The sequence below is a fragment of the Thalia democratica genome, chromosome 6 (assembly GCF_965202585.1).
Source record: "Thalia democratica chromosome 6, ktThaDemo2.hap1.1, whole genome shotgun sequence".
In the NCBI taxonomy this organism is placed as follows: domain Eukaryota; kingdom Metazoa; phylum Chordata; class Thaliacea; order Salpida; family Salpidae; genus Thalia; species Thalia democratica.
Genome location: NC_139170.1, coordinates 65,945,503 through 66,089,681, shown reverse-complemented (window position 1 = coordinate 66,089,681; position 144,179 = coordinate 65,945,503).

The following is a 144,179-nucleotide window of genomic DNA, read 5'->3' as shown; positions in this document are numbered from 1 at the left end:
TGTTTTGTGTGACTTCCGAAAAAAAGACCTTACTAAAAACAAAATTATACCAATACTAAAAAAACAAATCATTATAAAGAAAAAGTATAATATACTTAAAATTTTAAACTAAGCAAAAAAAAACAACCTCTTTTATTTAAGTTTAGCATATCTATTCATTTTTATTCATTACTTATTAATTTTAATAGTTTTAACACTAATTAGTTTTTATAATTACAATAAATTACTTGATAAAGAAAGAAAACTATTTAAGAAAATAAAAGTTATTCTCTTTAATTAAATTGCAAGTAGTTCTTCAAAAATAATTCTATTTTATTTTTGTTTGTTACTAAAAATAAACAAAAATTCTTATTAAAATCTGTTCATAATGAGATAATATAAACTCAAATAATTAAACCAACAAAAAATAATTCAGCAAACTGGATATTGCAACTTGAATAATCAGTAAACCCTTTTCAACACTCTGCACATCCGTAGGGTTTCTCTCCTAAGTGAATCTCTTAAGTGTTTTACTAAACTAGTTTCAAGTGAAAACTTTTTCTCACAAACTTCATATTGAAAATCTTTTATTCCAGAATGAACTAGCATGTGTGTCTTTTTTTTTATTACTTCTTTGTGCAAATGGTTTGTCGCAAACTTTAGCGTGAGTCGAAAGGTGTTTTTTAAACAACCTTTCTGACAAACATCTTCTGACAAACTTCACACTGAAAATCATTTTTACCAGTATGAACCAACATGTGCGTTTTTTTGTTAGTTTTTCTAGTGAAGCTTTTGTCACAAACATCAAATTTGAAACTTTATCTTTATATGAGCGGCAAAGTGATTTGTTAGATTTTCTTTTAGATAAAAAAATTCCTCAAACATAACATTTAATGTTTTTTTTACAACTACGTACTAACATATGTCGTGTAGAAGTACATTTTTAAAAGAAATTTTTTGTCACAAAAATTTTAATTATGATAATTCTTTCCGAAATAATTTCTTTTATAAAGTTTAATTACGATCTGCTTACAACATTTTTCTTGAAAACACGACATTAAAAGTCTTTCTTACCGCTACGTACTAACAAATGTCTTTTCAAATTTCCTATTCGGGCAAAACTTTTAACACAATATTCACATTTGTTCGGCTTATTCTTACTCTGAATTCTTTTGTGAATATTTAGATAAAATTATTTTTGATATTTTTTTTTGCAAACATACCCAACTAATACTTTTAGCATATATTTTACTATAATTTGACCAAAATAACTCATATATCTAACTACGCTAAGTGTAATTTTTGTTACAAATTCTTTTTTTTTTTGTTTATTTCTGACTGAAATAGAGCTCGCAGGCTGCAGATTTAGACTTAGCAGCCGCAATTGGCCGAACTCTAAATTAGATGAAAATATATAAATGTTATAGGTAAACTCCAAATTTGGGTTTTAAAAGACTTATAAACACTTAAACAGTCTTATAAACACTATTAAATTAATACTTTAGGTAAAATGATAGATAGTCTGTTATTTCTGGTTCATATGCACTTATGAGATTGTTAAGATTAAAATAAGAATTTAGATAAATTAGTTATTATATAATTCAATACTTTTACAATTTATTTTAATTTTTTTATATAACATAATATTTATTATCCATTAAGTCAAGCTTAATTTTTAATATTTATATTAAAACATATTGAACTAACGAACTCAAAATTTATAAAATTCAAACTCTTTAAATGCGTAATTCGTTATATAAAAAAAAATTAAACCATTATTCATTAAATTCGTAACTAGTGTTTTAAAAATATTGTTTCTGACTAAAAATAAACAAAATTCGTATCAAAACTTGTTTTATTATTAGAGAAGTATAAAATCAAATAAGTAAGGAACAAAAAAATACTAAAGCAGAAATTTGTTTTTATAAACTTTATATTTACTATCTCTAGAGAGCTTACGTACTTTTTAAGATAATTTATAAAGTTAACAACAAAATATAAATAAATAAATTATATAGATTTTAATGATTTTTTTAGAATATGCAAATAGGACATCAAACTTATAAAATTATACACAAAAATATTCAACTTTATCTTAAATAATTAAAGTAAATATGGTGTTCTAATCTATGGTTAAACTTTTGTATTAAGCTTTGTTGTTTTTAATCTATTAACTCATGGTTATAAGTTTACTTAATTTTTATAAAATAACAAAGAACTTATTTTACAAAATTTCTAAAGTACCCGTATTTAAAACTTAAAATGAGAAACCAATAAACAAATTTAACTTTTTTTAAAAACTAAAACGTAACCAAAATCCGAACTTTATCTTAAATAAGTTAAATACAATTAGTATTTCTGATCGGTTGTTGATCTTTTGTAAGATATTTTGTTTTTTTAATATAAATTGTGACTGATCTGAATTACTTTTAAATGTTTATCTGCAAACTTTACAAATATTTTTTTGTACTTTTCTTTTTGCTTTTATATTGACCATTCATAGATATGATGAATATGCAAAACGTAATCTACAGCCTGGAATCAGTATTGATTGAGGAAGAAAGAACTGAGTTAAATACGCAAATTGCATTAAATGGAAAAGAAAAGTTATTAACAATTTAATAATTAACATCTTTACTTCAGTTTTACTTGCTAAACTCTAAAGTTTGTATTTATTCGAGTTTATTTAACATCATAATTTAAAGTTATTTTTTAAGTTGTTTAATAACCAAAATGTTTTCAAAATATATTTAACATTTACCACTTGACAAAAAATTTTGTATAGTTTTGAAGAGATTTGTGTAATATAATATAAAATAAAATAAGTAATCTTTACGTAATAATTTGCAAACGGAATATAAACAAGTTTAAAATCCTTTCTTTAATATCACATATTGTATTGTTTTTAGTTCACTAGTTTGTCAACTCTGGGAAACAATGTTTTTTATTAGTATTTGAAAACAATTAGTTAAAAATAACATTTTTGAGGCTAATTTTAAACTTCAGTAAAATTTAATTTTTATCAGTTAAAATATACAACAATTAAAAAATAAGTAATAAAGAAGTTTATTAAAAGTTAAAGAAATATATAGCAAAAAAAGTTATTACCAGTCCTCTCAAAAAGACTATTAAGTTTCTTACACATTTTTGACAAAAGTATTAATGTTTATTAAGCCATTAATGAAGTCAAAAAAAATTTTTTAATTAACATTTTAACAATTCATTATCTGCAACAAAAATATTTTATTTAAATTTATGAGTTATAAGAATTAGAAAATGTTAGTTAAGAGTTTTTGCAGAAAAAGAAAAAAAAATCGCTTAGGTCAGTTCCAACAAAGCACATGATTATCTTCAGTAACTACTGAATGATGTGAAAAAAGTATTAAGGCAAGTTATAAAGTAGCAAAATAAAATACTACTGTTTAGATTTTTTAATTTTTTAAAAGAATTTGTTTTGGCGGTAGTAAATGTGTTTGTTTATTCTGGTACGACAACAAGAAGTCGATTTTAAGACATCTCTGAAGAATATAAAGCAGCTTAAATTTTATTTTTGTAAAAGCTTATTTTTATTTTAAATTAATACGTATTGAAATTTTTTTCAATTATCAAGCAATAAAATGATTAAAATTTATGTAGTTTTTTAGTACATAACTACATAAAAAACTACTTAATATAAAAGTCTTAACTTAGTCTTAACTTAGTCTTTTTGTTAAGTTTAACAGTTAAGTTAGTATTAAATTAACTGTTATTTCATTTATTATTTATGATGTATAGAATTTTATTTGTTTTCAATTTGTTTATTTAATTAAATTTAAATATTATTTTTATTAGTTTCATAAGTACTTTTTATTTTAATTACTTATTTACTATTATGTTGTTAAAAGTATTTTTCTACTTTTTAATATGAAGATTTTTTTTCTTGATTCATTATCATCATAGGATAGATTTGGCTTAATGATTGTTTATAAAATGTTAGCATCTTTCATTGTAAAAATTTATTCATAACTGTTATATTACCATGGTGCACAAACACTACTGACCTTTTTTTTAATTTTAACTTATACGGAGTTTATGACTTAGAAAAATCCTTTACTGAGTTTTCAACCTACACAATGATATTTTTGCACCGGGTCTGTATATTTGGTATTTAAAATCTTCGATTTTTTTTGAATACTTCATAAACGTAAATGAAAAAAAAATTAAGCACGTAAATTAAATGTCTATATTATAAAGATAATACATTTTTTCTCATCTTTTTTTTTCTTTTATTAGGAGGCACGCATGCGCCAGTGTCCCTTCAACATGCCTTCAACAAATTACCTTTTGATGAAAGCTTTTATAACATTTTCACATTTGTATTGTTTTTATTTTTTTTCGAATTGTGTTTTTAAACAATTTTCACTACACAGTAGCAGTTTTAAAGTATTTTATTTAAACAAAAACGTGCACAAAAGATAATTTTGATAACTGTTTTTTAAAAAAGATACTTTTTTTTTAGTATTTCGCTTATTAAAACTTTTGTCTAACTGCCCGAGAAGTATTATTTAAGTAAATTTGGCCGACCAACTAGAAAAGTATTCAAACTTGGTTCAAACAAACCTAACCTGTATTAGTTTAATTATATCACTGAATGGTAGTTTCTAAATATTTTTTTCTTGTAAGTAGAAAATGATAATCTGAGGATATTCATTAAACGGTTTATATTAATTTTTGACCTTTTAATGATTTTGTTTATTTGATTTATAAACTTCGCTTAACATTTAGTATGATTATTTATCTTTTAACACTTGATAGCATGGAACCAAAATCTTAAAAATCTTGATTTTTAACTTATGAGTAAAATCTATTGCAAAATAACCAAGTCAAAAAAAATATTTTTTTAGAAGTTACTTGCGAGTTAAACAGTTTTAAAATTGCTGCTAAAGTTTTGAACTAACTTTATTTTACAATCGTGTACTTTAGATTTAGTTAAAAATACTTTATTCATTGTAATAACATACCCGGTAGTAAAATTTAAAATTCTATATTTAATTTCAAATTATACTGTTGGGTTACTTGTAAAGTATTTTGGTTGTGTAAGCTTTAATTAATTTACAGCGCTCAAGTTATATTTTTTTTAAGTAAACTTCTTCTCACAAACTTCACACTGATGTTTCTTTGTACCAGTATAAACTAACATGTGTGTTTTTACTAAATTAGTTTCAGTAAAACTTTTATCAACTACAATTAAATGATTCTTTTTAGTGTAAGTAACTAAATAGTGATTTAAAATAGATATTTCACCAACATTTCTATCAAACATAACATTGAAAATCTTTTATACCTTTAAAATCCAACATATGATGTTATATTAGCTATTAGTTTGAACAATTAATCAAACTTTGAATAGATTAATTTTGGTAAGATAACCAACAACAATTTGAGCTTATTGATTAATAAATTAAAAAAACATTTTAACATATTAATAAAAAAAAAACAATATATTAAAGTAGCCGAAAAAAATACATTAATTTAAAAAGCAGAAAAAATATAAAAGTTAAATGTTTTACATACAGTCCAGTACAACCAACGGTTTTTTATGACATTTTTTTTAGATTTTTTTGTAGTTTTGGTGTAGTAACTAAGAACTAATTTATTAAAATATGAAGTAATCAACACACCTAGCGCATTCTAGTTTCTAAAAAACTACCAAACGTGTTTTACAAACTTATACATCATTTTGAGTTAATAAAAAATAACTTAAATTAATTAGTATATTAATAACTTTGTGTTACGATATTGTCTTGGCTTAAAGTCATAAACGATACTTATTGTATTTTATATTTTAATTCTGATTGTTGTTCCTTACTCAGTTCCTTATGACAAGTACGTATATGCCAACATCGTTAGAAATTTGCGTAAACTATTTTACACATTTTGCACAACCATAAGTTTTTTCTCCTAAAAAAATTCTAAAGTTTTTAAGTAACCTACTTTTAAGTAAAAACTTCTTTATGTAATTTAAACGTCGAACTTTTTTTACCGTTACTAACTTACATGTGAAGTTTCACATAAAGATTTCTAATAAAACCTTTACCACGAAAATCACATTTGATAAGTTTCTCTTTAGTGTTAGTAACTAAATATTTTTTGATAGCCTTATAGAGCAGAAATTTTCCCACAATCATGAAATAAAAAGTCTTTTTTACCAGTACGAACTTATTTATATGTCTTAATATGACTTCTTGATTTACTTGTTGCACATATCACATTTGATTTATCTTTTTGTTAGTGTGAGTAGCTAAGTGTCGTTTTAAATCGCAACCAACAAGACATATAAAATTTTAGTTTTCGAATATTGTCATTAATCAGTCATAAACCATACTTTTTTTACACTATACAAAAAAACATACTTTTTGTGTTTTTATGTAAAAACTTGTAGTTAAATTTAAATATAATTAATAATAATAGACTATTTTTCTAATAGTTTGGAACGACTTTTTGATTAAATAAATCAGTCTTCTACGTTTATACACTTTAAGTTTTCCGCATAAATAACTAATTAAATATCATTGATCTTAATCGTATTAAATTAAACGTTTGTACTATCTACTAACTAACTAATTATAAAAACGCAAACATTTGTTAAATTTAATACTTCAGCTAAACTGTTGTTGCCTGAAAAATGTAGTTTATTAAGCAACAAGCTTTTTAGTTATAACCCATAAGACTTTTCAAACTATGTACTAAGACACTATTATAAGCTTATCTATGGCTATTAATAATGTGTTATCTGCTTTTTCTATAACATGCTTCCAACTTATACTTAAGTTTTATTATTTAATTTGCGTAGGGTTTACTTTAGACTTGCATACTACTTTCAGATATAATCAAACCAATAAAAAAAAATAAATTAAAAAAAATAGCTTCAATCTTAAGTTAAGTAAGCTACATAGTAATGTTAGAAAAATGTATATTAAAAACTTCCACAAACTGTTTATCAAACTATTTAAAAAAAGATTATTCTGAGATTCCACTGAAAAATTTGTAGAGACGCGCAATACAAGTTTATGGCTAACTAAATATAACATAAAAAAAACTTAGCCACTTTCTTTATTATAATTTAGATTAAACGGATTTCCCACAGTTCCCATTCAAATGTTATTTTGTTTTTTTTTTTCTATTATTTCTAGTTTTTTTTACTTATTCAACTTGTTTTTTACTCTTAATGTTATTAATATTCATACCTTTTTTCGGTAAATGTTTCTAAGATTTGATCGAGTGGAAATTGTCCGCGGGTTATAACTGAAAAAATCCCGAATAAAGGTAGAAGCGTTATTCTAAAGATTCAAATTATTTAAGATAACAAATTATGTTGTTTAAATCAAAATACACTTTAATTTATCACTTTCGAAATTATTTTACCACAAAGTTTATTATGGAGTCTGTTTACTTTTATTAAAAGAAGCAAATTAATTATTGCACTTATTCACTAATCCATGCGAACAGTTTTAATAATAATTAAATTTAGTCTTAATTAAATAGCAAGCGCTATATAAATAAAGAATATACTTTTTGCATTAAATTAAAAAATAATTTGTTTTAATAGCCCAATGTAATACCAGAAATGTAAATAAAGACTCATACGCAATAAAAACAAAGTAAAAGTTAATTCTGTATAATTTGTTTTTATTGCTGATTAGATAATTTAAAATGGACCCAATGAACCCAAATATAATTATTTATTATTTTCAAAGAGATCAAAAATGTTTTATGATAAGGTTAATTTTCAAGTTATTCACTTTTATTAAACAACAATTTAATTAACGGTACATAAATTCACATTATTAAAGTCATTAACTTATGCAGATAAATTAATATATTTTAAAAATCAATAAGTAGTTTTTGTTTATCAAAATTACAAAAGATGATTAATACTTATTTTAATGTCACAGAAAATTGTTTTTCACAAACGCTATAATTTATCAACTTTAAAGTTGGTTTAAAAAAACAACTGTACAATATATTCAAATTACAGTCTTTATAGTTTATAAATATTTAATATAATTTTATTAATGTAAGTTTATAAACAGAGATATAACAAAAATAATTTATAAATTCTTAAAGGATATTTTCTATAATCAAATAGCTACATCATACGAATTAATAATCAAAATAAAGTCTCATAAGTTAGTGAGTATATAAGTAGTATTAATAAAAAATATATATATAAAATATACCATTTTGTTTATTTTAATTAAGGTCGGCTGCGCTTGTAAGTTTCGTTAACAGCATCATACAAGCTTCTACAAAATAGATAAATTGACAATACTGAAAACTAAAAACATTTATATTCTTATAGTCGGCAACTGCGGCCCGCGAGCAAGTTTCTTTTTTGAATTGCATTCGGCCCGCGAACGAAAATTATGTGGCCTGCGAAAATGTAAATGTGGCCCGCAGAGCAAAAATATATTTGTAGTTAAATTTTTTCAGTAGTTCAACCTAATTTAATTAATTTCGTCTAAAGTCCGTGTATAACATTTGAAAAACTAAAAGACTTTACTTCTTTGGCTTGAAAATTAGAAAAGGACAGTTAAGCATTCGACTAGTATTTTTTTCACAGTTTCATAATAACTTTCTTCTTACAACAGCAAGTTACTATCTGAAACAGAGTGTAAAGAATGCTTGGTTTAGTACGTTATAAATATAATACTTATGTAATAAATAAACTAATTACAAATGTTTTCCATCATGTACAAAAGTAATGCACGAAAATTAGCAAAATTGTATTTCTTTACAAATTAAGTACTTAGTTTATACCTATGTTTATCTTATAGATGTTTTAGAACTATATGTTATATTTAAGTGTACAAAAACACATCAAAAATTAGAAAATAATAAAAAATTAAGTTTATAAAATTTTTGATTTTTTAGGAATTTTTTTGTGCACTTCAATTAAATTACTATGCATACTAATGTACTCAGATGCTCATTTTTTGAACCACTTTTTTATTTAATACTTTTTTAGATTAACTTAAGTTTAAAATAATATATTGTTGTTATTGTTTTTATAAGTTATATTTAATATGTACAGATAAACTTGAAATAATATATATATGGTATAAAATTAAATAGTTTTTGCTAGGTATTAACTTTAAATTTTCTAACAATATTTTTTGGCAATTTTTTTTTGCCTTTTTTTTTGCGTTCTTTAATAGGTTATAATACTCCTCAAATTACAAAATAAAAAGCACTTTCAATCAAGCTGTCGCACGTATTAAACTTCGGTTGTAAATGTGCGCTATATTTAAGAAAAACGTTTTTGTAGTTTTTTATGATTTGAATTTATTTTTTAATAATTGCAGGTAAGAAAGTCGTGTGGAATATTCTTCGATAAGTTTTCAATTGCATCTAAAAAATAAAAATCTGTTTTTACTTTGATATATTCAAAGGTTGTGGAATTTTGTATTTATTTTTAATCTGAAATTCCCACAGTCTTAACTATGTTTAACAGTCATAATATTGTACCATTTCTCATAGAATTGTTTTTTTCCTTGTCATACCAAGTTAAGTTTTTAAATTGCGATGTAAGACATACCAAAAATGCTAAAAATTGTATATTTTTTTTATATTTACAAGCAGAAATTTTTAATTTATACTCTGAAGATCGAATTTCATTACTTAAATCATAGACGCGTTTTAACATAAAAACAAAAACTTAACGAAAGATCAAGCAAAAACGAAACTAGGTCAACGTATTGACTTTTCGTTTTTCTACTATTTCTCAAAACTGTCGGTGGTAAAGTTTGTTTGACATAATTGTGTTCATTACTTAAATTTTTAATTTGATCATTTTTATAAGCTTGTTGTCTTCGCACATAATACTTCCTAGTTTATTACTAATTGAAGTTAATTGAACAACATAAGTCCATTATCTGGATTTAAACAAAATCGTATTACCATCATGTGTCTAGTAATAAGTCAGTAGCAACATTGTTTACTAAAACTTAAAATCAACACCCATTATACAGGCGCATTGCATCTTTGCTATCAAAATGCCTTTATCATTTGTTGTTCCTTGCATAGGAATTAAAACTATAAACTTTTTTAAAATTTTAAAGCTAGTAAAAACACCTCCTATAAAAATTCGCTGATGAGCAGTATCTGTAGTAACAGTACTATCATCATAACTGATTAATTACCGTCCTAATTTGATTCTTGCGGCTAAATAATCTTCAGACATCTTTTAAAAACGAATTATTTTAGTGATTGAATAAATAAATAAAATCTAAACGGTATCTCCTTTTTAGTAATTTTAGTAATTCCTACTTTGTAATTGCCTTGACAACTTTTTCTGACCATTCTGTAGTTACAGGAAGATAATCATGTGCTTTGTTGAAACTGACTAAGGCAATTTATTTTATTTTGTTTCTCGCAATAACTCCTATCTAACGTTTTATAATTATTATTGTTCGTTTTTTATTACACACTTACTCTTTTTAAACGCAATACTTTATTGCAAATAAAGTATTGTATTAATGCTCAAAAAAATAAAGTTTTTCTACTTCATTGGAGGCTTAATTAATTTTTGTAAGTTAGTTAAAAATGTTTAAGAAACTTAATTGTCCATTCAAGCTGACATATATTATATATTTTTAAATATATTTGATTAATAGTTGACACACTTTTTTATCTCTTATTTCGTGAACTTTATTCTAAACAGGGTTGCCAAACAAACAGGCTAGTTTACAAATAAAAAAACTCAGACTAGGTTAAACCTGTATAAGACATTTTTAAAACTCAGGTGTGTAAAAACCTTTGTTTTAGATACTTTGAATAAATCTTCGAATTCTCATAATAGTTTCAATGACTTATTCATTGTAGTCATTTAATTATATTTTTTTTATAGCCTACTTACATATTAGGTACTTTTCTATAAGGATGATATTTTAATTAAGTATTTAAGTATTTAGCTTTTTCAACTTAGACTGCTTTGACACAACTCAGACATTTTTGCTTTTTAAGTGGCAGCCATGTAAAAGACTATTTCATTATCAATAAGCTTTTTTATAAAAGTATTTTAGTATTAATTAAGTTAATATGTTTTTAGTGTTTTTACCATACAAATATATACAAATTTTATTTAGTTAACTAATTACTGAAATTTTAAACAGTGAAAACTCGTTAAAACACAAAAGTTATTTTCGTAAGTTTAAATTTTTAAAAGTATGAAAAAACGGTTCATTACATAAAAAAATGTATAAAAGCGCACCAAAAACGTTTTTCAAGTTCGGTTTTTAAAGAGAGCTAGATTGAAGTAAAATAATAAAAATTTTTAGTTAAACTTATTAATTGTTCAAGACCTAACGTAGTTTTTAAGACTTAAGTATATTAGTCAATGTAGATTTTATTTCGATAAATATGTATATTTTAATTGGTGTTTTATGTGTAGCTAAAAGTCACTTTAAACATTAGACTAAACAAAAGTTAAACTTTCTCTACTGTGACTAAAACTAAGGCCAAAAGGTTATTTAAAGGTCACTAAAACTAAAACTGCGTCCCAAGAGATTTTGGAAACTTGATACTTGGCCCGCGAGCACCAACTTCCTGCCGACCCCTGTTCTTATCCCTAACCCACCTTACCAAATTGTTAAAATAACTAACAAAAACATTTTTATTACTTTAAAATAAAGATAAAATAAGCAAAATATCACCCAATCTGAAGTGACCTTAGAAATGCAGCCTATGCTTTAGTTATATTTCAGCTTTGTAAAATGATTTTGTGTTATTTGTTAGTACTCTCATTTATCAATTAATTAGTTTCTATTTTCTTTTGTTTTTAACGTAAAATAGTTTGTTTAAAATGATTATATAAATTAGTGCTAACAAAGTTCAAACAAAACGGTACATTTTTATAGAAACATAATTTATATTCATATAAACAGGGTAGTAACTGGTTTTTGATAAATTACTTCAAGGTTATCTGAATTTTATTAAAGTTTTATAAGTACACGTTTTTGGATCTGTTTATAGTTTAATATTAATTTTAAGGTAAAAAGTTTGTTAATTGGTATAACAAAATTAAAAAGATACCGCAAAGCAACTTCAAATGTATTTTTGATAAAAACAAAAATTTGATGATGACAATTTTTTCTTTATCTTTATGATAAATTTTTCATGCTAAACCAAAATTTTAGTTCTTAACAAGTAAGAATTTTTCATAGGTCCAGGCTTTTGTTTTAAATTTCTCTAACCTGCAATACTTTTAGTAATTCCAGGTTTATTGAGGTTTTTTTAGCAAAAAATTTTTAGCTGCACTTAAGTATTTTGCTTAAGTGGCCTGAAACAACTGTACCTTGACCAGCCACTCAACTAAATTTATTCTCACGTCTGCCTCCTCGTGGCATGACCCGGTAAACCGCCTCAGCTGGCGGGCCAAACGGCGTGGGAATAAATTTAATACAAATGTTAAAATAATTAAAACCTGGTTAAAACTAACAAAGTGTATAATTTTTATTAACTTTCACAGTATGACTAAAGATATTTTTAACTGGTTAATATTTAAGTTACTACCTACATTATTTTATGTGGTCAGTTTTAACTAACAAACTTGATTTATTACAATTTTCAAAATGTAAAGGTAAGTAGAAAATGCATAAATACTAGTTTAATTTTTTTCAGTTTTGTAAACTACCTTTAAACTTGTTAAAATAAAGATAAAAAATACTAAGATAACAAAAAATGTTAAAAAGTTAGAAATAAAAATTTAAAACGAAAAGAATTTATCTTCATATAAAAAAACATTATGCATATAAAAGTATCAGTGTAAACAAATTTAATAAAGTCATAAGTTAAACAACTTTTTCTTACATCTCTACTCTCTGGCCAATACCAGTTCTAGAAAGTTTTCCTTGAAATCTCCTTAACAATTTAATAAAATTCACTGGCTGTTCCATTTAGTTGAATATTATTAAATTGAAAGAAAGTAAGAAGATAAGAGAAAATGATTTTTATATAACTTTTCTTAAGCTATGTTCAGCTATATGTAAACTAAATATGACTAATAACGTCACCATCTTATTACTGTTAACAGGTATTCTATTATAGTTTGTTCTTGTTTTAGTAAAGTTTGTTTTGTTTAACTGTTTTATATGAAGTGTTGTATTTAAGAATTAATCCTTTTCATAAGTATTTTATTATTTTAGTTTAAAACAGATAATTCTCTTTCTAATTTAAACTTTCTAAAAGTATGAATATTTTAGATATGTATTTTGTTTAAAGTAGTGAACTATCGGATCTAAGATCTAGATCCGGCCAGACCTTGCAATTTTTCGTTTGGTTCTTGAAGCGGCCGGATCTTAATTTTTAAAAAAAATCTGGATCCTAGATGAGATTTTGCCGAATCCATATCTAGTAAGTTTAAAAAATCTTTATTTATTTTGATCAGCTCCTTTTGTTTTTGTATACTTAGATTTTTGTGTTTTGAATGTTTAATATGTATCAAATTAGTCAAGCGAATCAGACTTCTTGAAGTTAAGCTAATTCAATCTTATGTTGTAAACATACAAGTACATACATTGATTAGAGTAGAAAAAGTCAGTTGTTAATTATAGTTTTTCGTAGATTAGATTTTTCTAATGACTCTATAATTTAGTATATAGTTTAGTCTATAGTCTAGTTTTATTTAGAAACTTTTAATATTTTGTTTTTTGAAATATAAAACATATATTCCAGTTTTAATGTAATTGAATTTGTTTAAAGTATTTACATTGTTAATTGAACTAATTTATTATCATTTGAATATATTAAATTATGTAAAACTTTGCAAATAAAGCTTATTCAATATTCTGTTACTAAAATTTTTGCAGTAATTGTGTACTTTGATTTTATTTTTCATTTGATAAATTTTTTTTTACCAACCCTGTCATAGATGAATATTAAGAGTAAAAAGTTTTTCTGTAAAAAGTTTTAAACTTTTTTGTACAACTGCTGCCTCTTAAAATTTTATCAATCTAATGTATTAAATAATTTATTCTCTATATACTTATAAAATAGTTTATTAAGGATAATGTTTATATTAAACAAGAATGGCAGCTAAAAACTCAGCCTACAAAGTAAACATAGGATAACTATGGAAGTTTTTTTTTTATTTTTCATTATTTTAGATAACTCAAGACACTATGCTTACATTATTTTTTTTCTATAACTAGTGCTGAACAGTTTTTTATAAAAAATATCTAGATAGTTTTAGAATTTTTTTAAACTTCATAACTGTTTTTTTAGATATTAGATAAGAATAAATGAATCAAAAGCAATACTTGTTACTACTTGTTTTGTTTTATTTAACCGTACTTTAATGAAAGACTTGATTATAAAAGTTAATTAAATTTTCTAATATCCCTCTGCCTTTCTATTTTTACACTTTGGCAAATTATCGCAACATTATTTTAATTAACATCAACTTTAGCAGAACTTAAATATTTTTATTAAGAAGCCAAGTTTATAAGGTATGGTATATAGAAAAAGGTATTTTTCAGGATATTTAAACCAGAATAACTCAGGCTAGTTTTAGGTTACAAAGTAAAGTTTGTAGTTTTCAGGACAGCTTTATAGTTTATGCATGGTGGCCATTTAACCAGTAAACCTGACATTTAAAAAACTAAATAAAAAAGTCTGCAAAAACTCAGCATTTTTTTCAATTTTCAAAAATTAAGAAATTAAAAAAAATTATGTGATAGACTGTAGTTTTTAACTATTTGAACAGTGTGACTATTTTTTAGAAAGTTTCTATTTTTTAAAGAAATATTCCAAAATTTAGGAACTTAAAAAAGTTTAATCTCCAGATTTTCTAGACATGTTTTATTAATACTTAACTTAATTTGCAATATTAATTTTTCACTGATAAAATTTAGTTATTGTTATAAACTAAGTTCATATAAATATTTTATAAAATATAAGCTTAATACATACCTATGCAAAAGAAATTTAAGTAGTATATTTTATATTATTTAATAACAAATATTCAAATTAAAATATTAAGGATCCGACCGGATCCAAGTTTGAAAAATAGTTCTGGATCCGTCGGGATCATAATTTAAAAATAGTATTTAAACCTAGCTTTTACTAAAGATAAAAAAAAAGAACGGAATCTGGATCCAACAGGATCCTTAATAGTTGATCTAGTAAATCATTAGTTTAAAAGTTTTAAAGACATTTGAGGTATTTCTGAAGCATAAATTTTTTTATACTCTACTTGGTTCTTTAAATAATTGTTAGTGTTACTATTGTTCTTTAAAACAAAATGTTCAATCAAGTCATTCCTAGTTTAAAAAATGGATAGAATATATTAGCTTTCTTAAAGACTACTTAGTTACAATTATGTTGAAGTTTTATTATGGTTTAGGGTTTGAGTATGATATAAGCATCCATTAGGGTATTTATTATCTTTTAGTAGGGTAATAAACCACATTCCATGTTGGCTATTACAAAAAACGAAAAATAAGTTATAAGACAATACTTTTTTATTGTATAAAAAGTTAATTTTGGTATTTTTTGCCTAAAAAACATGTAAATGCTTTCTTGTTTTTTCTTCTTGAACCTTATTATTAACTAAGTGCTTTTCTATTTCAAAGTACACCAATGCATTTAACTTGGTATTGCTCATCCTGCTTTTTAACCTGTTCTATTTTATTCAAACAACAAAACTTTCATTTAGTATCTGCAGTTTACATAGGGATTTAAACTCTTTCGCCCATTTAAAAATATCTTCCCTCCCATCCCCTTCAACTAAAATCTTCCCAGGGTGCATAATTGCCAATTTTTGGAAACCCTGATCTAAACCTTCTTCCTTGAACTGTTAAATTTCCAATGAATTTTAGGATAACTGTTTTTATGGTTCAAAGTGTTAGCCTAAGCTTACGAATATTAAGTATGGGAAAAACTTCAGAAATATCACTTAAAAACTGAAATTTAGAACAACTCTCACGAAAAACCTTTTCTCTAACTCAAAAAAAAATTTACTAGTAACTTCGAGTGCTGTTTCCTGAGTTTCAAAAAATAATAACTTTAACGCCTTTAACATACTTTCTAATTCTCTGGAGCTCATGTTTTTAATTATTTGCTTTCAGTTGATTCATTTAAACAAGATGAAAGTTTTAAAATGTTTTCGAAAAACTTAATACTTTTCTTATTTTGCCGACATTTTTTATAATAACTTTCTGCGTTTTTTCAGCACTGACAGTGTGTGTAGTTGGTCCTTCTATATAAATGCTTAATTCTATATTGACTCCTTTCTTCTTTATTTACATTACCTTTGTTCCCTTAACAGTTTTAGCGTCAAGTTTTTCCTGATTTTCCCTTTAGCACAATCTTAAGCTTCTCTAATATACGTTTAGAAATACAATTTTTTTGCAGTTACAGACTCTGTAAAAAATAACATAAAAACGCTCAACAACCTAACCAGCTAACTTAATGTACCTAAAAACCTAACTAACTAAGTTTGACCACGTAAATCTTAGTTTCAAATACTATAACTGCTAAATATTTAGCGCGTTTTATTCAAAATAACTTGCCTCCCATAAGCCTAAAGTACACTTTATAAAATTTCTTAAGAGTTTAAAGGAAAGTTAGCAACAAATTAGTCCTAAAATACTTTTAAAATGGTTTTTAAGTATAAAGATATCATCTGCTGAAAGATCTAACATGTATAAAATTTAGTAGTCATTTTAGCTAACTAGACTATAGTTCAAGATTCTGAGATAGTTTACAATGAAAAAAAAATAATATAAAAAGACTATATTTCAAAAAGTGATCTCTTTTATTTTCTTTAATATGTATTCCGCTTTATAAAAAGTTGAGCTTTGAGTTGTGGTAAATTTTTCAAAAAAAAATTAAATTCTCTATATGGCTATTAAAACTGATTTTAATAAAATAATTTTACATAAGCCTTAAACTATCAAGTTTGGTAAACTAAATTTAATTCTAACGGTTAAAATGTATTTAAGTACATAGGGTTGCTATACCACTAGTTTAGTTAAAATAAAACTGTCCTGAGCGACATATAACAGACTGATTCATCTTTAGTGTTTTTTAAATCTTAACGAAAGCTTTTAGAAATCATAAAAATCAAGTTTTTTAACAAAAGAGGTTATATATTTACAACTTATTAAAACTAAACCAACTAAATCTCGTTTTAAATCTAAAAACAATTCTGTTTTGAAATTATAAAATACCTAAATATATCCTGAGCTTAACATATAAAAAAAAAACTATCCTGAGTCAGGCTGAGTTTAAAAAAAACAATATTTAAAATATCCTAGAGTTATCAAAAGTAATTTTGCGGCAACCATGTAGAACAGGGGTCAGTAGCCTTATGTAACTTGCGGGCCAATTTCACTAGGAAAAAAAGCTCGCGGGCCGCACTATTTAGAAATAAACCTTTAAAGGCCACATTTATTTAAAAAAAATTCTAGTAATCAGCATCAAAATATTATTCTAGATCAAAAATACGATAAATTAAGCAACATTAGGACTAATAAAGATAGTTTACTGAATTAAGAGCCTAACAGTAAGTTTTTATTACAAAATCTTTAATTTTTATTGCTTTTAAATTATATAATTTTGGCTAAAAATGAGCTCGCGGGCCGCAGATTTTGACATAAAGGGCCGCATTTGGCCCACGGGCCGCAGTTTGCCGACCTCTGATGTAGAATATAAATTTTTTTACCAAGCTAAAGACTGTAAAAAAAAACTAACCTCAACAATTATAAAAGCTTAAGAACAAAATGCAAATTGAATATTCTCAAATACTATACAAAAGAATCTAGAACTTGTTTGTTTTATTTCCAATAAAAAAACTATTAAGTTTTAAAACTTAGTTATACATGTTGCAAGTTTATCGTTTTTTTTTTCTTAATTTATTTATTCAAAAAAAGGTTTACATACTTAAATTTTCATGAAAAAAAATTAAAATGATATGCTCAGTATTTTAATTTATTTGTTGTATACTTGTCTATAACAGTGATTCAATTTTGCAATTTACAACTCAGAAAATCTATTTATTGCAATTAAATGTTGATGCTTTCTTGTTATTAAAATTGTTGCATATATAATTATTAACTTTTTTTTTTGCTTTTTTGTGCCACAAAATAATGTAAATTTCCTAAAAGTCTTATTTCTAAGTCGATACAAAAACTTCAATAAAACAGAAATCTCATTCACTTTTTACTTTTTTATTTTCTCACATTAAAAGTAATAACTTTAGATTTCAAAACGATTTCTATACAATGCTTTGGTTTTTTATATATGAAATCTGATCTAACCAAATTGTATAAAATTTAATAGTATTCATTTTAATTATTTTTAAATGACGCTTTAATTGCTAAAGAGTACCTATATGTAAAAACTGTCTTTTAAGATTGCAAAACTAGGTATTAATGTAATAAAAAGCTAAAATAACAGAATCTTTCAAAGCTGAAAAATTGAAACAAAAATGATTTTTTTGCACAATAATATACATTTCTGCAGATATGCAGCAACGTACTAAACTACGCGTCTGGATGACATTTCATTAAAGTTTAATTATTATTTTTTTATATTACTATATACTTTAAGTTAGTATTTAATGTTAGTTTTTTTATTCGGATTAGTTTAGTTAATTTTATACATTTATACTCAACAGTTCTAAAACTTAATTATAGTTACATAAATGAACTGAATATTTTGTGTAATGAATTAGAATCAAAATAACAAATAGCTGTCGTTAACTAGCATAATACTTATTTATATTATATATTAAGCTTAAGTTTTCATCTAATAACAGTTTATAGCTTAAAACTAATAAACTAACAAACTTAGTTTACATATTGAAAATCTTACTATTAAATGCAAGTAGTGTTATAAAAAAAAAAGTGTCACGAAATGACATGTAAAATTGTTTACAACTAAAACTTAAATACATTATATTCTTAATGTTATTTTTTATTTTAAGTATTTTACAAACATGTTTACAATAAAACATCATAATTAGCGTCGACTTTATATATTTACAACAAAACTTTAGTTTAGTAAGTGCAAAATCAAATATTTTTAATTAAACTTCAATAATTTAAATAGAAAAAGTTTAGGTTCAAATAAAATACTAAATAAAATATATTTATAATATAAAGAAATGGGAAACTATTATTCACAACATTCACCATATTTACTCGAAGACAGTATAGAAAAAACACAAAGTTTGAAGCAAGTATTTAGAAAATACTTGATGAAATATCAAATTGGAAAGTCAGATCACGCAAATATTACTGCGGTGTTAAAAGCAGGTTGTGGACAGAATAACTTTAATGTTTCGTTTGATTTTCTTTACGAAAACTTTGGATACTTTAGAACAATAAAACATTTTAAGAACATCAAGAAAGGAACGTTTAACCTTACGAGTATATCTGATTTAACATTGCAAAACATGTTTAGTTTTTTAACTACAGGTAGTTGTTTTCTACTTTTTAAAACGCTTATATTTTAAATATTTTAAAATAAAAAGCAAATGTTAATGATCAAAAGGTTATAAAACATATAGTTTTAAACATTAATGTATATTTTACTTTTATGTATTCCTACTAACCAAAAAACTTGAAGTATTTTTTTTTATATAATTAAAACAAAATAAGTAATAACAGTAGTTAAATTTTTTAGAAGCGATTTTTACGATGTTATTTGTTAGTATTTAACAACACAAAATAAAATGTTTTCTAACTTAAGTTAAAATACTCGTTTAATTTGTTTTATTTAACTAACATAAACAACAGAACTTAGCCAAAAACTATAAACTTACATATGAAAAAAAAAAAAAATTTTCCTTATTAAAATGTATCCGTTCCTTATCTGGTAAAGTTTATATTTACATTTTACATAAGAAATTGTACAGTAATGATTATACAGTGTGAAATATAGAAAACTAATGTAGCTTTTTAACTATAGGTAAATTAGAACTGAATCAAGCAAACATCATTGACTTATTAAAGGCAGAAGATTTACTTGGGGGTACAAAAGTTCAACAATATGTTTGCGAAGAAATGCTTACATTGGAAAACTACCATTTTTATTTCAAACTTTGTAAACTACTAAACCTCAGACACCTAAAAGAATACTTTTATAACATCTTCTTGCAGCATTATCTTACAAAAATAGATGTAAAAACCTTTTATGAGCTGACTTATAAAGACATTGCTAATTTGATTGCTTCATCCCAGCTGAAAATAGACTCAGAAATTGAAATTTTCAATGCAGTGATAGATTGGATATCGTACAAAGAACGTGAACGTAAACAATTTATTCACGAACTTTTAAAACTAGTACGATTACCTTTGTTAACAAAAGAAATAATAGTTGATGTTGTGCAAGCTCATCCTTTGTGCTCAAGCTCTTTTGAATGTAAAAAAATAATTTCGAATGCTCTAAAAGTCAAAGAAAACCACCACATTTGCTCACCGAAAACTTTGTTAGAAAATAGACACTACAGCAAAATTATAAACAACAAAAGAGTAATGTTAATTGGCGGAAAAGATAGAGCTACCAAAAATGTTAGAAAATTTTCTTGTTTGTACGACATAGACGGTATGAAAATGAAAAAGTATAAGATAACAAGTAAAATGAACAAGCAAAGGTTAAGAAGCAGGGCTTTTGTTATTGGTACAAAAGTTTATTGTTTTTCAGGTGGCAGTGATTACACAAGCAAATTTCTTGACTTAAACTCTCTTGAAGTTTATTGCACAAAAAGTGATTGTTGGAAGTCACTGGCCCCCCTTAAAGGTGCGGGTTTCTCGCCAGGTTGTGATGACTTCTGTGGCTGCGCGTTTATGGGTAAAATATACATAATTCACCATACTTATAATTTACACAAGTTATCGAACTGTTCGGTTTACGATCCCAGCAATGACCGATGGAATAAGCGAGCGAACTTGAATGTATCAAGGTTATTTGCATCTTGCACTGTGTTTAACGGTAAGTGTGTGGTAGTCGGCGGTAGAAAATTTAACAATATTAACGTAAACTTGAAAACAGTCGAAGCTTACGACCACCATCTCAACAAATGGTCGTATTTGCCCGCTCAAACGCAAGTGAGTCGGTACAAATCGGGATTGATTTCGAAAGGAAACAAGATGTTTATAATCGGTGGGGTGCAACGAGAATATTGTTTGTGGGGCGACCTAGTGACTCATGAAGTGTATGATTGCTCGACAAAGCAGTTTACTTTTATTGCAAACAACTATTTTACAGAGCAATTTGCTTGGACTTATAGTTTTTATAACTCCGGTCGCCTTAAATGTTTGTACACCGTTGCTGACAAAATCTTTGTTTTCGATGATGTTTTCCCTTCGGATAATGACGGCAATTTAAAGATTCCTACTTATGACGTAACTAGAAATACGTGGTTTGAAACTTGCATAAAAACTTCAGTCATTGAAAACATTTCTGAGTATTCTTTTGTAGCCTTGCAAAAATATTTAATCTAAAAAATTAGCAACAAACTGATTAATGTTTTTTTTTTACATAAAAAAGTATTTTAGTGACGAAAATTCTTAGTTTTTTATATTGTAATAAATGTTTAAGATTTAGTTAATTATCTTAACTATAAGTTTTTAATTTACTTTTAAGTAGATTAAATTTAGTATACAAGATATTTAACATATATATAATAATCAGTTACTACAGTGGTTTTAAAAGTATAAGCCCTACAAAAGGTCAACTTAAGAAAATAAAAACAAGTATGTTTAAATTTAAAAGCTTTTTTAAACAACTATATAACTTTAAAAACATTGTTTTAAATAGTAAGCATAAATTTGATGTAGTCCTCAAAAATAAAGGAAAAGTAATTAGTATTTTTTTGATTTAAAAAAAAATTGTTGTTTTTAAAACGTTTTTGCTACAATTTAATTATATCATTTTACTAAATTTTATAAAAAATTCTTAGATGGTTACATTTTTTTATTATTGAAACAATTTTTTATCCTTTTTTAATTATTTTTTGGCACTATAACATTTTTATAGGTTTAATGCATTCTGGTAAAAACTATTTTATACAACAATTTTAGTTTTTTGGTTTTTTATAGTTTTTTGAAGTTTTTCAAAAGTTTGAAGTTTTCTGACAATTTTCCTTATATATTACCAGAAGTGTAATTAAAAGTTTTTATCTTCACTAAAAAATTGATAAAAATTAAATTTTATTTAACTTTAAAAGTTTTGTTGTTTAGTCAAGACATTGAGGAGTTTCATATAGGGTCAAATAAAACTAAATTATTCGATAATAGTTGCAGTACTTTTCAGGAAACATTGTACTTTTTGTTATTTTGTAAAATAAATTTATGGTTTTCGTAAGTTTTAATGTATCTTACAATAGTAATCCTATTTTTAATTGTAGCCTAATCTGCTCCTACGACTAAAATTATTTTATATATGATTTTGACTTTAAAAGTCAAATAAAAGCTTTTATGAGAGCGAATCAATTTGTGTCTTATTTAAAAATGAAAATCCGATTTGTTTAATAATAAATTTTTGCCTAGTTTAGGTTAAAACTAGTACCATTAGATGGATGCGATGATTACTTATTATTAGTTATTAAGCTAATAATATATAATATAAGAATGTGTTTTATAGGTAGATGATTAAGATACTTTTTGTACACCTCGTACTTTAGTAGTTTTACTGTTTTTTAAAATTTATGGTTGTCGTAAGTTATAATATATGTTTCAATAGTTATCCTGTTTTCAAAGATAACCTCTTCTGCTTTTAGCATTGTTACAAGTTTAAAATTTTTTCATAAACAGACTTCTTTTTTTTATGTGAAAAAAAAAGCTCTGTGAGGAAAGCAAATCAGTTTGTGTCTTAATTGAAAATGAATAGTCGATATTTTTTAATGATGAACTTTATGTTTAGTTTAGGTAAAAGTTGTAGCATTATATTGATACGGGTGCACGACTAATTAAAATCAGACAATTCAAACACCGAATATATAAATTGGAAAGGTCACAACTAAAAAAATAATGTATATTTGTCACATATAAAAGTTATATTCGCAGTTCCTATTAATATCTAAAAGTTGTTTTTTTTTGCTAAAAAATAAATATCGTTCTAGATATGGCTAAAATAAAGTAAAAAGCATAGTTATATGTAATTAGATTTATAGATTTTAATAAGATTTTTATATGCATTTTTTCTTGTTTATATTAATTTTTGAAGTATAGTACTTAAAGTATTTTTAAAAAACTTTAATTGTACGAGTTTGAAATGTCATGTAACCTATAGATACGATGATTACTTACTACAAACTATAAATAATAAATTATGATCTTTACCGCACGACTAACAACAAAAGAATCTGAGACAACCCACGACAAGTTTTGTCTTAATTAGGACTCATCAGGCAAGCATAGTTGTGAGAAACCGATATTGTGCTCTTACGAAGCGGGTTTAGGTACAAAGAACTAAAGCGAACGTTTAAAGGTATAAACTATACAGTTAATTTTTCTTTAAGCTCCAGAAGTTTAAGCTATCAAAAATTATTTTCTAAGCCGTAGATAGTTTATATAAGTATTTTAGACAAATTACTAACTTAGTTGATATAACATTACACATTCTATTAATAAACTTTAATCAAACAGTGTTTATTTAAGGTTTGAAAGTGTTGTCAAGTTAAATAGGTTTATAATTTTTAATTTTTCGAACAGATTACAATGCTATTTTAAATAATGATTCGTAGATACAATTGATAAAACAGATAACAGTGTACAAACTTATTAATTTTTAATTTAAAAATTAAAATAAATTTTTGATATTTAACTTTTTTCTTTCTGCCTAAAAACTATAAATGCATATACATATTTCTTTTTATTTTCAGCTATAATTTTTGTCCAAATATACTTCCTAAGTTTTGTTTACAAAATAAGTCAATAATTACTTTGATGTAAGAATTCTTACACAAGAAGATATTTAGAAAAACTTGTTAACTTCGATTGTTATGTACAGCTCCAGTAAGCTAATAAAAATAAAAACATTTAAAAAGTTATTTTTTTCAAGCAAAGCTTCGGAAATACATTTTAATAAGAGTCTGAGCTTAAAAAACAAGATAGATTAGAGGTTTAATATTAATTAAACTAAGTTTACTAAATTAAAGATAAAAAGTTTACTTTAGCGTGTTTATACATTGTTTTTATTATCATATTTAATGTGCACATAAAATGCAGTAAGCTATTAAAAAACAAATTGAGGTTCAACTAAGACAAACACGAAAGACTTATTTTACTACAACATATAATAATATTAATATTTTGTATACCAAAGCTAATATTTGAAAGAATTACCTTTATAGAATATCAAAATTATATATTTAGTTTAAAAGTGCGTTATACTTTTAACTTTATCTTTCAATATAACGAGAATAAGTTAAAAAAAAACTTAATTAAATTACAGTTCCCCCAGTAAATTCCCCAGAAAACGTTTATCGTTGCAAGGGGTAGAGTTTGAGACTGATGTTTTTTTACCATAAAAAAAAAAAAAAGTTAAGTGTAACAAAAGTAAAGTAAGAGTTGTTATGGGTGCAATCTTAGCTAAAATTAATATCAATCGAATATTTTTTCGAAATTTTACAACGATGAATCGACTTTAAGTATTTATATTTGTAATTGGAAATAGTTTAACTAGTGCTATAGTTACTACTTTTTGGCATTTAAAATTCTGAGCCCTGATCAAAATGTCGTGAGCATTAAAATTTTTTGTGGTAAACTACAGTTTTTGTTTTTTCATAACAAGCTTGAGACATAATGGCATTGTATTAGTAGCAAGTGGTATACATATTTAGATGTAACATCAATTACTTAGCAAATAACTATTTGCTTTAAAGTCTAAGGGCTCACTACTTAAAGTTTTGTTAATGAAAGTATTGACTGATGTCACCTCCTGCTACTAGAAGCACCCAGATTAGTATGAACTTTAGTTAACATGACATTAATCCCAATAACTTTTTCAACTGGCCCCCTTTAAAGAAATTAAAAAAACTATGTCCCCCTCCAATATGATACTCAAAAAACTACCATTAAAAACACTTAAGACCTTTTTTGCTCTTCATCTGCAACTCCAGAATATCTTTATTAAGTAACAACTTATACCCTCTTCCCCCTTGGTATCTCATGGTCTTTTTAATATCTGTCATGCCACTTGGCTCTATTTAGGAAACCCTGATCTAAGCCAACTCAGGGCAGTTTTAAGCTTTTGAGGTTCTTGATTAGTTTTGTACATAAAACAGAGTAACCATATTGCATGGCTAAATGACTATGAATTTCAACATTTAAGAAGATAAAACCTGAATTTTTATTTTATTTGAAAAAAATGGATTAAAATGAAAATTTTATTAAAAACATTGAAAAAACCTTGATTTTATTTTTATGTTAACATACAAAATTTAGTTTGTGTGATAATGGGATATTTCTTGTTAAACAAATTGCAATTTAGTCATAGTACTGTTTATTCAGAAAACACATATCAAGTAACACTACAGTAACTTTATGGTAATTTTATCCTATTTAAAACAGTTTCCATCTTAAGATTTTGCTAAAATTAATAAACCTTGGTCTTATCACACCAGTGGCCACCCTGTGTAACTTAAAATTGCAAACAAAAAATATTTAAAGATCAAGTTTTTTAATGGGTTACATTAGATTGTCAACCTATGCTTTTCAAGGCCAAAGAGAGCTATCAGAAAATAGCTAATAAAAGATACAGCTGATTTAAAAATAACAAAAATATAAAAATATAAATCTTTATTTACATAAAGTGGTCACAGAAATAAAATATGATTAATATTATCAAATATAAATCATTTGTATATATTTTAGTAAGACTTAAACATAATTATGAAATCAAATGTTCCATGCTATAAGCTTAGAACTACTGCAAGCTCACCACACCATCAAAATGGTTAGTTTTCATTGTAATGCATGTTGTTAGCTTCATGATACAGTATTGATTTATTTCAATCTACTCTACCGATTATTGTTTTTTATATATCTTGATTGATTATTTTAAATTTGTAACAAAATATTAATTTTCATCAGCTTCTTCAAGGGTTTTGAAATGAAATCTATATCGACTCAGTCCCTGAAAGGGTTTGTTTTGTTTCAATTTGTGTATTTTTACTTTGAGTTTTATTTTATATATTTAAAATAATAGTTAATTGATAAAGAAACTCATCATTCACCTGTGCTTGTTACTTTTTTGATTTTAGTTACAGTATCTTATAGTTTTGATTTGTACAAAAAAGGAATACTTATCTAACTTTTTTCCTAATTGTTTTAATAAACTAATCCACATTGTTAGTAATAATTTTTTAACTTTATATATTCAGATATTAATTTTGAAGGTTTATTACTATGTTTATCATTTAAAACATTTGCAAACATCAAAATAAAGGTAATTTCCTTGGATGATTTCGCACCAATATCAAAGCAAAATATTTTACACTTTCTAATTTTACATTCTGGTAAGACAAGTATAAAATTGAAATATAGGAAACACGGTTACTCAAATTTAGACATTAAACTTTTGTTTAATAGTTTTTTTCAGTTGTTTTTTTTTTATCACTGTTACCCTTAACCCTTACTCCTGATTTGTAGCTTTTTTTTAATAATTTATTTTTTAATTTTTTTTTTTTTATGATATTTTTTATTAGTTTATTATTTTACTATCACTGCTACCCCTAACCCTTATTTTCGATCGGTAGTTTGTTTTAATTTTTAATTAGTTTACCTCTCAGTTTTATTTTTAAAAATAATTTCTATTAGTTATTTTTATCTTTACTATCACTGTTACCCCTAACCCTTACCCTTGATTGGTAGCTTTTTTTAATCAAAAATTCGTTTTATTTACCTTAAGGTCTCAATGATTAAGGTATAGTTTAGATTTAGAGCTTTTGAACTCTATACTTGTCTTATCAGAATGTAAAATTAAAAAGTGTAAACTATTTTTGCTTTGATATTGGTGCGAAATCATCTTAGGAAATTACCAAAATAAATTGTACCTTGATATTTCTAAGCAATGCATTTTTACAACAAAACAAGATATTTTGAAGTTTTTCAAAAACTCAGAATAACTCAGGATTTTTTTCCAATTTTATAAAACTCTACTGACTCAGAGTATTTTTGTTTGTTACAGAAAAACTCAGGAAAATATTCTTTATTTTTAATCTCCGGAAAGTTATTTTGTAGATTTAGTTGCAACACATTATAATTTTATAACTAATTTTGTTTAAAAACTTTAACTTAATATTTAAAAATAAGTTAACCACTTAAAAAATCACACAGGACAGTTTTTGATTGTTGAGGATTTTTTGGCTCAAAGATGGCAACCCTGTTAATGTAGATAATAAAAATAAAACTTGATTTATACTGGGTCCACTCTGTTCAGATATATATTATTTGCCACACACTCAAAATATCTCAGGATATCCGAATTATGGAACATCTCTGGATAATTTGTTAAACTCAGGCTGACTCTAGATATATATTTTCTTATAAAAACCCAAAGATAGTTTTAAATTTTTTTTAAATCTAAAGAATTTTTTTTTTCTGTAATTTAAATAAGATTTAGTTCCAATAATTTCTTGTTTCAATTTTCTTTGAGAAATTGATTTTTGTTAGTTCTTTAAATTTTTTTGAACTTAGAAGAACTAAGGATGACTCACTACAGTTTATGGTCACTCATGACAGTTATTGGCCATTTAGCCACATTTTTATATGAAATAGTGGCAACCCTTATATTTCAAACTACGAATAAACTTAACTAAATGAAGTTTTTTTAACAAATCTTTATTTATGTTTACAAAAGAAAAATTTACAAAAAAGACAAGGTAATTTTTTACAATAATAAGTTTTAAGAAACAAGTTAAATTTCAATAAACATTGTTGTAAAACTTGATTGTCTGAAATTAATGAAGTTAGTGAATCTACTTGAGAAAGAAGAAATTAATAAAATATATTGTTACTGTAAAATCTCTTTACATTTAATAGAAGTAAAAATATTTTTGTTTATTAATAAGACATCCAGGTCTTTCAATTTAATTTGTGTAGTTAAAATTTTTTTGAACTAAATTTTTAATCAACATAAAAAATAAACTATTGTTCTACAAGTTGAAAAGTTTGTTTGTTTTATCTTTGAAATTAATCTTTATCGTTCTAAAAGTACAGAGTTATCAATCATAAATAGTTATAAAGAACTTATCAAAATATTCAAACCATGGTTAAAATTCATTGAGCATTTCATAAAATTAGTGAATATTTGATTAGCTGTCTTGCATAAGTTTTTAATTCTAACAGCTATTGATTTTTTAGGTATGAGAAACTTTGATCTTCTAAGAATAAGATCTTAAAGTTTAACATCACTTTCATTTTAACGTTTTAATGTAGCCTGTAACTTGATCTTAAAACTTGTTCATGTATATACTAGTTCAACTAAATCTATTAATTAAATTATCAAATAACAAATTTAAAAAATGTCAATTGAAATTTATGAGATGGTAAACATCTAATTTATAAAATTTTAATTAAAAAGAATTAAATGTTCAAGTTAAAGTCACACACCAAAAGTCTGCTTTGACACATTCACAACTTTAATATTTTATTGTACTTGAACTTACAAACAATCAAAACCTAATAATCTGCATTTTAGTTTGTGTATTGTTAGTATTTTAAAAGTTGCCAAAACTTTTTCCTTATGTTTATTAAGTTTCAATTAAGTAATAGTTATCATCATAGTTGTTTGAAAAAAAAACTAAAGTTTTTTTCACAGTCTTTCTCATGATGATGCCAGGAAAGGCCACCGTCCGCTCTGAAGGAAAATGATAAAGTGGAACAACAAATAAGAAGAACGTCCGAGAGTCTTAAGTTTCTCAATACTGCCAGAGTAAGTTAACTGAATTAGTTAGAAAAGTATACATAAAACAATAATAATCGATCAATATATTAAAATACATTTTTCTACAGTTTCTGTTTTCAATTGTACTGCAATTTTGTTTTATATTTAAAGTGACTATTTTGTTAAGTCCTTACACAGTCTTTTGCATTAACGTATAAGCTTTGTAGAAAACTTTAATTTATAAAAGACCACATTCGATTTAATATACTTATCAAAATTAAGTTATTTTGAACTCATGCATCCATTTAGTTACGTCATAATTAAAAAATCTAGTTACAGTACACACTTAAAAATATTGGTTAAGCTGTTTATTTATTTAGTTTTTAATATACTCATGAAACAATTTTTTACTGTTTTTTTTAAGTTTGTATACATTTTTTAATGCTTTCGGTAATAGTAGCTTATGATATTATAATAGCTTTCATTTTTCATACGCTGTTTTGTTTATTGAGCTAAATTTTAATGTAATTTTAAACGTTCTTCACATGGTTGTAGCAGATTTCATGTTGTTATAATTATGTAGTATAACATTCTATAATTTTAAAGCTGGTAGGAATATAGTTTGTATACTCAGCTTAACATTGCTTTTTTCATTTGTTAGAATAACGATTTTTTTGATTGAACCTTTATTAGTTCTCATTTAATTTTTCACAATTAATTAGTTATTGTTTTGATTTTAGATGAAACTCGGTTTTACAATAAGTTATGAATTTTTTTTTGCTTATTTAAGAGGTATAGATTTTTTGGTGTTTTTGAAGTAGTAAACCAAATATATTCTTGAATTTGTATCGTAACTTCGACCAATTCTAAGCTTAAAATTTTTGAAATGAAATTATCAGACTACTTCAAATTGTTTTTTTAGTTTTTTAATGATAACTAACTAAATGGAAAAATTTAAACAGATTTCGATGACACTGAATGGAACAACATGTCATGTTCAAAAAACCCAATCAGTTTTTTCTCTTATGTTTTTGTATTTCTTTGCGTAAATAAAAATATTAAACCTGTTTCAAGAGCTGATTATTTTACTTGTTGGATCACTGATACCTCTAGGTAATTGAATTATAAGAATTATAAAAACTCCAGGTAAATTTCGAGACATAAAAGTCCCATAGATTATCTATTTTATGCGCACATTAAATAGGAGAAGGTAAGAATGTCTCATTAAGATCCTAAGTATTTTTTTTATATATCTTTAAACGAAGTTTATTTAACCTGTTATTATTTTTTGGAAAGTAAAACCCTTTCAATTTTAGTTTTGAAAACGTTTTGCTTAATACTAATGTAATGTTTTAATTTTTTTAGTACGAACAGATCAACTTGATAAACATTTCGCGGGTCGGACATGTAAGTAATAAATTGTTAATTAAGAAATATGGTAAATTAGTTAAAAATGTTGTGTTTATATATGCGTACCGGTGTGCAGTGAAATAGGGCAGGAATTTGCATTTATTTTGAAATAACATAAAAAGAGTAAAAAGACTTCATTTTTCTACAGTAGGGCTGGGCAAAGTTTTTCAACCAACGGGCCGGATCCGGAAGAATTTAGTTTTTTGCGGACTTATTTGAATTAGTAATTTAATGAATCCAGCCGGATAATAACTTTTTGGAAAACGGCCGGATATCAATTAGAAAATTTTATCGAATTGAACCAGATACTAATATTAAATTAAGGTCGGATTTTATTTAGATAAAAGCTTCGGATCCGGCTTAATCTAATTTTATGGATAAAGCTTGTCACTTTTTTTAAATCCTTTTAATCAAAACAACTTTCCTAAGTCTGATAACTTAAGATGTAGATTAAGACACGTCACATGTTTATAATAATGTAGAAATAGAATTGACAAAGGTACGTATGTCAAATATCAATCTTTGAAAAAAATTTGCTTAAGGTAATTTTACAAAAGGATATTTCAACTAAGTTAGACCGACAAAAGACATTAGTACACATTAAATTAAAAGCTACTTTCAAACATGTCTCTAAAATCGAATGCATACAGTATTGTTTTGTAAAAAAGTGGAGCAAAAAATATATATGTTTATTATAAAATAAATATTTATCATATTATAAAGTAAATATTTATTATAAAATAAATACCTTTGCGAGCCGGTCATTTCTATTTGCCGGGGCCGGTCATTTTTACTCTGAGTGCCTGATCTGTAGAGTCTACAGCTTAAACAATGTGATTAGTTAAACAGTATGTTAAGTAATTATTAGTTTCAGAGATTAAGTTTTTACCACAAAAGTGTTTGGCATTGTAAAATTGTTTATTTAAATTATACATTGCGAACCGCATATTGCACGCGGCTACAGTTTTCTGATCCATTAATAAGAGTACTTTTGTTATAAACAATCTTTATTTTATATACACCAATTGTTATCAGGCTAAATTACCACGCTGGTTAAAGACGTTTGTACGTTGCTAAACCCAAGTCCTTATAAGTTTATTTATCATTTAGATCCTTCTTCTGGTTATCTATATAAAAAATGTGCTTTTTACGACTTTTATTGAAAAGTAGCAAGTGATTACATGACCGTTTCTACGACGGTTTTATTTAGTTAAAGAACTTAACAAGTAAACTAATTTAATGTCAGTAAGATTTCTTTAGTCTGAATTCGTGTTTAATAGTAAATATTTTCTCCTGCTAAAGTGATTATTTTGAAGTTATGTAGACTAATAGGTGCTGTTTATTAAGTAGAAGATAGTTAGTCTGATTCAACCTTTTTTGATTTACGGTTTCTATTTAGTGCCATTTTACTAACAAGTGTAGAACTATGTTTTACGATAGTTTTATGTTACATGTATAGTGATCCAAATAAATTTGTTTTTACCACTACTCGAGTGAATAATTTAACTCATCAATTTGCTTAACGACTACCTTAATGAATATATTTTACATTTGTTTGTACCTACAAATGAGTTATAAAATCTGCTTATATAAAATTATTTCTTTTATCGTTTAGTTGAACATCAATTTGTTTCTGAAAATTTAATATTTAAATTTACTCAGGCTGTTTAAGTTTTCCTTGGTTGAAATTTTACTTTACCAAGAATATCAAAGTATATACAATTAACTCGTCAAAAGCAACCATTAAATTTTTGTTAAATGTATAAAAAATGTTTAAAGTCGACTTTTGATTCAAAGAAATTTCACATACCTGTTGAAAAGCTTTGATGGTAAAATAACTTACATCCCTTCACTTTGTGTACATACAATTTTTTTTTATTGAACGACAAAACAAAGCTCTCAAAAAGTTTAGTCCAAAGACCCGGTGTACAAAGTTGTACTCGGTTATCGAGGCATACACCACTATGGCTACAGCTTAATGTCTTGTTATTGTTATATGCTTGATTCGACAAAGCTAAAATTTTCATAGTCTTTGATAAATAATTTATTTTTATGATAAAGTAAAAAGTAGCTTTAAATGTCAATAGTTTCTTATATTACTGACCTTACTCTAGCTTATTGTTTAAGTTTGCGCTTTCAACTGCAGTCTTGGTCAACAGAAGTTATGTTTGACAAAGCTCAGTGTAAAGATAGAACTTTCGGACTCGAGAACTTGTATTTATATTTTTGTATTCATTCGTCAGTTAGCTGTTAAAAGGTTTTGTAATCCTTTTACTACCAGTATACAATTGTGATGGCTTTGTATATCGTTTATAAAAACAGCCTTAATTTTTGAGCTTTTATCTTGAAAAATACTTAGTAAAACAAAGTGACCTGCCGTTTGAGAACGCATTACTCGGTCAAAAATTCAAACTCAAAAAGCAGATTACTTCGTAAAAAATTGATATAAAATAATTAAACTTAGTTTACAATCTGTTTATAATACTATTTATATACTCTATAAATTTATTTTAAGCTTTACATATTTGAAATAATATTATATTTTTTGATTTTAAGAAAACAAATAGAGAGATCTCAACTGCTGGAGGAGAAGTAATACATTTAATCTTTCAAAATTTTATTTTACAAGTAGAACTATTTGAATTCTTATTCAATTCTATTCTTATTATATTCTTATTCAAATTTTAAGATTTGTTTAAGCACTGACGAGGTCTTTGACCGAAACTTAGTTTGTAATATAAATTTTTGAAACATTTTTAATGCTTGCAATTACGAAACAAAATACACTGCAGTTGTTTGAAGTTATATAAGCTTCAAAGTATTGTGTTGTTTTTAGTCTTAAAATATTAGTAACAGACAAATTATACAAAGATCACATTTATCTGATAAACATGGGATATAAAAAATAAAACTTTTCATAGAATTGAACCATTACTCAGCAACAAGCTACAACTGAAGGTAGTTTGCTATATTTAGAGGTAGTATTTATTTGTTTTAAAAATCTAACTATAAGCACAATGGAATTGTATTCCTTTATATAGTTTAATACGTTTGAATCTTAAACAAACAAATAATGTAAAACAGTTTAAACTAATTAAAGATGTTTTTATGAGTAAAACTAAGCATAAAAACCAAAAGAATATCACGAATAAATAATGCTCAATAGTATACAGATAAAATACTGTTTAATAAACAAATTATTTATAGGTTAACCTTAAATATGAACTAAACAAAATTAAATTGTTACTAATATATACTTTTTTTATTCAAAATAAACAATTTTTTACAAAGACTCTGCATGTTTTTGTATTAAAATATACAACAACAAGATTTTAACCTATTACTACATTTTTTATCTATAGTGGTTTCATCGTATAACCAATTATTTTATATACTTTCACTCTTTCGCGATAAAACAATTAACTTTAAACGTTACGAATATATTTTAAAGTAAATAAAGCATCATATGTCATTAACGGTTTATAAGCACAGTATTAATAAGAAATAAATAGGGTTATTGAGCTCAAATAAGCAAACTTTCGATAACTTGTACTAATTGTGAAAAATATTTTTCATCCGCTAGGTGGCGCCAAGGAGTCAACAGTTGACCTTTGACCCTTCACCAAATTTGATTTGAAAAGTAAAAAATTAAAATTATTTACGGGTTTTCTGTCCACACGGGGTCGCTGTTTCATCATCAAATCTAAGCCGAGAAAACATATATTTAAAAGAAAATAACGTTAAAAAAGATGTACTAAAATCTGTTTTTTATAGAATTAAATTTTCTAATGAAAAGCAAAGTTGATACTTATAAAGATAAAGTTTAAAAAAAAAAAAAAACAAAAAAAAAACATCTTTAAAAACTAAGTAGTTAGAACTAAAGCTGCATCATATAGTTAATAAATAAAGCATAAATTATTAAAAAGTTTCCTTTTACAAACCGGCTTGTAGTTTTTATTACCTTTTAATTCTATTTGAATCAAGTAGAAATTTTATAAATATTCCAAGAGCAAGTTTATTAAAATAAGTGAGAACACGTGAAAAAAAACCATTTTTTTAAATAACAAAAACATATTTATTTCTTCATAAATCATCAGGAATTGCAATAGACACAACTCTAAACCCTGTCTTTAACATAAACGTATACTTTTTTCTTGATGGTCTCTTTTAAGCAAAACTAATATTCGATATTCAACATTTCGTTCAAAAACTTTGTTGCTCTGCTACAAGCAAAACATCCTTAAAAAGTTCCCTAACTAGAACAACAATAAAAACTAGAGCTTCAAAGTTTTACTCAAAAAGGCCATTTATGTCATATAATTACAAGTCACATGACGGTGCATTAAAAAAGACTTTCAATGTCATGTTTGTGGGAAGTATTTTTCGAAAAATCTAACCTAAAGAAACACTTATTTATCACACTAAATATTAACTTCTAAAAGTGTAAAATGTTCTACTCAAAAAGTTAAAGTTAAATGTTTTACATTATACAAATAACTAACTATATATGTATAAAAATTTCTAAATGAATGTAACTAAAAGTTATTTGTATACTACTGTAAGATTTATTTTTCAAAATTTGTAACTTTTTAGTAAAATAATTTTAGATAGTTGGATACTTGTATATAAACATTAATAAATAAATAAACACTTATAAAAAAAAACCTATACAAACAAAAGTTACTTGCTTAAAGTTAACTTGGTAAATTTTGTTGATATGTTGATTTATTTGTAATGGTTTGAATACTGCATCAAGTCATTTCAATTTTTATTTAATTTAAAAGTATAGCTAAGCACACGTTTTTGTATCTTGATAAACTTATTTAATTTGTGTTTACTTTATTTTAATTGTATTTAAGACTATGTGATTAAAATTTCTTTTAGCGGTATTACTAAAAAACTTTACAACAGCTAATACTTTACTTTTTAGAACAACAGCTAATATTATAAAACTTTTTAAACCATCTGATTATTTAGATTTTCTTTTCACTTTATTTAGTGATGTACTTTGCTTTTCGTTTTAAAAAATTCAGATATTTTTTAACTATAATTTTATTCTAAGAAACTTAGTTGAATAGAATATATCCGCTTGACGTTCATGTTTACAGAACTGCAAAACTTATACACTAGTTTGAAATGTAAAACATCATTGAAATGTATACAGTAAGTATGTGGTAGTTCAATTAAATAATGTTTACTACTAAATTAAAAAGGTATAAGATTATAAGTTTTAGATATGTTATATTTATAACTAGCAAATTAAGTAATAGTAAAAAAGATTGTTCATTCAAAATAAGTAATCTTTATGTTACAACACTAACACTTAAAACACTTTCTAGTATAAAAAGTTATGTTTTTATAGTAAAAAAACCACCAATTACTTTAATTTTATAAAAATTGAAATATAGTAACCTTTTTCTTCCACTAAACTTTCATAGTGTATTAAAAGGTTATACTCAGAAAGAATAACTGCTCTAGTTTAAAAAAAACTTAACAAATTTGTTTATTGACATAGCCATGTATTGAATTAAGCTTTCTTGGGAGCTATAAATAAAATAGTTGTAGAAGATCCTCTAAAGCTATGGGTCTGGTCTATTTCGTATGAAATCATTTTTGCACGACGTTACTTTTGTAAAGGTATCAATTTTGCACGAATATAATTTACATAGCCTAACATTTGCACGAGTTGTCACTTTTGCACGTGTGCTAATGTTGTACGGTTGACTTTTGTGTAACATTAAAGAAACTAAAATTTGTTTCGTGCAACTTATTATACAATGTTGACGACTAGTACAAAAAAGTGACCGATTTTTACCGACGCCGTTTAAACGTGTCTACTCTAACATAACTGACACACGTGAAAAGGTTTCGCCGTTCGGCAGTGATGGACGTGAAAAAGTGACTGTTTATGCAAAACTATCAGTTTCTCATGCAAAAGTGACCTTTGCTACACTTTTGAAGCCTACCAAAAAGCTAATAAGGCTAATAGTTATAAAAATTGGTAGAACAAAATTTTTTATTAGCTTTTATAGTGTTAGTTAAAGCGTTTGTTAAATTAATATAATATACCCACTTTCAAAAATGTTTTGTTTTACTTATTTATTAAAAAAACAAACAAAAACTTTTATAATTTCAAGTCCTTGACGAGATATTAAACTGAGTTCATGGTGACTTTAAAACCAAAAGATTTTTTGTAAATCATGTCGTTTGACTAAATGTTTTGAGCGCTTATTTTTCGTCGCTCAATAAAAAATAAAAACCCTATTTTTTAATATTTACACACTAATTAAATTAACAGGTGAAACGTTAGCTTATTTTTAAGTAATAAAGAGGAAGTGTTAATAACTTAAAACGTGCGTACTCAAGTGAAATGCGTACCTAAAGCTGGAAAGTTAATTGAAAAAATTATTTTAATGCTAAGAATATGAACGTTTTTTACTCATCATAAAATGATCAAATTCGTTACTTAAGAAAATAATCTTCTTTAAAGTTAAGTTATCAACAAGTTATCGAGAGGGCAGCAAGTTATCAAAACTGTAGCCTGTAATTAACCATAAAACTCGCAGAACACTTTAATTTACAAAGTTATACACACACTTATTTTGTTTGTTCAACCACCATGCTACTCACAATACTTATTTGTTTTAATAGCACCACAGTTTACACAGAATTAACTTTTTTAATGTTACTTTTGATACTGATTTTTGATCTTCGTATCAATTTTAATTAATAGGAAATTAATTTAAGTCATGAGTCGATTTAATTTTTAATTTTATTTTGCTTCTCATTTCTTGAAGTACACATTAAACTTTACTTTACGCAGATAACAAGCATTTAACTAGTAATATAAAATTTATTAGATTAAAGGTTGATACAAAGTATTCTAAAAAAAGTGTTGATAAAAAACGTGCAGGTTTTACTACTTTTTATCAAAGCTTAACTAAAATTTACCAAATTTTTTTTTAATAAAAAAACTAAATCTTTATAACCAAACATCTATATATAGATAATTAATACAATAATAATTAATATTTTATTTAACTTAACATCTTTTTGTAAAGTTTAGTGGTGTAATAGGCATGCATCAAAACTAACATTAATTTAAGTGTATTTTTAAAAAACTAAAAACTTATGTCATTGCTTAGTTTTTCTAATACATTAAAAATAAGAAGTTGTAGTTTTTTGTTATATTTTTTAAATATATAAACAAAATAACAGCAATATGTGCGATTGTTTAAAAAAAATGCTTTTTTGGACATCTTTTAACAAGGCCTCACATCGCAAACAGTTAGATGACATAGAAATTGAAATACAACGGTTAGGAAAGGAAAAAAATGAAGAAACTGAAAAATAAAATGCTACTATAAGCGATCTTAATATACAAATTAAAGGTTTAAAACAAGAAAATGATATCTTACAAAAAAGAGCTTTACTTACACAAACACAAAATGAGAAAATTAAAGAAAAAAATGCTGCTATAAGCGATCTTAATATACAAATTAAAGATTTAACAGCAAAAAGAGATGACTTACAAAATAGAGCTGATAACAATTTCGACTTACTTACACAAGCAAAAAATAAAATTCAATTAATAAAAGAAAGTTGGGACAAAGATCAGACAAAATTAGTTAAATATGAAGCATTAGTAGCAAGTTTAGAAAGAGAAAAAAATGAATTAACCTTAAATTGTGAATCTTTAGCTGAAAAAAATTTAGAAATAGAAAAACATATTAAAACTCTTACTTCTGAAAACTATCAAAAACAACAACTTATTGACAGTTTAAATGAAAAATTAGATGAAGCGCGTGAGGTATGATTCTATAAATGAATTAACTGTTAAACTAAATTAAGGAAAAAAGAGTTAAAATTAAACTAATATTTAGAACTGTTTATAATATTAACCTTTTTTCAATGAACTTTAAAAAAACTGGGAAGCTTTTTATTCTTTACAGAATTTGTTACAACCTGCATAAAGTTTGAAAATTTATTGTAAAACAATTTTTCTATCTTGTTGTTTTTTAAAGGCAGTAAAGGTAGTAGTTTTAACTGACAAAACCAAGAATTTCACATTTGGCAACATGCTCTCGGAATTAGTTCCTAATAAATTAAGAAAAGATGAAGTTAAAAAAGCAACGATCAAAGATTTATATTTTCTCACAAATTATCAGGTTATTTTAACACTTCAAAAACTTAAATTATTATTTTTAGATAACAAAAAAATGTATTTTAAAAATAGTTCTAATAGGTTATATAAACATAATATAACAAAATATAAAACAGCGTAATAAATGGTTTTCAGGTAGACAATTTCGAACATCTAGCTGTGCAGCTAAATAAAAAATTTCCTTACATCAAAGAAATCGAGCTGCACACTGTCCGTAGTATAAAATCGAATGATCCTAAGAAACCACCAAAAGATAATTTAATTCAAAAACTTAAAGCCGTCGAAAAAAAACTGAAAAGTAAAAACTTATTTAAAAATATCTTGTTATTATTTTACTATTGAAAATACTTCTTAAAATTTAAATAACATTTACACTTAATTTTAAATAAACTTGTTATCAGATGTCTCCTTAAGAATATTATGTGACCAAGAACATTACAGAGAAAGGAATATAGTACAACCTACACACGATCGTAGCATGCTGTGAGTTTGAAATCTAGTTATATTAGGGTGCTTATTTTTAGGTTATTTCGATCATACAACTTAATTTTTTTTCGTGTTTTATGAACTTGTGAAAATAAAACCCTGTACGAAATTTAGATGATTTGAATAAACTCTAACATCGACTTAATCGATTCAAAAACAGTAAAAAAATAAAATGTATATGACACAAATAATGCTACCTTGGACTTTTAAGATAAAATTTTTTACATCAGGCTAATTATCACACAAACAAATTGCTAACTTTTAAAACAGTTAAATAAAAATTTATGTTAACATATCTTTTTTTTGAAAAAAATTGAAAATCAAGAAAACTAACAAAAATTAATAAAAGTTACATAAAACTTAGAAACTTCGCAGTAAAAGTTACGTCCAATCGTTTTGAATTGTTCACAATGTGTTTGTGTTACAAATAGCCTTAGATAAAAAATTCGCCTTACAACTCAAATATTGCATTTTTTAGATCAAATAAATTTTGCTTTGGGTAGGATTTTTTTTTAAATTGATTTAGCCGAGGCTAAAAATTCTTCAAACTTTCTAAAATTTTTCACAAGTTTTTTTTTATATTTTTGAATCTAGAATTTTTTTATGCCAGAAAATGAAAATTGGTCATAAAAATAAGCACTTTAAAGTATATTGGTTAAATAATTTAAATCTATTTAGTTTGTATCTGCTTGCACATGTTGAATTATCAACCTAGTTCCCTTCATTAGATAAACAGTATAATCTTAATAGAATTGAAATAGATAAAACTTTTAGTAATTTCAATTTAATTATACTAAAAGCAATTTGTATTTTATAAATAAATTCCTGTTTGATGAAAGAAAACAGATTTTGACTATACTGTCTTTTTTCGTAATATTTTGTAAATGTTATTTTTATCTACTGATATATAACTTTACTGTATAGTAATTATAATGTAAGTAAACTTAATTTATTTTAATTGTTGCTAATTGATTTTCTCTTAATTTAGTTAAGCAACGTTTACTTATGTAAATTTTTAATTAATTACCTAGTTTATGTATTAAAACTTAAGTCTAAATCCAATACTCATATAGCAGTCTAATTAAATTTTTTAATTTTAGTCTAGATGATGTATCCGTCCCCTTTGTTTTTGGAAGGGGACTGGATTTGTACGATGAAAATAAGAAGCCGCGAAATGGTTACGTACTTTCTATAAATCCTAAGTACTGCAAGTTTTGTACTCAAGAATTTCCTGGCTCTGTTAATTATTTTTTATAAATCTTAAAGTGTTATATAAGTTCATGTTGCAGCCCTTATTTTTAAAACAATAAAAGACGTTTGGGGCTAATTTATATAAAAGTTTTAAATCGTATTTAACCCTTTAAATAGGTTATCAATTGTCTTTTACCATTATTATAAAATTTGCAGTGTTAGATAAATTACAAAACAAATTTATAAATGTAAAACAAAAAAAAATATATACATAAATTAAAAAAAAAAACACAAAAAAAAAAAAAATATATATATAAATTAAAAAAAAAAAAAAAAAACAAAAAAAAAAAAAAAAAAAAAAAAAAAAAAAGGGTCATTGAGTTGTTTGGTCGAGGAAGTAACTTTTATTTTAGGCAGCTGCACTTAAGTATTTTGCTTAAGTGGCCTGAAACAACTGTACCTTGACCAGCCACTCAACTAAATTTATTCTCACGTCTGCCTCCTCGTGGCATGACCCGGTAAACCGCCTCAGCTGGCGGGCCAAACGGCGTGGGAATAAATTTAATACAAATGTTAAAATAATTAAAACCTGGTTAAAAGTAACAAAGTGTATAATTTTTATTAACTTTTACAGTATGACTTAAGGTTTTTTTAAATGGTTAATATTTAAATTCCTACCTTATAATATTTTATGTGGTCAGTTTTAACTGAGCAAACTTGATTTATTACAATTTTCAAAATTTAAAGGTAAGTAGAAAATGCATAAATACTAGTTTAATTTTTTTCAGTTTTGTAAACTACCTTTAAACTTGTTAATATAAAGATAAAAAATACAAAGATAACAAAAAATGTTAAAAAGTTAGGAATAAAAATTAAAAAAAAAAGAATTTATCTTCATATAATCAAACACTATGCATATTAAAGTATCAGTGTAAACAAATTATATAAAATCATAAGTGAAACAACTTTTACTTACATGTATGTATAGCTGTTATGTATAGCTCCAGTAAGCTAATAAAAAAAAAACATTTAAAAAGTTATTTTTTTCAAGCAAAGCTTCGGAAATACATTTTAATAAGAATCTTAGCTTAAAAAACAAGATAGATTAGAGGTTTAATATTAGTTAAACTAAGTTTACTAAATTAAAGATTAAAAATTTACTTTAGCGTGTTTATACATTGTTTTTATTATCATAGTTAATGTGGACATAAAATGCAGTAAGCTATTAAAAAACAAATTGAGGTTCAACTAAGACAAACATGAAAGACTTATTCTACTACAACATATAATAATGTTAATATTTTGTATACCAAAGCTAATATTTGAAAGAATTACCTTTATAGAATATCAAAATTATATATTTAGTTTAAAAGAGCGTTATACTTTTAACTTTATCTTTCAATATAACGAGAATAAGTTAAAAAAAACTTAATTAAATTACAGTTAAGTGTAACAAAAGTAAAGTAAGAGTTGTTATGGGTGCAATTTTAGCTAAATTTAATATCAATCGAATATTTTTTCGAAATTTTACAACTATGAATCGACTTTAAGTATCTATATTTGTAATTGGAAATAGTTTACCTAGTGCTATAGTTACGACTTTTTGGCATTTAAAATTCTGAGCCCTGATCAAAATGTCGTGAGCATTAAAATTTTTGTGGTAAACTACAGTTTTTTCATAACAAGCTTGAGACATAATGGCATTGTATTAGTAGCAAGTGGTATACATATTTAGATGTAACATCAATTACTTAGCAAATAACTTTTTGCTTTAAAGTCTAAGGGCTCACTACTTAAAGTTTTGTTAATGAAAGTATTGACTGATGTCACCTCCTGCTACTAGAAGCACCCAGATTAGTATGAACTTTAGTTAACATGACATTAATCCCAATAACTTTTTCAACTGGCCCCCTTTAAAGAAATTAAAAAAACTATGTCCCCCTCCAATATGATACTCAAAAAACTACCATTAAAAACACTTAAGACCTTTTTTGCTCTTCATCTGCAACTCCAGAATATCTTTATTAAGTAACAAATTATACCCTCTTCCCCCTTGGCATCTCATGGTCATTTTAATATCTGTCATGCCACTTGGCTCTATTTAGGAAACCCTGATCTAAGCCAACTCAGGGTAGTTTTAAGCTTTTGAGGTTCTTGATTAGTTTTGTACATAAAACAGGGTAACCATATTACATGGCTAAATGACTATGAATTTCAACATTTAAGAAGATAAAACCTGGATTTTTATTTTATTTGAAAAAAAGTGGATTAAAACGAAAATTTTATTAAAAACATTGAAAAACCTTGATTTTAGTTTTATTTTCATGTTAACATACAAAATTTATTTTTTGTGATAATGGGATATTTCTTGTTAAACAAATTGCAATTTAGTCATTGTACTTTTTATTCAGAAAACACATATCAAGTAATACCACAGTAACTTTATGGTAATTTTATCCTATTTAAAACAGTTTCAACCTTAAGTTTTTGCTAAAATTAATAAACCAGTGGCCACCCTGTGTAACTTAAAATTGCAAACAAAAAATATTTTTAAAGATCAAGTTTTTTAATGGGTTACATTAGATTGTTAACCTATGCTTTTCAAGGCCAAAGAGAGCTACCAGAAAATAACTAATAAAAGATACAGCTGATTTAAAAATAACAAAAAAATAAAAATATAAAAATTTTTATTTACATAAAGTGGTCACAGAAATAAAGTATAATTAATATTATCAAATATAAATCATTTGTATATATTTTAGTAAGACTTAAACATAATTATGAAATTAAATGTTCCATGCTATAAGCTTAGAACCACTGCAAGCTCACCACACCATCAAAATGGTTAGTTTTCATTGTAATGCATGTTTGTTACTTTCATGATACAGTATTGATTTATTTCAATCTACTCTACCGATTATTGTATTTTATCTATCTTGATTGATTATTTTAAATTTGTAACAAAATATTAATTTTCATCAGCTTCTTCAAGGATTTTGAAATGAAATCTATATTGACTCAATCCCTGAAAGGGTTTGTTTTGTTTCAATTTGTGTATTTTTACTTTGAGTTTTATTTTATATATTTAAAATAAAGTTAATTGACAAAGAAACTCATCATTCACCTTTGCTTGTTACTATTTTGATTTTAGTTACAGTATCTTATAGTTTTGATTTGTACAAAAAAAGGATATTTATCTAACTCTTTTCTTAATTGTTTTTATAAAGTAATCCACATTGTTAGTATTAATTTTTTAACTTTATATATTCAGATATTAATTTTGAAGGTTTATTACTGTGTTTATCATTTAAAACATTTGTAAACATCAAAATAAATTGTACCTTGATATTCCTAAGCAATGCAGTTTTACAACAAAACAAGATATTTTGAAGTTTTTCAAAAACTCAGAATAACTCAGGATTTTTTCTAATTTTATAAAACTCTACTGACTCAGAGTATTTTTGTTTGTTACAGAAAAACTCAGGAAAATATTCTTTATTTTTAATCTCCGGAAAGTTATTTTGTAGATTTAGTTGCAACACATTACCATTTTATAACTAATTTTGTTGAAGAACTTTAACTTAATATTTAAAAATAAGTTAACCATTTATAAAAAAACTCCAGACAGTTTAAGGTCACACAGGACAGTTTTTGATTGTTGAGGACTTTTTGGCTCAAAGATGGCAACCCTGTTAATGTAGATAATAAAAAAAAAACTTGATTTATACTGGGTCCACTCTGTTCAGATATATATTATTTGCCACACACTCAAAATATCTCAGGATATCAGAATTATGGAACATCTCTGGATAATTTGTTAAACTCAGGCTGACTCAAGATATATATTTTCTTATAAAAACCCAAAGATAGTTTTAAATTTTTTTTAAATCTAAAGATTTTTTTTTCTGTTATTTAAATGAGATTTAGTTCCAATAATTTCTTGTTTCAATTTTTTTTAAGAAAATGATTTTTGTTAGTTCTTTAAATTTTTTTGAACTTAGAAGAACTAAGAATGACTCACTACAGTTTATGGTCACTCATGACAATTATTGGCCATTTAGCCACTTTTTTATATGAATAGTGGCATCCCTTATATTTTAAACTACGAATAAACTTAACTAAATGAAGTTTTTTTAACATCTTTATTTATGTTTACAAAAGAAAAATTTACAAAAAAGACAAGGTAATTTTTTACAATAATAAGTTTTAAGAAACAAGTTAAATTTCAATAAACATTGTTGTAAAACTTGATTGTCTGAAATTAATGAAGTTAGTGAATCTACTTGAGAAAGAAAAATTTAATAAAATATATTGTTACTGTAAAATCTCTTTACATTTTATAGAAATAAAAATATTTTTGTTTATTAATAAGACATCCAGGTCTTTCAATTTAATTTGTGTAGTTAAAATTTTTTGAATAAAATTTTTAAACAACATAAAAAATAAATGATTATTCTACAAGTTGAAAAGTTTGTTTGTTTTATCTTTGAAATTAATCTTTATCGTTCTAAAAATACAGAGTTATCAATCATAAATAGTTATAAAGAACTTATCAAAAAATTCAAACCATGGTTAAAATTCATTGAGCATGTCATAAAAATAGTGAATATTTCAGCTGTCTTGCATAAGTTTTCAATTCTAACAGCTATTGATTTTTTAGGTATGAGAAACTTTAATCTTTCTAAGAATAAGATCTTAAAGTTTAACATCACTTTCATTTTAACGTTTTAATGTAGCCTGTAACTTGATCTTAAAACTTGTTCATGTTTATACTAGTTCAACTAAATCTATTAATTAAATCATCAAATAACAAATTTATAAAATGTAAATTAAAATTTATGAGATGGTAAACATCTAATATATAAAATTTTAATTAACAACAATTAAATGTTCAAGTTAAAGTCACGAACCAAAAGTCTGCTTTGACACATTCACAACTTTAATATTTTATTGTACTTGAATTTACAAACAATAAAAACCTAACAATCTGCATTTTAGTTTGTGTATTGTTAGTATTTTAAAAGTTGCCAAAACATTTTCCTTATGTTTATTAAGTTTCAATTAAGTAATAGTTACCATCATAGTTGTTTGAAAAAAAAAAACTAAAGTTTTTTTCACAGTCTTTCTCATGCATGATGCCAGGAAAGGCCACCGTCCGCTCTGAAGGAAAATGATAAAGTGGAACACCAAATAAAAAAAACTTCCGGGAGTCTTAAGTTGCTCAATACTGCCAGAGTAAGTTAACTGATTTAGTTTTAAAAGTATACATAAAACAATAATAATTGATCAATATATTAAAAATCATTTTTCTACAGTTTCTGTTTTCAATTGTACTGCAATTTTGTTTTATATTTAAAGTGACTATTTTGTTAAGTCCTTACACAGTCTTTTGCATTAACCTATAAGCTTTGTACAAAACTTTAATTTATAAAAAAATCACATTCGACTTAAAATACTTATCAAAATTAAGTTATTTTGAACTCATGCATCCATTTAATTACGTCATAATTAAAAAATCTAGTTACAGTACACAATTAAAAAATATTGATTAAGCTGTTTATTTATTTAGTTTTCAATATACTCATGAAACAATTTATTACTTTTTTTTTAAAGTTTGTATACATTTTTTAATGCTTTCAGTAATAGTAGCTTACGATATTATAATAGTTTTCATTTTTCATACACTGTTTTGTTTATTGAGCTAAATTTTAATGTAATTTGAAACGTTCTTCTCATGGTTGTAGCAGATTTCATGTTTTTATAAATATGTAGTATAACATTCTATAATTTTAAAGCTGGTAGGAATATAGTTTGTATACTCAGCTTAACATTGCTTTTTTCATTTGTTAGAATAACGATTTTTTTGATTGAACCTTTATTACTTCTCATTTAATTTTTCACAATTAATTATTGTTATGATTTTAGATGAAACTCGGTTTTACAATAAGTTATGAATTTTTTTTTGCTTATTTTAGAGGTATAGATTTTTTGGTGTTTTTGAAGTAGTAAACCAAATATATTGTTGAATTTTTATCGTAACTTCGACCAATTCTAAGCTTAAAATTTTTTGAAATGAAATTAACAGACCACTTCAAATTGTTTTTTTAGTTTTTTAATGATAACTAACTAAATGGAAAAATTTAAACAGAATGCAGATGACACTGAAAGGAACAACATGTCATGTTCAAAACACCTAATCAGATTTTTTCTCTTATATTTTTGTATTTCTTTGCGTAAATAAAAATTTTAAAACTGTTTTAAGAGCTGATTATTTTACTTGTTGGATCACTGATACCTCTAGATAAGAATTTTAAAAACTCCAGGTAAATTTCGAGACGTAAAAGTCCCATAGATTATCTACTTTATGCGCACATTAAATAGGAGAAGGTAAGAATGTCTCATTAAGATCCTAAGTATTTTTTTATATATCTTCAAACGAAATTTATTTAACCTGTTATTATTTTTTGGAAAGTAAAACCCTTTCAATTTTAGTTTTGAAAACGTTTTGCTTAATACTAAAGTAAGGTTTTAATTTTTTTAGTACGAAAAGATCAACTTGATAAACATTTCGCGGGTCGGGCATGTAAGTAAAAATTTGTTAATTAAGAAATATGATAAATTAGTTAAAAATGTTGTATTTATATATGCATATCGGTGTGCAGTGAAATAGGGCAGGAACTGGCATTTATTTTGAAATAACATAAAAATTCGGTCGTATTTTTCTACAGTAGGGCTGGGCAAAGCTTTTCAATCAACGGGCCGGATCCGGAAGAATTTAGTTTTTTGCGGACTTATTTGAATTAGTAATTTAATGAATCCAGCCGGATAATGACTTTTCGGATGCGGCCGGATATCAATAAGAAAATTTTATCGAATTGAACTAGATACTAATATTAAATTAAGGTCGGATTTTATTTAGATAAAAGCTTCGGATCCGGCTTTGATCTAATTTTATGGATAAAGCTAGTCAATTTTTTAAATCCTTTTAATTCAAGCAACATTCCCAAGTCTGACAACTTAAGATGTAGGTTAAGACACGTCACATGTTTATATAATGTAGAAATAGAATTGACAAAGGTACGTATGTCAAATATCAATCTTCAAAAAAAATTTGATTAAGGTAATTTTACAATAGGATATTTCAACTAAGTTAGACCGACACAAGACATTAGTACTTATTATGTTAAAAGCTACTTTCAAACATAATTCTAAAATCGAATGCATACAGTATTGTTTTGTAAAAAAGTAAAGCAAAAATTGTATATATTTTTTATAAAATAAATACTTTTCCGAGCCGGTCATTACTATTTGCCGGGGCCGGTCATTTTTACTTTGAGTGCCTGATCTGTAGACTCTACAGCTTAAGCAATGTGATTAGTTAAACAGTATGTCAAGTAATTATTAGTTTCAGAGATTAAGTTTTTACCACAAAAGCGTTTGGCATTGTAAAATTATTTATTTGAAGTGTACATTGCGAACCGCATGTTGCATGCGGGCTACAGTTTTCTGATCCATTAATAAGAGTACTTTTGTTATAAACAATCTTTATTTTATATACACCAATTGTTATCAGGCTAAATTACCACGCTGGCTAAAGACGTTTGTACGTTGCTGAACCCAAGTCTTTATAAGTTTATTAATCATTTAGATCCTTCTTCTGGTTATGTATATAAAAGATGTGTTTTATACGACTTTTATTGAAAAGTAGCAAGTGATTACATGACCGTTTCTACGACGGTTTTATTTAGTTAAAGATCTTAACAAGTAAACTAATTTAATGTCAGTAAGATTTCTTTAGTCTGAATTCGTGTTTAATAGTAAATATTTTCTCCTGCTAAAGTGATTATGTTGAAGCTATGTAGACTAATAAGTGCTGTTTGTTAAGTAGAAGATGGTTAGTCTGACTCAACCTTTTTTGATTTACGATGTCTATTTATTGCTATTTTACTAACAAGTGTAGAACTATGTTTTACGATAGTTTTATGTTACATGTATAGTGATCCAAATAAATTTGTTTTTACCACTACTCGAGTGAATAATTTAACTCATCAATTTGCTTAACGACTACCTTAATGAATATATTTTACATTTGTTTGTACCTACAAATGAGTTATAAAATCTGCTTATATAAAATTATTTCTTTTATCGTTTAGTTGAACATCAATTTGTTTCTGAAAATTTAATATTTAAATTTACTCAGGCTGTTTAAGTTTTCCTTGGTTGAAATTTTACTTTACCAAGAATATCAAAGTATATACAATTAACTCGTCAAAAGCAACCATTAAATTTTTGTTAAATGTATAAAAAATGTTTAAAGTCGACTTTTGATTCAAAGAAATTTCACATACCTGTTGAAAAGCTTTGATGGTAAAATAACTTACATCCCTTCACTTTGTGTACATACAATTTTTTTTTATTGAACGACAAAACAAAGCTCTCAAAAAGTTTAGTCCAAAGACCCGGTGTACAAAGTTGTACTCGGTTATCGAGGCATACACCACTATGGCTACAGCTTAATGTCTTGTTATTGTTATATGCTTGATTCGACAAAGCTAAAATTGTCATAGTCTTTGATAAATAATATATTTTTATGATAAAATAAAAAGTAGCTTTAAATGTCAATAGTTTCTTATATTACTGACCTTACTCTAGCTTATTGTTTAAGTTTGCGCTTTCAACTGCAGTCTTGGTCAACAGAAGTTATGTTTGACAAAGCTCAGTGTAAAGAAAGAACTTTCGGACTCGAGAACTTGTATTTATCATTTTGTATTGATTCGTCAGTTAGCTGTTAAAAGGCTTTGTAATCCTTTTACTACCAGTATACAATTGTAATGGCATTGTATATCGTTTATAAAAACAGCCTTAATTTTTGAGCTTTTATCTTGAAAAATACTTAGTAAAATAAAGTTACCTGCCGTTTGAGAACGCATTACTCTGTCAAAAATTCAAAATCAAAAAGCAGATTACTTCGTAAAAAATTGATATAAAATAATTAAATTTAGTTATTAGAATCTGTTTATAATACTATTTATATACTCTATAAACTTATTTTAAGCTTTACATATTTGAAATAATATGTTTTGGTTTTAAGAAAACAAATAGAGAGATCTCAACTGCTGGAGGCGAAGTAATATATTTATTCTTTCAAAAATTTATTTTACAAATAGAACTATTTGAATTCTTATCAATTCTATTTTTATTCTATTCTTATTCAAATTTTCTATTTGAATAAGATTTATTTAAGCACTGACGAGGTCTTTGACCGAAACTTAGTTTGTAAAATAAATTTTAAAAATAAAACATTTTTAATGCTTGCAATTACGAAACAAAATACACTGCAGTTGTTTGAAGTTGTATAAGCTTCAAAATATTGTGTTGTTTTTAGTATTAAAGTTTTAGTAACAGACAAAATATACAAAGATTACATTTATCTGATAAACATGGGATATAAAAAATAAAACTTTTCATAGAATTGAACCATTACTCAGCAACAAGCTACAACTGAAGGTACTTTGCTATATTTAGAGGTAGTATCTATTTGTTTTAAAAATCTAACTATAAGCACAATGGAATTGTATTCCTATATATAGTTTAATACGTTTGAATCTTAAACAAACAAAGTATATAAAACAGTTTAAACTAATTAAAAATGTTTATATGAGTAAAACTATGCATAGAAACCAAAAGAATATCACGAATAAATAATGCTCAATAGTATACAGATAAAATACAGTTTAATAAACAAATTATTTATAGGTTAACCTTAAATATGAACTAAACAAAATTAAATTGTTACTAATATATACTTTTTTTATTCAAAATAAACAATTTTTTACAAAGACTCTGCATGTTTTTGTATTAAAATATACAACAACAAGATTTTAACCTATTACTACGTTTTTTATCTATAGTGGTTTCATCGTATAACCAATTATATTATATACTTTCACTCTTTCGCGATAAAACAATTAACTTTAAACGTTACGAATATATTTTAAAGTAAATAAAGCATCATATGTCATTAACGGTTTATAAGCACAGTATTAATAAGAAATAAATAGGGTTATTGAGCTCAAATAAGCAAACTTTCGATAAATTGTACTAATTGTGAAAAATATTTTTCATCCGCTAGGTGGCGCCAAGGAGTCAACAGTTGACCTTTGACCCTTCACCAAATTTGATTTGAAAAGTAAAAAATTAAAATTATTTACGGGTTTTCTGTCCACACGGGGTCGCTGTTTCATCATCAAATCTAAGCCGAGAAAACATATATTTAAAAGAAAATAACGTTAAAAAAGATGTACTAAAATCTGTTTTTTATAGAATTAAATTTTCTAATGAAAAGCAAAGTTGATACTTATAAAGATAAAGTTTAAAAAAAAAAAAAAACAAAAAAAAAACATCTTTTAAAAACTAAGTAGTTAGAACTAAAGCTGCATCATATAGTTAATAAATAAAGCATAAATTATTAAAAAGTTTCCTTTTACAAACCGGCTTGTAGTTTTTATTACCTTTTAATTCTATTTGAATCAAGTAGAAATTTTATAAATATTCCAAGAGCAAGTTTATTAAAATAAGTGAGAACACGTGAAAAAAAACCATTTTTTTAAATAACAAAAACATATTTATTTCTTCATAAATCATCAGGAATTGCAATAGACACCACTCTAAACCCTGTCTTTAACATAAACGTATACTTTTTTCTTGATGGTCTCTTTTAAGCAAAACTAATATTCGATATTCAACATTTCGTTCAAAAACTTTGTTGCTCTGCTACAAGCAAAACATCCTTAAAAAGTTCCCTAACTAGAACAACAATAAAAACTAGAGCTTCAAAGTTTTACTCAAAAAGGCCATTTATGTCATATAATTACAAGTCACATGACGGTGCATTAAAAAAGACTTTCAATGTCATGTTTGTGGGAAGTATTTTTCGAGAAATCTAACCTAAAGAAACACTCATTTATCACACTAAATATTAACTTCTAAAAGTGTAAAATGTTCTACTCAAAAAGTTAAAGTTAAATGTTTTACATTATACAAATAACTAACTATATATGTATAAAAATTTCTAAATGAATGTAACTAAAAATTGTTTGTATACTACTGTAAGATTTATTTTTCAAAATTTGTAACTTTTTAGTAAAATAATTTTAGATAGTTGGATACTTGTATATAAACATTAATAAATAAATAAACACTTATAAAAAAAACCTATACAAACAAAAGTTACTTGCTTAAAGTTAACTTGGTAAATTTTGTTGATATGTTGATTTATTTGTAATGGTTTGAATACTGCATCAAGTCATTTCAATTTTTATTTAATTTAAAAGTATAGCTAAGCACACGTTTTTGTATCTTGATAAACTTATTTAATTTGTGTTTACTTTATTTTAATTGTATTTAAGACTATGTGATTAAAATTTCTTTTAGCGGTATTACTAAAAAACTTTACAACAGCTAATACTTTACTTTTTAGAACAACAGCTAATATTATAAAACTTTTTAAACCATCTGATTATTTAGATTTTCTTTTCACTTTATTTAGTGATGTACTTTGCTTTTCGTTTTAAAAAATTCAGATATTTTTTAACTATAATTTTATTCTAAGAAACTTAGTTGAATAGAATATATCCGCTTGACGTTCATGTTTACAGAACTGCAAAACTTATACACTAGTTTGAAATGTAAAACATCATTGAAATGTATACAGTAAGTATGTGGTAGTTCAATTAAATAATGTTTACTACTAAATTAAAAAGGTATAAGATTATAAGTTTTAGATATGTTATATTTATAACTAGCAAATTAAGTAATAGTAAAAAAGATTGTTCATTCAAAATAAGTAATCTTTATGTTACAACACTAACACTTAAAACACTTTCTAGTATAAAAAGTTATGTTTTTATAGTAAAAAAACCACCAATTACTTTAATTTTATAAAAATTGAAATATAGTAACCTTTTTCTTCCACTAAACTTTCATAGTGTATTAAAAGGTTATACTCGGAAAGAATAACTGCTCTAGTTTAAAAAAAACTTAACAAATTTGTTTATTGACATAGCCATGTATTGAATTAAGCTTTCTTGGGAGCTATAAATAAAATAGTTGTAGAAGACCCTCTAAAGCTATGGGTCTGGTCTATTTCGTATGAAATCATTTTTGCACGACGTTACTTTTGTAAAGGTATCAATTTTGCACGAATATAATTTACATAGCCTAACATTTGCACGAGTTGTCACTTTTGCACGTGTGCTAATGTTGTACGGTTGACTTTTGTGTAACATTAAAGAAACTAAAATTTGTTTCGTGCAACTTATTATACAATGTTGACGACTAGTACAAAAAAGTGACCGATTTTTACCGACGCCGTTTAAACGTGTCTACTCTAACATAACTGACACACGTGAAAAGGTTTCGCCGTTCGGCAGTGATGGACGTGAAAAAGTGACTGTTTATGCAAAACTATCAGTTTCTCATGCAAAAGTGACCTTTGCTACACTTTTGAAGCCTACCAAAAAGCTAATAAGGCTAATAGTTATAAAAATTGGTAGAACTAAATTTTTTATTAGCTTTTATAGTGTTAGTTAAAGCGTTTGTTAAATTAATATAATATACCCACTTTCAAAAATGTTTTGTTTTACTTATTTATTAAAAAAACAAACAAAAACTTTTATAATTTCAAGTCCTTGACGAGATATTAAACTGAGTTCATGGTGACTTTAAAACCAAAAGATTTTTTGTAAATCATGTCGTTTGACTAAATGTTTTGAGCGCTTATTTTTCGTCGCTCAATAAAAAATAAAAACCCTATTTTTTAATAATTACACACTAATTAAATTAACAGGTGAAACGTTAGCTTATTTTTAAGTAATAAAGAGGAAGTGTTAATAACTTAAAACGTGCGTACTCAAGTGAAATGCGTACCTAAAGCTGGAAAGTTAATTGAAAAAATTATTCTAATGCTAAGAATATGAACGTTTTTTACTCATCATAAAATGATCAAATTCGTTACTTAAGAAAATAATCTTCTTTAAAGTTAAGTTATCAACAAGTTATCGAGAGGGCAGCAAGTTATCAAAACTGTAGCCTGTAATTAACCATAAAACTCGCAGAACACTTTAATTTACAAAGTTATACACACACTTATTTTGTTTGTTCAACCACCATGCTACTCACAATACTTATTTGTTTTAATAGCACCACAGTTTACACAGAATTAACTTTTTTAATGTTACTTTTGATACTGATTTTTGATCTTCGTATCAATTTTAATTAATAGGAAATTAATTTAAGTCATGAGTCGATTTAATTTTTAATTTTATTTTGCTTCTCATTTCTTGAAGTACACATTAAACTTTACTTTACGCAGATAACAAGCATTTAACTAGTAATATAAAATTTATTAGATTAAAGGTTGATACAAAGTATTCTAAAAAAAGTGTTGATAAAAAACGTGCAGGTTTTACTACTTTTTATCAAAGCTTAACTAAAATTTACCAAATTTTTTTTTAATAAAAAAACTAAATCTTTATAACCAAACATCTATATATAGATAATTAATACAATAATAATTAATATTTTATTTAACTTAACATCTTTTTGTAAAGTTTAGTGGTGTAATAGGCATGCATCAAAACTAACATTAATTTAAGTGTATTTTTAAAAAACTAAAAACTTATGTCATTGCTTAGTTTTTCTAATACATTAAAAATAAGAAGTTGTAGTTTTTTGTTATATTTTTTAAATATATAAACAAAATAACAGCAATATGTGCGATTGTTTAAAAAAAATGCTTTTTTGGACATCTTTTAACAAGGCCTCACATCGCAAACAGTTAGATGACATAGAAATTGAAATACAACGGTTAGGAAAGGAAAAAAATGAAGAAACTGAAAAAGAAAATGCTACTATAAGCGATCTTAATATACAAATTAAAGGTTTAAAACAAGAAAATGATATCTTACAAAAAAGAGCTTTACTTACACAAACACAAAATGAGAAAATTAAAGAAAAAAATGCTGCTATAAGCGATCTTAATATACAAATTAAAGATTTAACAGCAAAAAGAGATGACTTACAAAATAGAGCTGATAACAATTTCGACTTACTTACACAAGCAAAAAATAAAATTCAATTAATAAAAGAAAGCTGGGACAAAGATCAGACAAAATTAGTTAAATATGAAGCATTAGTAGCAAGTTTAGAAAGAGAAAAAAATGAATTAACCTTAAATTGTGAATCTTTAGCTGAAAAAAATTTAGAAATAGAAAAACATATTAAAACTCTTACTTCTGAAAACTATCAAAAACAACAACTTATTGACAGTTTAAATGAAAAATTAGATGAAGCGCGTGAGGTATGATTCTATAAATGAATTAACTGTTAAACTAAATTAAGGAAAAAAGAGTTAAAATTAAACTAATATTTAGAACTGTTTATAATATTAACCTTTTTTCAATGAACTTTAAAAAAACTGGGAAGCTTTTTATTCTTTACAGAATTTGTTACAACCTGCATAAAGGTTGAAAATTTATTGTAAAACAATTTTTCTATCTTGTTGTTTTTTAAAGGCAGTAAAGGTAGTAGTTTTAACTGACAAAACCAAGAATTTCACATTTGGCAACATGATCTCGGAATTAGTTCCTAATAAAATAAGAAAAGATGAAGTTAAAAAAGCAACGATCAAAGATTTATATTTTCTCACAAATTATCAGGTTATTTTAACACTTCAAAAACTTAAATTATTATTTTTAGATAACAAAAAAATGTATTTTAAAAATAGTTCTAATAGGTTATATAAACATAATATAACAAAATATAAAACAGCGTAATAAATGGTTTTCAGGTAGACAATTTCGAACATCTAGCTGTGCAGCTAAATAAAAAATTTCCTTACATCAAAGAAATCGAGCTGCACACTGTCCGTAGTATAAAATCGAATGATCCTAAGAAACCACCAAAAGATAATTTAATTCAAAAACTTAAAGCCGTCGAAAAAAAACTGAAAAGTAAAAACTTATTTAAAAATATCTTGTTATTATTTTACTATTGAAAATACTTCTTAAAATTTAAATAACATTTACACTTAATTTTAAATAAACTTGTTATCAGATGTCTCCTTAAGAATATTATGTGACCAAGAACATTACAGAGAAAGGAATATAGTACAACCTACACACGATCGTAGCATGCTGTGAGTTTGAAATCTAGTTATATTAGGGTGCTTATTTTTAGGTTATTTCGATCATACAACTTAATTTTTTTTCGTGTTTTATGAACTTGTGAAAAAAAAATCCTGTACGAAATTTAGATGATTTGAATAAACTCTAACATCGACTTAATCGATTCAAAAACAGTAAAAAAATAAAATGTATATGACACAAATAATGCTACCTTGGACTTTTAAGATAAAATTTTTTACATCAGGCTAATTATCACACAAACAAATTGCTAACTTTTAAAACAGTTAAATAAAAATTTATATTAACATATCTTTTTTTTGAAAAAAATTGAAAATCAAGAAAACTAACAAAAATTAATAAAAGTTACATAAAACTTAGAAACTTCGCAGTAAAAGTTACGTCCAATCGTTTTGAATTGTTCACAATGTGTTTGTGTTACAAATAGCCTTAGATAAAAAATTCGCCTTACAACTCAAATATTGCATTTTTTAGATCAAATAAATTTTGCTTTGGGTAAGATTTTTTTTAAAATTGATTTAGCCGAGGCTAAAAATTCTTCAAACTTTCTAAAATTTTTCACAAGTTTTTTTTTATATTTTTGAATCTAGAATTTTTTTATGCCAGAAAATGAAAATTGGTCATAAAAATAAGCACTTTAAAGTTCATTGGTTAAATAATTTAAATCTATTTAGTTTGTATCTGCTTGCACATGTTGAATTATCAACCTAGTTCCCTTCATTAGATAAACAGTATAATCTTAATAGAATTGAAATAGATAAAACTTTTAGTAATTTCAATTTAATTATACTAAAAGCAATTTGTATTTTATAAATAAATTCCTGTTTGATGAAAGAAAACAGATTTTGACTATACTGTCTTTTTTCGTAATATTTTGTAAATGTTATTTTTATCTACTGATATATAACTTTACTGTATAGTAATTATAATGTAAGTAAACTTAATTTATTTTAATTGTTGCTAATTGATTTTCTCTTAATTTAGTTAAGCAACGTTTACTTATGTAAATTTTTAATTAATTACCTAGTTTATGTATTAAAACTTAAGTCTAAATCCAATACTCATATAGCAGTCTAATTAAATTTTTTAATTTTAGTCTAGATGATGTATCCGTCCCCTTTGTTTTTGGAAGGGGACTGGATTTGTACGATGAAAATAAGAAGCCGCGAAATGGTTACGTACTTTCTATAAATCCTAAGTACTGCAAGTTTTGTACTCAAGAATTTCCTGGCTCTGTTAATTATTTTTTATAAATCTTAAAGTGTTATATAAGTTCATGTTGCAGCCCTTATTTTTAAAACAATAAAAGACGTTTGGGGCTAATTTATATAAAAGTTTTAAATCGTATTTAACCCTTTAAATAGGTTATCAATTGTCTTTTACCATTATTATAAAATTTGCAGTGTTAGATAAATTACAAAACAAATTTATAAATGTAAAACAAAAAAAAATATATATATAAATTAAAAAAAAAGAACAAAAAAAAAAAAAAAATATATATAAATTAAAAAAAAAAACAAAAAAAAAAAAAAAAAAAAAAAAAAAAAAAAAGGGTCATTGAGTTGTTTGGTCGAGGAAGTAACTTTTATTTTAGGCAGCTGCACTTAAGTATTTTGCTTAAGTGGCCTGAAACAACTGTACCTTGACCAGCCACTCAACTAAATTTATTCTCACGTCTGCCTCCTCGTGGCATGACCCGGTAAACCGCCTCAGCTGGCGGGCCAAACGGCGTGGGAATAAATTTAATACAAATGTTAAAATAATTAAAACCTGGTTAAAAGTAACAAAGTGTATAATTTTTATTAACTTTTACAGTATGACTTAAGGTTTTTTTAAATGGTTAATATTTAAATTCCTACCTTATAATATTTTATGTGGTCAGTTTTAACTGAGCAAACTTGATTTATTACAATTTTCAAAATGTAAAGGTAAGTAGAAAATGCATAAAGTTTAATTTTTTTCAGTTTTGTAAACTACCTTTAAACTTGTTAATATAAAGATAAAAAATACAAAGATAACAAAAAATGTTAAAAAGTTAGGAATAAAAATTAAAAAAAAAAGAATTTATCTTCATATAATCAACACTATGCATATAAAAGTATCAGTGTAAACAAATTAAATAAAATCATAAGTTAAACAACTTTTTCTTACATCTCTACTCTCTGGCCAATACCAGTTCTAGAAAGTTTTCCTTAAAATTTCCTTAACAACTTATTAAAATTCACTGGCTGTTCCATTTAGTTGAATATTATATTGAAAGAAAGTAAAAAGAAAAAAAAAAAAATGATTTATATATAACTTTTCTTAAGCTATGTTCAGCTAAATGTATACTAAATATGACTAATGACGTCACCATCTTATTGCTGTTAACAGGCATTCTATTATAGTTTATTCTTGTTTTAGTAAAGTTTGTTTTGTTTCACTGTTTTATATGAAGTGTTGTATTTAAGAATTAGTCCTTTTTATAAGTATTTATTATTTTAATTTAAAACAGATAATTCTCTTTCTAATTTAAACTTTCTAAAAGTATGAATACTTTAGATATGTATTTTGTTTAAAGTAGTGAACTACCGGATCTAAGATCTGGATCCGGATCCGGCCGGACCTTGCAATTTTTCGTTTGGTTCTTGAAGCGGCCGGATCTTAATTTTTAAAAAAGATCTGGATCCTAGATGAGATTTTGCCGAATCCAGATCTAGTAAGTTTAAAAAAGCTTTATTTACTTTGATCAGCTTCTTTTATTTTTGTATACTTAGATTTTTTTGTTTTGAATGTTTAACATGTATCAAATTAGTCAAGCGAATCAGACTTCTTAAAGTTAAGCTAATTCAATCTTATGTTGTAAACATACAAGTACATACATTGATTAGAGTAGAAAAAGTCAGTTGTTAATTATAGTTTTTCGCAGATTAGATTCTTCTAATAACTCTATAGTTTAGTATATAATTTAGTCTATAATTTAGTTTTATTTAGAAACTTTTAATATTTTGTTTTTTGAAATATAAAACATATATTCCAGTTTAAATGTAATTGAATTTGTTTAAAGTATTTACATTGTTAATTGAACTAATTTAATATCATTTGAATATATTAAATTCTGTAAAACTTTGCAAATAAAGCCTACTCAATTTTCTGTTACTAAAATTTTTGCAGCTATTGTTTACTTTTATTTTATTTTTTCATTTGATATTTTTTTTTTACCAGCCCTGTCATAGATAAATAGTAAGAGTAAAAAATTTTTCTGTAAAAAGTTTTAAACTTGTTTGTACAACTGCTGCCTCTTAAAATTTTATCAACCTAATGTATTAAATACTTTATTCTCTATATACAGTAACCTCTCAGATCTTTACGCACTCGTGACGTTACGCACTCTCGTTTAGTTACGCATTTCAGAATTCTATAAAATTCAGAAAATAAATATTTTGATTATTTTTTAATATTGCACAAATTAGGTTTAATGTATATTTTTAAATTAAAATATATTTTTGAATACGAACATACCCCTCTATATCTTTAGACTTTGTAAATTTATGTTCCTTGACTAATTGATAAACATTTAGTTATACCTCAGTATATCAGAAATTTTGTAAACAATAAGATATTAAATCAAAAATTCTGATATAAACATGTGTTTTTAATAATAAAAGTATAATGAAATAATGAGAGTTTAAAACACAAAGAAATAATACAGCAGTCTTGCATTATATATTAATAAACACCAATTTATAATTGTAAAGAAATGCTTAGTTGTAAATTGAATTTGCTAAGTAGAATAGAACATAAATGTCACATATAAATAAATATAAAGATAATTTCTACTTATTATTAAAATAGTAAAATTATTTCTACTCATATTATTATTTTATAGAAATTCAAATCCTTTTTAATATATGTATAGTTTTATCTGTTGTTTTCATATTTATAAATAAAGTAAACAAATTGTTATAAGTGGGAAAGTGCCCAGTCTGCTTTTAACTAGAAGCAATATTAAAAAACAGCCATTTTAGTGAGTATATTTGGTACCTCTCGTTTCTTTACGATCTCTCATATCTTTACGCACGTTTTCTGTGGACACAATGTGCGTAAATAAGCGAGAGGTTACTGTACTTACAAAATAGTTTATTAAGGATAATGTTTATATTAAACAAGAATGGCAGCTACAAACTCAGCCTACAAAGTAAACATAGGATAAGTATGAAGTTTTTTCTTATCTTTTTAAATATTTTAGATAACTCAAGACACTAATGCTTACTTTTTTTTTTTATAACTAGTGCTGAACAAGTTTTTTATAAAAAATATCTAGATAGTTTTAGAATTTTTTTTAAACTTCATAACTGTTTTTTAGGTATTGAATAAGAATAAATGAATCAAAAGTAATACTTGTTATTACTTGTTTTGTTTTATATAACCGTACTTTAATGAAAGACTTGATTATAAAAGTTAATTAAATTTTCTAGTATCCCTCTGCCATTCTATTTTTACACTTTGAAAAATTATCGCAACATTAGTTTAATTAACATCAACTTTAGCAGAACTTAAATATTTTTATTAAGAAGCCAAGTTTATAAGGTATGGTATATAGAAAAAAGTATTTTTAGGATATTTAAACCAGAATAACTCAGGCTAGTTTTAGATTACAAAGTAAAGTTTGTAGTCTTTCAGGACAGCTTTATAGTTTATGCATGGTGGCCATATAACCAGTAAACCTGACATTTAAAAAACTAAATAAAAAAGTCTTCAAAAACTAAGCATTTTTTATCAATTGTCAAAAATTTAGAAATTAAAAAAAAATATGTGATAGACTGTAGTTTTTAACTATTTGAATATCAGTGTGACTATTTTTTAGAAAGTTTCAAATTTTTAAAAGTAATATTCGAAAATTTAGGAACTTAAAAAAGTTTAATCTCCAGATTTTCTAGACATGTTTTATTAATACTTAACTTAATTTGCAATATTAATTTTTCACTGATAAAATTTAACTGTTGTTATAAACTAAGTTCATATAAAAACTTTATAAAATATAAGCTTAATACATACCTATGCAAAAGAAATTTAAGTAGTATATTTTATATTATTCAACAACAAATATTCAACTTAAAGCATTAAGGATCCGTCCGGATCATAATTTAAAAATAATATTTAAACCTGGCTCTTTCTTGAATTAATAAAAAGAACGGAATCTGGATCCGACTAAATAGTGGATCCAGTAAATCATTAGTTTAAAAGTTTTAACAAAATTTGAGGTATTTCTGAAGCATAAAGTTTTTTATATTCTACTTGGTTCTTTAAATAATTATTAGTGTTACAATTGTTCTTTAAAACAAAATTTTCAATCAAGTCATTCCTAGTTTAAAAAATGGATAGAATATATTAGCTTTCTTAAAGTCTACTTAGTTACAATAATGTTTAAGTTTTATTATGGTTTAGGGTTTGAGTATGATATAAGCATCCATAAGGGTATTTATTTTCTTTTAGTAGGGTAATAAGCCACATTCCATTTTGGCTATTACTAAAAACAAAAAATAAGTTATAAGACAATACTTTTTTTTTGTATAAAAAGTTCATTTTGGTATTTTTTGCCTAAAAAACATGTAAATGCTTTCTTGTTTTTTCTTCTTGAACCTTATTATTAACTAAGTGCTTATCTATTTCAAAGTACACCAATGCATTTAACTTGGTATTGCTCATCCTGCTTCTTAACCTGTTCTATTATATTCAAACAAAAAAACTTTCATTTAGTATCTGCAGTTTACATAGGGATTTAAACTCTTTCGCCCATTTAAAAATATCTTCCCTCCCATCCCCTTCAACTAAAATTTTCCCAGGGTGCATTATTGCCAACTTCGGGAAACCCTGATCTAAACCTTCTTCCTTGAACTATTAAATTTCCAATGATTCTTTAGGGTAACTGTTTTTATGGTTCAAAGTGTTAGCCTAAGCTTATGAATATTAAGTATGGGATAAACTTCAGAAATATCACTTAAAAACTGAAATTTAGAACAACTCTCACGAAAAACCTTTTCTCTAACTCAAAAAAAAAATTACTAATAACTTCACGTGCTGTTTCGTGAATTTCAAAAAAAAAACTAACTTTAACGCCTTTAACATACTTTCTAATTCTCTGGAGCTTATGTTTTTAATTATTTGCTTTCAGCTGATTCATTTAAACAAGATAAAAGTTTTAAAATGTTTTTGAAAACTTAATACTTTTCTTATTTTGCCGACATTTTTTATAATAACTTTCTGCATTTTTTCAGCATTGGCAGTGTGTGTAGTTGGTCCTTCTATGCTTAATTCTATATTGAACTCCTTTCTTCTTTATTTACTTTACCTTTGTTCCCTTAACAGTTTTAGCGTCAAGTTTTTCCTGACTTTCCCTTTAGCACAATCTTAAGCTTCTCTAATATACATTTAGAAATACAATTGTTTTGCAGTTACAGACTCTGTAAAAAATAACCTAAAAACGCTCAACAACCTAACCAGCTAAGTTAATGTACCTAAAAACAAAACTAACTAAGTTTGGCCACTTAAATCTTAGTTTCAAATACTATAACTGCTAAATATTTAGCGCATTTAATTCAAAATAACTTGCCTGTCATAAGCCTAAAGTACACTTTATAAAATTTCTTAGGAGTTAAAAGGAAAGTGAGCTTACAAATTAGTCCTAAAGTACTTTTAAAATGGTTTTTAAGTATAAAGATATCATCTGCTGGAAGATCTAAAATGTATAAAATTTAGTAGTCATTTTAGCTAACTAGACTATAGTTCAAGATTACGAGATAATTTACAATGAAAAAAAAATAAAAAAAAGACTATATTTCAAAAAGTGATCTCTTTTATTTCTCATTATGGCTATTGAAACTGACTTTAATAAAATAATTTTACATAAGCGTACCTAAAATAAACTATCAGATTTGGTAAACTAAATTTAATTCTAACGGTTAAAATGTATTTAAGTACATAGGGTTGCTATACCACTAGTTAAGTTAAAAATAAAACTGTCTTGAGCGACATATAACTGACTGATTCATTTTTAGTGTTTTTTAAATCTTAACGAAAGCTTTTAGAAATCATAAAAATCAATTTTTTTAACAAAAAAGGTTATATATTTACAGCATATTAAAACTAAACCAACTAAATCTCTTTTTTAATCTAATTTTAAATCTAAATCAATTCTGTTTTGAAATTATAAAATACCTAAAAATATCCTGAGCTTAACATATAAAAAAAACTATCCTGAGTCAGGCTGAGTTTAAAAAAACAATATTTAAAATATTCTAGAGTTATCAAAAGTAATTTTGTGGCAACCATGTAGAACAGAGGTCGGCAGCCTTAAGTAACTTGCGGGCCAATTTTATTAGGAAAAATAGCTCGCGGGCCGCACTATTTAGAAATAAACCTTTAAAGGCCACATTTATTTAAAAAAATTCTAGTAATCAGCATAAAAATATTATTCAAAATCAAAATTACGATAAATTAAGCAACATTAGGGCACTAATAAAGATAGTTTATTGAACTAAGAGCCTAACTGTAAGTTTTTATTACGAAATCTTTAATTTTTATTGCTTTTAAATTATATATTTTTGGCTAAAAATGAGCTCGCGGGCCGCAGATTTTGACATAAAGGGCCGCATTTGGCCCACGGGCCGCAGTTTGCCGACCTCTGATGTAGAATATAAATTTTTTTACCAAGCTAAAGACTGTAAAAAAAAAAACTACTACCTCAACAATTATAAAGTCTTCAGAACAAAATGCAAATTGAATATTCTCAAATACTATACAAAAGAATCTAGAACTTGTTTGTTTTATTTCCAATAAAAAAAACTATTGAGTTTTAAAACTTAGTTATACATGTTGCAAGCTTATCGTTTTTTTTTTTCTTAATTTATTTATTCAAAAAAAGGTTTACATACTTAAATTTTCATGAAAGAAAAATTAAAATGATATGCTCAGTATTTTAATTTATTTGTTGTATACTTGTCTATAACAGTGATTCAATTTTGTAATTTACAACTCAGAAAATCTATTTTATTGCAATTAAATGTTGATGCTTTCTTGTTAAGTATTCAAATTGTTGCATATATATATTGTCTTTTTTTGCCTTTTTGTGACACAAAATAATGTAAATTTACTAAAAATCTTATTTCTAAGTCGATACAAAAACTTCAATTAAACAGAAATCTCATTGACTTTTTACTTTTTTTATGTTCTCAAATTAAAAGTAATAACTTTAGATTTCAAAACGATTTCGATACAATGCTTTGCTTTTTTATATATGAAATCTGATCTAACCAAATTGTATAAAATTTAATAGTATTCATTTTATTTATTTTTAATGACGCTTAAAGTGCTAAAGAGTACCTAAATGTAAAAACAGTCTCTCAAGATTGCAAAACTAGGTATTAATGTAACAAAAAGCTAAAATAACAGAATCTTTTAAAGCTGAAAAATTGAAACAAAAATGATTTTTTCGCTTAATAATATACATTTCTGCAGATATGCAGCAACGTACTAAACTACGCGTCTGGATGACATTTCATTTAAGTGTAACTATTATTTTTTTATATTACTATGTACTTTAAGTTAGTATTTAATGTTAGTTTTTTTATTCGGATTAGTTTAGTTAATTTTAAACATTTATTTCAACAGTTCTAAAACTTAATTATAGTTACATAAATGAACTGAATATTTTGTGTAATGAATTAGAATCAAAATAACAAATAGCTGTCGTTAACTAGCATAATACTTATTTATATTATATATTAAGCTTAAGTTTTCATCTAATAACAGTTTATAGCTTAAAACTAATAAACTAACAAACTTAGTTTACATATTGAAAATCTTACTATTAAACGCAAGTAGTGTTATAAAAAAAAAGGTTTCACGAAATGACATGTAAAGTTGTTTACAATTAAAATTTAAATACATTATATTCTTCATGTTATTTTTAATTTTAAGTATTTTACAAACACGTTTACAATAAAACATCATAATTAGCGTCGACTTTATATATTTACAACAAAACTTTAGTTTAGTAATGTGTAAAATAAAATATTTTTAATTAAACTTCAATAATTTAAGTAGAAAAAGTTTAGGTTTAAATAAAATACTAGTAAAAGATATTTATAGTATAAAGAAATGGGAAACTACTATTCACAACAATCACCATATTTACTCGAAGACAGTATAGAAAAAACACAAAGTTTAAAGCAAGTACTAAGAAAATACTTGAATAAATATCAAATTGGAAAGTCAGATCACGCAAATATTACTGCGGTGTTAAAATCAGGTTGTGGACAGAATAACTTTAATGTTTCGTTTGATTTTCTTTACGAAAACTTTGGATACTTTAGAACAATAAAACATTTTAAGAACATCAAGAAAGGAACGTTTAACCTCACAAGTATATCTGATTTAACATTGCAAAACATGTTTAGATTTTTAACTACAGGTAGTTGTTTACTACTTTTTGAAACGCTTATATTTTTAATATTTTAAAATAAAAAGCAAATGTTAATGATCAAAAGGTTATAAAACATATAGTTTTAAACATTACTGTATATTTTACTTTTATGTATTCCTACTAACTAAAAAACTTGAAGTATTTTTTTTATACAATTCAAACAAAATAAGTAATAACAGTAGTTAAATTTTTTAGAAGCGATTTTTACGATGTTATTTGTTAGTATTTAACAACACAAAATAAAATGTTTTATAACTTAAGTTGAAATACTTGTTTAATTTGTTTTATTTAACTAACATAAACAACAGAACTTAGCCAAAAACTATAAACTTACATATGAGAAAAAAAAACTTTTTTTCCTTATTAAAATGTATCTGTTCCTTATCTGGTAAAGTTTATATTTACATTTTATATAAGAAATTGTACAGTAATAATTATACAGTGTGAAATATAGAAAACTAATGTAGCTTTTTAACTATAGGTAAATTAGAACTGAATCAAGCAAACATCATTGACTTATTAAAGGCAGAAGATTTACTTGGGGGTACAAAAGTTCAACAATATGTTTGCGAAGAAATGCTTACATTGGAAAATTACCATTTTTACTTCAAACTTTGTAAACTACTAAACCTCAGACACCTAAAAGAATTCTTTTATAACATCTTCTTGCAGCATTATCTTACAAAAATAGATGTAAAAACCTTTTATGAGCTGACTTATAAAGACATTGCTAATTTGATTGCTTCATCCCAGCTGAAAATAGACTCAGAAATTGAAGTTTTCAATGCAGTGGTAGATTGGATATCGTACAAAGAACGTGAACGTAAACAATTTATTCACGAACTTTTAAAACTAGTACGATTACCTTTGTTAACAAAAGAAATAATAGTTGATGTTGTGCAAGCTCATCCTTTGTGCTCAAGCTCTTATGAATGTAAAAGTATAATTTCAAATGCTCTAAAAGTCAAAGAAAACCACCACATTTGCTCACCGAAAACATTGTTAGAAAATAGACACTACAGCAAAATTATAAACAACAAAAGAGTAATGTTAATTAGCGGAAAAGATAGAGCTACCAAAAATGTTAGAAAATTTTCTTGTTTGTACGACATAGACGGTATGAAAATGAAAAAGTATAAGATAACAAGTGAAATGAACAAGCAAAGGTCAAGAAGCAGGGCTTTTGTTATTGGTACAAAAGTTTATTGTTTTTCAGGTGGCAGTGATTACACAAGCAAATTTCTTGACTTAAACTCTCTTGAAGTTTATTGCACAAAAAGTGATTGTTGGAAGTCACTGGCCCCCCTTAAAGGTGCGGGTTTTTCGCCAGGTTGTGATGACTTCTGTGGCTGCGCGTTTATGGGTAAAATATACATAATTCACCATACTTATAATTTACACAAGTTACCCAACTGTTCGGTTTACGATCCCAGCAATGACCGATGGAATAAGCGAGCGAACTTGAATGTATCAAGGTTATTTGCATCTTGCACTGTGTTTAACGGTAAGTGTGTGGTAGTCGGCGGTAGAAAATTTAACAATATTAACGTAAACTTGAAAACAGTCGAAGCTTACGACCACCATCTCAACAAATGGTCGTATTTGCCCGCTCAAACACAAGTGAGTCGGTACAAATCGGGATTGATTTCGAAAGGAAACAAGATGTTTGTAATCGGTGGGGTTCAACGAGAATATTGTTTGTGGGGCGACCTAGTGACTCATGAAGTGTATGATTGCTCGACAAAGCAGTTTACTTTTATTGCAAACAACTATTTTACAGAGCAATTTGCTTGGACTTATAGTTTTTATAACTCCGGTCGCCTTAAATGTTTGTACACCGTTGCTGACAAAATCTTTGTCTTCGATGATGTTTTCCCTTCGGATAATGACGGCAATTTAAAGATTCCTACTTATGACGTAACTAGAAATACGTGGTTTGAAACTTGCATAAAAACTTCAGTCATTGAAAACATTTCTGAGTATTCTTTTGTAGCCTTGCAAAAATATTTAATCTAAAAAATTAGCAACAATTTGATTAATGTTTTTTTTTTTACATAAAAAAGTATTTTAGTGACGAAAATTCTTAGTTTTTTATATTGTAATGAATGTTTCAGATTTAGTTTATTTTCTTAACTGTAAGTTTTTAATTTACTCTTAAGTAGACTAAATTTAGTATACATGATATTTAACACATATATAATAGTCAGTTACTACAGTGATTTTAAAAGTATATGCCCTACAAAAGGTCAACTTAAGAAAATAAAAACAAGTATGTTTAAATTTAAAAGCTTTTTAAACAACTATATAACTTTAAAAACATTGTTTTAAATAGTAAGCATAAATTTGATATATTCCTCAAAAATAAAGGAAAATTAATTAGGATTTTTTTGATTTAAAAATAAATTTGTTGTCTTTAAAACGTTTTTGCTACAATGTAAATATATCATTTTAGTAAATTTTATAAAAAATTCTTAGATGGTTACATTTTTTTATTATTGAAACAATTTTTTATCCTTTTTAAATTAATTTTTGGCACTATAACAGTTTTATAGGTTTAATGCATTCTGGTAAAACTATTTTATACAACAATTTTAGTTTTTGGGTTTCTTATAGTTTTTTGAAGTTTTTCAAAAGTTTGAAGTTTTCTGACAATTTTCCTTATATACTACCAAAAGTGTGATTAAAAGTTTTTATCTTCACTAAAAAATTGATTAAAATTAAATTTTATTTAACTTTAAAAGTTTTGTTGTTTAGTCAAGACATTGAGGAGTTTCATATAGGGTCAAATAAAACTAAATTATTCGATAATATATCAAGTTGCAGTACTTTTCAGGAAACATTGTACTTTTTGTTATTTTGTAAAATAAATTTATGGTTGTCGTAAGTTTTAATGTATCTTACAATAGTAATCCTATTTTTAATTGTAGCCTAATCTGCTCGTACGACTAAAATTATTTTATATATGATTTTGACTTTAAACGTCAAACAAAAGCTTTTATGAGAGTGAATCAATTTGTGTCTTATTTAAAAATGAAAATCCGATTTTTTTAATAATAAATGTTTGCGTAGTTTAGGTTAAAACTAGTACCATTAGATGGATGCGATGATTACTTATTATTAGTTATTAAGCTAATAATATATAATATAAGAATGTGTTGTATAGGTAGATGATTAAGATACTTTTTGTACACCACGTACTTTAGTAGTTTTACTGTTTTTTTTAAATTTATGGTTGTCGTAAGTTATAATATATGTTTCAATAGTTATCCTGTTTTCAAAGATAACCTTTTCTGCTTTTAGCATTGTTACAAGTTTGACTAAAATTCTTTCATAAAAAGACTTCTTTTTTTTTTATGTGAAAAAAAAGCTCTGTGAGGAAAGCAAATCAGTTTGTGTCTTTATTGAAAATGAATAGTCGATATTTTTTAATGATGAACTTTATGTTTAGTTTAGGTAAAAGTTGTAGCATTATATTGATACGGGTGCAAGACTAATTAAAATCAGACAATTCAAACACCGAATATATAAATTGGAAAGGTCATAACTAAAAAAATAATGTATATTTGTCACATATAAAAGTTATATTTGCAGGTCCTATTAATATCTAAAAGTTGTTTTTTTTTTGCTAAAAATTAAATATCGTTCTAGATATGGCTAAAATAAAGTAAAAAGCATAGTTATATTTAGTAATTATAAAATAACTTAAAAATACTTAACATTTTTCAAAATTTAAAAAAGCTGCATGTAGATTTTAATAGGATTTTTATATGCATTTTTTCTTGTTTATATTAATTTTTGAAGTATAGTACTTAAAGTATTTTTAAAAAACTTTAATTGTACGAGTTTGAAATGTCATGTAACCTATAGATACGATAATTACTTACTACAAACTATAAATAATAAATTATGATCTTTACCGCACGACTAACAACAAAAGAATCTGAGACAACCTACGACAAGTTTTGTCTTAATTAGGACTCATCAGGCAAGCATAGTTGTGAGAAACCGATATTGTGCTCTTACGAAGCGGGTTTAGGTACAAAGAACTAAAGCGACCGTTTAAAGGTATAAACTATACAGTTAATTTTTCTTTAAGCTCCAGAAGTTTAAGCTATCAAAAATTATTTTCTTAGCCGTAGATAGTTTATATAAGTATTTTAGACAATTTACTAACTTAGTTGATATAACATTACACATTCTATTAATAAACTTTAATCAAACAGTGTTTATTTAAGGTTTGAAAGTGTTAAATAGGTTTATAATTTTTAACTTTTCGAACAGATTACAATGCTATTTTAAATAATTATTCGTAGATACAATTGATAAAACAGATAACAATGTACAAACTTATTAATTTTTAATTTAAACATTAAAATAAATTTTTGATATTTAACTTTTTTCTTTCTGCCTAAAAACTATAAATGCATATACATATTTCTTTTTTTTTCAGCTATAATTTTTGTCCAAATATACTTCCTAAGTTTTGTTTACAAAATAAGTCAATAATTACTTTGATGTAAGAATTCTTACACAACAAGGTATTTAGAAAAACTTGTTAACTTCGATTGTTATGTACAGCTCCAGTAAGCTAATAAAAATAAAAACATTTAAAAAGTTATTTTTTTCAAGCAAAGCTTCGGAAATACATTTTAATAAGAGTCTGAGCTTAAAAAACAAGATAGATTAGAGGTTTAATATTACTTAAACTAAGTTTACTAAATTAAAGATTAAAAGTTTACTTTAGCGTGTTTATACATTGTTTTTATTATCATAGTTAATGTGCACATAAAATGCAGTAAGCTATTAAAAAACAAATTGAGGTTCAACTAAGACAAACATGAAAGACTTATTTTACTACAACATATAATAATATTAATATTTGAAAGAAACACCTTCATAGAATGTCAAAATTGTATGTATATTTAGTTTAAAAGAGCGTTATACTTTTAACTTTATCTTTCAATATAACGAGAACAAGTTAAAAAAAATTAATTAAATAACAGTTAAGTGTAATAAAAGTAAAGTTAGAGTTGTTATGGGTGCAATCTTAGCTAAAATTAATATCAATCGAATATTTTTTCGAAATTTTACAACTATGAATCGACTTTAAGTATCTATATTTGTAATTGGAAATAGTTCAACTAGTGCTATAGTTACTACTTTTTGGCATTTAAAATTCTGAGCCCTGATCAAAATGTAGTGAGCATTAAAATTTTTTGTGGTAAACTACAGTTTTTTCATAACAAGCTTGAGACATAATGGCATTGTATTAGTAGCAAGTGGTATACATATTTAAATGTAACATCAATTACTTAGCAAATAACTTTTTGCTTTAAAGTCTAAGGGCTCACTACTCAAAGTTTTGTTAATAAAAGTATTGACTGATGTCACCTCCTGCTACTAGAAGCACCCAGATTAGTATGAACTTTAGTTAACATGACATTAATCCCAATAACTTTTTCAACTGGCCCCCTTTAAAGAAATTAAAAAAACTATGTCCCCCTCCAATATGATACTCAAAAAACTACCATTAAAAACACTTAAGACCTTTTTTGCTCTTCATCTGCAACTCCAGAATATCTTTATTAAGTAACAACTTATACCCTCTTCCCCCTTGGTATCTCATGGTCTTTTTAATATCTGTCATGCCACTTGGCTCTATTTAGGAAAGCCTGATCTAAGCCAACTCAGGGCAGTTTTAAGCTTTTGAGGTTCTTGATTAGTTTTGTACATAAAACAGAGTAACCATATTGCATGGCTAAATGACTATGAATTTCAACATTTAAGAAGATAAAACCTAGATTTTTATTTTATTTGAAAAAAATGGATTAAAATGAAAATTTTATTAAAAACATTGAAAAAACCTTGATTTTATTTTTATGTTAACATACAATTTTTAGTTTGTGTGATAATGGGATATTTCTTGTTAAACAAATTGCAATTTAGTCATAGTACTGTTTATTCAGAAAACACATATCAAGTAACACTACAGTAACTTTATAGTAATTTTATCCTATTTAAAACAGTTTCCATCTTAAGTTTTTGCTAAAATTAATAAACCTTGGTCTTATCACACCAGTGGCCACCCTGTGTAACTTAAAATTGCAAACAAAAAATATTTTTAAAGATCAAGTTTTTTAATGGGTTACATTAGATTGTTAACCTATGCTTTTCAAGGCCAAAGAGAGCTACCAGAAAATAACTAATAAAAGATACAGCTGATTTAAAAATAACAAAAAAATAAAAATATAAAAATTTTTATTTACATAAAGTGGTCACAGAAATAAAGTATAATTAATATTATCAAATATAAATCATTTGTATATATTTTAGTAAGACTTAAACATAATTATGAAATTAAATGTTCCATGCTATAAGCTTAGAACCACTGCAAGCTCACCACCACTGCAAGCTCACCACACCATCAAAATGGTTAGTTTTCATTGTAATGCATGTTTGTTACTTTCATGATACAGTATTGATTTATTTCAATCTACTCTACCGATTATTGTATTTTATCTATCTTGATTGATTATTTTAAATTTGTAACAAAATATTAATTTTCATCAGCTTCTTCAAGGATTTTGAAATGAAATCTATATTGACTCAATCCCTGAAAGGGTTTGTTTTGTTTCAATTTGTGTATTTTTACTTTGAGTTTTATTTTATATATTTAAAATAAAGTTAATTGACAAAGAAACTCATCATTCACCTTTGCTTGTTACTATTTTGATTTTAGTTACAGTATCTTATAGTTTTGATTTGTACAAAAAAAGGATATTTATCTAACTCTTTTCTTAATTGTTTTTATAAAGTAATCCACATTGTTAGTATTAATTTTTTAACTTTATATATTCAGATATTAATTTTGAAGGTTTATTACTGTGTTTATCATTTAAAACATTTGTAAACATCAAAATAAATTGTACCTTGATATTCCTAAGCAATGCAGTTTTACAACAAAACAAGATATTTTGAAGTTTTTTAAAAACTCAGAATAACTCAGGATTTTTTCTAATTTTATAAAACTCTACTGACTCAGAGTATTTTTGTTTGTTACAGAAAAACTCAGGAAAATATTCTTTATTTTTAATCTCCGGAAAGTTATTTTGTAGATTTAGTTGCAACACATTACCATTTTATAACTAATTTTGTTGAAGAACTTTAACTTAATATTTAAAAATAAGTTAACCATTTATAAAAAAACTCCAGACAGTTTAAGGTCACACAGGACAGTTTTTGATTGTTGAGGACTTTTTGGCTCAAAGATGGCAACCCTGTTAATGTAGATAATAAAAAAAAAACTTGATTTATACTGGGTCCACTCTGTTCAGATATATATTATTTGCCACACACTCAAAATATCTCAGGATATCAGAATTATGGAACATCTCTGGATAATTTGTTAAACTCAGGCTGACTCAAGATATATATTTTCTTATAAAAACCCAAAGATAGTTTTAAATTTTTTTTAAATCTAAAGATTTTTTTTTTCTGTTATTTAAATGAGATTTAGTTCCAATAATTTCTTGTTTCAATTTTCTTTAAGAAAATGATTTTTGTTAGTTCTTTAAATTTTTTTGAACTTAGAAGAACTAAGAATGACTCACTACAGTTTATGGTCACTCATGACAATTATTGGCCATTTAGCCACTTTTTTATATGAATAGTGGCATCCCTTATATTTTAAACTACGAATAAACTTAACTAAATGAAGTTTTTTTAACATCTTTATTTATGTTTACAAAAGAAAAATTTACAAAAAAGACAAGGTAATTTTTTACAATAATAAGTTTTAAGAAACAAGTTAAATTTCAATAAACATTGTTGTAAAACTTGATTGTCTGAAATTAATGAAGTTAGTGAATCTACTTGAGAAAGAAAAAATTAATAAAATATATTGTTACTGTAAAATCTCTTTACATTTTATAGAAATAAAAATATTTTTGTTTATTAATAAGACATCCAGGTCTTTCAATTTAATTTGTGTAGTTAAAATTTTTTGAATAAAATTTTTAAACAACATAAAAAATAAATGATTATTCTACAAGTTGAAAAGTTTGTTTGTTTTATCTTTGAAATTAATCTTTATCGTTCTAAAAATACAGAGTTATCAATCATAAATAGTTATAAAGAACTTATCAAAAAATTCAAACCATGGTTAAAATTCATTGAGCATGTCATAAAAATAGTGAATATTTCAGCTGTCTTGCATAAGTTTTCAATTCTAACAGCTATTAATTTTTTAGGTATGAGAAACTTTGATCTTTCTAAGAATAAGATCTTAAAGTTTAACATCACTTTCATTTTAACGTTTTAATGTAGCCTGTAACTTGATCTTAAAACTTGTTCATGTTTATACTAGTTCAACTAAATCTATTAATTAAATCATCAAATAACAAATTTATAAAATGTAAATTAAAATTTATGAGATGGTAAACATCTAATATATAAAATTTTAATTAACAACAATTAAATGTTCAAGTTAAAGTCACGAACCAAAAGTCTGCTTTGACACATTCACAACTTTAATATTTTATTGTACTTGAATTTACAAACAATAAAAACCTAACAATCTGCATTTTAGTTTGTGTATTGTTAGTATTTTAAAAGTTGCCAAAACATTTTCCTTATGTTTATTAAGTTTCAATTAAGTAATAGTTACCATCATAGTTGTTTGAAAAAAAAAAACTAAAGTTTTTTTCACAGTCTTTCTCATGCATGATGCCAGGAAAGGCCACCGTCCGCTCTGAAGGAAAATGATAAAGTGGAACACCAAATAAAAAAAACTTCCGGGAGTCTTAAGTTGCTCAATACTGCCAGAGTAAGTTAACTGATTTAGTTTTAAAAGTATACATAAAACAATAATAATTGATCAATATATTAAAAATCATTTTTCTACAGTTTCTGTTTTCAATTGTACTGCAATTTTGTTTTATATTTAAAGTGACTATTTTGTTAAGTCCTTACACAGTCTTTTGCATTAACCTATAAGCTTTGTACAAAACTTTAATTTATAAAAAAATCACATTCGACTTAATATACTTATCAAAATTAAGTTATTTTGAACTCATGCATCCATTTAATTACGTCATAATTAAAAAATCTAGTTACAGTACACAATTAAAAAATATTGATTAAGCTGTTTATTTATATAGTTTTCAATATACTCATGAAACAATTTATTACTTTTTTTTTTAAAGTTTGTATACATTTTTTAATGCTTTCAGTAATAGTAGCTTACGATATTATAATAGTTTTCATTTTTCATACACTGTTTTGTTTATTGAGCTAAATTTTAATGTAATTTGAAACGTTCTTCTCATGGTTGTAGCAGATTTCATGTTGTTATAAATATGTAGTATAACATTCTATAATTTTAAAGCTGGTAGGAATATAGTTTGTATACTCAGCTTAACATTGCTTTTTTCATTTGTTAGAATAACGATTTTTTTGATTGAACCTTTATTACTTCTCATTTAATTTTTCACAATTAATTATTGTTATGATTTTAGATGAAACTCGGTTTTACAATAAGTTTTGAATTTTTTTTTGCTTATTTTAGAGGTATAGATTTTTTGGTGTTTTTGAAGTAGTAAACCAAATATATTGTTGAATTTTTATCGTAACTTCGACCAATTCTAAGCTTAAAATTTTTGAAATGAAATTAACAGACCACTTCAAATTGTTTTTTTAGTTTTTTAATGATAACTAACTAAATGGAAAAATTTAAACAGAATGCAGATGACACTGAAAGGAACAACATGTCATGTTCAAAACACCTAATCAGTTTTTACTCTTATATTTTTGTATTTCTTTGCGTAAATAAAAACTTTAAACCTGTTTCAAGAGCTGATTATTTTACTTGTTGGATCACTGATACCTCTAGATAAGTATTTTAAAAACTCCAGGTAAATTTCGAGACGTAAAAGTCCCATAGATTATCTACTTTATGCGCACATTAAATAGGAGAAGGTAAGAATGTCTCATTAAGATCCTAAGTATTTTTTTTATATATCTTCAAACGAAATTTATTTAACCTGTTATTATTTTTTGGAAAGTAAAACCCTTTCAATTTTAGTTTTGAAAACGTTTTGCTTAATACTAAAGTAAGGTTTTAATTTTTTTAGTACGAACAGATCAACTTGATAAACATTTCGCGGGTCGGGCATGTAAGTAAAAAATTGTTAATTAAGAAATATGGTAAATTAGTTAAAAATGTTGTATTTATATATGCATATCGGTGTGCAGTGAAATAGGGCAGGAACTGGCATTTATTTTGAAATAACATAAAAGTTCGGTCGTATTTAACAGTAAAAAGACTTCATTTTTCTACAGTAGGGCTGGGCAAAGCTTTTCAATCAACGGGCCGGATCCGGAAGAATTTAGTTTTTTGCGGACTTATTTGAATTAGTAATTTAATGAATCCAGCCGGATAATGACTTTTCGGATGCGGCCGGATATCAATAAGAAAATTTTATCGAATTGAACTAGATACTAATATTAAATTAAGGTCGGATTTTATTTAGATAAAAGCTTCGGATCCGGCTTTAATCTAATATTATGGATAAAGCTAGTCACTTTTTTAAATCCTTTTAATTCAAGCAACATTCCCAAGTCTGACAACTTAAGGTGTAGATTAAGATACTTCACATGTTTATATAATGTAGAAATAGAATTGACAAAGGTACATATGTCAAATATCAATCTTTAAAAAAAAATTGCTTAAGGTAATATTACAAAAGGATATTTCAACTAAGTTAGACCTACACAAGACATTAGTACACATTAATTTAAAAGCTACTTTCAAACATGTTTCTAAAATCGAATGCATACAGTACTGTTTGTAAAAAATTAAAGCAAAAATTATATATATTTTTTATAAAATAAATACCTTTTCGAGCCGGTCATTTCTATTTGCCGGGGCCGGTCATTTTTACTCTGATTGCCTGATCTGTAGACTCTACAGCTTAAAGAATGTGATTAGTTAAACAGTATGTCAAGTAATTATTAGCTTCAGAGATTAAGTTTTTACCACAAAAGCGTTTGGCATTGTAAAATTGTTTATTTAAAGTATACATTGCGAACCGCATATTGCACGCGGGCTACAGTTTTCTGATCCGTTAATAAGAGTACTTTTGTTATAAACAATCTTTATTTTATATACACCAATTTTTATCAGGCTAAATTACCACGCTGGCTAAAGACGTTTGTACGTTGCTAAAAGTCTTTATAAGTTTATTAATCATTTAGATTCTTCTTCTGGTTATGTATATAAAAGATGTGTTTTTTACGACTTTTATTGAAAAGTAGCAAGTGATTACATGACCGTTTCTACGACGGTTTTATTTAGTTAAAGAACTTAACAAGTAAACTAATTTAATGTCAGTAAGATTTCTTTAGTCTGAATTCGTGTTTAATACTAAATATATTCTCCCGCTAAAGTGATTGTTTTGAAGTTATGTAGACTAATAAGTGCTGTTTATTAAGTAGAAGATAGTTAGTCTGATTCAACCTTTTTTGATTCACGGTGTCTATTTAGTGCCATTTTACTAACAAGTGTAGAACTATGTTTTACGATAGTTTTATTTTACATGTATAGTGATCCAAATAACTTTTTTACCACTACTCGAGTGAATAATTTTACTCATCAATTTGCTTAACGACTACTTCAATGGGTATATTTTACATTTGTTTGTGCCTACAAAATAGTTATAAAATCTGTTTATATAAAATTATTTCTTTTCTCGTTTAGTTGAACAACAATTTGTTTCTGAAAATTTAATATTTAAATTTGCTCAGGCTGTGAAGTTTTCTTTGGTTGAAATTTTACTTTACCAAGAATATCAAAGTATAAACAATTAACTCGTCAAAAGCAACCATTAAACTTCTGTTAAATGCATAAAAAATGTTTAAAGTCGACTTTTGATTCAAAGAAATTTCACATACCTGTTGAAAAGCTTTGATGGTAAAATAACTTACATCCCTTCACTTTGTGTACATCCAATTTTTTTTTATTGAACGACAAAACAAAGCTCTCAAAAAGTTTAGTCCAAAGACCCGGTGTACAAAGTTGTACTCGGTTATCGAGGCATACACCACTATGGCTACAGCTTAATGTCTTGTTATTGTTATATGCTTGATTCGACAAAGCTAAAATTGTCATAGTCTTTGATAAATAATATATTTTTATGATAAAATAAAAAGTAGCTTTAAATGTCAATAGTTTCTTATATTACTGACCTTACTCTAGCTTATTGTTTAAGTTTGCGCTTTCAACTGCAGTCTTGGTCAACAGAAGTTATGTTTGACAAAGCTCAGTGTAAAGAAAGAACTTTCGGACTCGAGAACTTGTATTTATACTTTTGTATTCATTCGTCAGTTAGCTGTTAAAAGGCTTTGTAATCCTTTTACTACCAGTATACAATTGTAATGGCTTTGTATATCGTTTATAAAAACAGCCTTAATTTTTGAGCTTTTATCTTGAAAAATACTTAGTAAAATAAAGTTACCTGCCGTTTGAGAACGCATTACTCTGTCAAAAATTCAAAATCAAAAAGCAGATTACTTCGTAAAAAATTGATATAAAATAATTAAATTTAGTTATTAGAATCTGTTTATAATACTATTTATATACTCTATAAATTTATTTTAAGCTTTACATATTTGAAATAATATGTTTTGGTTTTAAGAAAACAAATAGAGAGATCTCAACTGCTGGAGGCGAAGTAATATATTTATTCTTTCAAAAATTTATTTTACAAATAGAACTATTTGAATTCTTATCAATTCTATTTTTATTCTATTCTTATTCAAATTTTCTATTTGAATAAGATTTATTTAAGCACTGACGAGGTCTTTGACCGAAACTTAGTTTGTAAAATAAATTTTAAAAATAAAACATTTTTAATGCTTGCTATTACGAAATAAAATACACTGCAGTTGTTTGAAGTTGTATAAGCTTCAAAATATTGTGTTGTTTTTAGTATTAAAGTTTTAGTAACAGACAAAATATACAAAGATTACATTTATCTGATAAACATGGGATATAAAAAATAAAACTTTTCATAGAATTGAACCATTACTCAGCAACAAGCTACAACTGAAGGTACTTTGCTATATTTAGAGGTAGTATCTATTTGTTTTAAAAATCTAACTATAAGCACAATGGAATTGTATTCCTATATATAGTTTAATACGTTTGAATCTTAAACAAACAAAGTATATAAAACAGTTTAAACTAATTAAAAATGTTTATATGAGTAAAACTATGCATAAAAACCAAAAGAATATCACGAATAAATAATGCTCAATAGTATACAGATAAAATACAGTTTAATAAACAAATTATTTATAGGTTAACCTTAAATATGAACTAAACAAAATTAAATTGTTACTAATATATACTTTTTTTATTCAAAATAAACAATTTTTTACAAAGACTCTGCATGTTTTTGTATTAAAATATACAACAACAAGATTTTAACCTATTACTACGTTTTTTATCTATAGTGGTTTCATCGTATAACCAATTATTTTATATACTTTCACTCTTTCGCGATAAAACAATTAACTTTAAACGTTACGAATATATTTTAAAGTAAATAAAGCATCATATGTCATTAACGGTTTATAAGCACAGTATTAATAAGAAATAAATAGGGTTATTGAGCTCAAATAAGCAAACTTTCGATAAATTGTACTAATTGTGAAAAATATTTTTCATCCGCTAGGTGGCGCCAAGGAGTCAACAGTTGACCTTTGACCCTTCACCAAATTTGATTTGAAAAGTAAAAAATTAAAATTATTTACGGGTTTTCTGTCCACACGGGGTCGCTGTTTCATCATCAAATCTAAGCCGAGAAAACATATATTTAAAAGAAAATAACGTTAAAAAAGATGTACTAAAATCTGTTTTTTATAGAATTAAATTTTCTAATGAAAAGCAAAGTTGATACTTATAAAGATAAAGTTTAAAAAAAAAAAAAAACAAAAAAAAAATTTTAAAAACTAAGTAGTTAGAACTAAAGCTGCATCATATAGTTAATAAATAAAGCATAAATTATTAAAAAGTTTCCTTTTACAAACCGGCTTGTAGTTTTTATTACCTTTTAATTCTATTTGAATCAAGTAGAAATTTTATAAATATTCCAAGAGCAAGTTTATTAAAATAAGTGAGAACACGTGAAAAAAAACCATTTTTTTAAATAACAAAAACATATTTATTTCTTCATAAATCATCAGGAATTGCAATAGACACCACTCTAAACCCTGTCTTTAACATAAACGTATACTTTTTTCTTGATGGTCTCTTTTAAGCAAAACTAATATTCGATATTCAACATTTCGTTCAAAAACTTTGTTGCTCTGCTACAAGCAAAACATCCTTAAAAAGTTCCCTAACTAGAACAACAATAAAAACTAGAGCTTCAAAGTTTTACTCAAAAAGGCCATTTATGTCATATAATTACAAGTCACATGACGGTGCATTAAAAAAGACTTTCAATGTCATGTTTGTGGGAAGTATTTTTCGAAAAATCTAACCTAAAGAAACACTTATTTATCACACTAAATATTAACTTCTAAAAGTGTAAAATGTTCTACTCAAAAAGTTAAAGTTAAATGTTTTACATTATACAAATAACTAACTATATATGTATAAAAATTTCTAAATGAATGTAACTAAAAGTTATTTGTATACTACTGTAAGATTTATTTTTCAAAATTTGTAACTTTTTAGTAAAATAATTTTAGATAGTTGGATACTTGTATATAAACATTAATAAATAAATAAACACTTATAAAAAAAAAACCTATACAAACAAAAGTTACTTGCTTAAAGTTAACTTGGTAAATTTTGTTGATATGTTGATTTATTTGTAATGGTTTGAATACTGCATCAAGTCATTTCAATTTTTATTTAATTTAAAAGTATAGCTAAGCACACGTTTTTGTATCTTGATAAACTTATTTAATTTGTGTTTACTTTATTTTAATTGTATTTAAGACTATGTGATTAAAATTTCTTTTAGCGGTATTACTAAAAAACTTTACAACAGCTAATACTTTACTTTTTAGAACAACAGCTAATATTATAAAACTTTTTAAACCATCTGATTATTTAGATTTTCTTTTCACTTTATTTAGTGATGTACTTTGCTTTTCGTTTTAAAAAATTCAGATATTTTTTAACTATAATTTTATTCTAAGAAACTTAGTTGAATAGAATATATCCGCTTGACGTTCATGTTTACAGAACTGCAAAACTTATACACTAGTTTGAAATGTAAAACATCATTGAAATGTATACAGTAAGTATGTGGTAGTTCAATTAAATAATGTTTACTACTAAATTAAAAAGGTATAAGATTATAAGTTTTAGATATGTTATATTTATAACTAGCAAATTAAGTAATAGTAAAAAAGATTGTTCATTCAAAATAAGTAATCTTTATGTTACAACACTAACACTTAAAACACTTTCTAGTATAAAAAGTTATGTTTTTATAGTAAAAAAACCACCAATTACTTTAATTTTATAAAAATTGAAATATAGTAACCTTTTTCTTCCACTAAACTTTCATAGTGTATTAAAAGGTTATACTCAGAAAGAATAACTGCTCTAGTTTAAAAAAAACTTAACAAATTTGTTTATTGACATAGCCATGTATTGAATTAAGCTTTCTTGGGAGCTATAAATAAAATAGTTGTAGAAGACCCTCTAAAGCTATGGGTCTGATCTATTTCGTATGAAATCATTTTTGCACGACGTTACTTTTGTAAAGGTATCAATTTTGCACGAATATAATTTACATAGCCTAACATTTGCACGAGTTGTCACTTTTGCACGTGTGCTAATGTTGTACGGTTGACTTTTGTGTAACATTAAAGAAACTAAAATTTGTTTCGTGCAACTTATTATACAATGTTGACGACTAGTACAAAAAAGTGACCGATTTTTACCGACGCCGTTTAAACGTGTCTACTCTAACATAACTGACACACGTGAAAAGGTTTCGCCGTTCGGCAGTGATGGACGTGAAAAAGTGACTGTTTATGCAAAACTATCAGTTTCTCATGCAAAAGTGACCTTTGCTACACTTTTGAAGCCTACCAAAAAGCTAATAAGGCTAATAGTTATAAAAATTGGTAGAACAAAATTTTTTATTAGCTTTTATAGTGTTAGTTAAAGCGTTTGTTAAATTAATATAATATACCCACTTTCAAAAATGTTTTGTTTTACTTATTTATTAAAAAAACAAACAAAAACTTTTATAATTTCAAGTCCTTGACGAGATATTAAACTGAGTTCATGGTGACTTTAAAACCAAAAGATTTTTTGTAAATCATGTCGTTTGACTAAATGTTTTGAGCGCTTATTTTTCGTCGCTCAATAAAAAATAAAAACCCTATTTTTTAATAATTACACACTAATTAAATTGTCAGGTGAAACGTTAGCTTATTTTTAAGTAATAAAGAGGAAGTGTTAATAACTTAAAACGTGCGTACTCAAGTGAAATGCGTACCTAAAGCTGGAAAGTTAATTGAAAAAATTATTTTAATGCTAAGAATATGAACGTTTTTTACTCATCATAAAATGATCAAATTCGTTACTTAAGAAAATAATCTTCTTTAAAGTTAAGTTATCAACAAGTTATCGAGAGGGCAGCAAGTTATCAAAACTGTAGCCTGTAATTAACCATAAAACTCGCAGAACACTTTAATTTACAAAGTTATACACACACTTATTTTGTTTGTTCAACCACCATGCTACTCACAATACTTATTTGTTTTAATAGCACCACAGTTTACACAGAATTAACTTTTTTAATGTTACTTTTGATACTGATTTTTGATCTTCGTATCAATTTTAATTAATAGGAAATTAATTTAAGTCATGAGTCGATTTAATTTTTAATTTTATTTTGCTTCTCATTTCTTGAAGTACACATTAAACTTTACTTTACGCAGATAACAAGCATTTAACTAGTAATATAAAATTTATTAGATTAAAGGTTGATACAAAGTATTCTAAAAAAAGTGTTGATAAAAAACGTGCAGGTTTTACTACTTTTTATCAAAGCTTAACTAAAATTTACCAAATTTTTTTTTAATAAAAAAACTAAATCTTTATAACCAAACATCTATATATAGATAATTAATACAATAATAATTAATATTTTATTTAACTTAACATCTTTTTGTAAAGTTTAGTGGTGTAATAGGCATGCATCAAAACTAACTATAATTTAAGTGTATTTTTAAAAAACTAAAAACTTATGTCATTGCTTAGTTTTTCTAATACATTAAAAATAAGAAGTTGTAGTTTTTTGTTATATTTTTTAAATATATAAACAAAATAACAGCAATATGTGCGATTGTTTAAAAAAAATGCTTTTTTGGACATCTTTTAACAAGGCCTCACATCGCAAACAGTTAGATGACATAGAAATTGAAATACAACGGTTAGGAAAGGAAAAAAATGAAGAAACTGAAAAAGAAAATGCTACTATAAGCGATCTTAATATACAAATTAAAGGTTTAAAACAAGAAAATGATATCTTACAAAAAAGAGCTTTACTTACACAAACACAAAATGAGAAAATTAAAGAAAAAAATGCTGCTATAAGCGATCTTAATATACAAATTAAAGATTTAACAGCAAAAAGAGATGACTTACAAAATAGAGCTGATAACAATTTCGACTTACTTACACAAGCAAAAAATAAAATTCAACTAATAAAAGAAAGTTGGGACAAAGATCAGACAAAATTAGTTAAATATGAAGCATTAGTAGCAAGTTTAGAAAGAGAAAAAAATGAATTAACCTTAAATTGTGAATCTTTAGCTGAAAAAAATTTAGAAATAGAAAAACATATTAAAACTCTTACTTCTGAAAACTATCAAAAACAACAACTTATTGAGAGTTTAAATGAAAAATTAGATGAAGCGCGTGAGGTATGATTCTATAAATGAATTAACTGTTAAACTAAATTAAGGAAAAAAGAGTTAAAATTAAACTAATATTTAGAACTGTTTATAATATTAACCTTTTTTCAATGAACTTTAAAAAAACTGGGAAGCTTTTTATTCTTTACAGAATTTGTTACAACCTGCATAAAGTTTGAAAATTTATTGTAAAACAATTTTTCTATCTTGTTGTTTTTTAAAGGCAGTAAAGGTAGTAGTTTTAACTGACAAAACCAAGAATTTCACATTTGGCAACATGCTCTCGGAATTAGTTCCTAATAAATTAAGAAAAGATGAAGTTAAAAAAGCAACGATCAAAGATTTATATTTTCTCACAAATTATCAGGTTATTTTAACACTTCAAAAACTTAAATTATTATTTTTAGATAACAAAAAAATGTATTTTAAAAATAGTTCTAATAGGTTATATAAACATAATATAACAAAATATAAAACAGCGTAATAAATGGTTTTCAGGTAGACAATTTCGAACATCTAGCTGTGCAGCTAAATAAAAAATTTCCTTACATCAAAGAAATCGAGCTGCACACTGTCCGTAGTATAAAATCGAATGATCCTAAGAAACCACCAAAAGATAATTTAATTCAAAAACTTAAAGCCGTCGAAAAAAAACTGAAAAGTAAAAACTTATTTAAAAATATCTTGTTATTATTTTACTATTGAAAATACTTCTTAAAATTTAAATAACATTTACACTTAATTTTAAATAAACTTGTTATCAGATGTCTCCTTAAGAATATTATGTGACCAAGAACATTACAGAGAAAGGAATATAGTACAACCTACACACGATCGTAGCATGCTGTGAGTTTGAAATCTAGTTATATTAGGGTGCTTATTTTTAGGTTATTTCGATCATACAACTTAATTTTTTTTCGTGTTTTATGAACTTGTGAAAAAAAAACCCTGTACGAAATTTAGATGATTTGAATAAACTCTAACATCGACTTAATCGATTCAAAAACAGTAAAAAAATAAAATGTATATGACACAAATAATGCTACCTTGGACTTTTAAGATAAAATTTTTTACATCAGGCTAATTATCACACAAACAAATTGCTAACTTTTAAAACAGTTAAATAAAAATTTATGTTAACATATCTTTTTTTTGAAAAAAATTGAAAATCAAGAAAACTAACAAAAATTAATAAAAGTTACATAAAACTTAGAAACTTCGCAGTAAAAGTTACGTCCAATCGTTTTGAATTGTTCACAATGTGTTTGTGTTACAAATAGCCTTAGATAAAAAATTCGCCTTACAACTCAAATATTGCATTTTTTAGATCAAATAAATTTTGCTTTGGGTAGGATTTTTTTTAAAATTGATTTAGCCGAGGCTAAAAATTCTTCAAACTTTCTAAAATTTTTCACAAGTTTTTTTTTATATTTTTGAATCTAGAATTTTTTTATGCCAGAAAATGAAAATTGGTCATAAAAATAAGCACTTTAAAGTATATTGGTTAAATAATTTAAATCTATTTAGTTTGTATCTGCTTGCACATGTTGAATTATCAACCTAGTTCCCTTCATTAGATAAACAGTATAATCTTAATAGAATTGAAATAGATAAAACTTTTAGTAATTTCAATTTAATTATACTAAAAGCAATTTGTATTTTATAAATAAATTCCTGTTTGATGAAAGAAAACAGATTTTGACTATACTGTCTTTTTTCGTAATATTTTGTAAATGTTATTTTTATCTACTGATATATAACTTTACTGTATAGTAATTATAATGTAAGTAAACTTAATTTATTTTAATTGTTGCTAATTGATTTTCTCTTAATTTAGTTAAGCAACGTTTACTTATGTAAATTTTTAATTAATTACCTAGTTTATGTATTAAAACTTAAGTCTAAATCCAATACTCATATAGCAGTCTAATTAAATTTTTTAATTTTAGTCTAGATGATGTATCCGTCCCCTTTGTTTTTGGAAGGGGACTGGATTTGTACGATGAAAATAAGAAGCCGCGAAATGGTTACGTACTTTCTATAAATCCTAAGTACTGCAAGTTTTGTACTCAAGAATTTCCTGGCTCTGTTAATTATTTTTTATAAATCTTAAAGTGTTATATAAGTTCATGTTGCAGCCCTTATTTTTAAAACAATAAAAGACGTTTGGGGCTAATTTATATAAAAGTTTTAAATCGTATTTAACCCTTTAAATAGGTTATCAATTGTCTTTTACCATTATTATAAAATTTGCAGTGTTAGATAAATTACAAAACAAATTTATAAATGTAAAACAAAAAAAAATATATATATAAATTAAAAAAAAAAAAACAAAAAAAAAAAAAAAATATATATATATAAATTAAAAAAAAAAAAAAAAAACAAAAAAAAAAAAAAAAAAAAAAAAAAAAAAAAAAAAAATGGGTCATTGAGTTGTTTTGTCGAGGAAGTAACTTTTATTTTAGGCAGCTGCACTTAAGTATTTTGCTTAAGTGGCCTGAAACAACTGTACCTTGACCAGTCACTCAACTAAATTTATTCTCACGTCTGCCTCCTCGTGGCATGACCCGGTAAACCGCCTCAGCTGGCGGGCCAAACGGCGTGGGAATAAATTTAATACAAATGTTAAAATAATTAAAACCTGGTTAAAAGTAACAAAGTGTATAATTTTTATTAACTTTTACAGTATGACTTAAGGTTTTTTTAAATGGTTAATATTTAAATTCCTACCTTATAATATTTTATGTGGTCAGTTTTAACTGAGCAAACTTGATTTATTACAATTTTCAAAATGTAAAGGTAAGTAGAAAATGCATAAATACTAGTTTAATTTTTTTCAGTTTTGTAAACTACCTTTAAACTTGTTAATATAAAGATAAAAAATACAAAGATAACAAAAAATGTTAAAAAGTTAGGAATAAAAATTAAAAAAAAAGAATTTATCTTCATATAATCAACACTATGCATATAAAAGTATCAGTGTAAACAAATTATATAAAATCATAAGTGAAACAACTTTTACTTACATGTATGTATAGCTGTTATGTATAGCTCCAGTAAGCTAATAAAAAAAAAAACATTTAAAAAGTTATTTTTTTCAAGCAAAGCTTCGGAAATACATTTTAATAAGAATCTTAGCTTAAAAAACAAGATAGATTAGAGGTTTAATATTAGTTAAACTAAGTTTACTAAATTAAAGATTAAAAGTTTACTTTAGCGTGTTTATACATTGTTTTTATTATCATAGTTAATGTGGACATAAAATGCAGTAAGCTATTAAAAAACAAATTGAGGTTCAACTAAGACAAACATGAAAGACTTATTCTACTACAACATATAATAATGTTAATATTTTGTATACCAAAGCTAATATTTGAAAGAATTACCTTTATAGAATATCAAAATTATATATTTAGTTTAAAAGAGCGTTATACTTTTAACTTTATCTTTCAATATAACGAGAATAAGTTAAAAAAAACTTAATTAAATTACATTTAAGTGTAACAAAAGTAAAGTAAGAGTTGTTATGGGTGCAATTTTAGCTAAATTTAATATCAATCGAATATTTTTTCGAAATTTTACAACTATGAATCGACTTTAAGTATCTATATTTGTAATTGGAAATAGTTTACCTAGTGCTATAGTTACGACTTTTTGGCATTTAAAATTCTGAGCCCTGATCAAAATGTCGTGAGCATTAAAATTTTTGTGGTAAACTACAGTTTTTTCATAACAAGCTTGAGACATAATGGCATTGTATTAGTAGCAAGTGGTATACATATTTAGATGTAACATCATTTACTTAGCAAATAACTTTTTGCTTTAAAGTCTAAGGGCTCACTACTTAAAGTTTTGTTAATGAAAGTATTGACTGATGTCACCTCCTGCTACTAGAAGCACCCAGATTAGTATGAACTTTAGTTAACATGACATTAATCCCAATAACTTTTTCAACTGGCCCCCTTTAAAGAAATTAAAAAAAACTATGTCCCCCTCCAATATGATACTCAAAAAACTACCATTAAAAACACTTAAGACCTTTTTTGCTCTTCATCTGCAACTCCAGAATATCTTTATTAAGTAACAAATTATACCCTCTTCCCCCTTGGCATCTCATGGTCATTTTAATATCTGTCATGCCACTTGGCTCTATTTAGGAAACCCTGATCTAAGCCAACTCAGGGTAGTTTTAAGCTTTTGAGGTTCTTGATTAGTTTTGTACATAAAACAGGGTAACCATATTACATGGCTAAATGACTATGAATTTCAACATTTAAGAAGATAAAACCTGGATTTTTATTTTATTTGAAAAAAAGTGGATTAAAACGAAAATTTTATTAAAAACATTGAAAAACCTTGATTTTAGTTTTATTTTCATGTTAACATACAAAATTTATTTTTTGTGATAATGGGATATTTCTTGTTAAACAAATTGCAATTTAGTCATTGTACTTTTTATTCAGAAAACACATATCAAGTAATACCACAGTAACTTTATGGTAATTTTATCCTATTTAAAACAGTTTCAACCTTAAGTTTTTGCTAAAATTAATAAACCAGTGGCCACCCTGTGTAACTTAAAATTGCAAACAAAAAATATTTTTAAAGATCAAGTTTTTTAATGGGTTACATTAGATTGTTAACCTATGCTTTTCAAGGCCAAAGAGAGCTACCAGAAAATAACTAATAAAAGATACAGCTGATTTAAAAATAACAAAAAAATAAAAATATAAAAATTTTTATTTACATAAAGTGGTCACAGAAATAAAGTATAATTAATATTATCAAATATAAATCATTTGTATATATTTTAGTAAGACTTAAACATAATTATGAAATTAAATGTTCCATGCTATAAGCTTAGAACCACTGCAAGCTCACCACCACTGCAAGCTCACCACACCATCAAAATGGTTAGTTTTCATTGTAATGCATGTTGTTAGCTTCATGATACAGTATTGATTTATTTCAATCTACTCTACCGATTATTGTTTTTTATATATCTTGATTGATTATTTTAAATTTGTAACAAAATATTAATTTTCATCAGCTTCTTCAAGGATTTTGAAATGAAATCTATATTGACTCAATCCCTGAAAGGGTTTGTTTTGTTTCAATTTGTGTATTTTTACTTTGAGTTTTATTTTATATATTTAAAATAAAGTTAATTGACAAAGAAACTCATCATTCACCTTTGCTTGTTACTATTTTGATTTTAGTTACAGTATCTTATAGTTTTGATTTGTACAAAAAAAGGATATTTATCTAACTCTTTTCTTAATTGTTTTTATAAAGTAATCCACATTGTTAGTATTAATTTTTTAACTTTATATATTCAGATATTAATTTTGAAGGTTTATTACTGTGTTTATCATTTAAAACATTTGTAAACATCAAAATAAATTGTACCTTGATATTCCTAAGCAATGCAGTTTTACAACAAAACAAGATATTTTGAAGTTTTTCAAAAACTCAGAATAACTCAGGATTTTTTCTAATTTTATAAAACTCTACTGACTCAGAGTATTTTTGTTTGTTACAGAAAAACTCAGGAAAATATTCTTTATTTTTAATCTCCGGAAAGTTATTTTGTAGATTTAGTTGCAACACATTACCATTTTATAACTAATTTTGTTGAAGAACTTTAACTTAATATTTAAAAATAAGTTAACCATTTATAAAAAAACTCCAGACAGTTTAAGGTCACACAGGACAGTTTTTGATTGTTGAGGACTTTTTGGCTCAAAGATGGCAACCCTGTTAATGTAGATAATAAAAAAAAAACTTGATTTATACTGGGTCCACTCTGTTCAGATATATATTATTTGCCACACACTCAAAATATCTCAGGATATCAGAATTATGGAACATCTCTGGATAATTTGTTAAACTCAGGCTGACTCAAGATATATATTTTCTTATAAAAACCCAAAGATAGTTTTAAATTTTTTTTAAATCTAAAGATTTTTTTTTTCTGTTATTTAAATGAGATTTAGTTCCAATAATTTCTTGTTTCAATTTTCTTTAAGAAAATGATTTTTGTTAGTTCTTTAAATTTTTTTGAACTTAGAAGAACTAAGAATGACTCACTACAGTTTATGGTCACTCATGACAATTATTGGCCATTTAGCCACTTTTTTATATGAATAGTGGCATCCCTTATATTTTAAACTACGAATAAACTTAACTAAATGAAGTTTTTTTAACATCTTTATTTATGTTTACAAAAGAAAAATTTACAAAAAAGACAAGGTAATTTTTTACAATAATAAGTTTTAAGAAACAAGTTAAATTTCAATAAACATTGTTGTAAAACTTGATTGTCTGAAATTAATGAAGTTAGTGAATCTACTTGAGAAAGAAAAAATTAATAAAATATATTGTTACTGTAAAATCTCTTTACATTTTATAGAAATAAAAATATTTTTGTTTATTAATAAGACATCCAGGTCTTTCAATTTAATTTGTGTAGTTAAAATTTTTTGAATAAAATTTTTAAACAACATAAAAAATAAATGATTATTCTACAAGTTGAAAAGTTTGTTTGTTTTATCTTTGAAATTAATCTTTATCGTTCTAAAAATACAGAGTTATCAATCATAAATAGTTATAAAGAACTTATCAAAAAATTCAAACCATGGTTAAAATTCATTGAGCATGTCATAAAAATAGTGAATATTTCAGCTGTCTTGCATAAGTTTTCAATTCTAACAGCTATTGATTTTTTAGGTATGAGAAACTTTGATCTTTCTAAGAATAAGATCTTAAAGTTTAACATCACTTTCATTTTAACGTTTTAATGTAGCCTGTAACTTGATCTTAAAACTTGTTCATGTTTATACTAGTTCAACTAAATCTATTAATTAAATCATCAAATAACAAATTTATAAAATGTAAATTAAAATTTATGAGATGGTAAACATCTAATATATAAAATTTTAATTAACAACAATTAAATGTTCAAGTTAAAGTCACGAACCAAAAGTCTGCTTTGACACATTCACAACTTTAATATTTTATTGTACTTGAATTTACAAACAATAAAAACCTAACAATCTGCATTTTAGTTTGTGTATTGTTAGTATTTTAAAAGTTGCCAAAACATTTTCCTTATGTTTATTAAGTTTCAATTAAGTAATAGTTACCATCATAGTTGTTTGAAAAAAAAAAAACTAAAGTTTTTTTCACAGTCTTTCTCATGCATGATGCCAGGAAAGGCCACCGTCCGCTCTGAAGGAAAATGATAAAGTGGAACACCAAATAAAAAAAACTTCCGGGAGTCTTAAGTTGCTCAATACTGCCAGAGTAAGTTAACTGATTTAGTTTTAAAAGTATACATAAAACAATAATAATTGATCAATATATTAAAAATCATTTTTCTACAGTTTCTGTTTTCAATTGTACTGCAATTTTGTTTTATATTTAAAGTGACTATTTTGTTAAGTCCTTACACAGTCTTTTGCATTAACCTATAAGCTTTGTACAAAACTTTAATTTATAAAAAAATCACATTCGACTTAATATACTTATCAAAATTAAGTTATTTTGAACTCATGCATCCATTTAATTACGTCATAATTAAAAAATCTAGTTACAGTACACAATTAAAAAATATTGATTAAGCTGTTTATTTATTTAGTTTTCAATATACTCATGAAACAATTTATTACTTTTTTTTTAAAGTTTGTATACATTTTTTAATGCTTTCAGTAATAGTAGCTTACGATATTATAATAGTTTTCATTTTTCATACACTGTTTTGTTTATTGAGCTAAATTTTAATGTAATTTGAAACGTTCTTCTCATGGTTGTAGCAGATTTCATGTTGTTATAAATATGTAGTATAACATTCTATAATTTTAAAGCTGGTAGGAATATAGTTTGTATACTCAGCTTAACATTGCTTTTTTCATTTGTTAGAATAACGATTTTTTTGATTGAACCTTTATTACTTCTCATTTAATTTTTCACAATTAATTATTGTTATGATTTTAGATGAAACTCGGTTTTACAATAAGTTATGAATTTTTTTTTGCTTATTTTAGAGGTATAGATTTTTTGGTGTTTTTGAAGTAGTAAACCAAATATATTGTTGAATTTTTATCGTAACTTCGACCAATTCTAAGCTTAAAATTTTTTGAAATGAAATTAACAGACCACTTCAAATTGTTTTTTTAGTTTTTTAATGATAACTAACTAAATGGAAAAATTTAAACAGAATGCAGATGACACTGAAAAGAACAACATGTCATGTTCAAAACACCTAATCAGATTTTTTCTCTTATATTTTTGTATTTCTTTGCGTAAATAAAAATTTTAAAACTGTTTTAAGAGCTGATTATTTTACTTGTTGGATCACTGATACCTCTAGATAAGAATTTTAAAAACTCCAGGTAAATTTCGAGACGTAAAAGTCCCATAGATTATCTACTTTATGCGCACATTAAATAGGAGAAGGTAAGAATGTCTCATTAAGATCCTAAGTATTTTTTTATATATCTTCAAACGAAATTTATTTAACCTGTTATTATTTTTTGGAAAGTAAAACCCTTTCAATTTTAGTTTTGAAAACGTTTTGCTTAATACTAAAGTAAGGTTTTAATTTTTTTAGTACGAAAAGATCAATTTGATAAACATTTCGCGGGTCGGGCATGTAAGTAAAAAATTGTTAATTAAGAAATATGGTAAATTAGTTAAAAATGTTGTAAATATATATGCATATCGGTGTGCAGTGAAATAGGGCAGGAACTGGCATTTATTTTGAAATAACATAAAAGTTCGGTCGTATTTAACAGTAAAAAGACTTCATTTTTCTACAGTAGGGCTGGGCAAAGCTTTTCAATCAACGGGCCGGATCCGGAAGAATTTAGTTTTTTGCGGACTTATTTGAATTAGTAATTTAATGAATCCAGCCGGATAATGACTTTTCGGATGCGGCCGGATATCAATAAGAAAATTTTATCGAATTGAACTAGATACTAATATTAAATTAAGGTCGGATTTTATTTAGATAAAAGCTTCGGATCCGGCTTTGATCTAATTTTATGGATAAAGCTAGTCAATTTTTTAAATCCTTTTAATTCAAGCAACATTCCCAAGTCTGACAACTTAAGATGTAGGTTAAGACACGTCACATGTTTATATAATGTAGAAATAGAATTGACAAAGGTACGTATGTCAAATATCAATCTTCAAAAAAAATTTGATTAAGGTAATTTTACAATAGGATATTTCAACTAAGTTAGACCGACACAAGACATTAGTACACATTATGTTAAAAGCTACTTTCAAACATAATTCTAAAATCGAATGCATACAGTATTGTTTTGTAAAAAAGTAAAGCAAAATTGTATATATTTTTTATAAAATAAATACTTTTCCGAGCCGGTCATTACTATTTGTCGGGGCCGGTCATTTTTACTTTGAGTGCCTGATCTGTAGACTCTACAGCTTAAGCAATGTGATTAGTTAAACAGTATGTCAAGTAATTATTAGTTTCAGAGATTAAGTTTTTACCACAAAAGCGTTTGGCATTGTAAAATTATTTATTTGAAGTGTACATTGCGAACCGCATGTTGCATGCGGGCTACAGTTTTCTGATCCATTAATAAGAGTACTTTTGTTATAAACAATCTTTATTTTATATACACCAATTGTTATCAGGATAAATTACCACGCTGGCTAAAGACGTTTGTACGTTGCTGAACCCAAGTCTTTATAAGTTTATTAATCATTTAGATCCTTCTTCTGGTTATGTATATAAAAGATGTGTTTTATACGACTTTTATTGAAAAGTAGCAAGTGATTACATGACTGTTTCTACGACGGTTTTATTTAGTTAAAGATCTTAACAAGTAAACTAATTTAATGTCAGTAAGATTTCTTTAGTCTGAATTCGTGTTTAATAGTAAATATTTTCTCCTGCTAAAGTGATTATGTTGAAGCTATGTAGACTAATAAGTGCTGTTTGTTAAGTAGAAGATGGTTAGTCTGACTCAACCTTTTTTGATTTACGATGTCTATTTATTGCCATTTTACTAACAAGTGTAGAACTATGTTTTACGATAGTTTTATGTTACATGTATAGTGATCCAAATAAATTTGTTTTTACCACTACTCGAGTGAATAATTTAACTCATCAATTTGCTTAACGACTACCTTAATGAATATATTTTACATTTGTTTGTACCTACAAATGAGTTATAAAATCTGCTTATATAAAATTATTTCTTTTATTGTTTAGTTGAACATCAATTTGTTTCTGAAAATTTAATATTTAAATTTACTCAGGCTGTTTAAGTTTTCCTTGGTTGAAATTTTACTTTACCAAGAATATCAAAGTATATACAATTAACTCGTCAAAAGCAACCATTAAATTTTTGTTAAATGTATAAAAAATGTTTAAAGTCGACTTTTGATTCAAAGAAATTTCACATACCTGTTGAAAAGCTTTGATGGTAAAATAACTTACATCCCTTCACTTTGTGTACATACAATTTTTTTTTATTGAACGACAAAACAAAGCTCTCAAAAAGTTTAGTCCAAAGACCCGGTGTACAAAGTTGTACTCGGTTATCGAGGCATACACCACTATGGCTACAGCTTAATGTCTTGTTATTGTTATATGCTTGATTCGAAAAAGCTAAAATTGTCATAGTCTTTGATAAATAATATATTTTTATGATAAAATAAAAAGTAGCTTTAAATGTCAATAGTTTCTTATATTACTGACCTTACTCTAGCTTATTGTTTAAGTTTGCGCTTTCAACTGCAGTCTTGGTCAACAGAAGTTATGTTTGACAAAGCTCAGTGTAAAGAAAGAACTTTCGGACTCGAGAACTTGTATTTATACTTTTGTATTCATTCGTCAGTTAGCTGTTAAAAGGCTTTGTAATCCTTTTACTACCAGTATACAATTGTAATGGCTTTGTATATCGTTTATAAAAACAGCCTTAATTTTTGAGCTTTTATCTTGAAAAATACTTAGTAAAATAAAGTTACCTGCCGTTTGAGAACGCATTACTCTGTCAAAAATTCAAAATCAAAAAGCAGATTACTTCGTAAAAAATTGATATAAAATAATTAAATTTAGTTATTAGAATCTGTTTATAATACTATTTATATACTCTATAAACTTATTTTAAGCTTTACATATTTGAAATAATATGTTTTGGTTTTAAGAAAACAAATAGAGAGATCTCAACTGCTGGAGGCGAAGTAATATATTTATTCTTTCAAAAATTTATTTTACAAGTAGAACTATTTGAATTCTTATCAATTCTATTTTTATTCTATTCTTATTCAAATTTTCTATTTGAATAAGATTTATTTAAGCACTGACGAGGTCTTTGACCGAAACTTAGTTTGTAAAATAAATTTTAAAAATAAAACATTTTTAATGCTTGCAATTACGAAACAAAATACACTGCAGTTGTTTGAAGTTGTATAAGCTTCAAAATATTGTGTTGTTTTTAGTATTAAAGTTTTAGTAACAGACAAAATATACAAAGATTACATTTATCTGATAAACATGGGATATAAAAAATAAAACTTTTCATAGAATTGAACCATTACTCAGCAACAAGCTACAACTGAAGGTACTTTGCTATATTTAGAGGTAGTATCTATTTGTTTTAAAAATCTAACTATAAGCACAATGGAATTGTATTCCTATATATAGTTTAATACGTTTGAATCTTAAACAAACAAAGTATATAAAACAGTTTAAACTAATTAAAAATGTTTATATGAGTAAAACTATGCATAAAAACCAAAAGAATATCACGAATAAATAATGCTCAATAGTATACAGATAAAATACAGTTTAATAAACAAATTATTTATAGGTTAACCTTAAATATGAACTAAACAAAATTAAATTGTTACTAATGTATACTTTTTTTATTCAAAATAAACAATTTTTTACAAAGACTCTGCATGTTTTTGTATTAAAATATACAACAACAAGATTTTAACCTATTACTACGTTTTTTATCTATAGTGGTTTCATCGTATAACCAATTATTTTATATACTTTCACTCTTTCGCGATAAAACAATTAACTTTAAACGTTACGAATATATTTTAAAGTAAATAAAGCATCATATGTCATTAACGGTTTATAAGCACAGTATTAATAAGAAATAAATAGGGTTATTGAGCTCAAATAAGCAAACTTTCGATAAATTGTACTAATTGTGAAAAATATTTTTCATCCGCTAGGTGGCGCCAAGGAGTCAACAGTTGACCTTTGACCCTTCACCAAATTTGATTTGAAAAGTAAAAAATTAAAATTATTTACGGGTTTTCTGTCCACACGGGGTCGCTGTTTCATCATCAAATCTAAGCCGAGAAAACATATATTTAAAAGAAAATAACGTTAAAAAAGATGTACTAAAATCTGTTTTTTATAGAATTAAATTTTCTAATGAAAAGCAAAGTTGATACTTATAAAGATAAAGTTTAAAAAAAAAAAAAACAAAAAAAAAACATCTTTAAAAACTAAGTAGTTAGAACTAAAGCTGCATCATATAGTTAATAAATAAAGCATAAATTATTAAAAAGTTTCCTTTTACAAACCGGCTTGTAGTTTTTATTACCTTTTAATTCTATTTGAATCAAGTAGAAATTTTATAAATATTCCAAGAGCAAGTTTATTAAAATAAGTGAGAACACGTGAAAAAAAACCATTTTTTTAAATAACAAAAACATATTTATTTCTTCATAAATCATCAGGAATTGCAATAGACACCACTCTAAACCCTGTCTTTAACATAAACGTATACTTTTTTCTTGATGGTCTCTTTTAAGCAAAACTAATATTCGATATTCAACATTTCGTTCAAAAACTTTGTTGCTCTGCTACAAGCAAAACATCCTTAAAAAGTTCCCTAACTAGAACAACAATAAAAACTAGAGCTTCAAAGTTTTACTCAAAAAGGCCATTTATGTCATATAATTACAAGTCACATGACGGTGCATTAAAAAAGACTTTCAATGTCATGTTTGTGGGAAGTATTTTTCGAAAAACCTAACCTAAAGAAACACTTATTTATCACACTAAATATTAACTTCTAAAAGTGTAAAATGTTCTACTCAAAAAGTTAAAGTTAAATGTTTTACATTATACAAATAACTAACTATATATGTATAAAAATTTCTAAATGAATGTAACTAAAAGTTATTTGTATACTACTGTAAGATTTATTTTTCAAAATTTGTAACTTTTTAGTAAAATAATTTTAGATAGTTGGATACTTGTGTATAAACATTAATAAATAAATAAACACTTATAAAAAAAACCTATACAAACAAAAGTTACTTGCTTAAAGTTAACTTGGTAAATTTTGTTGATATGTTGATTTATTTGTAATGGTTTGAATACTGCATCAAGTCATTTCAATTTTTATTTAATTTAAAAGTATAGCTAAGCACACGTTTTTGTATCTTGATAAACTTATTTAATTTGTGTTTACTTTATTTTAATTGTATTTAAGACTATGTGATTAAAATTTCTTTTAGCGGTATTACTAAAAAACTTTACAACAGCTAATACTTTACTTTTTAGAACAACAGCTAATATTATAAAACTTTTTAAACCATCTGATTATTTAGATTTTCTTTTCACTTTATTTAGTGATGTACTTTGCTTTTCGTTTTAAAAAATTCAGATATTTTTTAACTATAATTTTATTCTAAGAAATTTAGTTGAATAGAATATATCCGCTTGACGTTCATGTTTACAGAACTGCAAAACTTATACACTAGTTTGAAATGTAAAACATCATTGAAATGTATACAGTAAGTATGTGGTAGTTCAATTAAATAATGTTTACTACTAAATTAAAAAGGTATAAGATTATAAGTTTTAGATATGTTATATTTATAACTAGCAAATTAAGTAATAGTAAAAAAGATTGTTCATTCAAAATAAGTAATCTTTATGTTACAACACTAACACTTAAAACACTTTCTAGTATAAAAAGTTATGTTTTTATAGTAAAAAAACCACCAATTACTTTAATTTTATAAAAATTGAAATATAGTAACCTTTTTCTTCCACTAAACTTTCATAGTGTATTAAAAGGTTATACTCAGAAAGAATAACTGCTCTAGTTTAAAAAAAACTTAACAAATTTGTTTATTGACATAGCCATGTATTGAATTAAGCTTTCTTGGGAGCTATAAATAAAATAGTTGTAGAAGACCCTCTAAAGCTATGGGTCTGGTCTATTTCGTATGAAATCATTTTTGCACGACGTTACTTTTGTAAAGGTATCAATTTTGCACGAATATAATTTACATAGCCTAACATTTGCACGAGTTGTCACTTTTGCACGTGTGCTAATGTTGTACGGTTGACTTTTGTGTAACATTAAAGAAACTAAAATTTGTTTCGTGCAACTTATCATACAATGTTGACGACTAGTACAAAAAAGTGACCGATTTTTACCGACGCCGTTTAAACGTGTCTACTCTAACATAACTGACACACGTGAAAAGGTTTCGCCGTTCGGCAGTGATGGACGTGAAAAAGTGACTGTTTATGCAAAACTATCAGTTTCTCATGCAAAAGTGACCTTTGCTACACTTTTGAAGCCTACCAAAAAGCTAATAAGGCTAATAGTTATAAAAATTGGTAGAACAAAATTTTTTATTAGCTTTTATAGTGTTAGTTAAAGCGTTTGTTAATTAATATAATATACCCACTTTCAAAAATGTTTTGTTTTACTTATTTATTTAAAAACAAACAAAAACTTTTATAATTTCAAGTCCTTGACGAGATATTAAACTGAGTTCATGGTGACTTTAAAACCAAAAGATTTTTTGTAAATCATGTCGTTTGACTAAATGTTTTGAGCGCTTATTTTTCGTCGCTCAATAAAAAATAAAAACCCTATTTTTTAATAATTACACACTAATTAAAATAACAGGTGAAACGTTAGCTTATTTTTAAGTAATAAAGAGGAAGTGTTAATAACTTAAAACGTGCGTACTCAAGTGAAATGCGTACCTAAAGCTGGAAAGTTAATTGAAAAAATTATTTTAATTCTAAGAATATGAACGTTTTTTACTCATCATAAAATGATCAAATTCGTTACTTAAGAAAATAATCTTCTTTAAAGTTAAGTTATCAACAAGTTATCGAGAGGGCAGCAAGTTATCAAAACTGTAGCCTGTAATTAACCATAAAACTCGCAGAACACTTTAATTTACAAAGTTATACACACACTTATTTTGTTTGTTCAACCACCATGCTACTCACAATACTTATTTGTTTTAATAGCACCACAGTTTACACAGAATTAACTTTTTTAATGTTACTTTTGATACTGATTTTTGATCTTCGTATCAATTTTAATTAATAGGAAATTAATTTAAGTCATGAGTCGATTTAATTTTTAATTTTATTTTGCTTCTCATTTCTTGAAGTACACATTAAACTTTACTTTACGCAGATAACAAGCATTTAACTAGTAATATAAAATTTATTAGATTAAAGGTTGATACAAAGTATTCTAAAAAAAGTGTTGATAAAAAACGTGCAGGTTTTACTACTTTTTATCAAAGCTTAACTAAAATTTACCAAATTTTTTTTTAATAAAAAAACTAAATCTTTATAACCAAACATCTATATATAGATAATTAATACAATAATAATTAATATTTTATTTAACTTAACATCTTTTTGTAAAGTTTAGTGGTGTAATAGGCATGCATCAAAACTAACATTAATTTAAGTGTATTTTTAAAAAACTAAAAACTTATGTCATTGCTTAGTTTTTCTAATACATTAAAAATAAGAAGTTGTAGTTTTTTGTTATATTTTTTAAATATATAAACAAAATAACAGCAATATGTGCGATTGTTTAAAAAAAATGCTTTTTTGGACATCTTTTAACAAGGCCTCACATCGCAAACAGTTAGATGACATAGAAATTGAAATACAACGGTTAGGAAAGGAAAAAAATGAAGAAACTGAAAAAGAAAATGCTACTATAAGCGATCTTAATATACAAATTAAAGGTTTAAAACAAGAAAATGATATCTTACAAAAAAGAGCTTTACTTACACAAACACAAAATGAGAAAATTAAAGAAAAAAATGCTGCTATAAGCGATCTTAATATACAAATTAAAGATTTAACAGCAAAAAGAGATGACTTACAAAATAGAGCTGATAACAATTTCGACTTACTTACACAAGCAAAAAATAAAATTCAATTAATAAAAGAAAGTTGGGACAAAGATCAGACAAAATTAGTTAAATATGAAGCATTAGTAGCAAGTTTAGAAAGAGAAAAAAATGAATTAACCTTAAATTGTGAATCTTTAGCTGAAAAAAATTTAGAAATAGAAAAACATATTAAAACTCTTACTTCTGAAAACTATCAAAAACAACAACTTATTGACAGTTTAAATGAAAAATTAGATGAAGCGCGTGAGGTATGATTCTATAAATGAATTAACTGTTAAACTAAATTAAGGAAAAAAGAGTTAAAATTAAACTAATATTTAGAACTGTTTATAATATTAACCTTTTTTCAATGAACTTTAAAAAAACTGGGAAGCTTTTTATTCTTTACAGAATTTGTTACAACCTGCATAAAGTTTGAAAATTTATTGTAAAACAATTTTTCTATCTTGTTGTTTTTTAAAGGCAGTAAAGGTAGTAGTTTTAACTGACAAAACCAAGAATTTCACATTTGGCAACATGCTCTCGGAATTAGTTCCTAATAAATTAAGAAAAGATGAAGTTAAAAAAGCAACGATCAAAGATTTATATTTTCTCACAAATTATCAGGTTATTTTAACACTTCAAAAACTTAAATTATTATTTTTAGATAACAAAAAAATGTATTTTAAAAATAGTTCTAATAGGTTATATAAACATAATATAACAAAATATAAAACAGCGTAATAAATGGTTTTCAGGTAGACAATTTCGAACATCTAGCTGTGCAGCTAAATAAAAAATTTCCTTACATCAAAGAAATCGAGCTGCACACTGTCCGTAGTATAAAATCGAATGATCCTAAGAAACCACCAAAAGATAATTTAATTCAAAAACTTAAAGCCGTCGAAAAAAAACTGAAAAGTAAAAACTTATTTAAAAATATCTTGTTATTATTTTACTATTGAAAATACTTCTTAAAATTTAAATAACATTTACACTTAATTTTAAATAAACTTGTTATCAGATGTCTCCTTAAGAATATTATGTGACCAAGAACATTACAGAGAAAGGAATATAGTACAACCTACACACGATCGTAGCATGCTGTGAGTTTGAAATCTAGTTATATTAGGGTGCTTATTTTTAGGTTATTTCGATCATACAACTTAATTTTTTTTCGTGTTTTATGAACTTGTGAAAAAAAAACCCTGTACGAAATTTAGATGATTTGAATAAACTCTAACATCGACTTAATCGATTCAAAAACAGTAAAAAAATAAAATGTATATGACACAAATAATGCTACCTTGGACTTTTAAGATAAAATTTTTTACATCAGGCTAATTATCACACAAACAAATTGCTAACTTTTAAAACAGTTAAATAAAAATTTATGTTAACATATCTTTTTTTTGAAAAAAATTGAAAATCAAGAAAACTAACAAAAATTAATAAAAGTTACATAAAACTTAGAAACTTCGCAGTAAAAGTTACGTCCAATCGTTTTGAATTGTTCACAATGTGTTTGTGTTACAAATAGCCTTAGATAAAAAATTCGCCTTACAACTCAAATATTGCATTTTTTAGATCAAATAAATTTTGCTTTGGGTAGGATTTTTTTTAAAATTGATTTAGCCGAGGCTAAAAATTCTTCAAACTTTCTAAAATTTTTCACAAGTTTTTTTTTATATTTTTGAATCTAGAATTTTTTTATGCCAGAAAATGAAAATTGGTCATAAAAATAAGCACTTTAAAGTATATTGGTTAAATAATTTAAATCTATTTAGTTTGTATCTGCTTGCACATGTTGAATTATCAACCTAGTTCCCTTCATTAGATAAACAGTATAATCTTAATAGAATTGAAATAGATAAAACTTTTAGTAATTTCAATTTAATTATACTAAAAGCAATTTGTATTTTATAAATAAATTCCTGTTTGATGAAAGAAAACAGATTTTGACTATACTGTCTTTTTTCGTAATATTTTGTAAATGTTATTTTTATCTACTGATATATAACTTTACTGTATAGTAATTATAATGTAAGTAAACTTAATTTATTTTAATTGTTGCTAATTGATTTTCTCTTAATTTAGTTAAGCAACGTTTACTTATGTAAATTTTTAATTAATTACCTAGTTTATGTATTAAAACTTAAGTCTAAATCCAATACTCATATAGCAGTCTAATTAAATTTTTTAATTTTAGTCTAGATGATGTATCCGTCCCCTTTGTTTTTGGAAGGGGACTGGATTTGTACGATGAAAATAAGAAGCCGCGAAATGGTTACGTACTTTCTATAAATCCTAAGTACTGCAAGTTTTGTACTCAAGAATTTCCTGGCTCTGTTAATTATTTTTTATAAATCTTAAAGTGTTATATAAGTTCATGTTGCAGCCCTTATTTTTAAAACAATAAAAGACGTTTGGGGCTAATTTATATAAAAGTTTTAAATCGTATTTAACCCTTTAAATAGGTTATCAATTGTCTTTTACCATTATTATAAAATTTGCAGTGTTAGATAAATTACAAAACAAATTTATAAATGTAAAACAAAAAAAAAATATATATAAATTAAAAAAAAAAAACAAAAAAAAAAAAAAAAAAAATATATATAAATTAAAAAAAAAAAAAAAAAAAACAAAAAAAAAAAAAAAAAAAAAAAAAAAAAAAAAAAAATGGGTCATTGAGTTGTTTGGTCGAGGAAGTAACTTTTATTTTAGGCAGCTGCACTTAAGTATTTTGCTTAAGTGGCCTGAAACAACTGTACCTTGACCAGCCACTCAACTAAATTTATTCTCACGTCTGCCTCCTCGTGGCATGACCCGGTAAACCGCCTCAGCTGGCGGGCCAAACGGCGTGGGAATAAATTTAATACAAATGTTAAAATAATTAAAACCTGGTTAAAAGTAACAAAGTGTATAATTTTTATTAACTTTTACAGTATGACTTAAGGTTTTTTTAAATGGTTAATATTTAAATTCCTACCTTATAATATTTTATGTGGTCAGTTTTAACTGAGCAAACTTGATTTATTACAATTTTCAAAATGTAAAGGTAAGTAGAAAATGCATAAATACTAGTTTAATTTTTTTCAGTTTTGTAAACTACCTTTAAACTTGTTAATATAAAGATAAAAAATACAAAGATAACAAAAAATGTTAAAAAGTTAGGAATAAAAATTAAAAAAAAAGAATTTATCTTCATATAATCAACACTATGCATATTAAAGTATCAGTGTAAACAAATTATATAAAATCATAAGTGAAACAACTTTTACTTACATGTATGTATAGCTGTTATGTATAGCTCCAGTAAGCTAATAAAAAAAAAAACATTTAAAAAGTTATTTTTTTCAAGAAAAGCTTCGGAAATACATTTTAATAAGAATCTTAGCTTAAAAAACAAGATAGATTAGAGGTTTAATATTAGTTAAACTAAGTTTACTAAATTAAAGATTAAAAGTTTACTTTAGCGTGTTTATACATTGTTTTTATTATCATAGTTAATGTGGACATAAAATGCAGTAAGCTATTAAAAAACAAATTGAGGTTCAACTAAGACAAACATGAAAGACTTATTCTACTACAACATATAATAATGTTAATATTTTGTATACCAAAGCTAATATTTGAAAGAATTACCTTTATAGAATATCAAAATTATATATTTAGTTTAAAAGAGCGTTATACTTTTAACTTTATCTTTCAATATAACGAGAATAAGTTAAAAAAAACTTAATTAAATTACAGTTAAGTGTAACAAAAGTAAAGTAAGAGTTGTTATGGGTGCAATTTTAGCTAAATTTAATATCAATCGAATATTTTTTCGAAATTTTACAACTATGAATCGACTTTAAGTATCTATATTTGTAATTGGAAATAGTTTACCTAGTGCTATAGTTACGACTTTTTGGCATTTAAAATTCTGAGCCCTGATCAAAATGTCGTGAGCATTAAAATTTTTGTGGTAAACTACAGTTTTTTCATAACAAGCTTGAGACATAATGGCATTGTATTAGTAGCAAGTGGTATACATATTTAGATGTAACATCAATTACTTAGCAAATAACTTTTTGCTTTAAAGTCTAAGGGCTCACTACTTAAAGTTTTGTTAATGAAAGTATTGACTGATGTCACCTCCTGCTACTAGAAGCACCCAGATTAGTATGAACTTTAGTTAACATGACATTAATCCCAATAACTTTTTCAACTGGCCCCCTTTAAAGAAATTAAAAAAACTATGTCCCCCTCCAATATGATACTCAAAAAACTACCATTAAAAACACTTAAGACCTTTTTTGCTCTTCATCTGCAACTCCAGAATATCTTTATTAAGTAACAAATTATACCCTCTTCCCCCTTGGCATCTCATGGTCATTTTAATATCTGTCATGCCACTTGGCTCTATTTAGGAAACCCTGATCTAAGCCAACTCAGGGTAGTTTTAAGCTTTTGAGGTTCTTGATTAGTTTTGTACATAAAACAGGGTAACCATATTACATGGCTAAATGACTATGAATTTCAACATTTAAGAAGATAAAACCTGGATTTTTATTTTATTTGAAAAAAAGTGGATTAAAACGAAAATTTTATTAAAAACATTGAAAAACCTTGATTTTAGTTTTATTTTCATGTTAACATACAAAATTTATTTTTTGTGATAATGGGATATTTCTTGTTAAACAAATTGCAATTTAGTCATTGTACTTTTTATTCAGAAAACACATATCAAGTAATACCACAGTAACTTTATGGTAATTTTATCCTATTTAAAACAGTTTCAACCTTAAGTTTTTGCTAAAATTAATAAACCAGTGGCCACCCTGTGTAACTTAAAATTGCAAACAAAAAATATTTTTAAAGATCAAGTTTTTTAATGGGTTACATTAGATTGTTAACCTATGCTTTTCAAGGCCAAAGAGAGCTACCAGAAAATAACTAATAAAAGATACAGCTGATTTAAAAATAACAAAAAAATAAAAATATAAAAATTTTTATTTACATAAAGTGGTCACAGAAATAAAGTATAATTAATATTATCAAATATAAATCATTTGTATATATTTTAGTAAGACTTAAACATAATTATGAAATTAAATGTTCCATGCTATAAGCTTAGAACCACTGCAAGCTCACCACACCATCAAAATGGTTAGTTTTCATTGTAATGCATGTTTGTTACTTTCATGATACAGTATTGATTTATTTCAATCTACTCTACCGATTATTGTATTTTATCCATCTTGATTGATTATTTTAAATTTGTAACAAAATATTAATTTTCATCAGCTTCTTCAAGGATTTTGAAATGAAATCTATATTGACTCAATCCCTGAAAGGGTTTGTTTTGTTTCAATTTGTGTATTTTTACTTTGAGTTTTATTTTATATATTTAAAATAAAGTTAATTGACAAAGAAACTCATCATTCACCTTTGCTTGTTACTATTTTGATTTTAGTTACAGTATCTTATAGTTTTGATTTGTACAAAAAAAGGATATTTATCTAACTCTTTTCTTAATTGTTTTTATAAAGTAATCCACATTGTTAGTATTAATTTTTTAACTTTATATATTCAGATATTAATTTTGAAGGTTTATTACTGTGTTTATCATTTAAAACATTTGTAAACATCAAAATAAATTGTACCTTGATATTCCTAAGCAATGCAGTTTTACAACAAAACAAGATATTTTGAAGTTTTTCAAAAACTCAGAATAACTCAGGATTTTTTCTAATTTTATAAAACTCTACTGACTCAGAGTATTTTTGTTTGTTACAGAAAAACTCAGGAAAATATTCTTTATTTTTAATCTCCGGAAAGTTATTTTGTAGATTTAGTTGCAACACATTACCATTTTATAACTAATTTTGTTGAAGAACTTTAACTTAATATTTAAAAATAAGTTAACCATTTATAAAAAAACTCCAGACAGTTTAAGGTCACACAGGACAGTTTTTGATTGTTGAGGACTTTTTGGCTCAAAGATGGCAACCCTGTTAATGTAGATAATAAAAAAAAAACTTGATTTATACTGGGTCCACTCTGTTCAGATATATATTATTTGCCACACACTCAAAATATCTCAGGATATCAGAATTATGGAACATCTCTGGATAATTTGTTAAACTCAGGCTGACTCAAGATATATATTTTCTTATAAAAACCCAAAGATAGTTTTAAATTTTTTTTAAATCTAAAGATTTTTTTTTCTGTTATTTAAATGAGATTTAGTTCCAATAATTTCTTGTTTCAATTTTCTTTAAGAAAATGATTTTTGTTAGTTCTTTAAATTTTTTTGAACTTAGAAGAACTAAGAATGACTCACTACAGTTTATGGTCACTCATGACAATTATTGGCCATTTAGCCACTTTTTTATATGAATAGTGGCATCCCTTATATTTTAAACTACGAATAAACTTAACTAAATGAAGTTTTTTTAACATCTTTATTTATGTTTACAAAAGAAAAATTTACAAAAAAGACAAGGTAATTTTTTACAATAATAAGTTTTAAGAAACAAGTTAAATTTCAATAAACATTGTTGTAAAACTTGATTGTCTGAAATTAATGAAGTTAGTGAATCTACTTGAGAAAGAAAAAATTAATAAAATATATTGTTACTGTAAAATCTCTTTACATTTTATAGAAATAAAAATATTTTTGTTTATTAATAAGACATCCAGGTCTTTCAATTTAATTTGTGTAGTTAAAATTTTTTGAATAAAATTTTTAAACAACATAAAAAATAAATGATTATTCTACAAGTTGAAAAGTTTGTTTGTTTTATCTTTGAAATTAATCTTTATCGTTCTAAAAATACAGAGTTATCAATCATAAATAGTTATAAAGAACTTATCAAAAAATTCAAACCATGGTTAAAATTCATTGAGCATGTCATAAAAATAGTGAATATTTCAGCTGTCTTGCATAAGTTTTCAATTCTAACAGCTATTGATTTTTTAGGTATGAGAAACTTTAATCTTTCTAAGAATAAGATCTTAAAGTTTAACATCACTTTCATTTTAACGTTTTAATGTAGCCTGTAACTTGATCTTAAAACTTGTTCATGTTTATACTAGTTCAACTAAATCTATTAATTAAATCATCAAATAACAAATTTATAAAATGTAAATTAAAATTTATGAGATGGTAAACATCTAATATATAAAATTTTAATTAATAACAATTAAATGTTCAAGTTAAAGTCACGAACCAAAAGTCTGCTTTGACACATTCACAACTTTAATATTTTATTGTACTTGAATTTACAAACAATAAAAACCTAACAATCTGCATTTTAGTTTGTGTATTGTTAGTATTTTAAAAGTTGCCAAAACATTTTCCTTATGTTTATTAAGTTTCAATTAAGTAATAGTTACCATCATAGTTGTTTGAAAAAAAAAAAACTAAAGTTTTTTTCACAGTCTTTCTCATGCATGATGCCAGGAAAGGCCACCGTCCGCTCTGAAGGAAAATGATAAAGTGGAACACCAAATAAAAAAAACTTCCGGGAGTCTTAAGTTGCTCAATACTGCCAGAGTAAGTTAACTGATTAAGTTTTAAAAGTATACATAAAACAATAATAATTGATCAATATATTAAAAATCATTTTTCTACAGTTTCTGTTTTCAATTGTACTGCAATTTTGTTTTATATTTAAAGTGACTATTTTGTTAAGTCCTTACACAGTCTTTTGCATTAACCTATAAGCTTTGTACAAAACTTTAATTTATAAAAAAATCACATTCGACTTAATATACTTATCAAAATTAAGTTATTTTGAACTCATGCATCCATTTAATTACGTCATAATTAAAAAATCTAGTTACAGTACACAATTAAAAAATATTGATTAAGCTGTTTATTTATTTAGTTTTCAATATACTCATGAAACAATTTATTACTTTTTTTTTAAAGTTTGTATACATTTTTTAATGCTTTCAGTAATAGTAGCTTACGATATTATAATAGTTTTCATTTTTCATACACTGTTTTGTTTATTGAGCTAAATTTTAATGTAATTTGAAACGTTCTTCTCATGGTTGTAGCAGATTTCATGTTGTTATAAATATGTAGTATAACATTCTATAATTTTAAAGCTGGTAGGAATATAGTTTGTATACTCAGCTTAACATTGCTTTTTTCATTTGTTAGAATAACGATTTTTTTGATTGAACCTTTATTACTTCTCATTTAATTTTTCACAATTAATTATTGTTATGATTTTAGATGAAACTCGGTTTTACAATAAGTTATGAATTTTTTTTTGCTTATTTTAGAGGTATAGATTTTTTGGTGTTTTTGAAGTAGTAAACCAAATATATTGTTGAATTTTTATCGTAACTTCGACCAATTCTAAGCTTAAAATTTTTTGAAATGAAATTAACAGACCACTTCAAATTGTTTTTTTAGTTTTTTAATGATAACTAACTAAATGGAAAAATTTAAACAGAATGCAGATGACACTGAAAGGAACAACATGTCATGTTCAAAACACCTAATCAGATTTTTTCTCTTATATTTTTGTATTTCTTTGCGTAAATAAAAATTTTAAAACTGTTTTAAGAGCTGATTATTTTACTTGTTGGATCACTGATACCTCTAGATAAGAATTTTAAAAACTCCAGGTAAATTTCGAGACGTAAAAGTCCCATAGATTATCTACTTTATGCGCACATTAAATAGAAGAAGGTAAGAATGTCTCATTAAGATCCTAAGTATTTTTTTATATATCTTCAAACGAAATTTATTTAACCTGTTATTATTTTTTGGAAAGTAAAACCCTTTCAATTTTAGTTTTGAAAACGTTTTGCTTAAAACTAAAGTAAGGTTTTAATTTTTTTAGTACGAAAAGATCAACTTGATAAACATTTCGCGGGTCGGGCATGTAAGTAAAAAATTGTTAATTAAGAAATATGGTAAATTAGTTAAAAATGTTGTATTTATATATGCATATCGGTGTGCAGTGAAATAGGGCAGGAACTGGCATTTATTTTGAAATAACATAAAAGTTCGGTCGTATTTAACAGTAAAAAGACTTCATTTTTCTACAGTAGGGCTGGGCAAAGCTTTTCAATCAACGGGCCGGATCCGGAAGAATTTAGTTTTTTGCGGACTTATTTGAATTAGTAATTTAATGAATCCAGCCGGATAATGACTTTTCGGATGCGGCCGGATATCAATAAGAAAATTTTATCGAATTGAACTAGATACTAATATTAAATTAAGGTCGGATTTTATTTAGATAAAAGCTTCGGATCCGGCTTTGATCTAATTTTATGGATAAAGCTAGTCAATTTTTTAAATCCTTTTAATTCAAGCAACATTCCCAAGTCTGACAACTTAAGATGTAGGTTAAGACACGTCACATGTTTATATAATGTAGAAATAGAATTGACAAAGGTACGTATGTCAAATATCAATCTTCAAAAAAAATTTGATTAAGGTAATTTTACAATAGGATATTTCAACTAAGTTAGACCGACACAAGACATTAGTACTTATTATGTTAAAAGCTACTTTCAAACATAATTCTAAAATCGAATGCATACAGTATTGTTTTGTAAAAAAGTAAAGCAAAAATTGTATATATTTTTTATAAAATAAACACTTTTCCGAGCCGGTCATTACTATTTGCCGGGGCCGGTCATTTTTACTTTGAGTGCCTGATCTGTAGACTCTACAGCTTAAGCAATGTGATTAGTTAAACAGTATGTCAAGTAATTATTAGTTTCAGAGATTAAGTTTTTACCACAAAAGCGTTTGGCATTGTAAAATTATTTATTTGAAGTGTACATTGCGAACCGCATGTTGCATGCGGGCTACAGTTTTCTGATCCATTAATAAGAGTACTTTTGTTATAAACAATCTTTATTTTATATACACCAATTGTTATCAGGCTAAATTACCACGCTGGCTAAAGACGTTTGTACGTTGCTGAACCCAAGTCTTTATAAGTTTATTAATCATTTAGATCCTTCTTCTGGTTATGTATATAAAAGATGTGTTTTATACGACTTTTATTGAAAAGTAGCAAGTGATTACATGACCGTTTCTACGACGGTTTTATGTAGTTAAAGATCTTAACAAGTAAACTAATTTAATGTCAGTAAGATTTCTTTAGTCTGAATTCGTGTTTAATAGTAAATATTTTCTCCTGCTAAAGTGATTATGTTGAAGCTATGTAGACTAATAAGTGCTGTTTGTTAAGTAGAAGATGGTTAGTCTGACTCAACCTTTTTTGATATACGATGTCTATTTATTGCCATTTTACTAACAACTGTAGAACTATGTTTTACGATAGTTTTATGTTACATGTATAGTGATCCAAATAAATTTGTTTTTACCACTACTCGAGTGAATAATTTAACTCATCAATTTGCTTAACGACTACCTTAATGAATATATTTTACATTTGTTTGTACCTACAAATGAGTTATAAAATCTGCTTATATAAAATTATTTCTTTTATCGTTTAGTTGAACATCAATTTGTTTCTGAAAATTTAATATTTAAATTTACTCAGGCTGTTTAAGTTTTCCTTGGTTGAAATTTTACTTTACCAAGAATATCAAAGTATATACAATTAACTCGTCAAAAGCAACCATTAAATTTTTGTAAATGTATAAAAAATGTTTAAAGTCGACTTTTGATTCAAAGAAATTTCACATACCTGTTGAAAAGCTTTGATGGTAAAATAACTTACATCCCTTCACTTTGTGTACACACAATTTTTTTTTATTGAACGACAAAACAAAGCTCTCAAAAAGTTTAGTCCAAAGACCCGGTGTACAAAGTTGTACTCGGTTATCGAGGCATACACCACTATGGCTACAGCTTAATGTCTTGTTATTGTTATATGCTTGATTCGACAAAGCTAAAATTGTCATAGTCTTTGATAAATAATATATTTTTATGATAAAATAAAAAGTAGCTTTAAATGTCAATAGTTTCTTATATTACTGACCTTACTCTAGCTTATTGTTTAAGTTTGCGCTTTCAACTGCAGTCTTGGTCAACAGAAGTTATGTTTGACAAAGCTCAGTGTAAAGAAAGAACTTTCGGACTCGAGAACTTGTATTTATACTTTTGTATTCATTCGTCAGTTAGCTGTTAAAAGGCTTTGTAATCCTTTTACTACCAGTATACAATTGTAATGGCTTTGTATATCGTTTATAAAAACAGCCTTAATTTTTGAGCTTTTATCTTGAAAAATACTTAGTAAAATAAAGTTACCTGCCGTTTGAGAACGCATTACTCTGTCAAAAATTCAAAATCAAAAAGCAGATTACTTCGTAAAAAATTGATATAAAATAATTAAATTTAGTTATTAGAATCTGTTTATAATACTATTTATATACTCTATAAACTTATTTTAAGCTTTACATATTTGAAATAATATGTTTTGGTTTTAAGAAAACAAATAGAGAGATCTCAACTGCTGGAGGCGAAGTAATATATTTATTCTTTCAAAAATTTATTTTACAAATAGAACTATTTGAATTCTTATCAATTCTATTTTTATTCTATTCTTATTCAAATTTTCTATTTGAATAAGATTTATTTAAGCACTGACGAGGTCTTTGACCGAAACTTAGTTTGTAAAATAAATTTTAAAAATAAAACATTTTTAATGCTTGCAATTACGAAACAAAATACACTGCAGTTGTTTGAAGTTGTATAAGCTTCAAAATATTGTGTTGTTTTTAGTATTAAAGTTTTAGTAACAGACAAAATATACAAAGATTACATTTATCTGATAAACATGGGATATAAAAAATAAAACTTTTCATAGAATTGAACCATTACTCAGCAACAAGCTACAACTGAAGGTACTTTGCTATATTTAGAGGTAGTATCTATTTGTTTTAAAAATCTAACTATAAGCACAATGGAATTGTATTCCTATATATAGTTTAATACGTTTGAATCTTAAACAAACAAAGTATACAAAACAGTTTAAACTAATTAAAAATGTTTATATGAGTAAAACTATGCATAAAAACCAAAAGAATATCACGAATAAATAATGCTCAATAGTATACAGATAAAATACAGTTTAATAAACAAATTATTTATAGGTTAACCTTAAATATGAACTAAACAAAATTAAATTGTTACTAATATATACTTTTTTTATTCAAAATAAACAATTTTTTACAAAGACTCTGCATGTTTTTGTATTAAAATATACAACAACAAGATTTTAACCTATTACTACGTTTTTTATCTATAGTGGTTTCATCATATAACCAATTATTTTATATACTTTCACTCTTTCGCGATAAAACAATTAACTTTAAACGTTACGAATATATTTTAAAGTAAATAAAGCATCATATGTCATTAACGGTTTATAAGCACAGTATTAATAAGAAATAAATAGGGTTATTGAGCTCAAATAAGCAAACTTTCGATAAATTGTACTAATTGTGAAAAATATTTTTCATCCGCTAGGTGGCGCCAAGGAGTCAACAGTTGACCTTTGACCCTTCACCAAATTTGATTTGAAAAGTAAAAAATTAAAATTATTTACGGGTTTTCTGTCCACACGGGGTCGCTGTTTCATCATCAAATCTAAGCCGAGAAAACATATATTTAAAAGAAAATAACGTTAAAAAAGATGTACTAAAGTCTGTTTTTTATAGAATTAAATTTTCTAATGAAAAGCAAAGTTGATACTTATAAAGATAAAGTTTAAAAAAAAAAAAAAACAAAAAAAAAAACATCTTTAAAAACTAAGTAGTTAGAACTAAAGCTGCATCATATAGTTAATAAATAAAGCATAAATTATTAAAAAGTTTCCTTTTACAAACCGGCTTGTAGTTTTTATTACCTTTTAATTCTATTTGAATCAAGTAGAAATTTTATAAATATTCCAAGAGCAAGTTTATTAAAATAAGTGAGAACACGTGAAAAAAAAACATTTTTTTAAATAACAAAAACATATTTATTTCTTCATAAATCATCAGGAATTGCAATAGACACCACTCTAAACCCTGTCTTTAACATAAACGTATACTTTTTTCTTGATGGTCTCTTTTAAGCAAAACTAATATTCGATATTCAACATTTCGTTCAAAAACTTTGTTGCTCTGCTACAAGCAAAACATCCTTAAAAAGTTCCCTAACTAGAACAACAATAAAAACTAGAGCTTCAAAGTTTTACTCAAAAAGGCCATTTATGTCATATAATTACAAGTCACATGACGGTGCATTAAAAAAGACTTTCAATGTCATGTTTGTGGGAAGTATTTTTCGAAAAATCTAACCTAAAGAAACACTTATTTATCACACTAAATATTAACTTCTAAAAGTGTAAAATGTTCTACTCAAAAAGTTAAAGTTAAATGTTTTACATTATACAAATAACTAACTATATATGTATAAAAATTTCTAAATGAATGTAACTAAAAGTTATTTGTATACTACTGTAAGATTTATTTTTCAAAATTTGTAACTTTTTAGTAAAATAATTTTAGATAGTTGGATACTTGTATATAAACATTAATAAATAAATAAACACTTATAAAAAAAAACCTATACAAACAAAAGTTACTTGCTTAAAGTTAACTTGGTAAATTTTGTTGATATGTTGATTTATTTGTAATGGTTTGAATACTGCATCAAGTCATTTCAATTTTTATTTAATTTAAAAGTATAGCTAAGCACACGTTTTTGTATCTTGATAAACTTATTTAATTTGTGTTTACTTTATTTTAATTGTATTTAAGACTATGTGATTAAAATTTCTTTTAGCGGTATTACTAAAAAACTTTACAACAGCTAATACTTTACTTTTTAGAACAACAGCTAATATTATAAAACTTTTTAAACCATCTGATTATTTAGATTTTCTTTTCACTTTATTTAGTGATGTACTTTTCTTTTCGTTTTAAAAAATTCAGATATTTTTTAACTATAATTTTATTCTAAGAAACTTAGTTGAATAGAATATATCCGCTTGACGTTCATGTTTACAGAACTGCAAAACTTATACACTAGTTTGAAATGTAAAACATCATTGAAATGTATACAGTAAGTATGTGGTAGTTCAATTAAATAATGTTTACTACTAAATTAAAAAGGTATAAGATTATAAGTTTTAGATATGTTATATTTATAATTAGCAAATTAAGTAATAGTAAAAAAGATTGTTCATTCAAAATAAGTAATCTTTATGTTACAACACTAACACTTAAAACACTTTCTAGTATAAAAAGTTATGTTTTTATAGTAAAAAAACCACCAATTACTTTAATTTTATAAAAATTGAAATATAGTAACCTTTTTCTTCCACTAAACTTTCATAGTGTATTAAAAGGTTATACTCAGAAAGAATAACTGCTCTAGTTTAAAAAAAACTTAACAAATTTGTTTATTGACATAGCCATGTATTGAATTAAGCTTTCTTGGGAGCTATAAATAAAATAGTTGTAGAAGACCCTCTAAAGCTATGGGTCTGGTCTATTTCGTATGAAATCATTTTTGCACGACGTTACTTTTGTAAAGGTATCAATTTTGCACGAATATAATTTACATAGCCTAACATTTGCACGAGTTGTCACTTTTGCACGTGTGCTAATGTTGTACGGTTGACTTTTGTGTAACATTAAAGAAACTAAAATTTGTTTCGTGCAACTTATTATACAATGTTGACGACTAGTACAAAAAAGTGACCGATTTTTACCGACGCCGTTTAAACGTGTCTACTCTAACATAACTGACACACGTGAAAAGGTTTCGCCGTTCGGCAGTGATGGACGTGAAAAAGTGACTGTTTATGCAAAACTATCAGTTTCTCATGCAAAAGTGACCTTTGCTACACTTTTGAAGCCTACCAAAAAGCTAATAAGGCTAATAGTTATAAAAATTGGTAGAACAAATTTTTTTATTAGCTTTTATAGTGTTAGTTAAAGCGTTTGTTAAATCAATATAATATACCCACTTTCAAAAATGTTTTGTTTTACTTATTTATTAAAAAAACAAACAAAAACTTTTATAATTTCAAGTCCTTGACGAGATATTAAACTGAGTTCATGGTGACTTTAAAACCAAAAGATTTTTTGTAAATCATGTCGTTTGACTAAATGTTTTGAGCGCTTATTTTTCGTCGCTCAATAAAAAATAAAAACCCTATTTTTTAATAATTACACACTAATTAAATTAACAGGTGAAACGTTAGCTTATTTTTAAGTAATAAAGAGGAAGTGTTAATAACTTAAAACGTGCGTACTCAAGTGAAATGCGTACCTAAAGCTGGAAAGTTAATTGAAAAAATTATTTTAATGCTAAGAATATGAACGTTTTTTACTCATCATAAAATGATCAAATTCGTTACTTAAGAAAATAATCTTCTTTAAAGTTAAGTTATCAACAAGTTATCGAGAGGGCAGCAAGTTATCAAAACTGTAGCCTGTAATTAACCATAAAACTCGCAGAACACTTTAATTTACAAAGTTATACACACACTTATTTTGTTTGTTCAACCACCATGCTACTCACAATACTTATTTGTTTTAATAGCACCACAGTTTACACAGAATTAACTTTTTTAATGTTACTTTTGATACTGATTTTTGATCTTCGTATCAATTTTAATTAATAGGAAATTAATTTAAGTCATGAGTCGATTTAATTTTTAATTTTATTTTGCTTCTCATTTCTTGAAGTACACATTAAACTTTACTTTACGCAGATAACAAGCATTTAACTAGTAATATAAAATTTATTAGATTAAAGGTTGATACAAAGTATTCTAAAAAAAGTGTTGATAAAAAACGTGCAGGTTTTACTACTTTTTATCAAAGCTTAACTAAAATTTACCAATTTTTTTTTTAATAAAAAAACTAAATCTTTATAACCAAACATCTATATATAGATAATTAATACAATAATAATTTATATTTTATTTAACTTAACATCTTTTTGTAAAGTTTAGTGGTGTAATAGGCATGCATCAAAACTAACATTAATTTAAGTGTATTTTTAAAAAACTAAAAACTTATGTCATTGCTTAGTTTTTCTAATACATTAAAAATAAGAAGTTGTAGTTTTTTGTTATATTTTTTAAATATATAAACAAAATAACAGCAATATGTGCGATTGTTTAAAAAAAATGCTTTTTTGGACATCTTTTAACAAGGCCTCACATCGCAAACAGTTAGATGACATAGAAATTGAAATACAACGGTTAGGAAAGGAAAAAAATGAAGAAACTGAAAAAGAAAATGCTACTATAAGCGATCTTAATATACAAATTAAAGGTTTAAAACAAGAAAATGATATCTTACAAAAAAGAGCTTTACTTACACAAACACAAAATGAGAAAATTAAAGAAAAAAATGCTGCTATAAGCGATCTTAATATACAAATTAAAGATTTAACAGCAAAAAGAGATGACTTACAAAATAGAGCTGATAACAATTTCGACTTACTTACACAAGCAAAAAATAAAATTCAATTAATAAAAGAAAGTTGGGACAAAGATCAGACAAAATTAGTTAAATATGAAGCATTAGTAGCAAGTTTAGAAAGAGAAAAAAATGAATTAACCTTAAATTGTGAATCTTTAGCTGAAAAAAATTTAGAAATAGAAAAACATATTAAAACTCTTACTTCTGAAAACTATCAAAAACAACAACTTATTGAGAGTTTAAATGAAAAATTAGATGAAGCGCGTGAGGTATGATTCTATAAATGAATTAACTGTTAAACTAAATTAAGGAAAAAAGAGTTAAAATTAAACTAATATTTAGAACTGTTTATAATATTAACCTTTTTTCAATGAACTTTAAAAAAACTGGGAAGCTTTTTATTCTTTACAGAATTTGTTACAACCTGCATAAAGTTTGAAAATTTATTGTAAAACAATTTTTCTATCTTGTTGTTTTTTAAAGGCAGTAAAGGTAGTAGTTTTAACTGACAAAACCAAGAATTTCACATTTGGCAAGATGCTCTCGGAATTAGTTCCTAATAAATTAAGAAAAGATGAAGTTAAAAAAGCAACGATCAAAGATTTATATTTTCTCACAAATTATCAGGTTATTTTAACACTTCAAAAACTTAAATTATTATTTTTAGATAACAAAAAAATGTATTTTAAAAATAGTTCTAATAGGTTATATAAACATAATATAACAAAATATAAAACAGCGTAATAAATGGTTTTCAGGTAGACAATTTCGAACATCTAGCTGTGCAGCTAAATAAAAAATTTCCTTACATCAAAGAAATCGAGCTGCACACTGTCCGTAGTATAAAATCGAATGATCCTAAGAAACCACCAAAAGATAATTTAATTCAAAAACTTAAAGCCGTCGAAAAAAAACTGAAAAGTAAAAACTTATTTAAAAATATCTTGTTATTATTTTACTATTGAAAATACTTCTTAAAATTTAAATAACATTTACACTTAATTTTAAATAAACTTGTTATCAGATGTCTCCTTAAGAATATTATGTGACCAAGAACATTACAGAGAAAGGAATATAGTACAACCTACACACGATCGTAGCATGCTGTGAGTTTGAAATCTAGTTATATTAGGGTGCTTATTTTTAGGTTATTTCGATCATACAACTTAATTTTTTTTCGTGTTTTATGAACTTGTGAAAAAAAAAACCCTGTACGAAATTTAGATGATTTGAATAAACTCTAACATCGACTTAATCGATTCAAAAACAGTAAAAAAATAAAATGTATATGACACAAATAATGCTACCTTGGACTTTTAAGATAAAATTTTCTACATCAGGCTAATTATCACACAAACAAATTGCTAACTTTTAAAACAGTTAAATAAAAATTTATGTTAACATATCTTTTTTTTGAAAAAAATTGAAAATCAAGAAAACTAACAAAAATTAATAAAAGTTACATAAAACTTAGAAACTTCGCAGTAAAAGTTACGTCCAATCGTTTTGAATTGTTCACAATGTGTTTGTGTTACAAATAGCCTTAGATAAAAAATTCGCCTTACAACTCAAATATTGCATTTTTTAGATCAAATAAATTTTGCTTTGGGTAGGATTTTTTTTAAAATTGATTTAGCCGAGGCTAAAAATTCTTCAAACTTTCTAAAATTTTTCACAAGTTTTTTTTTATATTTTTGAATCTAGAATTTTTTTATGCCAGAAAATGAAAATTGGTCATAAAAATAAGCACTTTAAAGTATATTGGTTAAATAATTTAAATCTATTTAGTTTGTATCTGCTTGCACATGTTGAATTATCAACCTAGTTCCCTTCATTAGATAAACAGTATAATCTTAATAGAATTGAAATAGATAAAACTTTTAGTAATTTCAATTTAATTATACTAAAAGCAATTTGTATTTTATAAATAAATTCCTGTTTGATGAAAGAAAACAGATTTTGACTATACTGTCTTTTTTCGTAATATTTTGTAAATGTTATTTTTATCTACTGATATATAACTTTACTGTATAGTAATTATAATGTAAGTAAACTTAATTTATTTTAATTGTTGCTAATTGATTTTCTCTTAATTTAGTTAAGCAACGTTTACTTATGTAAATTTTTAATTAATTACCTAGTTTATGTATTAAAACTTAAGTCTAAATCCAATACTCATATAGCAGTCTAATTAAATTTTTTAATTTTAGTCTAGATGATGTATCCGTCCCCTTTCTTTTTGGAAGGGGACTGGATTTGTACGATGAAAATAAGAAGCCGCGAAATGGTTACGTACTTTCTATAAATCCTAAGTACTGCAAGTTTTGTACTCAAGAATTTCCTGGCTCTGTTAATTATTTTTTATAAATCTTAAAGTGTTATATAAGTTCATGTTGCAGCCCTTATTTTTAAAATATTTAACCCTTTAAATAGGTTATCAATTGTCTTTTACCATTATTATAAAATTTGCAGTGTTAGATAAATTACAAAACAAATTTATAAATGTAAAACAAAAAAAAACATATATATAAATTAAAAAAAAAAACAAAAAAAAAAAAAAAAAATATATATAGAAATTAAAAAAAAAAAAAAAAAAAAAAAAAAAAAAAAAAAAAAATGGGTCATTGAGTTGTTTGGTCGAGGAAGTAACTTTTATTTTAGGCAGCTGCACTTAAGTTTTTTGCTTAAGTGGCCTGAAACAACTGTACCTTGACCAGCCACTCAACTAAATTTATTCTCACGTCTGCCTCCTCGTGGCATGACCCGGTAAACCGCCTTAGCTGGCGGGCCAAACGGCGTGGGAATAAATTTAATACAAATGTTAATTAAAACCTGGTTAAAAGTAACAAAGTGTATAATTTTTATTAACTTTTACAGTATGACTTAAGGTTTTTTTAAATGGTTAATATTTAAATTCCTACCTTATAATATTTTATGTGGTCAGTTTTAACTGAGCAAACTTGATTTATTACAATTTTCAAAATGTAAAGGTAAGTAGAAAATGCAAAAATACTAGTTTAATTTTTTTCAGTTTTGTAAACTACCTTTAAACTTGTTAATATAAAGATAAAAAATACAAAGATAACAAAAAATGTTAAAAAGTTAGGAATAAAAATTAAAAAAAAAGAATTTATCTTCATATAATCAACACTATGCATATTAAAGTATCAGTGTAAACAAATTATATAAAATCATAAGTGAAACAACTTTTACTTACATGTATGTATAGCTGTTATGTATAGCTCCAGTAAGCTAATAAAAAAAAAAACATTTAAAAAGTTATTTTTTTCAAGCAAAGCTTCGGAAATACATTTTAATAAGAATCTTAGCTTAAAAAACAAGATAGATTAGAGGTTTAATATTAGTTAAACTAAGTTTACTAAATTAAAGATTAAAAGTTTACTTTAGCGTGTTTATACATTGTTTTTATTATCATAGTTAATGTGGACATAAAATGCAGTAAGCTATTAAAAAACAAATTGAGGTTCAACTAAGACAAACATGAAAGACTTATTCTACTACAACATATAATAATGTTAATATTTTGTATACCAAAGCTAATATTTGAAAGAATTACCTTTATAGAATATCAAAATTATATATTTAGTTTAAAAGAGCGTTATACTTTTAACTTTATCTTTCAATATAACGAGAATAAGTTAAAAAAAACTTAATTAAATTACAGTTAAGTGTAACAAAAGTAAAGTAAGAGTTGTTATGGGTGCAATTTTAGCTAAATTTAATATCAATCGAATATTTTTTCGAAATTTTACAACTATGAATCGACTTTAAGTATCTATATTTGTAATTGGAAATAGTTTACCTAGTGCTATAGTTACGACTTTTTGGCATTTAAAATTCTGAGCCCTGATCAAAATGTCGTGAGCATTAAAATTTTTGTGGTAAACTACAGTTTTTTCATAACAAGCTTGAGACATAATGGCATTGTATTAGTAGCAAGTGGTATACATATTTAGATGTAACATCAATTACTTAGCAAATAACTTTTTGCTTTAAAGTCTAAGGGCTCACTACTTAAAGTTTTGTTAATGAAAGTATTGACTGATGTCACCTCCTGCTACTAGAAGCACCCAGATTAGTATGAACTTTAGTTAACATGACATTAATCCCAATAACTTTTTCAACTGGCCCCCTTTAAAGAAATTAAAAAAAACTATGTCCCCCTCCAATATGATACTCAAAAAACTACCATTAAAAACACTTAAGACCTTTTTTGCTCTTCATCTGCAACTCCAGAATATCTTTATTAAGTAACAAATTATACCCTCTTCCCCCTTGGCATCTCATGGTCATTTTAATATCTGTCATGCCACTTGGCTCTATTTAGGAAACCCTGATCTAAGCCAACTCAGGGTAGTTTTAAGCTTTTGAGGTTCTTGATTAGTTTTGTACATAAAACAGGGTAACCATATTACATGGCTAAATGACTATGAATTTCAACATTTAAGAAGATAAAACCTGGATTTTTATTTTATTTGAAAAAAAGTGGATTAAAACGAAAATTTTATTAAAAACATTGAAAAACCTTGATTTTAGTTTTATTTTCATGTTAACATACAAAATTTATTTTTTGTGATAATGGGATATTTCTTGTTAAACAAATTGCAATTTAGTCATTGTACTTTTTATTCAGAAAACACATATCAAGTAATACCACAGTAACTTTATGGTAATTTTATCCTATTTAAAACAGTTTCAACCTTAAGTTTTTGCTAAAATTAATAAACCAGTGGCCACCCTGTGTAACTTAAAATTGCAAACAAAAAATATTTTTAAAGATCAAGTTTTTTAATGGGTTACATTAGATTGTTAACCTATGCTTTTCAAGGCCAAAGAGAGCTACCAGAAAATAACTAATAAAAGATACAGCTGATTTAAAAATAACAAAAAAATAAAAATATAAAAATTTTTATTTACATAAAGTGGTCACAGAAATAAAGTATAATTAATATTATCAAATATAAATCATTTGTATATATTTTAGTAAGACTTAAACATAATTATGAAATTAAATGTTCCATGCTATAAGCTTAGAACCACTGCAAGCTCACCACACCATCAAAATGGTTAGTTTTCATTGTAATGCATGTTTGTTACTTTCATGATACAGTATTGATTTATTTCAATCTACTCTACCGATTATTGTATTTTATCTATCTTGATTGATTATTTTAAATTTGTAACAAAATATTAATTTTCATCAGCTTCTTCAAGGATTTTGAAATGAAATCTATATTGACTCAATCCCTGAAAGGGTTTGTTTTGTTTCAATTTGTGTATTTTTACTTTGAGTTTTATTTTATATATTTAAAATAAAGTTAATTGACAAAGAAACTCATCATTCACCTTTGCTTGTTACTATTTTGATTTTAGTTACAGTATCTTATAGTTTTGATTTGTACAAAAAAAGGATATTTATCTAACTCTTTTCTTAATTGTTTTTATAAAGTAATCCACATTGTTAGTATTAATTTTTTAACTTTATATATTCAGATATTAATTTTGAAGGTTTATTACTGTGTTTATCATTTAAAACATTTGTAAACATCAAAATAAATTGTACCTTGATATTCCTAAGCAATGCAGTTTTACAACAAAACAAGATATTTTGAAGTTTTTCAAAAACTCAGAATAACTCAGGATTTTTTCTAATTTTATAAAACTCTACTGACTCAGAGTATTTTTGTTTGTTACAGAAAAACTCAGGAAAATATTCTTTATTTTTAATCTCCGGAAAGTTATTTTGTAGATTTAGTTGCAACACATTACCATTTTATAACTAATTTTGTTGAAGAACTTTAACTTAATATTTAAAAATAAGTTAACCATTTATAAAAAAACTCCAGACAGTTTAAGGTCACACAGGACAGTTTTTGATTGTTGAGGACTTTTTGGCTCAAAGATGGCAACCCTGTTAATGTAGATAATAAAAAAAAACTTGATTTATACTGGGTCCACTCTGTTCAGATATATATTATTTGCCACACACTCAAAATATCTCAGGATATCAGAATTATGGAACATCTCTGGATAATTTGTTAAACTCAGGCTGACTCAAGATATATATTTTCTTATAAAAACCCAAAGATAGTTTTAAATTTTTTTTAAATCTAAAGATTTTTTTTTTCTGTTATTTAAATGAGATTTAGTTCCAATAATTTCTTGTTTCAATTTTCTTTAAGAAAATGATTTTTGTTAGTTCTTTAAATTTTTTTGAACTTAGAAGAACTAAGAATGACTCACTACAGTTTATGGTCACTCATGACAATTATTGGCCATTTAGCCACTTTTTTATATGAATAGTGGCATCCCTTATATTTTAAACTACGAATAAACTTAACTAAATGAAGTTTTTTTAACATCTTTATTTATGTTTACAAAAGAAAAATTTACAAAAAAGACAAGGTAATTTTTTACAATAATAAGTTTTAAGAAACAAGTTAAATTTCAATAAACATTGTTGTAAAACTTGATTGTCTGAAATTAATGAAGTTAGTGAATCTACTTGAGAAAGAAAAATTAATAAAATATATTGTTACTGTAAAATCTCTTTACATTTTATAGAAATAAAAATATTTTTGTTTATTAATAAGACATCCAGGTCTTTCAATTTAATTTGTGTAGTTAAAATTTTTTGAATAAAATTTTTAAACAACATAAAAAATAAATGATTATTCTACAAGTTGAAAAGTTTGTTTGTTTTATCTTTGAAATTAATCTTTATCGTTCTAAAAATACAGAGTTATCAATCATAAATAGTTATAAAGAACTTATCAAAAAATTCAAACCATGGTTAAAATTCATTGAGCATGTCATAAAAATAGTGAATATTTCAGCTGTCTTGCATAAGTTTTCAATTCTAACAGCTATTGATTTTTTAGGTATGAGAAACTTTGATCTTTCTAAGAATAAGATCTTAAAGTTTAACATCACTTTCATTTTAACGTTTTAATGTAGCCTGTAACTTGATCTTAAAACTTGTTCATGTTTATACTAGTTCAACTAAATCTATTAATTAAATCATCAAATAACAAATTTATAAAATGTAAATTAAAATTTATGAGATGGTAAACATCTAATATATAAAATTTTAATTAACAACAATTAAATGTTCAAGTTAAAGTCACGAACCAAAAGTCTGCTTTGACACATTCACAACTTTAATATTTTATTGTACTTGAATTTACAAACAATAAAAACCTAACAATCTGCATTTTAGTTTGTGTATTGTTAGTATTTTAAAAGTTGCCAAAACATTTTCCTTATGTTTATTAAGTTTCAATTAAGTAATAGTTACCATCATAGTTGTTTGAAAAAAAAAAACTAAAGTTTTTTTCACAGTCTTTCTCATGCATGATGCCAGGAAAGGCCACCGTCCGCTCTGAAGGAAAATGATAAAGTGGAACACCAAATAAAAAAAACTTCCGGGAGTCTTAAGTTGCTCAATACTGCCAGAGTAAGTTAACTGATTTAGTTTTAAAAGTATACATAAAACAATAATAATTGATCAATATATTAAAAATCATTTTTCTACAGTTTCTGTTTTCAATTGTACTGCAATTTTGTTTTATATTTAAAGTGACTATTTTGTTAAGTCCTTACACAGTCTTTTGCATTAACCTATAAGCTTTGTACAAAACTTTAATTTATAAAAAAATCACATTCGACTTAATATACTTATCAAAATTAAGTTATTTTGAACTCATGCATCCATTTAATTACGTCATAATTAAAAAATCTAGTTACAGTACACAATTAAAAAATATTGATTAAGCTGTTTATTTATTTAGTTTTCAATATACTCATGAAACAATTTATTACTTTTTTTTTAAAGTTTGTATACATTTTTTAATGCTTTCAGTAATAGTAGCTTACGATATTATAATAGTTTTCATTTTTCATACACTGTTTTGTTTATTGAGCTAAATTTTAATGTAATTTGAAACGTTCTTCTCATGGTTGTAGCAGATTTCATGTTGTTATAAATATGTAGTATAACATTCTATAATTTTAAAGCTGGTAGGAATATAGTTTGTATACTCAGCTTAACATTGCTTTTTTCATTTGTTAGAATAACGATTTTTTTGATTGAACCTTTATTACTTCTCATTTAATTTTTCACAATTAATTATTGTTATGATTTTAGATGAAACTCGGTTTTACAATAAGTTATGAATTTTTTTTTGCTTATTTTAGAGGTATAGATTTTTTGGTGTTTTTGAAGTAGTAAACCAAATATATTGTTGAATTTTTATCGTAACTTCGACCAATTCTAAGCTTAAAATTTTTGAAATGAAATTAACAGACCACTTCAAAAAGTTTTTTTAGTTTTTTAATGATAACTAACTAAATGGAAAAATTTAAACAGAATGCAGATGACACTGAAAGGAACAACATGTCATGTTCAAAACACCTAATCAGATTTTTTCTCTTATATTTTTGTATTTCTTTGCGTAAATAAAAATTTTAAAACTGTTTTAAGAGCTGATTATTTTACTTGTTGGATCACTGATACCTCTAGATAAGAATTTTAAAAACTCCAGGTAAATTTCGAGACGTAAAAGTCCCATAGATTATCTACTTTATGCGCACATTAAATAGGAGAAGGTAAGAATGTCTCATTAAGATCCTAAGTATTTTTTTTATATATCTTTAAACGAAGTTTATTTAACGTGTTATTATTTTTTGGAAAGTAAAACCCTTTCAATTTTAGTTTTGAAAACGTTTTGCTTAATACTAATGTAATGTTTTAATTTTTTTAGTACGAACAGATCAACTTGATAAACATTTCGCGGGTCGGGCATGTAAGTAAAAAATTGTTAATTAAGAAATATGGTAAATTAGTTAAAAATGTTGTATTTATATATGCATATCGGTGTGCAGTGAAATAGGGCAGGAACTGGCATTTATTTTGAAATAACATAAAAGTTCGGTCGTATTTAACAGTAAAAAGACTTCATTTTTCTACAGTAGGGCTGGGCAAAGCTTTTCAATCAACGGGCCGGATCCGGAAGAATTTAGTTTTTTGCGGACTTATTTGAATTAGTAATTTAATGAATCCAGCCGGATAATGACTTTTCGGATGCGGCCGGATATCAATAAGAAAATTTTATCGAATTGAACTAGATACTAATATTTAATTAAGGTCGGATTTTATTTAGATAAAAGCTTCGGATCCGGCTTTGATCTAATTTTATGGATAAAGCTAGTCAATTTTTTAAATCCTTTTAATTCAAGCAACATTCCCAAGTCTGACAACTTAAGATGTAGGTTAAGACACGTCACATGTTTATATAATGTAGAAATAGAATTGACAAAGGTACGTATGTCAAATATCAATCTTCAAAAAAATTTGATTAAGGTAATTTTACAATAGGATATTTCAACTAAGTTAGACCGACACAAGACATTAGTACTTATTATGTTAAAAGCTACTTTCAAACATAATTCTAAAATCGAATGCATACAGTATTGTTTTGTAAAAAAGTAAAGCAAAAATTGTATATATTTTTTATAAAATAAATACTTTTCCGAGCCGGTCATTACTATTTGCCGGGGCCGGTCATTTTTACTTTGAGTGCCTGATCTGTAGACTCTACAGCTTAAGCAATGTGATTAGTTAAACAGTATGTCAAGTAATTATTAGTTTCAGAGATTAAGTTTTTACCACAAAAGCGTTTGGCATTGTAAAATTATTTATTTGAAGTGTACATTGCGAACCGCATGTTGCATGCGGGCTACAGTTTTCTGATCCATTAATAAGAGTACTTTTGTTATAAACAATCTTTATTTTATATACACCAATTGTTATCAGGCTAAATTACCACGCTGGCTAAAGACGTTTGTACGTTGCTGAACCCAAGTCTTTATAAGTTTATTAATCATTTAGATCCTTCTTCTGGTTATGTATATAAAAGATGTGTTTTATACGACTTTTATTGAAAAGTAGCAAGTGATTACATGACCGTTTCTACGACGGTTTTATTTAGTTAAAGATCTTAACAAGTAAACTAATTTAATGTCAGTAAGATTTCTTTAGTCTGAATTCGTGTTTAATAGTAAATATTTTCTCCTGCTAAAGTGATTATGTTGAAGCTATGTAGACTAATAAGTGCTGTTTGTTAAGTAGAAGATGGTTAGTCTGACTCAACCTTTTTTGATTTACGATGTCTATTTATTGCCATTTTACTAACAAGTGTAGAACTATGTTTTACGATAGTTTTATGTTACATGTATAGTGATCCAAATAAATTTGTTTTTACCACTACTCGAGTGAATAATTTAACTCATCAATTTGCTTAACGACTACCTTAATGAAAATATTTTACATTTGTTTGTACCTACAAATGAGTTATAAAATCTGCTTATATAAAATTATTTCTTTTATCGTTTAGTTGAACATCAATTTGTTTCTGAAAATTTAATATTTAAATTTACTCAGGCTGTTTAAGTTTTCCTTGGTTGAAATTTTACTTTACCAAGAATATCAAAGTATATACAATTAACTCGTCAAAAGCAACCATTAAATTTTTGTTAAATGTATAAAAAATGTTTAAAGTCGACTTTTGATTCAAAGAAATTTCACATACCTGTTGAAAAGCTTTGATGGTAAAATAACTTACATCCCTTCACTTTGTGTACATACAATTTTTTTTTATTGAACGACAAAACAAAGCTCTCAAAAAGTTTAGTCCAAAGATCTGGTGTACAAAGTTGTACTCGGTTATCGAGGCATACACCACTATGGCTACAGCTTAATGTCTTGTTATTGTTATATGCTTGATTCGACAAAGCTAAAATTGTCATAGTCTTTGATAAATAATATATTTTTATGATAAAATAAAAAGTAGCTTTAAATGTCAATAGTTTCTTATATTACTGACCTTACTCTAGCTTATTGTTTAAGTTTGCGCTTTCAACTGCAGTCTTGGTCAACAGAAGTTATGTTTGACAAAGCTCAGTGTAAAGAAAGAACTTTCGGACTCGAGAACTTGTATTTATACTTTTGTATTCATTCGTCAGTTAGCTGTTAAAAGGCTTTGTAATCCTTTTACTACCAGTATACAATTGTAATGGCTTTGTATATCGTTTATAAAAACAGCCTTAATTTTTGAGCTTTTATCTTGAAAAATACTTAGTAAAATAAAGTTACCTGCCGTTTGAGAACGCATTACTCTGTCAAAAATTCAAAATCAAAAAGCAGATTACTTCGTAAAAAATTGATATAAAATAATTAAATTTAGTTATTAGAATCTGTTTATAATACTATTTATATACTCTATAAACTTATTTTAAGCTTTACATATTTGAAATAATATGTTTTGGTTTTAAGAAAACAAATAGAGAGATCTCAACTGCTGGAGGCAAAGTAATATATTTATTCTTTCAAAAATTTATTTTACAAATAGAACTATTTGAATTCTTATCAATTCTATTTTTATTCTATTCTTATTCAAATTTTCTATTTGAATAAGATTTATTTAAGCACTGACGAGGTCTTTGACCGAAACTTAGTTTGTATAATAAATTTTAAAAATAAAACATTTTTAATGCTTGCAATTACGAAACAAAATACACTGCAGTTGTTTGAAGTTGTATAAGCTTCAAAATATTGTGTTGTTTTTAGTATTAAAGTTTTAGTAACAGACAAAATATACAAAGATTACATTTATCTGATAAACATGGGATATAAAAAATAAAACTTTTCATAGAATTGAACCATTACTCAGCAACAAGCTACAACTGAAGGTACTTTGCTATATTTAGAGGTAGTATCTATTTGTTTTAAAAATCTAACTATAAGCACAATGGAATTGTATTCCTATATATAGTTTAATACGTTTGAATCTTAAACAAACAAAGTATATAAAACAGTTTAAACTAATTAAAAATGTTTATATGAGTAAACTTATGCATAAAAACCAAAAGAATATCACGAATAAATAATGCTCAATAGTATACAGATAAAATACAGTTTAATAAACAAATTATTTATAGGTTAACCTTAAATATGAACTAAACAAAATTAAATTGTTACTAATATATACTTTTTTTATTCAAAATAAACAATTTTTTACAAAGACTCTGCATGTTTTTGTATTAAAATATACAACAACAAGATTTTAACCTATTACTACGTTTTTTATCTATAGTGGTTTCATCGTATAACCAATTATTTTATATACTTTCACTCTTTCGCGATAAAACAATTAACTTTAAACGTTACGAATATATTTTAAAGTAAATAAAGCATCATATGTCATTAACGGTTTATAAGCACAGTATTAATAAGAAATAAATAGGGTTATTGAGCTCAAATAAGCAAACTTTCGATAAATTGTACTAATTGTGAAAAATATTTTTCATCCGCTAGGTGGCGCCAAGGAGTCAACAGTTGACCTTTGACCCTTCACCAAATTTGATTTGAAAAGTAAAAAATTAAAATTATTTACGGGTTTTCTGTCCACACGGGGTCGCTGTTTCATCATCAAATCTAAGCCGAGAAAACATATATTTAAAAGAAAATAACGTTAAAAAAGATGTACTAAAATCTGTTTTTTATAGAATTAAATTTTCTAATGAAAAGCAAAGTTGATACTTATAAAGATAAAGTTTAAAAAAAAAAAAAAACAAAAAAAAAACATCTTTAAAAACTAAGTAGTTAGAACTAAAGCTGCATCATATAGTTAATAAATAAAGCATAAATTATTAAAAAGTTTCCTTTTACAAACCGGCTTGTAGTTTTTATTACCTTTTAATTCTATTTGAATCAAGTAGAAATTTTATAAATATTCCAAGAGCAAGTTTATTAAAATAAGTGAGAACACGTGAAAAAAAACCATTTTTTTAAATAACAAAAACATATTTATTTCTTCATAAATCATCAGGAATTGCAATAGACACCACTCTAAACCCTGTCTTTAACATAAACGTATACTTTTTTCTTGATGGTCTCTTTTAAGCAAAACTAATATTCGATATTCAACATTTCGTTCAAAAACTTTGTTGCTCTGCTACAAGCAAAACATCCTTAAAAAGTTCCCTAACTAGAACAACAATAAAAACTAGAGCTTCAAAGTTTTACTCAAAAAGGCCATTTATGTCATATAATTACAAGTCACATGACGGTGCATTAAAAAAGACTTTCAATGTCATGTTTGTGGGAAGTATTTTTCGAAAAATCTAACCTAAAGAAACACTTATTTATCACACTAAATATTAACTTCTAAAAGTGTAAAATGTTCTACTCAAAAAGTTAAAGTTAAATGTTTTACATTATACAAATAACTAACTATATATGTATAAAAATTTCTAAATGAATGTAACTAAAAGTTATTTGTATACTACTGTAAGATTTATTTTTCAAAATTTGTAACTTTTTAGTAAAATAATTTTAGATAGTTGGATACTTGTATATAAACATTAATAAATAAATAAACACTTATAAAAAAAAACCTATACAAACAAAAGTTACTTGCTTAAAGTTAACTTGATAAATTTTGTTGATATGTTGATTTATTTGTAATGGTTTGAATACTGCATCAAGTCATTTCAATTTTTATTTAATTTAAAAGTATAGCTAAGCACACGTTTTTGTATCTTGATAAACTTATTTAATTTGTGTTTACTTTATTTTAATTGTATTTAAGACTATGTGATTAAAATTTCTTTTAGCGGTATTACTAAAAAACTTTACAACAGCTAATACTTTACTTTTTAGAACAACAGCTAATATTATAAAACTTTTTAAACCATCTGATTATTTAGATTTTCTTTTCACTTTATTTAGTGATGTACTTTGCTTTTCGTTTTAAAAAATTCAGATATTTTTTAACTATAATTTTATTCTAAGAAACTTAGTTGAATAGAATATATCCGCTTGACGTTCATGTTTACAGAACTGCAAAACTTATACACTAGTTTGAAATGTAAAACATCATTGAAATGTATACAGTAAGTATGTGGTAGTTCAATTAAATAATGTTTACTACTAAATTAAAAAGGTATAAGATTATAAGTTTTAGATATGTTATATTTATAACTAGCAAATTAAGTAATAGTAAAAAAGATTGTTCATTCAAAATAAGTAATCTTTATGTTACAACACTAACACTTAAAACACTTTCTAGTATAAAAAGTTATGTTTTTATAGTAAAAAAACCACCAATTACTTTAATTTTATAAAAATTGAAATATAGTAACCTTTTTCTTCCACTAAACTTTCATAGTTTATTAAAAGGTTATACTCAGAAAGAATAACTGCTCTAGTTTAAAAAAAACTTAACAAATTTGTTTATTGACATAGCCATGTATTGAATTAAGCTTTCTTGGGAGCTATAAATAAAATAGTTGTAGAAGACCCTCTAAAGCTATGGGTCTGGTCTATTTCGTATGAAATCATTTTTGCACGACGTTACTTTTGTAAAGGTATCAATTTTGCACGAATATAATTTACATAGCCTAACATTTGCACGAGTTGTCACTTTTGCACGTGTGCTAATGTTGTACGGTTGACTTTTGTGTAACATTAAAGAAACTAAAATTTGTTTCGTGCAACTTATTATACAATGTTGACGACTAGTACAAAAAAGTGACCGATTTTTACCGACGCCGTTTAAACGTGTCTACTCTAACATAACTGACACACGTGAAAAGGTTTCGCCGTTCGGCAGTGATGGACGTGAAAAAGTGACTGTTTATGCAAAACTATCAGTTTCTCATGCAAAAGTGACCTTTGCTACACTTTTGAAGCCTACCAAAAAGCTAATAAGGCTAATAGATATAAAAATTGGTAGAACAAAATTTTTTATTAGCTTTTATAGTGTTAGTTAAAGCGTTTGTTAAATTAATATAATATACCCACTTTCAAAAATGTTTTGTTTTACTTATTTATTAAAAAAACAAACAAAAACTTTTATAATTTCAAGTCCTTGACGAGATATTAAACTGAGTTCATGGTGACTTTAAAACCAAAAGATTTTTTGTAAATCATGTCGTTTGACTAAATGTTTTGAGCGCTTATTTTTCGTCGCTCAATAAAAAATAAAAACCCTATTTTTTAATAATTACACACTAATTAAATTAACAGGTGAAACGTTAGCTTATTTTTAAGTAATAAAGAGGAAGTGTTAATAACTTAAAACGTGCGTACTCAAGTGAAATGCGTACCTAAAGCTGGAAAGTTAATTGAAAAAATTATTTTAATGCTAAGAATATGAACGTTTTTTACTCATCATAAAATGATCAAATTCGTTACTTAAGAAAATAATCTTCTTTAAAGTTAAGTTATCAACAAGTTATCGAGAGGGCAGCAAGTTATCAAAACTGTAGCCTGTAATTAACCATAAAACTCGCAGAACACTTTAATTTACAAAGTTATACACACACTTATTTTGTTTGTTCAACCACCATGCTACTCACAATACTTATTTGTTTTAATAGCACCACAGTTTACACAGAATTAACTTTTTTAATGTTACTTTTGATACTGATTTTTGATCTTCGTATCAATTTTAATTAATAGGAAATTAATTTAAGTCATGAGTCGATTTAATTTTTAATTTTATTTTGCTTCTCATTTCTTGAAGTACACATTAAACTTTACTTTACGCAGATAACAAGCATTTAACTAGTAATATAAAATTTATTAGATTAAAGGTTGATACAAAGTATTCTAAAAAAAGTGTTGATAAAAAACGTGCAGGTTTTACTACTTTTTATCAAAGCTTAACTAAAATTTACCAAATTTTTTTTTAATAAAAAAACTAAATCTTTATAACCAAACATCTATATATAGATAATTAATACAATAATAATTAATATTTTATTTAACTTAACATCTTTTTGTAAAGTTTAGTGGTGTAATAGGCATGCATCAAAACTAACATTAATTTAAGTGTATTTTTAAAAAACTAAAAACTTATGTCATTGCTTAATTTTTCTAATACATTAAAAATAAGAAGTTGTAGTTTTTTGTTATATTTTTTAAATATATAAACAAAATAACAGCAATATGTGCGATTGTTTAAAAAAAATGCTTTTTTGGACATCTTTTAACAAAGCCTCACATCGCAAACAGTTAGATGACATAGAAATTGAAATACAACGGTTAGGAAAGGAAAAAAATGAAGAAACTGAAAAAGAAAATGCTACTATAAGCGATCTTAATATACAAATTAAAGGTTTAAAACAAGAAAATGATATCTTACAAAAAAGAGCTTTACTTACACAAACACAAAATGAGAAAATTAAAGAAAAAAATGCTGCTATAAGCGATCTTAATATACAAATTAAAGATTTAACAGCAAAAAGAGATGACTTACAAAATAGAGCTGATAACAATTTCGACTTACTTACACAAGCAAAAAATAAAATTCAATTAATAAAAGAAAGTTGGGACAAAGATCAGACAAAATTAGTTAAATATGAAGCATTAGTAGCAAGTTTAGAAAGAGAAAAAAATGAATTAACCTTAAATTGTGAATCTTTAGCTGAAAAAAATTTAGAAATAGAAAAACATATTAAAACTCTTACTTCTGAAAACTATCAAAAACAACAACTTATTGACAGTTTAAATGAAAAATTAGATGAAGCGCGTGAGGTATGATTCTATAAATGAATTAACTGTTAAACTAAATTAAGGAAAAAAGAGTTAAAATTAAACTAATATTTAGAACTGTTTATAATATTAACCTTTTTTCAATGAACTTTAAAAAAACTGGGAAGCTTTTTATTCTTTACAGAATTTGTTACAACCTGCATAAAGTTTGAAAATTTATTGTAAAACAATTTTTCTATCTTGTTGTTTTTTAAAGGCAGTAAAGGTAGTAGTTTTAACTGACAAAACCAAGAATTTCACATTTGGCAACATGCTCTCGGAATTAGTTCCTAATAAATTAAGAAAAGATGAAGTTAAAAAAGCAACGATCAAAGATTTATATTTTCTCACAAATTATCAGGTTATTTTAACACTTCAAAAACTTAAATTATTATTTTTAGATAACAAAAAAATGTATTTTAAAAATAGTTCTAATAGGTTATATAAACATAATATAACAAAATATAAAACAGCGTAATAAATGGTTTTCAGGTAGACAATTTCGAACATCTAGCTGTGCAGCTAAATAAAAAATTTCCTTACATCAAAGAAATCGAGCTGCACACTGTCCGTAGTATAAAATCGAATGATCCTAAGAAACCACCAAAAGATAATTTAATTCAAAAACTTAAAGCCGTCGAAAAAAAACTGAAAAGTAAAAACTTATTTAAAAATATCTTGTTATTATTTTACTATTGAAAATACTTCTTAAAATTCAAATAACATTTACACTTAATTTTAAATAAACTTGTTATCAGATGTCTCCTTAAGAATATTATGTGACCAAGAACATTACAGAGAAAGGAATATAGTACAACCTACACACGATCGTAGCATGCTGTGAGTTTGAAATCTAGTTATATTAGGGTGCTTATTTTTAGGTTATTTCGATCATACAACTTAATTTTTTTTCGTGTTTTATGAACTTGTGAAAAAAAAACCCTGTACGAAATTTAGATGATTTGAATAAACTCTAACATCGACTTAATCGATTCAAAAACAGTAAAAAAATAAAATGTATATGACACAAATAATGCTACCTTGGACTTTAAGATAAAATTTTTTACATCAGGCTAATTATCACACAAACAAATTGCTAACTTTTAAAACAGTTAAATAAAAATTTATGTTAACATATCTTTTTTTTGAAAAAAATTGAAAATCAAGAAAACTAACAAAAATTAATAAAAGTTACATAAAACTTAGAAACTTCGCAGTAAAAGTTACGTCCAATCGTTTTGAATTGTTCACAATGTGTTTGTGTTACAAATAGCCTTAGATAAAAAATTCGCCTTACAACTCAAATATTGCATTTTTTAGATCAAATAAATTTTGCTTTGGGTAGGATTTTTTTAAAAATTGATTTAGCCGAGGCTAAAAATTCTTCAAACTTTCTAAAATTTTTCACAAATTTTTTTTTATATTTTTGAATCTAGAATTTTTTTATGCCAGAAAATGAAAATTGGTCATAAAAATAAGCACTTTAAAGTATATTGGTTAAATAATTTAAATCTATTTAGTTTGTATCTGCTTGCACATGTTGAATTATCAACCTAGTTCCCTTCATTAGATAAACAGTATAATCTTAATAGAATTGAAATAGATAAAACTTTTAGTAATTTCAATTTAATTATACTAAAAGCAATTTGTATTTTATAAATAAATTCCTGTTTGATGAAAGAAAACAGATTTTGACTATACTGTCTTTTTTCGTAATATTTTGTAAATGTTATTTTTATCTACTGATATATAACTTTACTGTATAGTAATTATAATGTAAGTAAACTTAATTTATTTTAATTGTTGCTAATTGATTTTCTCTTAATTTAGTTAAGCAACGTTTACTTATGTAAATTTTTAATTAATTACCTAGTTTATGTATTAAAACTTAAGTCTAAATCCAATACTCATATAGCAGTCTAATTAAATTTTTTAATTTTAGTCTAGATGATGTATCCGTCCCCTTTGTTTTTGGAAGGGGACTGGATTTGTACGATGAAAATAAGAAGCCGCGAAATGGTTACGTACTTTCTATAAATCCTAAGTACTGCAAGTTTTGTACTCAAGAATTTCCTGGCTCTGTTAATTATTTTTTATAAATCTTAAAGTGTTATATAAGTTCATGTTGCAGCCCTTATTTTTAAAACAATAAAAGACGTTTGGGGCTAATTTATATAAAAGTTTTAAATCGTATTTAACCCTTTAAATAGGTTATCAATTGTCTTTTACCATTATTATAAAATTTGCAGTGTTAGATAAATTACAAAACAAATTTATAAATGTAAAACAAAAAAAAATATATATATAAATTAAAAAAAAAAAAAACAAAAAAAAAAAAAAAAAATATATATATAAATTAAAAAAAAAAAAAAAAAAAAAAAAAAAAAAAAAAAAAAATGGGTCATTGAGTTGTTTGGTCGAGGAAGTAACTTTTATTTTAGGCAGCTGCACTTAAGTTTTTTGCTTAAGTGGCCTGAAACAACTGTACCTTGACCAGCCACTCAACTAAATTTATTCTCACGTCTGCCTCCTCGTGGCATGACCCGGTAAACCGCCTTAGCTGGCGGGCCAAACGGCGTGGGAATAAATTTAATACAAATGTTAATTAAAACCTGGTTAAAAGTAACAAAGTGTATAATTTTTATTAACTTTTACAGTATGACTTAAGGTTTTTTTAAATGGTTAATATTTAAATTCCTACCTTATAATATTTTATGTGGTCAGTTTTAACTGAGCAAACTTGATTTATTACAATTTTCAAAATGTAAAGGTAAGTAGAAAATGCAAAGTACTAGTTTAATTTTTTTCAGTTTTGTAAACTACCTTTAAACTTGTTAATATAAAGATAAAAAATACAAAGATAACAAAAAATGTTAAAAAGTTAGGAATAAAAATTAAAAAAAAAGAATTTATCTTCATATAATCAACACTATGCATATTAAAGTATCAGTGTAAACAAATTATATAAAATCATAAGTGAAACAACTTTTACTTACATGTATGTATAGCTGTTATGTATAGCTCCAGTAAGCTAATAAAAAAAAAAACATTTAAAAAGTTATTTTTTTCAAGCAAAGCTTCGGAAATACATTTTAATAAGAATCTTAGCTTAAAAAACAAGATAGATTAGAGGTTTAATATTAGTTAAACTAAGTTTACTAAATTAAAGATTAAAAATTTACTTTAGCGTGTTTATACATTGTTTTTATTATCATAGTTAATGTGGACATAAAATGCAATAAGCTATTAAAAAACAAATTGAGGTTCAACTAAGACAAACATGAAAGACTTATTCTACTACAACATATAATAATGTTAATATTTTGTATACCAAAGCTAATATTTGAAAGAATTACCTTTATAGAATATCAAAATTATATATTTAGTTTAAAAGAGCGTTATACTTTTAACTTTATCTTTCAATATAACGAGAATAAGTTAAAAAAAACTTAATTAAATTACAGTTAAGTGTAACAAAAGTAAAGTAAGAGTTGTTATGGGTGCAATTTTAGCTAAATTTAATATCAATCGAATATTTTTTCGAAATTTTACAACTATGAATCGACTTTAAGTATCTATATTTGTAATTGGAAATAGTTTACCTAGTGCTATAGTTACGACTTTTTGGCATTTAAAATTCTGAGCCCTGATCAAAATGTCGTGAGCATTAAAATTTTTGTGGTAAACTACAGTTTTTTCATAACAAGCTTGAGACATAATTGCATTGTATTAGTAGCAAGTGGTATACATATTTAGATGTAACATCAATTACTTAGCAAATAACTTTTTGCTTTAAAGTCTAAGGGCTCACTACTTAAAGTTTTGTTAATGAAAGTATTGACTGATGTCACCTCCTGCTACTAGAAGCACCCAGATTAGTATGAACTTTAGTTAACATGACATTAATCCCAATAACTTTTTCAACTGGCCCCCTTTAAAGAAATTAAAAAAAACTATGTCCCCCTCCAATATGATACTCAAAAAACTACCATTAAAAACACTTAAGACCTTTTTTGCTCTTCATCTGCAACTCCAGAATATCTTTATTAAGTAACAAATTATACCCTCTTCCCCCTTGGCATCTCATGGTCATTTTAATATCTGTCATGCCACTTGGCTCTATTTAGGAAACCCTGATCTAAGCCAACTCAGGGTAGTTTTAAGCTTTTGAGGTTCTTGATTAGTTTTGTACATAAAACAGGGTAACCATATTACATGGCTAAATGACTATGAATTTCAACATTTAAGAAGATAAAACCTGGATTTTTATTTTATTTGAAAAAAAGTGGATTAAAACGAAAATTTTATTAAAAACATTGAAAAACCTTGATTTTAGTTTTATTTTCATGTTAACATACAAAATTTATTTTTTGTGATAATGGGATATTTCTTGTTAAACAAATTGCAATTTAGTCATTGTACTTTTTATTCAGAAAACACATATCAAGTAATACCACAGTAACTTTATGGTAATTTTATCCTATTTAAAACAGTTTCAACCTTAAGTTTTTGCTAAAATTAATAAACCAGTGGCCACCCTGTGTAACTTAAAATTGCAAACAAAAAATATTTTTAAAGATCAAGTTTTTTAATGGGTTACATTAGATTGTTAACCTATGCTTTTCAAGGCCAAAGAGAGCTACCAGAAAATAACTAATAAAAGATACAGCTGATTTAAAAATAACAAAAAAATAAAAATATAAAAATTTTTATTTACATAAAGTGGTCACAGAAATAAAGTATAATTAATATTATCAAATATAAATCATTTGTATATATTTTAGTAAGACTTAAACATAATTATGAAATTAAATGTTCCATGCTATAAGCTTAGAACCACTGCAAGCTCACCACCACTGCAAGCTCACCACACCATCAAAATGGTTAGTTTTCATTGTAATGCATGTTTGTTACTTTCATGATACAGTATTGATTTATTTCAATCTACTCTACCGATTATTGTATTTTATCTATCTTGATTGATTATTTTAAATTTGTAACAAAATATTAATTTTCATCAGCTTCTTCAAGGATTTTGAAATGAAATCTATATTGACTCAATCCCTGAAAGGGTTTGTTTTGTTTCAATTTGTGTATTTTTACTTTGAGTTTTATTTTATATATTTAAAATAAAGTTAATTGACAAAGAAACTCATCATTCACCTTTGCTTGTTACTATTTTGATTTTAGTTACAGTATCTTATAGTTTTGATTTGTACAAAAAAAGGATATTTATCTAACTCTTTTCTTAATTGTTTTTATAAAGTAATCCACATTGTTAGTATTAATTTTTTAACTTTATATATTCAGATATTAATTTTGAAGGTTTATTACTGTGTTTATCATTTAAAACATTTGTAAACATCAAAATAAATTGTACCTTGATATTCCTAAGCAATGCAGTTTTACAACAAAACAAGATATTTTGAAGTTTTTCAAAAACTCAGAATAACTCAGGATTTTTTCTAATTTTATAAAACTCTACTGACTCAGAGTATTTTTGTTTGTTACAGAAAAACTCAGGAAAATATTCTTTATTTTTAATCTCCGGAAAGTTATTTTGTAGATTTAGTTGCAACACATTACCATTTTATAACTAATTTTGTTGAAGAACTTTAACTTAATATTTAAAAATAAGTTAACCATTTATAAAAAAACTCCAGACAGTTTAAGGTCACACAGGACAGTTTTTGATTGTTGAGGACTTTTTGGCTCAAAGATGGCAACCCTGTTAATGTAGATAATAAAAAAAAAACTTAATTTATACTGGGTCCACTCTGTTCAGATATATATTATTTGCCACACACTCAAAATATCTCAGGATATCAGAATTATGGAACATCTCTGGATAATTTGTTAAACTCAGGCTGACTCAAGATATATATTTTCTTATAAAAACCCAAAGATAGTTTAAAATTTTTTTTAAATCTAAAGATTTTTTTTTTCTGTTATTTAAATGAGATTTAGTTCCAATAATTTCTTGTTTCAATTTTCTTTAAGAAAATGATTTTTGTTAGTTCTTTAAATTTTTTTGAACTTAGAAGAACTAAGAATGACTCACTACAGTTTATGGTCACTCATGACAATTATTGGCCATTTAGCCACTTTTTTATATGAATAGTGGCATCCCTTATATTTTAAACTACGAATAAACTTAACTAAATGAAGTTTTTTTAACATCTTTATTTATGTTTACAAAAGAAAAATTTACAAAAAAGACAAGGTAATTTTTTACAATAATAAGTTTTAAGAAACAAGTTAAATTTCAATAAACATTGTTGTAAAACTTGATTGTCTGAAATTAATGAAGTTAGTGAATCTACTTGAGAAAGAAAAAATTAATAAAATATATTGTTACTGTAAAATCTCTTTACATTTTATAGAAATAAAAATATTTTTGTTTATTAATAAGACATCCAGGTCTTTCAATTTAATTTGTGTAGTTAAAATTTTTTTGAATAAAATTTTTAAACAACATAAAAAATAAATGATTATTCTACAAGTTGAAAAGTTTGTTTGTTTTATCTTTGAAATTAATCTTTATCGTTCTAAAAATACAGAGTTATCAATCATAAATAGTTATAAAGAACTTATCAAAAAATTCAAACCATGGTTAAAATTCATTGAGCATGTCATAAAAATAGTGAATATTTCAGCTGTCTTGCATAAGTTTTCAATTCTAACAGCTATTGATTTTTTAGGTATGAGAAACTTTGATCTTTCTAAGAATAAGATCTTAAAGTTTAACATCACTTTCATTTTAACGTTTTAATGTAGCCTGTAACTTGATCTTAAAACTTGTTCATGTTTATACTAGTTCAACTAAATCTATTAATTAAATCATCAAATAACAAATTTATAAAATGTAAATTAAAATTTATGAGATGGTAAACATCTAATATATAAAATTTTAATTAACAACAATTAAATGTTCAAGTTAAAGTCACGAACCAAAAGTCTGCTTTGACACATTCACAACTTTAATATTTTATTGTACTTGAATTTACAAACAATAAAAACCTAACAATCTGCATTTTAGTTTGTGTATTGTTAGTATTTTAAAAGTTGCCAAAACATTTTCCTTATGTTTATTAAGTTTCAATTAAGTAATAGTTACCATCATAGTTGTTTGAAAAAAAAAAAACTAAAGTTTTTTTCACAGTCTTTCTCATGCATGATGCCAGGAAAGGCCACCGTCCGCTCTGAAGGAAAATGATAAAGTGGAACACCAAATAAAAAAAACTTCCGGGAGTCTTAAGTTGCTCAATACTGCCAGAGTAAGTTAACTGATTTAGTTTTAAAAGTATACATAAAACAATAATAATTGATCAATATATTAAAAATCATTTTTCTACAGTTTCTGTTTTCAATTGTACTGCAATTTTGTTTTATATTTAAAGTGACTATTTTGTTAAGTCCTTACACAGTCTTTTGCATTAACCTATAAGCTTTGTACAAAACTTTAATTTATAAAAAAATCACATTCGACTTAATATACTTATCAAAATTAAGTTATTTTGAACTCATGCATCCATTTAATTACGTCATAATTAAAAAATCTAGTTACAGTACACAATTAAAAAATATTGATTAAGCTGTTTATTTATTTAGTTTTCAATATACTCATGAAACAATTTATTACTTTTTTTTTAAACTTTGTATACATTTTTTAATGCTTTCAGTAATAGTAGCTTACGATATTATAATAGTTTTCATTTTTCATACACTGTTTTGTTTATTGAGCTAAATTTTAATGTAATTTGAAACGTTCTTCTCATGGTTGTAGCAGATTTCATGTTGTTATAAATATGTAGTATAACATTCTATAATTTTAAAGCTGGTAGGAATATAGTTTGTATACTCAGCTTAACATTGCTTTTTTCATTTGTTAGAATAACGATTTTTTTGATTGAACCTTTATTACTTCTCATTTAATTTTTCACAATTAATTATTGTTATGATTTTAGATGAAACTCGGTTTTACAATAAGTTATGAATTTTTTTTTGCTTATTTTAGAGGTATAGATTTTTTGGTGTTTTTGAAGTAGTAAACCAAATATATTGTTGAATTTTTATCGTAACTTCGACCAATTCTAAGCTTAAAATTTTTTGAAATGAAATTAACAGACCACTTCAAATTGTTTTTTTAGTTTTTTAATGATAACTAACTAAATGGAAAAATTTAAACAGAATGCAGATGACACTGAAAGGAACAACATGTCATGTTCAAAACACCTAATCAGATTTTTTCTCTTATATTTTTGTATTTCTTTGCGTAAATAAAAATTTTAAAACTGTTTTAAGAGCTGATTATTTTACTTGTTGGATCACTGATACCTCTAGATAAGAATTTTAAAAACTCCAGGTAAATTTCGAGACGTAAAAGTCCCATAGATTATCTACTTTATGCGCACATTAAATAGGAGAAGGTAAGAATGTCTCATTAAGATCCTAAGTATTTTTTTATATATCTTCAAACGAAATTTATTTAACCTGTTATTATTTTTTGGAAAGTAAAACCCTTTCAATTTTAGTTTTGAAAACGTTTTGCTTAATACTAAAGTAAGGTTTTAATTTTTTTAGTACGAAAAGATCAACTTGATAAACATTTCGCGGGTCGGGCATGTAAGTAAAAAATTGTTAATTAAGAAATATGGTAAATTAGTTAAAAATGTTGTATTTATATATGCATATCGGTGTGCAGTGAAATAGGGCAGGAACTGGCATTTATTTTGAAATAACATAAAAGTTCGGTCGTATTTAACAGTAAAAAGACTTCATTTTTCTACAGTAGGGCTGGGCAAAGCTTTTCAATCAACGGGCCGGATCCGGAAGAATTTAGTTTTTTGCGGACTTATTTGAATTAGTAATTTAATGAATCCAGCCGGATAATGACTTTTCGGATGCGGCCGGATATCAATAAGAAAATTTTATCGAATTGAACTAGATACTAATATTAAATTAAGGTCGGATTTTATTTAGATAAAAGCTTCGGATCCGGCTTTGATCTAATTTTATGGATAAAGCTAGTCAATTTTTTAAATCCTTTTAATTCAAGCAACATTCCCAAGTCTGACAACTTAAGATGTAGGTTAAGACACGTCACATGTTTATATAATGTAGAAATAGAATTGACAAAGGTACGTATGTCAAATATCAATCTTCAAAAAAAAATTGATTAAGGTAATTTTACAATAGGATATTTCAACTAAGTTAGACCGACACAAGACATTAGTACTTATTATGTTAAAAGCTACTTTCAAACATAATTCTAAAATCGAATGCATACAGTATTGTTTTGTAAAAAAGTAAAGCAAAAATTGTATATATTTTTTATAAAATAAACACTTTTCCGAGCCGGTCATTACTATTTGCCGGGGCCGGTCATTTTTACTTTGAGTGCCTGATCTGTAGACTCTACAGCTTAAGCAATGTGATTAGTTAAACAGTATGTCAAGTAATTATTAGTTTCAGAGATTAAGTTTTTACCACAAAAGCGTTTGGCATTGTAAAATTATTTATTTGAAGTGTACATTGCGAACCGCATGTTGCATGCGGGCTACAGTTTTCTGATCCATTAATAAGAGTACTTTTGTTATAAACAATCTTTATTTTATATACACCAATTGTTATCAGGCTAAATTACCACGCTGGCTAAAGACGTTTGTACGTTGCTGAACCCAAGTCTTTATAAGTTTATTAATCATTTAGATCCTTCTTCTGGTTATGTATATAAAAGATGTGTTTTTTACGACTTTTATTGAAAAGTAGCAAGTGATTACATGACCGTTTCTACGACGGTTTTATTTAGTTAAAGAACTTGACAAGTAAACTAATTTAATGTCAGTAAGATTTCTTTAGTCTGAATTCGTGTTTAATAGTAAATATTTTCTCCTGCTAAAGTGATTATGTTGAAGCTATGTAGACTAATAAGTGCTGTTTGTTAAGTAGAAGATGGTTAGTCTGACTCAACCTTTTTTGATTTACGATGTCTATTTATTGCCATTTTACTAACAAGTGTAGAACTATGTTTTACGATAGTTTTATGTTACATGTATAGTGATCCAAATAAATTTGTTTTTACCACTACTCGAGTGAATAATTTAACTCATCAATTTGCTTAACGACTACCTTAATGAATATATTTTACATTTGTTTGTACCTACAAATGAGTTATAAAATCTGCTTATATAAAATTATTTCTTTTATCGTTTAGTTGAACATCAATTTGTTTCTGAAAATTTAATATTTAAATTTACTCAGGCTGTTTAAGTTTTCATTGGTTGAAATTTTACTTTACCAAGAATATCAAAGTATATACAATTAACTCGTCAAAAGCAACCATTAAATTTTTGTTAAATGTATAAAAAATGTTTAAAGTCGACTTTTGATTCAAAGAAATTTCACATACCTGTTGAAAAGCTTTGATGGTAAAATAACTTACATCCGTTCACTTTGTGTACATACAATTTTTTTTTATTGAACGACAAAACAAAGCTCTCAAAAAGTTTAGTCCAAAGACCCGGTGTACAAAGTTGTACTCGGTTATCGAGGCATACACCACTATGGCTACAGCTTAATGTCTTGTTATTGTTATATGCTTGATTCGACAAAGCTAAAATTGTCATAGTCTTTGATAAATAATATATTTTTATGATAAAATAAAAAGTAGCTTTAAATGTCAATAGTTTCTTATATTACTGACCTTACTCTAGCTTATTGTTTAAGTTTGCGCTTTCAACTGCAGTCTTGGTCAACAGAAGTTATGTTTGACAAAGCTCAGTGTAAAGAAAGAACTTTCGGACTCGAGAACTTGTATTTATACTTTTGTATTCATTCGTCAGTTAGCTGTTAAAAGGCTTTGTAATCCTTTTACTACCAGTATACAATTGTAATGGCTTTGTATATCGTTTATAAAAACAGCCTTAATTTTTGAGCTTTTATCTTGAAAAATACTTAGTAAAATAAAGTTACCTGCCGTTTGAGAACGCATTACTCTGTCAAAAATTCAAAATCAAAAAGCAGATTACTTCGTAAAAAATTGATATAAAATAATTAAATTTAGTTATTAGAATCTGTTTATAATACTATTTATATACTCTATAAACTTATTTTAAGCTTTACATATTTGAAATAATATGTTTTGGTTTTAAGAAAACAAATAGAGAGATCTCAACTGCTGGAGGCGAAGTAATATATTTATTCTTTCAAAAATTTATTTTACAAATAGAACTATTTGAATTCTTATCAATTCTATTTTTATTCTATTCTTATTCAAATTTTCTATTTGAATAAGATTTATTTAAGCACTGACGAGGTCTTTGACCGAAACTTAGTTTGTAAAATAAATTTTAAAAATAAAACATTTTTAATGCTTGCAATTACGAAACAAAATACACTGCAGTTGTTTGAAGTTGTATAAGCTTCAAAATATTGTGTTGTTTTTAGTATTAAAGTTTTAGTAACAGACAAAATATACAAAGATTACATTTATCTGATAAACATGGGATATAAAAAATAAAACTTTTCATAGAATTGAACCATTACTCAGCAACAAGCTACAACTGAAGGTACTTTGCTATATTTAGAGGTAGTATCTATTTGTTTTAAAAATCTAACTATAAGCACAATGGAATTGTATTCCTATATATAGTTTAATACGTTTGAATCTTAAACAAACAAAGTATATAAAACAGTTTAAACTAATTAAAAATGTTTATATGAGTAAAACTATGCATAAAAACCAAAAGAATATCACGAATAAATAATGCTCAATAGTATACAGATAAAATACAGTTTAATAAACAAATTATTTATAGGTTAACCTTAAATATGAACTAAACAAAATTAAATTGTTACTAATATATACTTTTTTTATTCAAAATAAACAATTTTTTACAAAGACTCTGCATGTTTTTGTATTAAAATATACAACAACAAGATTTTAACCTATTACTACGTTTTTTATCTATAGTGGTTTCATCGTATAACCAATTATTTTATATACTTTCACTCTTTCGCGATAAAACAATTAACTTTAAACGTTACGAATATATTTTAAAGTAAATAAAGCATCATATGTCATTAACGGTTTATAAGCACAGTATTAATAAGAAATAAATAGGGTTATTGAGCTCAAATAAGCAAACTTTCGATAAATTGTACTAATTGTGAAAAATATTTTTCATCCGCTAGGTGGCGCCAAGGAGTCAACAGTTGACCTTTGACCCTTCACCAAATTTG